This window comes from Lampetra fluviatilis, chromosome 23 (genome assembly GCF_964198595.1).
Source record: "Lampetra fluviatilis chromosome 23, kcLamFluv1.1, whole genome shotgun sequence".
NCBI lineage: Eukaryota > Metazoa > Chordata > Hyperoartia > Petromyzontiformes > Petromyzontidae > Lampetra > Lampetra fluviatilis.
Window position 1 is genome coordinate 10,028,651 of NC_136297.1, and position 114,167 is coordinate 10,142,817.

Consider the following 114,167-nt stretch of genomic DNA (forward strand, 5'->3'; position numbering starts at 1 on the left):
AACCTCAAACACCGCAGTCGTTCGTAAAAGTTTAAGGCGGTATAGTACTATAGTAATAGAGCAAGTGCAGAATCACTGAACCGGAATTCTTAGCTTGAAAGCGTTTAGCGCGGGGCCCTTGAAAGTGCGGGGCCCGTAGCTACTACATGTGTAGTAGCTACTTGTGCTACTAGTTTAATCCGCCACTGATCACAACCACGGTGGTCCAGGGTGAGTTGGTGAATTGGGCAGGTTCGTCCGGGACTGCTTCTTGGCGTCGCTCGCCTCTGATCGAACTCCACGTCGCCGGGGTTCATTGCAGCCATCGCTGCAGATTTTGTTTTGTTCGCAGGCTATTTTATTAATCATCTACAGCTGCCGGCGTGCGTGCAGCGGTCAAAAAGCGTCTGACGGGGCAAGGTGGCAGTGCCTGGGAAAAAAAGCGGGTGGCCTGACTTTTGACAAGAGGCTGCGTTTGAAGGGTCTCTCTCAGCTGGTTAAATAAAGGGCTTCATTCAGTTCATTCGTTGATTGATTTTTCCGCTTGAGGGCAAAATGTGAGGCCGATAACTTCTCGGATGGTGCGGCTTTTAAACTCGAATTTCAGTCTTAACTCGAGTTAACTGTTTTTTCGTGTCGCTGCAGCCCCTTTGCTTCCTCGCATTTTACACTTGACAAGTTCTATCAGAACTTCACCCGAGATGTTAACGTTGTTTGTACAGGAGCCGCCCAATGCGACGGTATGCAATAAAATAAAAACACGGCCTGGTAAACAGGATGCCTGGCCGGCCTTATTTATTCACGCGTAGTATTTGTTGTTCATTATAATATTATTGCATAAGTGCAGTGCTTGCACCCACTGTGTATTATGTCCAGTATATATATTTTTTTACTGCAATAACCAGGGCAGGTTTTGGAAATATTTGTTCGTACCGAAGGCCTAAAACGACTTTCAAATAATATTCTTTGGGTCATACGGTAAAGTCACGTAGATGGTTCAAAGAAAATAACAAAAAACTACGACGTTTCGATCACAACACAAGCGATCGTCCTTCTGATGATGATCGCTTGTGTTGTGATCGAAACGTCGTATTTTTTTGTTATTTTCTTTGAACCATCTACCTAACTTTACCGAAAGACCCAAAGAATATGAATTCCTGCAGTCACGAAAGCTTTAAGTCGCGACTTTCAAATAACTTTTGCGGGCGACACACACGTTAACGCGCACACCTCGGTGGTTATCGAGTAAAGGAATGCCAAATATCTAACTTGGGCTTACCTTTACAGGTAACCGAGCGTTGCAGCTAAAGTTAGAAGCACAGGGTGGGTGAGTTGCCACGTTGGAAATGTGTCACCTCCCACTCTACTACTTGGGGTGCCACGGTGGCGAGATGTTAACTTCCTCGCCTGCTGTGCAAGGAGGTCGTCGGTTCGATCCCGATCTCGATCCGACAGCTGTACATTTGGAGTTTGCATGTCTCTCTCCCCGTGGTCGCGTGGATTTTTCTCCGGGTCCTCCGATTTCCCCCTCCACATTTCGAAACACGCTTTTAGAGTATGTGGCCGCTGCTATACATTTCCGCATGATAAGAGAAGCCACTTTCGTTGAGCTATCATTTGTGGCCAGGTCGCTTCTGAAAAAAATCTACACAGCTCAGTGGGTGGAAATTATTTTTTAAAAATCAAATAACTCGATTGAATTCCTTCCAGTCACCAATACGAATCCTTTACGGGGCAGTTTCAAAGTGGTGGGCCCGCTCGTTGCCTTTGGACCGTTATGAATTTAAGTGGTGGCCCACGGACTGTGAGACGTTTTTACACGCTTTCATTTAACTCACTCTGTCAACTCACTGATGAGTTGATGAGTTAATGATGACGTCACCCTGCTGCTGCTCTATATAAGACCGGGAGCCAGAGCAGAGCCTCACCATTCTGGCGAATTGCCCGATGATGCTGGATTCAATTACCAGCGAAACGTCGCACTCAAAAACTTGTAAATGTTGTGGTTTCACGCTTCAACACACCGGTGGGCTAAAGCAGTGAACTATTTGTCTTTTGTCAACGTGACACTTTTTTTGCTGATTGGCCGTGTCGGGTGGTGGAGGGTTACGACACATTTATAAATAACGCGATCTAAACCCAAAAACGTTGATTATGAATAATATTGGTCGCGAAAGCCTACGTGTTAAACTCACCCTGTCTGTTGGTGTATCCTCAAATCTTGTAACTCAATTTTAACCCACTTCCCAATGTGGTATCGACTGCAAACTTGGTATACTTATGTCATACTGATGACAATACTATATTCTATCATAAAAAATAAAATATTTGTAAACATTATTTTTCATATCTTATGTTTCGGCTTGGGTCTAATTTTCCACGATCAACTGACGTTGGCTGTAATTGGCCACAGTCCCTGACGTTATGGCAAGCTTCGGGGCCACTTCCTGGAGTCGTGGAGTTCTTCCATTACTAGGACAGTTCATAAAAGCGTATTTAAAAAAGAGTTATTTTTTAAATATTACTTATTTTGTTTGTTTACCCACTGGCCGTACAGGACTGGGGTGCTGACAACAGAACTGTTTGGATGGGGTGGAAAGATTTCAACCACCTTTGACTTCCTCCCTTTTGGTAAAGTTTTGAAGAAAATAAAAAGAAACAAGCTATGCACGTGGACTCTAGACTCGTGTTTAATCATGTGGCGAGAATTGGCTAACATCACATTGTGGTGTACAAAGTCTTTTTTTTCTCAATAAAAAAAGAGGAACAAGGGAAGGATAATAAGGCGCCTTGAGACGTCGAGTGAGAGGCGCCTTGCCAGTGTAAATGTCGTTACAGCACAGTATTTTATTAATTGGAGTTAACAAAAGGTGGTCAGGCTTTCAAGCGCGCAACAATTTGCGTGAACGACGACGACGAGGACATGTATCTGTTCTCATTTTTTTTCATCATCGAGAATTTACTTGAAGCTTCCGTGACTCTTCTTGGTTCTTTCGGTAAAATCAAGTAGAAGGGAAATAATAAAATAATAAAAATAAAACATAATAAAATACAATTCTCACGACGTTTCGGCCACAACGCAAGCAGCCGTCCTCAGGTGAAGAACAGGTCTGTCGGAAAGACAGCGTCCAAATGAACACCACCAAGCTTGGAAGCGTATATGGTGTTCATTCAGACGCTGTCTTTCCGACAGCCCTGTTCTTCACCTGAGGACGGCTGCTTGCGTTGTGGCCGAAACGTCGTGAGAATTGTATTTTATTATATTTTATTTTTATTATTTCCCTTCTACATGACTTTACCGAAAGAACCAAGAAGATGAATCCCTGCAGTCACGAAAGCTTTAAATCGAAAAAGCTTCCGTGACTGTTGGAATTCATATTCTTTGGGTCTTTCGGTAAAGTGACGTAGATAGGTTCAAAAAATGAACAATAAACGACGACGTTTCGATCGCAACACAACAGCTTCGCCTTTAGTGGCTTTCCCTACCTTCTTTTCCCACCTGATGACGACCGCTTGTGTTGCGATTGAAACGTCGTCGTTTTTTTTTGTTATTTTATTTGAACCTATCTTGCGTGACTTTATCGAAAGACCCAAAGAATAGGAATTCCTGCAGTCACGAAAGCTTCAAGTCAAGATTTAGAGGACAGAGAGAGAGAGGACGGGGGGGTGTGCGGTGGGCATGCCCACGCGTGCCTCGGCGCGTCAGGGGCGAGGTTTGCCGCATCAGGGCATGGCTTGGGCCACACAGAGTGGAAGATGGGGGGGGGTACACGGGTGGTGGTGGGGGGGGCACGTAGGGTGAGGGAGGGGGTACGGGTGGGGCCACAATAAAAAATGGGGGGGGGGCCGGGTTGACTGGAGTGGTGGGGGCACATCGAGTGTGGGGGGCTGCGGGAGTCGGGGGGCACCTGGGGGTTGGCACGGATCATGGGGAAATTGGGAGGGGCAGGGAGATGCAGATATCGTGGTCGGGGGGAGTGCTTAGGGACGGGCAATTCTAATGGTAATAATAATGCAGATCAAGTTGTGTAGTTTGAGTTTGAATGTTTGTTTAATTCATATTGTACCAGCAATAGCCCAAGCACAAACCCAAAATATCCGTCCCGATTTAAAGAGCCACAGCGGTGGAGTCCGTCCCAAGCGTAACGGTCAGTGTGGTCCCCAGCGGATAGGCAAATCCCCGGTCAGCCGATAACATCAAAGCAGTTCTCTTCCCGCGCGTTCTGCATCGCGCACAATGCTCTCCGCCTTAGAATTCACTCCTCCGATCGTCAATATTCCCACACGCTCATAAACTCTTGCGCGATGCAAGAAACGTGTCAACTCTTTATTCATTGCAACTATGAGAGCGCCGCTGATTTCAGGTCGCTTGATGTTTTGCACCTTCGGGTCTGTGCTCATAGCACTGGACGTGAACGGGGTTCAGTGTGGGATTGAGACTGTCGAGAAATATGGGATGCCGACGATTTGACAGCAGACGCTCATGGAGACACACAAGACCCTTACAGAGACATGCAGACACTAGCAGAGACGCTCGAGGGAGACGTGAAGACTCATAGAAACATGTCGACGCAGAAACGTGCAGGCACTCGTACACATACTCGTACACATTCCGAGACACATGGAGAGACTCGGAGACACGTAGACACTTGGAGACGCATCGAAACACACAGATACTCACGATGGACCAATCCCCCCCCCCACCCCTCCACCACCCCCAATTACAAAACCATTTCACTGCAGAGGGTTCAATTCACGTGCCACACCAGAGTCAGGACCTAATTTGGAGGAGCCCTTGACAGCCGCACGTACAACCGCGGCCTTTAAATGAGAATAAAGCGAGCGGCTCCTGCGTCAGAGCGAGCAAGCATGGGGTTGGGTGGGGGGGGTCAAGGTCTCACTGGGGTTGTGGGAGGAGGAAGAGAGGAGTGCTGGGGGGGGGGGGGTAATCTTGGGGGGGGGGGGGGGTCCCCCCTTCTGACCTTGTACACGGGGGGCAAGTGTGGAAATCGTTAAAAAAAATTGGGAATCCTTCAAATTACGAGCCTCTCCACCAATTTTTGTATTTGTGCCCCTTGTGTGGCGGAGGGCGTTGGGAAATGAGGAATGGCTCAGGGAGGAGAGTCTCCTGCACAAAGGGAGGCCTGGGACTATGCGCAGTGTGTGCGCAAAGAAGAGAGATGTAATACAATTATACAATGCAGGCTTCGTTTTTATTCAATATTTTTTTTTGCAACCCTTTGTCAGTCCAATGCTGGATGCAGGCCTCCCCCACGCCGACCCTGGTGTTATTTAACGCAGTGCCCCTAAGCAGCGGTGCCACGTGTCCTCTCTAATAAGACTTCTAATTGCAAAAGAGCGCAAGCCACACACTCCTTGATGGTACGTCTTGGCCGAACATCCCGATTATTATTGTTATTACTTACTTCAGGAAGCCTTGCAGGAGTTGGCGGGAGGAACACAAGTTGAGCAATAGGATGACGGAAAACCTGGGTAGGGAGTTACATGAGACAAATGAGGCCATTTACACCATTGGTACCTAATTTTGGCAGTAAAAAATATGATAATTGGTTTTTTACCCTTTTATCTGGCAACAAAACTGACACCTTTTTACGAGGAGTCATGTTTGCATAGACCACAATACCTGCAGTCATAATGCAAACAAAAAACACAACTCTGATAATGTATGCACTGTCCTTGAAGTTGAGTATGGGAGCTCGGGGTAAATGCTTACCCCGAGCTCTCATACTCTGATGGTGCATTGTCTTTGAGTTGTGCGCCTTTTGGCGTCATCTGGTCCAACACCATGTGAGACTAGGCTCTAAAGAAAGCTGTCTCGGGTGTGGACCAATCAACTTCAAGTACAGTGCATACATTATCAGAGTTGTGTTTTTTGTTTGCATTATGACTGCAGGTATTGTGGTCTATGCAAACATGACTCCTCGTAAAAAAGGTGTCAGTTTTGTTGCCAGATAAAAGGGTAAAAAACCAATTAACAAATGAGGCACACCACAGATGTGGTGTGATGAGATCAATCGAGATAACATTGTCGAGGGAGGCAGCCAAAGGCAGAAGGAGGAGCCAAGGACTCAGCAATGTTTGCAATAATACTGTACCTCTTTTTTTCCACTGTAAAACCGAACCATGCCAGCATTGGGCCATCTCAGTACGGGTTTGTTTGTTTTTTTCCACTGGGCTCTTTGCTGAGCCTCAACGAGGGATCTGAATCTGGCTCGGGTCCAAACAGGCCAACGTCGGGACTGATGACGTGTTGATTGTGTGTGATGTCAGTATTTAACATTGTGAGGAAGAATAAGAACGTGGCATCACTACATCACATCAGCTCTACTTCTGCTGTGAAAAAAAACTACTTGAGTAGCACAACTGTGGAGACGCCACGTTGTTGTTTTTCCCACTGCAGAAGCCGAGCCGAGCCAACCCACTGCTGTCAACACGCAATGAAAGAGTGGCATTTAGATGAATTGTAAATGCTGTGGGTTTGAAGTAATTGGCATGCTTTGTTTACGAGACAAACCTTACTAATTGGCCGTGTCGGGTGGTGGCGGGTTTAATGACACATTTATATTTACTCGATTTAACCCCCCCCCCCCCCCAAAAAAAATACGTTTATTATACGTGTAGATGAAGTTTCGTGGCTGATACAACAGAAGAGCGAAAATGATTATCCTCACCCCCCTGGCCCTGCTACAGATTCCGATTTAGTTTGATTCCAGGCTAGAGATTCACGGCTTTGGTTCCGGCTCGGCAAATTAGCAAGTGGAACTATCGCCCCATACCTTGAAGGCCCTTTGCCGCTGGCACAGCACTGATGTGGCAAGTGGAAATAAAACAAAATTGCTCTGATAAAGTGGATGTACTAATTCCAGACATGAGTGGGCTGCGTGAAAGAAGGAAAAAAACACCTCGAGTGGAATTTTCCCTTTCATTTACCATTTAAAGCCAGCGGAGCAAGGCAGAGAGAGAGAGAGAGAAAAATACATCGCTTACAGGATTTTGTTGTTGTTGTCGTACAACCTACCGGATAAAGGGCAGTGGAAGATAATGAAAATGCGGCTGTGAAATGTCCGAGTGTTATTGGGAGGCGTGTGAAGGAGGTGTCTTCGTGTACAGACAGCCGCCACGTGGCGTGTTGTTTGCGATGCACAGCTGATAGTTGCTGTACAGTCACGCTTGCTTCTGGACGGCTGCCGCGGTCAGGGGAGGGGAGAGTTGGGTTTTATTGTCCCCATGTCGTATGCATGCCACATGTGGTATCCACAAGCCCTTTCTCAATCCACTGCTAGATGACGGGGAGGGAGGCGGGGTCTGCCCGCGCCGTGCGGGTCATTGTTGGTAATGGTGGTGGGTGGGGAGGAAGAGTTACATTGGTCATACTTCACCAATTTTGTCAATGCTGATGGACCATGTAATAATCGTGCACAATTAATGTCACGGTATAAATAATAAGGGATGGGTAAGTTAATGGGGGGGGGGGGGTGGTGAGAAGCGCGGGTGTGGAAACAGCATCAGCAGCAGACGCGCAAGTAATAATAATAGTTATATATAAAACAAAAATAATTTAATAAATCGTGATTTTAAAGCACCCTCCACGTTCTTCCAACTCAGCCCCGGGCGACCCTGGCCAGGGCAAAGGTGTTTGGTGGAGCCGTGACGTCACGCGACCAGCTGTTCGCGTGACGTCAGAGGGCGGCTGGTGATGGACGCGCGTGCGCGTGGGGTTTTTTTTAAAATACATTTTTATATTTTTTATTTCTGTATTTTTTAAGCCTTTTTTTTGCCGCGTTAGCCTTTTACGTTTGCGTTTTTAGTTTCGTTTTTTCATTCGCCTAAGATTTCCCTGCGGTGTTTACGAGTTGGTTTTGTTGTTATTTTTTTCCACAACCCAAGCTGAAATTAATGAATGAAATGACCGCGCCTACCCCTACCATCGCCCACCCTTCCATAGCCCCCCCCTCCCCTCATAACGACTCCTCCCACTGCCAACGCTGGCCAATGGGAGACACCGACGCTCGCCGCCTGCGGCCAATGGGCGTTGACCCGCGTGCTATTTTTAGCTGTTGCCGGGTGACGACGACGACCGGCAGCGCCGCGGCGCGGATATCTCGCCGACTTGTAACTTTCCGCTCCGCAAAAAAAAAACAACCTTCACCTTAAAAAAAAAGATAAAACCAACGGATTCCGTTTATCAGCTTCAAATTATCATGAAGCAAATATGATTTGGAAAAAAAAGAAGTCTCGCAAAAACACGCGGAAAATCCTATGCCTTAAAAGCATCGCGGGGATTACTTTTTTTCCCCCCTCTCATAACGCCGCTTTGGAAGCTCGGCTCCTCCCCACGCCCCACGTCAGCGGGCACGCCCCCTTCGGCGTCGTCAGCTTCGGGCTGTATAATGATAAAAAAAAGTAGTGCCGGAGTTTTGGTTGGTTGGTTGGTGGGTGGGATGCGGCGGCGGCGGGGGGGGCGGTGGGGGGCGGGCGGGCGGGGGGGGAAGTCGAGTGCGTGGGGAATGTGGCGCGGAGGAATCCGGGCGGGCGGGCGGGCGAGCGGCACCGCCCCCCACCGCGGTATAAAAGCGCGGTGGCGCGCGCCGCCTCGCGCACTCCTGCTCCCCCCCCCACTCCCGCGTGGCGCGCGCGGGAATGAGACGCGGCGCGCGACGGTTGCCGTGACCCCTTCCCCCCCGCTGCGTGCCGAGCAAGCGCCTGAGGTAAAAACCCAGGCACCCACCACTAACACTAACAACATCACCAACAACGGAGACATCGACAGACGTCGTATTAACACCGGCGGAGACTTGGGTTTGTTTTGCGTTTTTAAAAAACTAAAAAAAATGCCCGTTGATTTAAGAGATTAAATGCGAACGATTTAATCGGCGAGAGGACTGAGGGCTTTTAAAGGGGTTTGGGGGCTGGCACAACGCCGCCGCCTCATCATCATCGACCGTCCGACTTTGAATAGTGACCTACTTGCCTGACCTGACAGCGGTCTCGACTGACTGTGTGCGACTCAAGTTGTGGACTCGGCTGGACGAATGCGATCGTCGTTGTGTTGCGAGGAGCGAACGTCGCCATCTCGCGTGGTAACAACAACCACCACCACCACGGCCGGCAGCCTTCCCCGCTACTCGGCAACAACATCCCCCCTCCGCAAACGTCGTGAGAAGGAGAATAATAAATGAGCGAGGGTCGTGTAAGTTAAATACGATTGTAGGGTGGGGGGGGGTGAGTAGCCAATATGTATAGCGATAAAATTAATATTTAATTCGGCTACGGTTCGATTAATCTCGGGGCGTCTTCTGCTGTGGATTCGGGTCAAGTTTACCCCTCGAGGTGGGTTTTGACTGCGTGGCGTTTTCCGAGGGTGGATTTCTCATTGCCCCTCCTCCCCTCTTCGTCTGCTGTAAATCGCACGGTGATTGCGAGTGGCTCCCACCAACACCACCAACACCACCACCATCACCACCACCACCATCACAGGTTGTTTATTACCTCGGGCTGGGGGCGGTTAAATCGTGGTAAAACTCTGCGAGGGTGAACACAAGGTGGTGGTTTTGCGGCGGGTGTTGGTGATGTGGCAGTAATTGCGCCGCGTCACTGGGTGGTGTAGAGATGTGATGGAGGAGGAGGAGTGAGAGGAAGACGCCGCCCCGGCTAGAATTGCCCTTTGCAAGGGGGACGTCGTCGTCGTCATGTGGAGATCTCGAATACAACGCGGATTTTAATTTATTTTTAAAATAATAATCGTTTTGTTAACTAAAAAAAAATCCATCCCCGATGCTCGCATTTAAACGCGGCGACGCAAAAAGTCCCCGACGACGATGCCGATTTTTGTTGTTGTCGCCGCCTTATTTGCTTTCCTTCAAAACTAATCTCGTGAAAAGTGAAAATGACCTTTTTAGTAGAGGAATAGGGGAGAGGAGGAGGGGGAGGTCGCCTCTTGCGTAATAGAGGACGTGGAGGTCACGGCCGCAAACGTGCGCACACCCCCACCACCACCACCCACGGCTTTCACTCACCCATTTGTTCTCTCTCTCTCGACCTTGTTTTGTCGCCGTGTGTGTTTCTGTATAAGCCCTGGCCTTACTTTTATATAAAAGGGTAGAATAGTGCCGTCGTCACCCACCCCCCCTACTCCTCTTATACCTCCACCCCCACCGTGGTCGTGTGAAGGACGAGCAACCACCGTCGTCACTAGGTGGGGTGTGTGGGCAGGGTCGGGCAGCGATGTGTGTGTTGCGATGATGATGATGATACCCTCCTCCACATTAACACGGATTTACGCCTAATTAAACCGCACGAGAGGCAGCGTGCGCATTCCGTCAAGTGCGTAAGTGCGTGTGGGTTTTTTTCGTCGTTGTGTTGAGAATTTAAACTTTAATTGAGGGCCAATTTAACCTACGCCATTTACCTCCACATTAACTCGAAATGGCGGCGTTTAAACGCCCCCCCCCCCCCCGCGCAGCTAAAACCGCGGATTCGGCGTCATTCCTGCTGATGCCTTTTAAATAACGGAGTTATTTTGCCTCACTTATCAAGCCCCCCCCCCCCTCATTATTGTCTCTGTGGTTTTTTTAAAGGGTATTGGTGGGGGGAGTTTGTGAGGTGGGTGGGTGGTGGTGGTGATGGGTGTTGAGGTTTCTTTTTTGGCACCTGCATGGTACAATGGTGCGATTGTAACCCACCCCCCCTCCCCACGAAAGAGAGGGGCTCACTGGGAGGCCTCATGACCGCGCTCAGTTGGCCGCATTATTACTGCGCGCCGCCACCACGGCCCGTCAGCTGGTTTTTGTGGGGGCCCCCCACCACACTTCGAAAAGAATGCAGCGTCTAAGCGGGATTGTTTTGAATGTTTTAGAATGCGCACGCGTGTTGCGCAGTTTTTTGTATGTGTGCACCGCTGACGTGCGCAATTTTTTCTCTGCCCCACCTCCCATGTGTCTGTGTGTCCGCGCAGGGCCAAGTACTTAAGAAAGGCACTGCCTGCTATTTTTTTATAGAAACGATTCCACTGCCGGCGAGAAACGGATAAAAAGAAAAGCAATATAAATATTAACTATTTCTACACAAAGCCTGAAAACGCTATAACAAAAGCCTCCAGTTAACCAAAAAAAAATTATCACGTTATACTGATAAGCAAATAAACATTTGAAACGACCAGTAAAGCAAAAAAAGGACTAAAAAACATTAAGCCATGCAGTTGGAGATCCAAGTGGCACTCAATTTCATCATCTCGTACCTGTACAACAAGCTACCACGACGGCGAGTGAACATCTTCGGGGAGGAGCTGGAGAGGCTGCTACGGGAGAAGTACCGCGGCCACTGGTACCCGGAGAAGCCGTACAAGGGCTCGGGCTACCGCTGCGTGCACGTGGGCGAGGGTGCCGTGGATCCCATCATCGAGCGGGCAGCCCGCGAGAGCGGCCTGGCTCTCGCCGACGTGCGCACCAACCTCCCCGGCGAGCTGAGCGTGTGGATCGACCCGGCCGAGGTGTCCTACCAGATCGGCGAGAAAGGCCCAGTCAAGGTAATTCCCCCTCGAGGTCTTTGTACCTTGCTGCCTCCCCCCCCCTTACTGGGGAGCACTTGAGGCCCACGCAGCCATTTATTTGTACCCCCCCCCCCCCCACTTATCCTGCCCGCATCTCTTGCCATTAACCCGACTGACTTAATGCAAGTGCTGAGGTACAATAACATTACTAAAGGAATAAAAAAAAGACCGCTTAATGGACTTCGAGTTGGTAACCACGTTTAAGGCATTTAATTAGAAGGAAAAAACGCATTACTTCCCACGTGAATTATTAATGCAGCCTCTTAAGAGAATGTAAAGTAGGCTTATGATTTAGGCAAAGGCCCTTCAAAGTCAAATGAAACCCTGAAAGACCTTGGCCCATTGTCACTGTAAAGAGAGGCTATTGCCCACAGTGTTTGGCTGTATATATATTTGTCACGAGGTGGTGTAAGTGATGGGAGGTATTGGGTTTTTTATTTGCATAATATTTGCACATTTTCCAAATACGCACGTGGACACATATATTGACACAGCCGTCGTAACTCCTGGGTAGTATGCAGTTGTAGGATGGACATCCTGAATGTCCCCCAGTGCAAGAGAGGCAATGCTAAAATTGAACACGTTGCAAGTCTGTGCTCGCGAGCAGTTGGCAACACTTGTACTCAACCAAAATGCAAGCCGTGAGAAAGCGCAAACGCAGGGAATACGTTAAACGCATTAGGTTTGGGGTTTGCACAAACAAACCCACACGTCGGCCGAGCGTGTACCGGCACGTAAAATGGCAGCCCCGTAGGTTGTTTTCAGACCCGACTTGCGTGCGTGTGTGCGTGGTTTGCGGCAGAAAAACGTGGGCAGGGCTGGCTGGCAAGGGGTGGTGGTGGGGGGGGGCTTCTGTGTATTGATTACAGTGGAAATTTCCATATGGCGGCCAAGCACGGCACTACTCGGACAATTTCACTCGGTTGATGATGGCGCTTCTGCCGCTGTTGCACATATAAGGCCACGTACTAAAGTAGAAATGGACACTGGAAATGAATAGTACATTTCGAGAAGTGCCTGCGTGCAGAGCGTGCATTTAAATTTGAGCTTGAGACGCACGAGTGTGCCAACAGTATTGCAATCTGTTTTTAGTAATGGGCGTTGCTAAAATAAACCTGCTGGTGGTTTTCATATTTCCTGTGCTGGTGGTGTGTGACGGGCACCTGTTTGTCATTGCGTTACCAGCAGTTTAGATCTTCATACCATGCACCATTTAACCAACTGCAAATAGATGCGGTCGTGTTCAGTACATTGATGCACTTTCACCTGTCACACGCAGTGACTAATAATACCGTTTTCCCATCTTCCACCGTCAGGTTCTCTACGTGGAGGAGGGAGGGGAGACATCTGGTGACCTGGACAAGGAGGTCATCAAGAGCAGCTTTAACCCAGAGGCCCAGGTCTTCCTGCCCGTGGGGAACACCGCCAATAATGGCAGCGGAGGACCCCCGGGGGATGCGGGTGGCACAGGGGCCCCCGGTGTGGGAGGAGGGTCCTCCCACTCGGCGTCGCCGTCCCCGCCGTCCGTGAGCCCCACGTTCTTGCCACGCGCCAGCACGCAGCCGCTCACCTTCACCACGGCCGCCTTCGCCGCCACCAAGTTCGGCTCCACCAAGATGAAGTCAAGCGGACGGCGCGGCGGTTCGCCGGCCCAGGGCCCACCAGGGATGGGCAGGCCCCACCGCCCCATCGGCACCCCCGCACTCTACGGAGGCCAGCCCAAGTCGCCCAACGGCACCAGCGGGCCCTACTCGCCGCCGGCTGCCAGTGGCGCGAAGGATGTGCTCTTCCCCGGCCTGCAGGGCCTGGCCCCATTGTTGGGCTGCGAGGCACCGTTTTCGCCCAGCCCCGCCACTTTCGGCACTGCGTTCGACCTCTTCCCAGCGTTCGGGCCGCTGGCTGATAAGCCGTCCTTTCTGGAGGGAATCGGCCTTAACCTCGGCCCCCTGCCCTACTCTGCCCAGCCCCTGCAGCCTGTCATAATGGCGAGCTAGGCTGCCCGAGATCCTCTTAATGTACACACCCACACATGCGCAGGGGGTTAGGGGGAGCTTAAAGAGGCGCACAAACGTTACTGCCATGTGTTTGCGCTGAGATGTGTAAAAAAAAAAAATTGGGCCCCACACATTTGGGCTCGGCTTTGCTCTTTGCGTGCAAGCAACTGGCTTAAGTCCACGGGACAGAAGTCGGGCCAAAAGTTAAGCCCATATATCAACTGTGTGACGCCACATTGGCACACTTGTTTGGATGTCAAAAAATACATATGCTGCTCTTCTGTAATTAAAAAAATATATTTTTTCTTTTTTTCTTTTGGTTTAACTTTTGGCCAAACTCGTACGACAGGGAGCAGCTGAGCCGGTCGGTCGCGTCCCCCCCCACCCCCCACCCCCCGAGGAGGAGTAGGAGACAAGATGTGTGTGCCTCGATGCCTGCAGCTGGTGTAGAGCAAGGCCGGGCACGTGAATGTATCCCGTGTTGAGCCCTCCGTGGCTGTTTGCCACCAGGAAAGCCATGTGTGTGCCACCTTTCCTGCAAAGGGGATGGGTGATGGGAGAGTTGTGGGGGGGGGTGACTGACTTGGCAAGGTGATCCAGTAGAGTATATATGTCGTGACTGAATGTATATGGAAAAGGAATCGGCACTAATGCAAAGAAAGACGAGTTTGTGGGTCTATTTAAGAAGTTAAAACATAAAAAAGAAAAGAAAAAACTAAAAAAAATTGCACAGTTAATTTATTACCCTGTTTCTACGACACGAGAGAACATATTGTTTCTAAGTGGCATTATTGTTTATATCTTTTCTACCTAAGCGATGCTCAGATTGTCACAGCTTTAGTTTTTTATGAGTGTAAATCCTGCGCAGGGAGGCACCGGGTCTCCAGCACCATGAAGCCGATGGTGATTCTGTATCAGAGGAGAAAAGATCCCTTGCTTTTTTTGGGAATTATACAGAATTGTATTTTTTTGTTTAAAATTTGCTATATATTCTTGACGACAAGAGATATTTCTATGTGCAATTGTGCAATACATGATCGCATTAATTTATAGTATTGAGTCTGTGTTCTGGGTCGATGAAGGGGTGTAGTTTTATTTACCATGTTTGTATTAAAGAGCATTTAAAAAAAACCACGTCTCTCCTTGGTGTCATTTCTTTTAGCGTGGCGTTATTTTTGCGTTTTACGATTTAGGGTGTGAACATTTCACGTCATGAATTTTTTTTTTAGCTTGACTGCCTCGTTAAAAAGTGTGCTCCAGTGGCTCTCGGGATTGTCACGTCGGGGTGCTTGTGAAATTCCATCTGGCACTGAACGTGCCGTGTTGACATATTTGGTGTTACCGCATATATATATTTGTAATACATTGCGTTGCGGAACGAGCGAATGTACATTGAACTTGCAACAGCTCCCGACCTGTTTCTAAAAAAATATCGCGTAGTTGGTAGTCTTGTAAAGGTCCGTGCGGGTTTTGTGCCCTACGCATTGTGGTACATTCCATTCCTTGTTTGTGTCACGGAAGGTGAGGGCGCGCTGGTCCTGCGTGCTCTGAAAAGGGGCTCTCTGTGGTCTAAAGTCTACAATGACTTACGGCTGTTCTTTAAACAGTAACCGGGTCATATCCTGGAAAATGGAAAAAAGCTACGTTCTATTTATGTTTTTAGATAAAATATGGCACGGAATACAGCGTCCTGACGAGAGTGGGTGGATATAATTGTAATGGCGTAATAAGCAAACATTACCGACACGGATTTTGATATGTAGGTCTTACGCGGACGTGGAGAATGTCCCAGCTTTGAGTGACCTCTGTTCTGGCCGCTTTTATAGCCCTCGGTAATTGCCGCGCCCATTGCATAATGGTAAAGCTTTAGCAACGTGCTTGAAACATTCGTACAACGCTGTTTCCGTATTGCATTCCTTCCTTGAATGCTTTTGTTTGTCTTGTCTCCATGGTGAACCAAGAACACAGTATAAACCCCGATTACAGGTATTGATTTAAAAACAATGAACATGGTAAGGTAAAGACAAGCCCCCCCTACACTTTCTGCTGTCCAGGTTAACAGCCGATGTCGGTGTATCCCTAATGCTGTGCCATGTTTAGATATAAGCGTCTAAAGGCTACTACGTGCGTAATCGCTACAATGGCGTTTAACCCGTCAACCTCTGCGCCTTCCAGATTATTGTCCTAGCAGCATTTGTTCCAGCAAAGCCCACACGTTGGTTTCAATTTAACCGATACTCATCAGCGCGGTGTGGCCTGACCCAAGCCATCGCCACCGGATGCCCCAGGATAACGTGACGACCGAAATAGAATTTCGGTAGCGCATGGCAAATGCCAAAGGTGTTTGGTGTGCGTGCGTACGCGCGTGAAGCCTCGTGCTCTGAAAGTAAACAAGTTGACGGGATTGGGAGAGCGCTCGCAATCGTTTCGCGATGAGGTGCGGGGGAGGACTCTACCTAATCGCCAGCCTTTGTCGGGTGCAGCGTCCAAATTTGAGCCCCCCCACCTCCCCCCCCATAGAAAATGGTTCAATCGGTTGGCGATTTTCCACCGCCGCCGTCCTCCCTCGAACCCCCACCGCCGTTCGTCACGCGTCTCCCGCAAACACCGCAAGCTTTGCGTGCGTCAGAAGCGCATCGCCCACCCCGAATGCGGGCGGCATTTTTCGGATGTTTTATCATAAACATAGGGGCGGGGGGTGGGTAGGTGGTGGTTTCTTGAAGCGCCCGGGGCGCTGCGGCTGCGTTTGAGAATCAGCTGTTGGGAGGTCGCGTTCTGGCGTTGCGCGGGTCCCCGCCACGTTCGATACCGGTCACGGAACATTCCGTCCTGTGCTGACTTAGGGGTTAAATTCCAAGCTACGATCTCGTTTGGAGGCTCTGCGCTGCGGGCGTGTGGGCGGGCCGGCGTGTGTGAGTCTGTCTGGTTGCGTGCGTGCGGCTATGCGTGTGCGTGTGTGGGTTTTTAAAAGCACGGTTGCTGAGCGCAGGCCTAAAATCGCAAAGCAGGTGCAAAAAAAACCCAAAGTTTAATACGTGTCTTGAATGGAGTGAGGTTATCAGACCTTGGGGCAAAGGAAAGACACTGGAAGTGAATTGCTAAGTCGAGCAGTGCGATGGATAACAGCAGAGACGTGTGTTGCCCTGCCGTGCAGCACCTAACCCTATGCCAGCGGGTGTGGTTCCGGAGATACAAAGGCGACCGTGCGTGCTTCTGGCCACACAGCACGCTGCGGTGTGCTGTGGGCCGTCCCTAACAGGTGCTCGCTAATCGCACTCGCCCCCTACAACTCGTGACAAAATGAGGAGCGGGCGGGTGGTTATTTTTACGTGCGCAGTGCTTGCTGCTCAGTGTATGCGCACGCGGGCTGTTAGTGTTTTTGTCTCTTCTCACGTGCCCGGCCAACCACACACAATACGGCTCGGCTGTTGCTCCGGCGAATGTAGCCGTACAACGCACGCGTGGCTCACTCGTAGTTTGTCCTCGGAGCCGTTTTGTGATGAGCTCGCAACTCCTCCCGATTGGTCCCCCCCCCACCTCCACTTTCTCCACCTCCTCGAGGCTGTCGGATCTCGCGTGGTGGACGTATCCTGGCCCAGCTGCATGCGCGGCGAGGTGGACACGAAGGGGTGGACACGAAGGGGAGGAGGAGTTCACGGTTCCATCACGTCTGGTCATGGTGGTCAACTGTGAAGCCCGGCTGGCATTGTGCCGTGCAAGTTTCCGCGTGATTTAGCGTCGGTCAAGCGTAACGCGCGAGCCGATGTCCATTGTTTACTGTACTTTGTTATATCGTCACGTGATGCCAGGTGGCCAAGAGATGACAGAGCAAATGGTTGAATCCATCCGTGCGGAGCTGTGTTAAATCTCCAAGTTCGGAGCTTTCCTCTTGTCCCGAGAGATGGCAGCACTATAAATCGACTGAATCAATCTGCGCGGAGTTGTGTTAAATCCATCTGTACAGAGTTTTGGTTTCACCGCCAAGAGAGATGGCAATCGAGGAAATGCTTTTATATCCGTCTGTGCGGATCATCGTTGAATCCATCTGTGCAGAGTTTTGGTTTCACCGCCAAGAGAGATGGCAGTCGAGGAAATGCTTTTATATCCGTCTGTGCGGATCATCGTTGAATCCATCTGTACAGAGTTTTGGTTTCACCGCCAAGAGAGATGGCAGTCGAGGAAATGCTTTTATATCCGTCTGTGCGAATCATTGTTGAATCCATCTGTACAGAGTTTTGGTTTCACCGCCAAGAGAGATGGCAGTCGAGGAAATGCTTTTATATCGTCTGTGCGGATCATCGTTGAATCCATCTGTGCGGAGTTTTGCTGTACTTCCCCATTACAGTATTCTTATCAGTTGATTGATCCTCCAGACGTTTGTTAGCCGGCAGCAGCAGCAGCATCAGCGGCCCATTCTCAAAGCACGCACATCTCTGGACCGGTTTCAATCTCCCAGGGTCGCATCAGCAGGGCGAGATAGCGTGAACAAATACGACTGGCTCGGCAATTATTATTTTTAGCAAAGAGCAACCCCCCCCCCTCGTCTTAGGGTTGGGGCCTCGGTGATAAATTGCTATCTTTGTGGTTCCCTGGAGAATTCACAACGTCACATTGGGTGGATATTGTGTAATGCGCTGTGAGAGATTTGCGATAGGGCCTCAGCACCGGCGCGCAACGTGCTCTGCTCGTTAATTAGGCCAATTACCAATCTCGCCCGCTCGTTCGTGCGGCGTGGGGGGTTGTGGGGAAAGGAAGAAGGTGGAGGTGGGGGTAGCGTGGGATTATCCGTGAGCCGGGTGTGCACGTGTTATAGCAATTAACAACAACAAAAAACATTTTTTTCTGGCCTGGACTTTTGCAGCTGTTTTAGACTAATTTCAGGGTGCCGATTCCAAATCTGATCTCAGATTTGCTCTAGCACATCTCATTTTTATGCTTTCGGCATACCCCATTTTCATTGATTTTACCCGAAATTAACTCTGTCACTTATGATTGCAAGTTGTTGCGAGTCAGTGACTGCTTTAGTGTTAAAATATGGTGCTGTATTTTTAGGATAGTGTGTTTATAATATCATTGTATGTAGATATCCACATTTATTTAATATTTTTCTTCTGCAGTTTTTATTGAAAATGCAATATTTGATATCTCAAAAACCTGATGTGATAGACAAAAACTGATGCCAGATTTGGAATCAGCACATTAAAACCGTTGGAATACATTATGCCAGAAAAAGTGTGTTGACCAGTGTTATCATCGATCAGGCAACATCCACTCAGTACAGTGACTGAAGATCTCACACCATGACCCCCCCACCACCACCTACGATCACCTCCGGTTATCTCAACCCCCCAACGGCCCACCCCACGCCGACAATTCCTAAGCAATCCGCCCGTGTTGTGAAGACTCTGCCCACGCCGTGTCGGCCAACCAATGGGGTATGTTGACCGTATTATCACCACGCTTGGCAGTGCGGGTTTGATGAAACGGTGGTGGGGATGGGATGGGGTGGCAGGGGGGGGGGTGCTGAACCGTTCCTAATATCACTCGCCGCTGATGTTGTGATGGCCATGGGCGGGAATTGAATTCGGGTCGCCAGATGATTCACGGCACGTGGCGCGCTGCCCAAAATTTTGCCAAATGCAGCAAGCAGACTTTCGGGACCAATATCAGTCATGATAAAGTGACAACCTTACTGCTTGGCTGTGTCGGGATCTAATTTGTCCAGATTTGAAATATGCCCGACGCGAATTACTCGATTGGGATGGGACATTGCAATCATCGCCTCCCCTACCAGCAGACGAAATGCCCGATTGCAGACCAGGTGCTGAGTCGCCTTGTGCTGCACAGGGACATCTGGCACTGGGGGTGCCCTTTCAAATGTGTCTTCAGATGGTATGTAAATCGCTCTCGAGACGCTCTGCTTTATATTTAAAAAAATGATGATCCCGATTAACCACTGTGCCACAATTCCACCGCATGTTGGTGTACAGAAGAACTCACTAGTGGTCCAACCATGGCCAGAATATGTCCGGAGTTGTGGAGAAAAAAAAACGAATTACAAGCAACATACGTTCATCGTGTTCGGTCGTTCGTCAGTCCACCGCTGGATGAAAGCATCATCAAGCCTTATCGCTCTGTGGCGATTGTTTTGACCACACTTCCCCCACGATGGTCCGTGTGCGTTGGTTGAAAGGTTTCAGTCAGGACCGGGTCGAATATCACTCGTCGCTGGTGCGTGCTGTGGCCGAAATTGCAGGGTTCAATGGCTCATTGTGCTACCAACCACTGCGCCACCGCTCTCCTCGTCGTACAACATACCGTGCACTAATGGGAAGCAAAATCGATGCTTAAACGCGCAATTTAATGTATATGTTTATTGCGGTGCTGGTCCATTGGGAGCCCGAAGCAGAAATTCTTGTTTGGGGTGTGGGTGCGTGTGGCTTCTTTTCAATTCATGAAATCCTCGTGGAACGATGGAACAGATGTGGAGAATATAGACACGCCTAGCGAGATTCAGAGAAATGTAGATAGCTATGGATTGAAGAGATGTAGACACCAAGATAGAGATGAGAGAGAGAGAGATATACATGTTACATTTTACCAGGATCTGAATTCCGAGCTGATATTCGATGCACCCTCTTATCTCGTCAATGATCCCGGGATCCCTTGAGTCACTTGGTGGGGGGGGGGGAGTCACACGCTTTTTGCTTCGTTCCCTTTTTGTGCCTCGTGCCGTACGCGTTATGAGTCGATTTTGAATCAATGCGATGTTCGTGACGTGTCCCCATATTGATCCTCACAGCATCCACAGCCAGCATCTCAGCAACCCCACGGCCGGCGCGTTCCGCCCACACTGCTCGGGTTGGTCCTGTGATGTTACTAATAGCCCTACCGCCGCCTTCATCATCATCAGCAGCAGCATCAGCGGCAGCAGCAGCGGCAGGCCTTGGCCGATCCACTGCTGGACGAAATCCTCTTCACGACAACGACGCCACCCCCCCTCGCGGTTGACGCCCTTTCATTTCACCCAAGCAGACAGACCCTCAAGGCGTGTTTCAGGAGCGGTCCTGCTTACACGAGGATGTTTGACGCGGGCTCCACTAATAGCGGTGCTGGGCAGCACTTTCCTTAATTATTTGTGCAGCTTTTTTTTTGGACGGTGTGGGGGGGGGGAAGTGAGGGGCGGAACTGTTCGGGATAAAAATAAACTTTAGTGGGGGGTGGGGGGGGGTCCACCTGCTCGTGGCTTCAGTTCGGGGGGTGGGGGGAGGGTCCCACTTTCTGTTGTTGTTGTCGTGGCTACATTTACATCGTCTCTGTGGCCGGGTCAACGATCACACACTCGCGCGCGCCCACCCCAGCCCACCCCAGCCCACACGGTACCACCCCTCGCAGCTGCTTGCGGCTCCACGTGTCGCGTGACAGGCCACGCGCTCATCAGAGGACAACCCCCACCCCTCCCCAACACCCCCCCCTTCCCCCCCCGATGCTGCTGCTACTGCTGTAGCTGCTTCGATGGCAGCAGTAACAGCAGCTCACCACCACCACCAGCAGCAGCCCTCCAATTTGAATCGCCGCGTCACAAAGGAAGGAAGCCAACGAACACAGCCCTGCCACCCGCTCGCCCGTCAACGCCGCCGCACTGCAGCATTCGCTCCTCGCTCTCTTCAGGGAGATGAATCGACGGCAGTGTCGGATGAAACTAGTGCGGGGCCTGTAGCATCTGTTATAAAGGGGCCCTAAATAAAACAAATCTGAAATAAAAATAACTTGCACAGTAAAGTAATTGTATTTTTTCATTTGCTATACAGCCGGATAATACGACAAATCGCTAACCTTAAAACACCCAGTCGTTCGTAAAAGTAGAAGGCGGTATAGTACTGTAGTAATAGAGCAAGTGCAGAATCACTGAACCGGAGTTGATAGCTTGAAAGCATTTAGCGCGGGGCCCTTGAAAGTGCGGCGCCCGTAGCGTGCGTAGCTACTTTTGCTACGAGGATAATTCGGCACTGATCGACAGAATTCGCCAGGAGGAGGAGGAACCACGGACGAGCTTGGCAAGGCGACAGCGGCAGCAGCAGCAGCAGCCACGATCGGCGAGGAACCGGTGCGACCGACAATTGGCCCAACCTCTTGCGATCCTCTTCATGTAATCGAGTTGTTATCGGCGGACAGTTGACGATCGTTTGTATACCCGCGGGTGGGATGGAAACCCCGGTGCGCCCGGAGAAAACTGACGCGCGCGAGGGAGAAACGCTCGATCCCGTTCAGACGGAAACAGGTGGAGTCCACGTTTTTTGCTGTTGCAGGCACTGCATTCTTCCTGGCGGAGTCGGGAAGGGAGTTTCCCAACCTCGGTGCCATCCGTTGCGAGGCAGGTAGCGATCAATCGAAGGCAAGCGTCGAATCACGCGCGCGAGATTGAATCGTTTCGAACAATTTCCTTGGCGCCCTGCGACTTCCACAAATAAGGCACACGGCCCCGGCTCCGTAATCGGTGAGACGGGGGGGGGACACGCATCTCATTTGAGGTCCTATTTTTAGCACAGAGCTTTAGTTTGGACCGGCCAATTTTTTTTTTAAATCCCACCTCTCACCGAATCTTTCGACGTGACAGGCGACAGACACACAGCCACGATTTACAGGCCGTTCTGTACGCTGGGTTAATATCCGAACTTAACGCCTCCGAAACGCCGTGGTGCCGATGGGATTCGCCAGGCATTTGGGCCGAACGTTTGTCCACTTCATTGGGGGAAGGAAGGGACATGACCGGATGACGTTCAGCAGGGAAGAAAAAAAACCTCACCGTCAGTGAGAATATCACGTAAAGGCTGGCAATGTCACATTTCATCCCGTCAACCTGTACCAATGTTAATCATGGCCACGGTAAAACCCTTCACATGTATGTGGGTTGCATTTCTTTCGCGCCGTACGTAGCCAACCGTGCAAATCGGAGGTTCGGAACCCTTTTGCGTGAATTATGTTTAACTCACGATGCCACGGTGGTGATGGTGTGTGTGGTGATAGTGGTGGTCTATGTGTGGTAGTGGTGGTAGTGGTGGCGGTGGTGTGTGTGTGGCGGTGGTGTGTGTGGTGGTGGCGGTAGTGTGTGTGTGTGGTGGTAGTGGTGGTCTATGTGTGGTAGTGGTGGTGGCGGTGGTGTGTGTGTGTGGTGGTGGTGATCTGTGTGTGGTAGTGGTGGTGGCGGTGGTGTGTGTGTGGTGATCTCTGTGTGGTAGTGGTGGCGGTGGTGTGTGTGTGTGGTGGTGGTGATCTGTGTGTGGTAGTGGTGGTAGCGGTAGTGTGTGTGTGGTGGTAGTGGTGGTCTATGTGTGGTAGTGGTGTGTGTGGTGGTCGTGGTGGTGATCTGTGTGTGGTAGTGGTGGTGGCGGTAGTGTGTGTGTGGTGGTAGTGGTGGTCTATGTGTGGTAGTGGTGTGTGTGGTGGTCGTGGTGGTGATCTGTGTGTGGTAGTGGTGGTAGCGGTAGTGTGTGTGTGGTGGTAGTGGTGGTCTATGTGTGGTAGTGGTGTGTGTGGTGGTCGTGGTGGTGATCTGTGTGTGGTAGTGGTGGTAGCGGTAGTGTGTGTGTGGTGGTAGTGGTGGTCTATGTGTGGTAGTGGTGTGTGTGGTGGTCGTGGTGGTGATCTGTGTGTGGTAGTGGTGGTGGCGGTAGTGTGTGTGTGGTGGTAGTGGTGGTCTATGTGTGGTAGTGGTGTGTGTGGTGGTCGTGGTGGTGATTTGTGTGTGGTAGTGGTGGTGGCGGTGGTGTGTGTGTGGTGATCTCTGTGTGGTAGTGGTGGCGGTGGTGTGTGTGTGTGGTGGTGGTGATTTGTGTGTGGTAGTGGTGGTAGCGGTGTGTGTGTGTGGTGGTCTATGTGTGGTAGTGGTGTGTGTGGTGGTCGTGGTGGTGATCTGTGTGTGGTAGTGGTGGTAGCGGTAGTGTGTGTGTGGTGGTAGTGGTGGTCTATGTGTGGTAGTGGTGTGTGTGGTGGTCGTGGTGGTGATCTGTGTGTGGTAGTGGTGGTAGCGGTGTGTGTGTGTGGTGGTAGTGGTGGTAGCGGTAGTGTGTGTGTGGTGGTAGTGGTGGTCTATGTGTGGTAGTGGTGTGTGTGGTGGTCGTGGTGGTGATCTGTGTGTGGTAGTGGTGGTAGCGGTGTGTGTGTGTGGTGGTAGTGGTGGTAGCGGTAGTGTGTGTGTGGTGGTAGTGGTGGTCTATGTGTGGTAGTGGTGTGTGTGGTGGTCGTGGTGGTGATTTGTGTGTGGTAGTGGTGGTGGCGGTGGTGTGTGTGTGGTGATCTCTGTGTGGTAGTGGTGGCGGTGGTGTGTGTGTGTGGTGGTGGTGATTTGTGTGTGGTAGTGGTGGTAGCGGTGTGTGTGTGTGGTGGTCTATGTGTGGTAGTGGTGTGTGTGGTGGTCGTGGTGGTGATCTGTGTGTGGTAGTGGTGGTAGCGGTAGTGTGTGTGTGGTGGTAGTGGTGGTCTATGTGTGGTAGTGGTGTGTGTGGTGGTCGTGGTGGTGATCTGTGTGTGGTAGTGGTGGTAGCGGTGTGTGTGTGTGGTGGTAGTGGTGGTAGCGGTAGTGTGTGTGTGGTGGTAGTGGTGGTCTATGTGTGGTAGTGGTGTGTGTGGTGGTCGTGGTGGTGATTTGTGTGTGGTAGTGGTGGTAGCGGTGTGTGTGTGTGGTGATCGCCTCAAATGAGTACCTGGTGCGGTGTGTCAACATCGCCACTGGGGAGACAAAGGCGACCGGGCGTGGTTCTGGCCACCCACCCCCTTGTGTGCCGTGCTGGCCTTCATAGGTGCTCGCTAACAACACTTGCCCCAACAGTCTGTTCATGCTATACGGGGTATCTTTGTCTGTATGTGTTAGTGGTGGTAGCGGTGTGTGTGTGTGTGTGTTAGGTGGGAGTGGTGGCTGCGATGGTGTGTAAAACATGTGCGTGTGTGAATCCTGCTTTGGGGTGACCAGATGTCCTTAATATAGAACGAGTGCGGACAGGCGCACTTGGTCATATCGTGTTGCAACAAGGCTGCATGGCCTATCCGCAATGATGGCACCTTGTACACTCAGTGGCAGTGCCTTACGCCAATAAACCCTACTGCAAGCCTGTCGAGGCAGAGTCCTGGCAATTATCGAGTGCACGAGAATTGAACCCCTGGGTAATACGAGTCGACCTTTAGCCGGGTCCCAGGGTTGCGCGGGGTTGACCTTTCACGGGTGGGGGTCGGACCCCGGGGTTCCTTGCGCAGAATCCGCGTCAGCGTGGATCATGATGACGCCGTGAAAAGTGAGACCCCGGCGCGCGTGTGTGTGGACATGGGGGGGGGTACAGCAGTGTGTGTGTGTGTGCACATGGGGGTGTGTAGAACAGCGTGCGTGTGTGTGTACAGCTGTGTGTGTGTACATGGGGGTGTGTACATGGGGTGTGTGTACATGGGGTGTGTGTACAGCTGTGTGTGTGTACATGGGGGTGTGTACAACTGTGTGTGTGTACATGGGGGGGGGGGTGTACAGCTGTGTGTGTGTACATGGGGTGTGTGTACAGCTGTGTGTGTGTGTGTACATGGGGTGTGTGTGGTAAGGTGCACTTGGCCTGGCACAAGCGTCGTGGTGACGTCACCGCCACTTAGTGGCGAATGGCGGTTGTTGTTGTTGTTGGGGTGTGTGTGTACAGCAGTGTGTGTGTACAGCAGTGTGTGTGTACAGCAGTGTGTGTGTACAGCAGTGTGTGTGTGTGTACATGGGGTGTGTGTAAATGGGGTACGTGTACAGCAGTGTGTGTGTACATGGGGTGTGTGTACAGCTGTGTGTGTGTGTACATGGGGTGTGTGTAAATGGGGTATGTGTACAGCAGTATGTGTGTACATGGGGTGTGTGTACAGCTGTGTGTGTGTGTACATGGGGTGTGTGTACAGTAGTGTGTGTGTACATGGGGGTGTGTGTACAGCTGTATGTGTGTACATGGGGGTGTGTGTGTACATGGGGTGTGTGTACATGGGTTGTGTGTGTACATGGGGTGTGTGTAAATGGGGTATGTGTACAGCAGTGTGTGTACATGGGGTGTGTGTACAGCAGCGTGTGTGTACATTGGGTGTGTGTACAGCTGTGTGTGTGTACATGGGGGTGTGTGTACATGGGTGTGTGTGTACATGGGGGTGTGTACAGCTGTGTGTGTGTACATGGGGGTGTTTACAGCTGTGTGTGTGTACATGGGGTGTGTGTACATGGGGTGTGTGTACAGCTGTGTGTGTGTACATGGGGGTGTGTACAACTGTGTGTGTGTACATGGGGGTGTGTGTACATGGGGTGTGTGTGTACATGGGGGTGTGTACAGCAGCGTGTGTGTACATTGGGTGTGTGTACAGCTGTGTGTGTGTACATGGGGGTGTGTGTACATGGGGTGTGTGTGTACATGGGGTGTGTGTGTACATGGGGGTGTGTACAGCAGTGTGTGTACAGCAGTGTGTGTACATGGGGTGTGTGTACAGCAGCGTGTGTGTACATTGGGTGTGTGTACAGCTGTGTGTGTGTACATGGGGGTGTGTGTACATGGGGGTGTGTGTACATGGGGGTGTATGTACATGGGGTGTGTGTGTACATGGGTGTGTGTGTACATGGGGGTGTGTGTACATGGGGGTGTGTGTACATGAGGGTGTGTGTACATGGAGGTGTGTGTACATGGGGTGTGTGTACAGCTGTGTGTGTACATGGGGGTGTGTGTACATGGGGGTGTGTGTACATGGGGATGTGTGTACATGGGGTGTGTGTGTACATGGGGGTGTGTACAGCAGTGTGTGTGCACATTGGGTGTGTGTACAGCTGTGTGTGTGTACATGGGGGTGTGTGTACATGGGGGTGTGTGTACATGGGGTGTGTGTGTACATGGGGGTGTGTACAGCAGTGTGTGGGGTGGGGGGTGCTGAGCGACAGTCGTTCGTAGCTGTGGCAATGCGAACTAAAAATCACGTGCTCACCCCCCACCCACCACCCCCGAGCGGGGTGGGTGACACATCACACACCCGTGACACCCCATCCACAGACGCACACCACGCACACTGCACACACCACGCACACACCACACACAACGCACACACGACACACACTGCACACACCACGCACACACGACACACACACCACGCACACACCACGCACACACCACACACACTGCACACACCACGCACACTGCACACACCACGCACACTGCACACACCACGCACACACGACACACAACGCACACACGACACACAACGCACACACGACACACACTGCACACACCACGCACACACGACACACACACCACGCACACACCACGCACACACCACACACACTGCACACACCACACACACTGCACACACCACGCACACTGCACACACCACGCACACACGACATACACTGCACACACCACACACACACGACACACACACCACGCACACACGACACACACACCACGCACACGTAGAACTTATACACCACACACAAACACACAGAACTTACACACCACACACACACAATCCCTACATACATACACACAAGGGGTGCTGCGGTGGCGAGGTGTTAACTCCCTCGCCTGGTATGCAGGAGGGCGTGGGTTCGATCCCGATCCCGAACCCGACCCTGACGCCTGCTGCTGTATATTTTTGGAGTTTGCGTGTCTCTCTCTCTTTCCCAGTGGTCGTGTGGATTTCTCTCCGGGTCCTCCGGTTTTTCCCTCCACATTCATGAACATGCATTTAGAGCACTTAGCTGCTATACGTTTCCACATGATAAGCCACTTCGTTGAGTTATCATTTGTTTAGATCAGTGAGCCTTACCTGGTAAAAAAAATATATAGTTTTCGTTTTTACACAATTCAACTTGACGTGCACAGACCCGATCCTGACCGAACCTCTCATTAAAGTGCCCCCCCCCATCACCCGATTCCTCCTTCTCTATTGCAGGTGTAATGGCGACACAATTGTCTTTAGCTGGTTTCTTTATTGAAGAGACACGTTCACTCGAACAGGCGGAGACCCCCACTGCAACAGCTCCAAGTCTCCCGCACGTCTCCCTCATATACGGACCGAGTTTCCCGCACATCACCCTGAAATACGGACTGAGCCCACGTCCCCCTTCCCGAACCTTCTCGCTCACTCTGGACGCTCGCTCCACCAGTAGACTCTACCGTCCTTTTCTGTCACCTGGCCACGCTCCTCTTCTCGATCATTCCCGTGGCCACAAGTCCATTCGCACTGCAGACTGACTCCCCTGTCATTACCTCCCGTGGCCACTAGTCCATTGCCACTGCAGGCTGACTCCCTTGTCATTACCTCCCGTGGCCACTAGTCCACTTACACTGCAGGATGACTCCCCTGTCATTACCTCCCGTGGCCACTAGTCCATTCGCACTGCAGACTGACTCCCCTGTCATTACCTCCCGTGGCCACCAGTCCACTCGCACTGCAGGCTGACTCCCCTGTCATTACCTACCGTGGCCACTAGTCCACTCACACAGCAGGTTGACTCGACTGTCATGACACAGGCAAACTCCCCCCCACACCCTCACCCCCCCTCCCTCCCACCCGCTCCGTCACCTCGGGACCCCCTGGACTGCACCCCCCCCGCCAACCCCTCCAGACTTGACTGGGCTCGACCATCGTCTTAAAGGGATGCGTCGCTCTTAAAGGTGCACGGCGTGGATTTTGCTCGGTTTCGCCGGAGCGCCCGCAACTCGGGTCCCTGTGGAGGGGTTGCGGGTGGGGGGTTTGGACAGAGACAGTGACCACCCCCCTCCCCTGACACAGACCCCCGCCGTCTGGGGTAGCAAGTCACGAGTGGTACCCGTGGCTTCAGCCTTGCCCCAGACCCATGTGTCCCCCCCGCGTGTCCCACGTGTCCCGTCTCCCCCGTGTCTTCCGACTCTCCCGTGTCCCCTGGGCTCTCGCCGTCTCTCGGTGACACCAGAGTCTCTCGTCACCCTGTGTTGCCTGTGTCTACCACGCGTCTCCCGGGAGACACGGGAGGGAGGACAGGCCACACCAACCACCCACCCTGGGCTTCCTCCCTTGTGTGTGTCTCGTCGCGGCCTTAATAGGCGCTCCCTGACGCCACCGTGGCCTTGACCGCGGTGTTCCAGATAGAGACGTTGACGCGAGGCCTCTGTGTGTCTGTGTGTGACAGTGTGTGTGTCTGTGTGTGTGTAACAGTGTGTCTGTGTGTTTGTGTGACAGTGTGTCTGTGTGTGTCTGTGTGTGTGTGCGTGTTTGTGCGTCTGTGTGACAGTCTGTGTGTGTATGTGCGTGTCTATGTGTTTGTGTGACAGTGAGTCTGTGTGTGTGTGCGCGTCTGTGTGTGTGTCTGTGTGTGTGTTTGTGTGTCTGTGTGTGACAGTGTGTCTGTGTGTGTGTGCGCGTCTGTGTGTGTGTCTGTGTGTGTGTTTGTGTGTCTGTGTGTGACAGTGTGTCTGTGTGTGTGTGCGCGTCTGTGTGTGTGTCTGTGTGTGTGTCTGTGTGTGTGTGCGCGTCTGTGTGTGTGTCTGTGTGTGTGTGTGCGCGTCTGTGTGTGTGTCTGTGTGTGTGTCTGTGTGTCTGTGTGTGACAGTGTGTCTGTGTGTGTCTGTGTGTGTGTGCGTGTGTCTGTGTGTGACAGTGTGTCTGTGTGTGTGTTTGTGTGTCTGTGTGTGACAGTGTGTCTGTGTGTGTGTGCGTGTGAGTGAGTGACGCGTGTGGGTGAGTGAGTGTGTAAGTGAGTGAGTGTGACCGCGTGTGAGTGAGTGACGCGTGTGAGTGAGTGACGCGTGTGAGTGAGTGACGCGTGTGAGTGAGTGTGCCTGTGTGTGAGTGAGTGACGCGTGTGAGTGAGTGACGCGTGTGAGTGAGTGTGCCTGTGTGTGAGTGAGTGTGCCCGCGTGTGTGCGGGTGAGTGTGCCCGCGTGTGTGTGGGTGAGTGAGTGACGCGTGTGAGTGAGTGAGTGTGACCGCGTGTGAGTGAGTGAGTGACGCGTGTGAGTGAGTAAGTGAGTGTGTGAGTGAGTGACGCGTGTGGGTGAGTGAGTGTGTGAGTGAGTGTGCCTGCGTGTGTGTGAGTGTGCCCGCGTGTGGGTGAGTGAGTGACGCGTGTATGAGTGTGTGTGTGCCCACGTGTGAGTGAGTGACGCGAGTGAGTGAGTGTGACCACGTGTGGGTGAGTGTGTGTGTGTGCCTGCGTGTGTGTATGCCCACGTGCGAGTGAGTGACGCGTGTGAGTGTGCCCGCGTGTGAGTGACGCGAGCGAGTGAGTGAGTGTGCCCGCGAGTGGTTCTCGCCGCGTATATTTTTAGTTGACTGACGCAAGTTTGCAGCGCACCCCCCTCCCTCATCTCCCTCCTCCTCTCTCCTTCCCCCCCCCCCCCTTCGCTCATCATCTTACATCTCGCCTCATCCTCACCTCCTCTCTCCGCTTCCTCGTCATCCTCCCCCTCCTCTTTACGCCACCACTTCCCCCACCTCCTTTCTTCCCTTGGCCCCCCCCCTCCTCTGCTCCCCGGCACGCGCCCTCTCTCTTCTTACCATTATCACCTCATCTCCCCGTCCCTCTTCTTCCTCCTCCTCTTCCCCCCTCCTCCCCTCCTCCTCCTCTTCCTCCACCTCCTCTTCCCCTCCTCCTCCACTTCCCCTCCCCCTCCTCCTCTTCCTCCACCTCCTCCTCCCCTCCTCCTCTTCCCCTCCTCCTCCCCTCCTCCTCTTCCCCCCCTCCTCCCCTCCTCCTCCTCTTCCTCCACCTCCTCTTCCCCTCCTCCCCTCCTCCCCCCCCCCCTCCTCCCCTCCTCCTCCTCTTCCTCCACCTCCTCTTCCCCTCCTCCTTTCCCCCTCCTCCTCCACCCCCCTCCTCCCCTCCTCCCCTCCTCTTCCTTCACCTCTTCTTCCCTTTCTCCACCTCCTCTTCCCCTCCTCCTCCACCTCCTTCTCTCCTCCTCCTCTTCCCCTCCTCCTCTCCTCCTCCCCTCCTCCTCCTCCCCGGTCCTCGGGGTTATTTTTGTTCGAGGACGATGAGGACGATTACGCGCGTTGACGTCAGCGCACGATTTAGAAATCCTGGGAAGCTCCCCCCCTTTCCACCACCACTCGCGCGTGAGCAAAGGCGGATGGCGTGGAACTTCCGCGGATTACACTTCTCGCTGAGTCGCGGCGATGAGGGCGGGTCACCTGGGGGGGGGGGGGTCAGTAACGAGAGGCCGTCAACATCTCTCACGATGCTGCCATGGAAGACCACCACCACCACCGTCATCATCAGTCGTCACTATCATCCTTGTTATAAATGCCTTGACGGATACATCTCACGTGTGGAAACTTCGACCATTACCCCCGACTCACAATGGCCTAACCCCCCCCCCCCCTTTTATTTACACGATCTAACACCCAAAACAACCTCTCTTATTGATGATATTGTTCGCGAAAGCCTATGCTACGTTGTTAAACTTAGAAATGTGAAAGTCTCTCATAGATTTCGATTTAAAGCTTTCGTGACTGCAGGGATTCATCTTATTGGTTCTTTCGGTAAAGTCACGTAGAAGGAAAGTAATAAAATAATAAAAATAAAACATAATCAAATAATTCTCACGACGTTTCGGCCACAATGCAAGCAGCCGTCTTCAGGTGGATTGCAGCAGCAGCAGCAGCGGCGGCGATCAGCCACAAGGTGGCGACGTCTTCCCACGGTCACCGGAGCAGGGACGCCGAGACGAGTTTCAGGATCGGGTTTATGTTTGTTTCGCCGGGCTTGAGAGGAAGGAGCTCGGGGTGACGACGAGAATCGAGTCCCGTTCACAACGAGTGAGCTGGCGGCGCATTGGGCTGCCTCGAGGGGAACACGGGGATACATTAAACGGGCACGCGGTGCAAATGTTCGTGGAAACGGGAAGAAGGGGGCTTGGTGAGTAGTCCTGGCGCTGAGCAAACTGCACGAGCCGTATCACTGACCCTAACGAACTAGTGTCACACATAGTAGGATTTCGCTACCAATATCATCATCCATAATAGAGGGGGTTTTGTTTTGGGTTAAATTGTAAATGTTGTGGCTTGGCTCTCCAACACACCGGTGTTGCTGTACTAGTGACGAATTGGCCACGTTCTGTTTACGTGACAACCCTTACGAGTTGGCTGTGTCGGGTGGTGGCGGGTTTTAACCACACATTTATATATGTTTACGCGATCTAACCCCAAAAAAACGAACAAACTCGTCAAGCAGTCGCTATCACGAGCCTTATCACTGATCCTAACCCGAACAAACTAGCCAAGCAGTCGCTATCACGAGCCGTATCACTGACCCTAACAATAATAAACGAACCAAGCAGTTGCTATCACGAGCCTTATCACTGACTCTAACCCTAACAAACTCGTCAAGCAGTCGCTATCACGAGCCGTATCACTGACCCTAACAATAACAAAGTAGCCAAGCAGTTGCTATCACGAGCTATATCACTGGCTCTAACAATAACAAAGTAGCCAAGCAGTCGCTATCACGAGCCGTATCACTGACCCTAACAATAACAAAGTAGCCAAGCAGTCGCTATCACGAGCCGTATCACTGACCCTAACAATAACAAAGTAGCCAAGCAGTCGCTATCACGAGCCGTATCACTGACCCTAACAATAACAAAGTAGCCAAGCAGTCGCTATCACGAGCCGTATCACTGACCCTAACAATAACAAACTCGTCAAGCAGTCGCTATCACGAGCCGTATCACTGACCCTAACAATAACAAAGTAGCCAAGCAGCTGCTAGCACGAGCCACATCACTAACCCTAACAAACTAGCTAGCGCGAGCACGAGTCAATGAATTGACGGTCGCCCTGTTAACCTCGCCAATTGGTGACCCAGGTAACCCTTGAAAATGTGACTCTCCTGGTCTAGTTGAGTCATCTCCCTTGGTTCGAACAAAAATCACTGGAAACGTGAAGCCAACCAAACGGAATTCACTCGCCCTAGCAACTGAGCATGCCCCTAACCAACAATCGGCACACCAGCTAACCACCGATAACCAACTAGCCAGCTGGTCAATATACCCCCCTAAGCACTCACAAACAGGCCAACCAACTCCTCGCAATATTCCCTGACCCTGGCCATGACTTTAACCCTCTAGCCAATCGGACCACAGCACCAGCGCTGCCCCTAACCCTAACCGCTCGGACGTGTGTTGGGACCCCCCCCCCCCACCACCTTTCCTCCCCTCTCTTCTGCTCGATGTCACAGAGTTTTGTCCGCGCCCGCAGCGCCTCTCGTAAACAGTGTCCACAAATTAGCATCTGTGCGCCAATTTATAAACTGCTCGTCAGAATGCTCTTTGAAAATGTAGTTCTCATCAGGCCCCGTGGTGCAGTCTCCAACTGTTAGCATCCACTCCATCTCTCGCTCTCTCCCTGGACTCTCTATTTATATACTGTGAAGAAGGTCCATTGCCCGAAACGTCGCGTATTTTATATATAATTCACTTCAAAGTCACAGTGTTATTGAACAGTGTGTTGTTTCCCCCCCCCCATATTTATAGTGTCACGTGCTCCAGTCTACTGGCGAGTGCGCTGCAGGATCGTGAAACACGAAGAGACCCCAAGTCGTGAACCACCTGTTTCGAAACATATTGGTTCAAGCAGGCCTGGTACTGCCGATGAGACGCTGTATGTCGAAACCGGCCCAGAGTTTGCTCGCTTGCGTTGAACCAATTCTGCCGTGAGTAGAGCACTCCAACAAGGTCGTGCCGTTGACGGGAGTTGCAATAAAGTCTTTAAAAAGAATAAAAATGTGGAGGAGCAGATCTCTGAAGGAGATGTCATCGGGGATCCTACATCTCTATAAAATATCGGCAAATTACTCAATTGGGTCACACATAACTCAGTGAGGCTTTCCTGGGTAAACACACACACACACACACGCGCGCGCGCGTAACAGCAATCAACAAACATAACAACAAATTATCCTTCTGGCGGTACCCCGGGGTACCAAATAATACAAAATGATCGAGACAATTAAATGTTTTATTTCTGGGACACTATTTTTTCCCAGGGGTGTACTTAACTCCGCGACTGGAGTACCAATCAATCCGAAATCAGTGCCACTCCGCGATGTCGAAACGCCAAAACATCATGAAAAAAATCCGTTATCGAAAAATGCAACTTTGAATAGTGCATCGTGTACAGCTCGTCGAGATGAGTCGATTGCCGCATGACCGACCATCACCCGACAAAAAAAATTACTGCATCACGGACATTATACGAGAGCCGGGGTAGCGATTACCCCAGGGTACCGCTATAAGGTTCAATTGTTGCGATGCGCACTCTGGAAGTCGCTGTCCGTGGTGCTGAAGTTACCAGAGGACAGAGAGATGATTCCAAAAACACTCCCGTAGCCAATTACTGATAGTTGTGGGGGGCAGTGGGGGGGGGGGGGGGCTTATCAATGGACCGTGGCATAATCAAGCATGACGGGTAGGGTTAGGGTGACGACTGCGCCACTTGCCTGGAGCGATTGATTTTCCTTTCCCAGCATCGCGGTATTTTAACACTACGGCCAGCTGGAAATTCGCCATTTCCCTACGACGGGTTGATAACTGGGCCCGGGTACGGAGGTTCTCCTGACGAGATGCGATATTTAATCGAGAAATGAAAAGTTGGCATTTTCATATTGGCGGCTGAATGAGTAACGGAAGCAGTTGCGACGAGATCCACGCTGAGCCACGCGAGACCGAGTTCACAGGTCGATCCCTGCCACCGCAAGAGTGCACGACGCGCTGCTTGTGTCGTCGCGAAATTTGCTTAAACCTGGGCGGGGTGAGTTGGATGAATGATGTTTCTGTACACGGTGCGAACATTTCCATATGAAAGATTGTATCCCGCATTTGCAAATTATACGTAATTAGAGTTGCAAAAATATATGTGAAGATAGCGAATGTTTACCGTGTTCAACCCACCCCCTCGCAAAGACAAGCATATGACGAATGCAAGATAAGCGGTAGTAATCATATTAAGGAGCTGCCGAGAAGCGCCGAGCTAAGCGAGCCCCTCAAACAAAACCTCTCCTCTCACTGCCATGTCCCCTCCCCGCCTCTCGTCCTATCTGATCGTGCCTCTCTGTGTCTCCCTCTCGTGTCTCCGCATGTCTCCATATCTTTTCCCCGTGAGTCTCACAGTATTTCTGTCTCTCCCCGTGTCCTCCCATGTCTCTTCTTCCCGTGCCCCTCGTGTCTCTCTTCGTGTCTCTCCCCGTGTCTCTCCCCGTGTCCCTCCTCGTGTATCTCCCCGTGCCTGAGCGTCTCTCCCCCGTGTATCTCTCCCCGTGATTCTCCGCGTGTCTCTCTCTGTCTTTCTGTCCGTGCCTCCCTCATCGTATCGCCACGTGGCCCCATCGCCCCTTGCGCTCGCGTTATTAGACGGCACCATATCCCGCCCTCTCCCAACGCACATGACTCTCACCCCGCCCTTGCTCCCGCAATCAACGCTTTGTTTACGTTACGCATCTTGTCGCGATTGCCTGTTCACCCACCGACTTCCACCAACAATCGTCCGCGCGTCACTGCCCGCGCGGGGGGGAGGGTGGTGAGAGGGGGAGGGAGGGTGGTGGTGGTGGTCCGTGCGTTCTGTGTGTTTTAATTAGTGTCTCATTAAAGTTGAAATTGGCGTTTAATTCCATACGTGGCCCGCGCGCGGGACACGTGAACGCAATTCGAGGCGAAACTAAAGAGGGGGATTTGTAAAACAATCGCTTCGTATTTACACGGTCCGACTGCAAAACATCCCACTGCTGCCGCTACCGTTACTGCTGCCGCTCCTGCCGCTCCTGCCGCTCCTGCTACTATTGCAGCTGCTACTGCTGCTACTGCTGCTGCTTCTGCTACTACTACTACTGCTGCTGCTACCGCTGCTGCTGCCGCTCCTGCTGCTCCTGCTACTATTGCTGCTGCTACTGCTACTACTACTGCTGCTGCTACCGCTGCTGCTACCGCTGCTGCTGCCGCTACTGCTGCCGTTTTCCCAATGACGCGTGACTCAGGCGGACAGCAGCAGCCTGCACGGGTCGCCAGGGTAGGGCGATGTCTGATGTGCACGCTGGTGGTACACGCCAGTAGTAGTAGTAGTACACTGGTACGCGCCAGTACTAGTAGTACATGTTGTATGTATCGTTGGCTAACCCCAAATCGTCCCCAGCGGTGCCTCCGTGCGCCGCCCCCCAGCCCTGCGCCTCCGTGCGCTGCCTCACGGGGGGCCCCTGCGGCCGGGGACACGCGGGGTCCCCGTAGTCGAGGTCCCCGTAGTCGGGGTCCCCGTACAGATTCTCGTACACCCAGCCCTCGGGACCCCGGGAAGGGGGCCCCGGGACCCCCTCGACGCCACGGGCGCACGGACCTCGCACGCAGCCCGGCGGTGGCGGCAGCGCGGGCAGCGAGCGGCAGGCGCGGATGGAGGCGAGGTCGGCACGGTTCAGGTCAGCACGGATGGAGGCGAGGTCGGCGCGGGTCAGGTCAGCACGGGTCAGGGTGAGGTCAGCGCGGGTCGAGGTCACGGTCGGGGTCGAGGTGTGGTGGCGAGGCCAGTCCGCGTGCTCGTACACGTTGCCTTCGTCGATGTCGTAATCACCGGCTCCGCCGTTATCTTCGCCACCGCCATCGTCACGATAACTCTTCACCGCATTGCCCTGCTGCGGCTGCTGCTGCTGCTGCACACGCAGGCGGGGTAGCTTCACCACGAGTTGCATGTCGGGTGCCGGTCGCCACGCGCTCTCCGGGGCAAAGATCGTGGCGCTGCTGGCGCTGTTGTAGCTCGCCGTGGTCGTCGTCGTGTTGACGGTGGTGGTGCTGACCGAGGGGTCATCCGCGTTGCGTCCCCTCTTCGTCGACCGCGAGTTTCCCACCCGAGGCCCTCCGCGGCCGCACGCGGACGCCGCGGACGTGGCGGCGGCGAGGGCCCAGCACAGCAGAGCGGAGAAAGCCGAGTAGGAGCCCCAGCCCAGGTGCAGCACGCGCACCGTGGCGAGCAGGTAGCAGAGGAAGGAGGTCACCTCCCCAGCCACGAGCACGCCTGGGGGTCACGGGGCCGGCGAAGGGAGGGGGGGGTGCACACGTGGACGGGAGACGGACGAGGGAGTGAAAGGGCAGAGGCCCAGCAGGTTGCGGGGAGGGCATTAGATGGAATGGTGCAAGAGGTGGAGGGTGGTGAGAGTTGGGGCGGTGGGGGCCAATATTGGACCGGGGTAAGGGGAGCATGAGAGCAGTGGTTCTCAATCGGGGGGTACTCGGACCCCTGGGGGCACGTGGCAATGTCCCAGGGGGTAACGCGAGCTTATCTACGAATGTGTGAACATGATATCATGCACGAGAGCCGTTGGTGAATAAATCGTGCTTGAATCTGCCAATGTAAAATAACTACGAGAACATTTTGATCCGCGTGGCAACCCAGACCGATATAAAATACCTTGCTAAACGTATTGATCCGTCACGCGTGCAGGAGCGTCCGTTGATATGTTTTGCTTGTTATTCGCTTGCAGTTAGTACCAGCTAGTTATGATCCTTCACCAAATGGACAATCGGTTAAAATCATGGGACCTCCTTTGCCAGTACCAAAATATGAAAATAGAGTTTCCCCTTTTTTCTGGCAACAAAAGCGGTTGTGCTTTCGCTACGTTGTCCCCACCTGAAGAAGGACGCTTGTGTTGCGCCCGAAACGTCGTGATTTAATTTAGTTTTCATTTATTTTATTTTATTTTTTACCTACGTGACTTTACCGAAAAAAACAAAGAGTAACAAAACAGGTGTTAAGATGTTAAATCACCAAACTGAAACCTTTTACAAGGATTCATGCATTCTGACCACAAGTTTTGTATAAATCATGTCTGCAGAAAAAATAGGAAAACCTATTCTGAAATCGGTTAAAATATTTGACGTTCATTATTCGTACATTTTCAGAACCCACGTTAGGTCAGGCAAGGCGGTGGGGTGGGGTGGTGGGGGCACTCGCTTAAAACAACATTCAACAAAGCAACGGGGGGAAGGATTCACGTAGCCCCCCCAAAAAAGTGTGAGAACCACTGCATTTAGACGGGTGGGTGGGTGAGTGGGGAGTCGGGGGGGGGGGTCGTGGTCGTGGGACGCGTGGACTCACAGGAGAGCGCCAGCATGGCGGGGAAGGCGCGCGCCGTCCAAGTGGGGGGCCGCCCGGCGCCGCGGCCCCCCGCGACTCGCAGGGCGCGCGCCCCCAGCACGAGGGCGCAGAACGAGGCGGAGCACGTGACCAGGGCGCACGCGCACGCGGCGTCGCGCGCCACTGCGCCAAAAACAAACAAACAACAACAACACACGTCACACGCAGCACAAATAAGCCACCGTGTAGCCTTAGCAGACTGTAGGGGCAAGTGCTGTTAGCGAGCACCTGTGAAGGCCGGCACGGCACACGAGGAGGTGGGTGGCCAGCACCACGCCCGGCCGCCTTTTTTCTGCCCAGTGGCGATGTTGACATACCGCACCAGGTACTCATTTGAGGCTGAGTTGACCTAGAAGAGGCCCATGACCGGTTTAGATAATCGTCACTGGGTGTTGGCCGTGAGCGGGAATCTAACCCGGTTCGCCGGGTTCGTAGCGCGGTGGAGTGCGCTAATCGCTGCACCACCGCTCCTCACGACCGCTATCATCACCTCCAACACCATCATGAGCAGCAGCAGCAGCACAACCACGATAAGACTCCACAGAATGTTATGATGCCCCCTCAACAAAACGATGTCACGGACCCCCGTGACTAATTAGGTGTGCGTGGTAAGCAGATTAGTGATCACTGATCTGTGAGTCAGTGAATGGAGAGATTAGTGAGTCGGGGGGGGGGGGTGATGGTGAATATATTAGCGAGTGGGTGAGTGGCTATTGCAAGTGGATGAGTGAATAAGTAAATGAGTGAATGAAAGAGAAAGCAAGTGAATGGACGCCTGATGTTGCGTGTGGGCGGATAGGTGAGTGGGTTTCGTGATAATCGAGCGTCGTAAATGGGTGACTGAGTGAGTGGGTGAATGCGTGGGTGGATGATTATGCCACTGATCGAGTAATCGAGCGAGTACGTGAGCGAGCAAACACGTGAATGAGTGAATGAATGAATGTGTGAGGATCGAACGAATGGACGAGCGAGCGGATGAACGAACGAACACAAGACAAATACCCCCCGTATAGCCTGTAACGGACTGTAGGGGCAAGTGCTGTTAGCGAGCACCTATGAAGGACAGAACGGCACACGAGGGGGTGGGTGGCCAGCACTACGCCCGGCCGCCTTTGTCGCCCCAGTGGCGATGTTTACACGCCGCACCAGGTACTCATTTGAGGCTGAGTCGACCTAGGGGAGGTCCAGGACCGGTTCAGATAATCGCCACTGATTTTGGCCGTGAGCGGGAATCGAACCCGGGTCGCCAGGTTCGTAGCGCAGCGTAGCGCTAACCACGACACTCCCGCGTGCGCGTGTGTGTGGACGGACACACACGCGCACACGCACGCGCGCGACCCTCTTACCGCAGGTTCCCGCCGCGCCGACGTCTCCGCTGCAGGGCGGGCTGGTGCAGGGCGCGCCTCCGCCGGGGCAGTGTTGCCACAGGCCCAGGGTCTCTCCCTGCCACGACACCCAGGAGGGAGAGAGGGCGGCCGCGGCCGACAGAGCGAGGGCCGCGACCGTGAACACGACGGCCACGCGGAGAGGGGCCGTTTGGCCGTACGCCGCGCCCATGGTGGCTGTACCGTGGCAGCAGGTGCGCGTGGAACGCGTGCGAGGAGGACCCGTTCCTCCGGAGCACACCACACGGCTAACCCAGCCACTGAGATCCTTTCTGACGGCCCAGGTGAAGCTTGGCGCGGTGGCGAGTGACTCGCAGCGCGGGGAGGTTCTCTTCGCGAACCGCAGCGAGGTGACACGAAACTTAATTCTGCGTGGCCGCCTTTCCCTGTCAAATAGGAAGAAGCTACCAGGTGAGATCTTTCGCGCGGCCGACCTTGGTACTTGCTGTCACCTGTGCCCAATTGTCCCGGCTATACCTCAGGGCAAGGTTGACACCTGCCCAACTTTCCCGGTCACCTGCGTCCCCGCACCAGCAAGAAAAAACATCTTCCAGGTGTCGGCACGTTGAAGTGCTTCTAAACGATCTTGTCCACCGTCACCCGTCCCAACTTCCCTTGGCTGCACACGCGGGGAACAACCCGGGTGATCTGCAGGTTGACAGACACCCCCCCCCTCCTCCTCTCAACCACCACAACCAGCTCACACCCCGACTGTCTGGGTTCGAACACCTGCGAGATGGCACAAGGTAACGCGGCCCCAGACGCACGGTTCAGACACTCAAGGGGCCGGCCCTGAGTTGATCTGCCCGCTCTCTGGCCAGATCCGAAGCACAACGACCCCACAACCTTCCTGTGAGGCCCACCCCACATCCACCACCACGGGCAGCAGTACAAACACAATAAACACAGTCAAGGATCCTCCCTCCCTCCCGCCGTATAAGCCTTAACAGACTGCTGGAGGCAAGTGCTGCTAGCGCGTAGCACCTCTTCTTGGTTCTTTCGGTAAAGTCACGTAGAAGGGAAATAATAAAATAATAAAATTTCAACATAATAAAATAATTCTCACGACGTTTCGGCCACAACGCAAGCAGCCGTCCTCAGGTGAAGAACAGGTCTGTCGGGAAGACAGCGTCTGAATGGGCACCAGCAGGCTTTGCAGCGTATATTTAAGCTGGGTTGGAGGGGGGAAGGGGCGCCTTGACAAAGGAATTTGCATATCAAGAGGAATTTAGCATATTATTAAGGCCGGCACGGCACGCGAGGGGCTGGGTGGTCGACACCACGCCCGGCCGCCTTTGTCTTCCAAGTGGGGGATTTTTACACACCAGGTACGACTCATACTCTTAGTTCTTTCGGTAAAGTCACGTAGGTAAAATTAATAAAAATAAAAACAATAAAAATCACGACGTTTCGGAGGCAACACAAGCTTCCGTCTTCACCTGAAGACGGAAGCTTGTGTTGCCTCCGAAACGTCGTGATTTTTATTGTTTTATTTTTATTAATTTTACCTACGTGACTTTACCGAAAGAACTAAGAGTATGAAGCTTGTGTTGCCTCCGAAACGTCGTGATTTTTATTGTTTTATTTTTATTAATTTTACCTACGTGACTTTACCGAAAGAACTAAGAGTATGAATCCTTGCAGTCACGAAAGCTTCAAATCTAAAGGTACGACTCATTTGAGGCTGAGGCAACAAACACCACAGCAGGCACCCTGCCCAGCCGACGATTGTGTTGTGATGCTGCCGATGGTAGCGGTACACAAACATACCAAAACATTGCCTTACCCCCCAAAAAAAGGGTCATTGCCTGAAACGTCACCGGTTACAGATTGTTTTCCTTTCAGGGCAGTGTTATTGACGAATCGATGCACATGTTGCGATGATTATGATTATTTCAGGAGGCAGGGGCCCAATAATAATACAACTGTGTAACAAATGTTTTTTTTGTCCCTAGGTAGTAAGTGTTATTTCCTAATTGCTTATGCATGAAAAGGACAGAAAATGACTCACAAACTTTGCTTTTGTGACCAGGACATTGATACTTTTTAAATTTACCTATTTTCACTTAGAAAACGTGGTGGGCATTTTGTCATTCCTTCAAGTAAAGTCCTGGGCACAAAAGCAAAGTTTGTGGGGAATGATAGCCATTTTCTACACTTTTTAGTACCCAGGGACAAAAATCGTGTTACTGATTATAATCAGTCAGGCTCTTTACGATGGGTGTCTTGCGATGGTAGTAAATCTGTGTCTAGCTTTGTTTAGGCCTAGAAAAGTACCGTATTTTTATTTTTTATCTTACCAGGTAAGGCCCACTGAGCTACATCGTTTTTTTTCAGGAGCGATAGCTTTACGAAGTGGCTCATCGTGTGGACATTTATATCAGCCAAATACTCCCAACGCGTGATGTTGATTCTCAATGTGCAGGGAAAAGCCGGAGGAACCGGAGAAATGTTTACGTGACCACGGGGAAAGATATAGACACGAAAATTCAACATATACAGCAGGCGTCAGGATCGAGATCGAACCAGCAACCTCCTGTATACCAGGCGAGGTAGTTAACATCCTCTAGCCACCGTGATGATGATGATGGGAGAGAGACACGCAAACTCAAATATACAGTAGGCGTCAGGATCGGGATCGAACCAACAACCTCCTGTACACCGGGCGAGGTAGTTAACGTCTCCTAGCCACCGTGATGATGATGAGAGAGACGCAAACTCAAAATATACAGCAGGCGTCAGGGTCGGGATCGAACCAACGACCTCCTGTATACCGGGCAAGGGAGTTAACATCTCACCACCTCGACGCACCTGTCAAGAAGCACATGTGCAGACCAACGAGGCATCCATCAACAGGACATATTTTCTCGCCCGGTATTTTCCGGAACGCTGCCATAGGCTGAACGTGAGTCACGGATTATCGGCGTGAAGGCACTGCCACTCCGATTATCACGGTTGGCTACGTGCGGTACGAAAGAAGTTAAACGTACAGAGAGTATATATTCCCGTAATGAAATTAACGGGTTCATTAGCATCGGTGTGAATTAGGACCACGCATTGAGAGGTTGGTGTGGCGTGCCAAATTAATTCCCCGTAACAGCATTTCGGGCTGTTGCGGATTTAACGAATCCCAGCGGCTGCCAGAATCAATCTCGCCAGACCTCCTCTCCCTGCCTCTCTTCAATGCTGACGTTGGCCGCAACAGCGCGGCATCCTGCATTGTGTTGTGGGTTAGGTTTAGACTTCAGTTGTCGCTGGTAGCGTGAGTGGCATGTACAATACATTGGGGGTTCTATATCAGCGTGCTCCGTGTAACGGCCACAAAACTGCCGATGATTGTCATGAGTTTGACGCTACTACCGATGATGATACAGAAGCGCCACTGATATTGTTGCTGCTTTTACGTATGTCGAACTTCTTTCGCGCCGTACGTAGCCAACCGCGCTAATAGAAGGTGCTGTTTCCGCTGATCCTGTTGATCATGCTGCTTCGAACGACTAATGCCCTTGCTGACAGTGTTGCTGCTGTTGATGTTGATGATGCTGATGACGATGGTGACACCACTCGATGTGTATATTCGCGGTGGTGACGGCGATGCACGCTGGTGATCCCACGCTGTGCGAGGCTAGAGGTTGGTGGTCGATCAGACAAATAACTGAATGTCGCCAGTCTCTCCTCTTCCAATGGGCAGAATCCAGTCCGCGTCTGTCCCTTCTGTGTGGGTTAAAGTGCGGCCTCCCTCACACGTGTGGGTTTTACCCGGGTACTCCAGTTTTCATCCACCGATGATTTGAAAACATCTTCATATGTAGAGGACTGCAGAGCAATTGTTGTCGCCGGCCCACTGCCTGGCAGCAGCAGCCCCTCCAACTTCGGTCTGTGGGTTCGTCGGGGATCGTCAGAGATGCAGTTTGCACGAGCGCACGCTGATAGATGAAACGAATCGTTAAGATGTTTGTTCATAATAAAGGTTTTTGGGTTAGATCGCGTAAGTATAAATGTGTCGAAACCCTCCACCACCCGACACAGCCAGTGAGGGATCTGTTACGTTGTTGAGTGAATCCACAACATTTACAATCTGAGGACCGAGACGTTTCGCTGGTAATTACATCAACCAGCATCATCGGGAGATTTGCCAGAATAGTGAAATAGAAAGAGTCGTACTCAGATTTTAAATGTTGTGGATTCACTCTTCAACACACCGGTGGGCTGAACTAGAGAATATGAACTAGTAACCATTTGGCGTTTTGTCAACGTGACAAATCCCTCAGTGATTGGCCGTGTCGGGTGGTGGAGGGTTTCGACACATTTCTACTTACGCGATCGAACCCAACAACCTTTATTATGAATAATATTGGTCGCAAAAGCCTGCTACGTGTTAACCCACTTCCCGTGATCCAATCAAGCTGACATTTTGCACACAGACTCGTTGTGCGTGACAATTTATTTTCGTGAAAATTTTTTTCAAAAATTTTCCACTTTTTAGGAAAACATTTTTTCATATTTAATTTTAAATACCAATGTGACAAAATGAAACTCTTACTCAAGAAAAACAGAAATGAATAATAAAATAAAACCGATGCCACGCATATAAAGGATTTATAGTGAAAAACTTTGTTTTTACGGGTTAATTTTTTCGAGTCTGTTCGGCTGTGGCGAGATGTTGCCGTGGGGGGGGGGGGGGTGAGGTTAGTGGGCCCCCCATAAACCCGCGCCGTGTTCCTTGTGCCGTTGCCGGGCGACGTTTCCTGCGAGGCTTCTTTATCGCGCGACGTTTTAATTAACTCGCCGCGCGCGATGCCGTCAGCGCGAGGATGATTGGCAAACAAGGCGAGGCAATTAACCCCCGGCCGCCGTGGGGGGGGAGGTGGGGTGGGGGGCAGAGAGCCAGGAGCCATCAAGCGAGTGATGATGCAATCGCCAAGTGAGAGGGACGAGACGAAGAGGACGAAGGAGCCTTGACGTCTTGACAAGTTCACGGACCCCCCCAAATGTCTCTTTGTGGGGAGCGGTCGTGCAGCGAGCGGTTCGGATTTCCCCTCTCGCGGCCACGGTTATCTGAACCGGCTCCTGGGCCTCCCCCCCCCCTAGGTCGACTCGGCCTCAAATGAGTAGCTTGGTGCGGTGTGTAAAGCATTCACCGCTAGGGAGACAAAGGCGGCCGGGCGTGGTGTTGACCAGATACCCCCTCCGTGTGCCGTGCCGGCCTTTCATAGGTGCTCGCTAACAGCACTTGCGTCCAAACAGTCTTGTAAGGCTGTACGGGGGATCTTTGTCTTTTGTAATGATAACGATGATGACCTCCGACCTTTGGACGGTACCGGTCGATTGTAAATTGGCGTCGATATTAAAGTTGAGTCGGGTAGAGATCCGATCGTTTCATCAATCGGTTACGACTCGGTCGATAATCTCTTTAGTTAACACGGAAATAGTTTGGGGGGGGGGGGGGGGGTGGGGATTATTTTTGCGCCTCTTTTTCCAGGTGTGCCGCTGGACGGGAGGTGAACGACGGGCCGTAGTGATGTCACGGCTATCATTCGGCGCGTTATGGAGGGCATCTTGGACGTCTGTGGATATATAAAAAAAAGCTTTATAGCTCATGGGATTTCTCGAGGGTAAATCCAGATTCTGAAAGATTCTGACGCTTATTATCCACTGTCGTTATCTCTCTGCCCCCTCTCTCCATGTAAGCGCCATGAAGGAGGGCAGTTGTCCGAAACGTCGCCTATTATATAATTTAGTTGTTTTCATTTTATTTTTTTACCTACGTCACTTTACCGAAAAAAACTAAGAGTATGCATCCTTGCAGTCACGAAAGCTTCAAATCTAGAAATAGTATATACTTTTCATTTCAAGGGCCACGATTTTGTTGTGGTGTCAGTTATTTACAACTTCACTACCCACGCCACCGGTGACGTCACTGTACCTTCATACGGCGATGACGTCACCGCCGAGGTTAAAGACGCACGCCCTGCAAATCCGAGCGGCGTGCAATTGCAGGGCTTTGCTTGACGTCATTGCACCACTCACGCCGCCGTTGACGTCACTCTACCTTCATCCGGAGATGACGTCACCGCCGATGTTAAAGGCGCCCGCCCTGCAAATCCGAGCGGCGTGCAATTGCAGGGCTTTGCCTGACGTCATTGCACCACTCACGCAGCCGTTGACGTCACTCTACCTTCATACGGCGATGACGTCACCGCCGATGTTAAAGGCGCACGCCCTGCAAATCCGAGCGGCGTGCAATTGCAGGGCTTTGCCTGACGTCATTGCAGCTCTACGCAGCGGTGACGTCACTGTACCTTCATCCGGAGATGACGTCACCCCCGAGGTTAAAGGCGCCCGCCCTGCAAATCCGAACGGCGTGCAATTGCAGAGCTTTGCCTGACGTCATATCACCCCACGCAACCGGTGACGTCACTCTACCTTAGTCCGGCAATGACGTCACCCACCCCCGAGGTTAAAGGCCACGGGTTAGTGACGTCACGCGGCCTGACCATCACCACGCGAGCCAGAAGTGGTAACGCGCGCGCGCTCGCCTTCTCCATTAGAACCAAACAACAACAACAACAAACAGAACAACAACACCAACAACAACACCAACAACAACACCACGTGTAACGAAGCCCGTGAGGTACAAGCAAGAGAGCTTAAGGAAGCGGCCGCCGGGACTCGAAGGTAAGAATGGAGCGCGCGTGTTCAGCCCCGCTGCTGCCACATGGCACAGTGCGCTCGACTCTTACTGATCCATTCGCCCTCGCACGTAAACCCTCACTAATTCATCACCGCAATTCATTCACAGCCCTATCAACGTAGCCATAAGCCATTCGTAGCCATAACCCGTTCATAGTCCAAACACATAGCCATAACCCGAATCAATTCATCACCGCAATTGAATCATGGCCCTATGAACATAGCCATAACCCATTCCTAGTCCTAACACATAACCATAACTAATTCATCACCGCAATTGATTCATAGCCCTATGAACAGACATAACCCATTCATAGTTCAAACACATAGCCATAACCCTAACCAATTCATAACCCTAATCCGTTCATAGCTCTAATACATAGCCATAACCCATTCATATTTCAAACACATAGCCATAACCCATTCACAGTTCAAACACATAGCCATAACCCTACCTCATTTATAGTCCGAACATGTCCCTAACTCATTCATATCTCAAACGCGTATCCTTTAGCCCTAATTCATCGGCATAACTCCAACACACAACGCTAACCCTTTAGCCCTTACAATAACCCATTAAAAACTCCTCGTTCCAACCCGAGCACATGTCCCGAAACAAAGAGTTTGTATAGCCCAGAGGCAGTCATACATCTAATTGTGCACCAATCACATGGCTCGATTCACACCGACAGCGGTAACCTCTGACCCCAGCCCAGGGGGTCTGGATCCCTGCAGGCTCGGGAGCTGCATGCGGTGGCTCTTTAGGGGACTGCAGTGCGACTCTTGAAATTCGAAACAATAAATGTCTCTTCATCTTGTTTCGGTCGACGACCCCTGCTGTCCTAGCCCAATCGTAGCTCGAACTTTTAGCCAAACGCAACCCAAACCCCGAAACGCAGCCCTACCCATGACTAACCAAATCGGTGCACGAATCCTAACGGATAGTTCCAACCTTTAGTCAAAACTCATGGCCCAGCAATGGCTACAACCCGCATTTAGTTGCCCGGCTCACAAATTAGCATAATTATCGCCAATCGAATAAGGACGAACGTGCATTGAGAAGCGTTCCAGAGTCCATGCGTATGCAAGATTTTTCTTCCTTGCCACAATTATATTCTTATCATAAGACGCACTCCGCCCCCCTACCCGTCTTGTAAAGGAAAATTTAAGTGACAAGTTGGGGGGGTCCGTCTTATAATCCGGTAGGTGTGCTAGACTAGCATTGTATAAATTTATTGACACAGGGCACAAGTTTGTGGTGCATCTGATCATCCAGAGAATAACCGTACGGCGTAATCCCCATGTGCACGTTACGTGTGTCTTCTCCATCCCCGTACGCCACGGTCCACAGCTTCTCGGCGTGAAGGGGGGGGAAGTCCGCCGGGCGACACAGAAGCTGCTGCACGATGTCGAACGAGGTGCCAGCGTCCGCGGGCACCAAGCGAAGCAAGGCGCAGTACATGGGCGGCGCGGCTAAGCGCGCGCGCACGGAGGGCGGCGGCGGCGGCGGTTCGGGCCCCCGGCAGCTGGAGGCCGGCATGGAGGGCGTGTTGCTCACCTGCAACATGCAGGAGCGCAGGTGCACGACCGAGGGCTACCAGATGCTCAACGAGCAAGCAGACCGCCTCTACGGCCCCGAGAAGGTGGGCGGATGAGGAGGTGCGGTGCGGGGGCTGGGGTGGGAGGTCGGGAGATACGGGAGATGATGGGCAGGTGGACGGGTCGGGAGGTGTCGCGTGGAACGGAGTTTGGGAAATTCCGACCAATGGAACGATTGGACGGTAACATTACACTTAGCTATGTAAAGAAATACAAATGGAAGGAACTTTCAAATAGTTTTCTATTATCGGTCCCAGTGTTCTGGGCTCGTAAGAGGTCATGGTTTAGGGTTTTAGGGTGAGTGAAAGAATCGGACTTTTCATAGACTACACACTGTGATCCTCTGTGTATGCAGCAACTCCAATCTCTCCACTTTCAAAGGCACTTTAAACACGGGGAAACTACGGTGATAATCTTGCAGACACAAGGGTTGATTTCTAATAAAAACAGACAATTCAAACATTTGGTAATCGCGATAATCTTCTAGCACAAGGCTTTCACCGAGGCACGACTGTGTTTCGCAGACATAGTCTACAGTAGCTATGCTGTCGGGGGGTGATGTTACCGTTTGTCTTCCCAACTGAGCGATTAGTTTTTTGGCCAATTTCAAAACGTCAACAGTGACGCCGAAATTCGCTGACAATTCCCATGACCGTGGGTGACCACAGTTTGACGACGACGAGGAGGAGGGCGGCGGTGGCGCCGCCGACGGTGCCGACAAGCGGAATGACGACGACGACGGCGACGACGACGACGACGCGGAGGCGGCGCTGCAGAAGGAGGTGGCGCAGATCAAGAAGAGGGGGGCAGCCACCCAGCGGCGCTTTCGGGCCGTGACGAGCGGCGCCAACAACTTGGTGTTCATCCGCTCCGTGGGCGTCGGTCAGTAGCGGTTTCACGTCTCCGTGGTGGTGTCCGTGCTTTGCCAAACTTCGTGTACAAATAGAGACGAGCTAAAATGCACTCGGCTGCAGTTCACTCAACCTGAGTCTACCATAGTAGCAACATATTTTTTGTCATTTGTGACGTTTAAACCACACTCCCGTCGGTTACTCAAGAAATGATGGCATGACCTGTGAAATATGAAAAACAACATTTCGCTCGGCACTAATTGGATCGTAGCAATTTATTTACAAGATACATTTTTGTAAATATTACATCAGGATACAGTATATATTTACGAAAAAAAATAGGATACGATAATCGTGATGCACCCTATTCTCTGGATTATAAGACTCTTCGGGAAGTCAGACGCACCCCAACTGGTGCCCGGTGTTAATACTTATACAAATCTGGTCTGACACAACCACACACACGCTTTCCAGATTAAAAGGTACACCCAAGGTCATTATTACAAATGAAACTGCTCTTACCTCTCGAGTTCTCACCCGGTCAAACATAACAAACTTGCTAGTCTCGCCATACCGAGGCAACCCTCGACAACCAGCAGAGGGAGAAAGCTGCCGCTCCCCTGGGTGCTCTCCGAGCGACTGACCGACCGCCCGTGTGCCCCCGCCGTTCCCTCGCACAGAGCCCGACACGCTGGTGCACGGCATCCTGAGCGAGCTGGCTGAGCGGCGCCAGAGCAAGAGCCGGCACGTGCTGCGCGTGCTGCCCGTGACGGCGTCGTGCCGCGCGTACCCGGCCGACGTGGAGCGAGCCGCCGAGGCCCACCTCCCGCGGTGGTTCGCCGCGCCGCACCGCGCCACCTTCCAGGTGGTCTACAAGGCTCGCAACAACGGAAACATGCACCGCGAGGAGACCATCAAGGCCGTCGCCGGTGAGAGCCATGGGAAGCCGCCGGAGCTACCGCTCAGTCGGGATATACACTTTGCAATCATCGCCCCCCCCCCGCCCCACTGCCCCCTATTGGCAGACTCATTCCCAGTTGCTGAGTTACCTTGTGCAGCAAAGTGACAGCTGCTGCCTTTCAGAAATGTTGGAGCTGAGACGTGATGTCAGTTGCTTATCGCGTGTAAAACGCTGCCGACGCCCGGGGATAAAGGGCGCTCATTAAATTAGAAACATTTGATCCTTTATTATTTCCGCTATTGCGTTTAGCCGAGAAAGGGTCATCGCATCTTCCACCCTCCGTTCCGGCCTGTCACTCACAACAGCAGTCAATGCATCCTTCGGAGCAGAGGCCCTTACACTTGTCCATCTGATGCTGCCAAGTGTGTCGAGGATGGCCAGCTGGACACTTGCAGTCACCACGTGCTCTCACTCCACGCCGTGACTTGACGCACAGCTGTGCTCTCCGGCGTCCATTTTTCGGCATCTGCTACCAGTCATGGCCAAGCCGCCGCTGGGAAAATCCATAGTGCCAGCAGGGCCTGTTAAACCTCTCTTCTACCAGCCCATCCAGGCCACGTCAGCATGGGGGGGGGACATCAAGGTATGGGTGGTTTTCCTCTGTCTATTTGCCCAGTCGATCCAGATCCAAATCGTGAAACTCCGGCCTCACAAGACAGCTGAATCTGGCTCAGGGCTAAGCAGGGCCGTGAGGTTCATAGTTTATGTCGTATGCTGCGTCAGGCAGTACAATGGCCGACACAACGTATACTCTAAAACTAAACTAAACTTTTTATTTTATCAGGTAAGGCCCACTGAGCTATATAGCTCTTTTTCAGAAGTGACTTGGCCACAAATGATAGCTCAACAAAGGGGCTTATCACATGGAAATGTATAGCAGCCAAATACTCAACACATGTTTCTAAGTGTGGAGGGAAAAACCGGAGGACGACCTGACCGGAGAAAAATGCACGCGACCACAGGAAGAACACGCCTACTCCAAATAGACAGGCGTCTGGGTCGGGATCGAACCCACGCCCTCCTGCATACCAGGCGAGGGAGTTAACAGCTCGCCACTGCGGCGCCCTCATTGCATGTGGCGGTCAGCGGCAGGGCTTGTGTTCTTGCAGTGGGAAACAAGTATAACCCGTAAAAACAAAGTTTTTCACTATAAATCCTTTATATGCGTGGCGGCTAGAGTCCTCTCGTCCTCTGGCTTGAGATGGCTGCCACCTATGGGTCAGATGATTGCATGCCACCATTAAGCAATTGGTAATTAAATATAATATTTTTGTCCTAAAAGTGTAAAATTTTGGAAAAAAATTTTCACGAAAATAAATTGTCACGCACAACGAGTCTGTGTGCAAAATGTCAGCTCGATTGGATCACGGGAAGTGAGTTAAAAAACAACCGAAAGATTTGCACGGTCGTAAGCGCGCAAGCAAGCAAGCAAGTGAACTTAATATAAAGGATTTAATAAAGGATTTAAAAATATATTCGCCTGTGGAGGACGCGGGGATCGATCCCGCGACGTTTGGCATGGGAAGCGAGGGCGCTACCAACTGCGCTACTCCGCCAGGGCCTGTGGATGTGTCACGCTCTGGGCTCCTACACTGTGACGTTCAGCCAAAGCCATGAATGAGTTCTATTTGAATAAATGTAAAATAATTTTTTTTTGCCTAAAAAGTGTAAAATTTTGGAAAAAAAATTTCACGAACATTAATTGTCACGCGCAACGAGTCTGTGTGGAAAATGTCAGCTCGATTGGATCACGGGAAGTGGGTTAAAAAACGACCGCAAGATTTACACGGTCATAAGCAAGCAAGCAAGCGAACTTAATATAAAGGATTTAAAAACAAACGAGCACCTCCTGAGCCATCCTGGCGCGGCTCAGTTGCGCAGTGGAAAACAGGTATTTGGTTTAATAAGGGCTGCTGGGTAAATCTTAAGTGCTGGCAAGGGGCCTATATTTGGTTCGGCTGAAGTCGTTGCCGCCGATTGACCGCTTAGGAGTGGTGCTTAAGCTGAATGCGGAGAACCAAGTGGACCTGACGGAGCCCGAGCTCACCGTGGTGGTGGAGGTGATCCGCGCCGTCTGCTGCCTGAGTGTCGTGCGCGACTACGTCCGCCTGCGCAAGTACAACCTGCAGGTGTGGACTGTGAGCAAATAGGAACGCGGTTTACCATCATCGTTGTCGCCATCGGCAGCCATGAACTACCCACTGCTCGGATGTAGAACCCTCCCCTAGGTCATCGCCATCTCTCGTGGTTCCGCTTTGCAAATGATGGGGCGCCAGCCCATCTCATCTCCATCCTCGTGGTGATCGTTTTCTGGGGCACTTTCTCTCTCTGGCTGTCTCTCGATCGTAGTTAGTCTCCGCCCACCTGCCATCATCCCTGCTAGCGACGTGTCCCGTTTAAGTCACTTTTCTTATTTGTAAAAGTTACACCTTTAACATATATTTGTTCTCTAAACCATGTGTTTCCTTTCCGTCTCAGTGTAATCTCAAGCATGCATCTCTCCCCGCTTCTTTGCACACTTGTCAGCTTTTGTTCCATCCTCTTCGTCAATGTCCATGTTTTTAACCCATAAGTCATGGCAGGCAATTCACCACGATTCAATGTATTCCTCTTGAGACGCCTCTCTACATTGCCCGGACTCCCCTCGCATCTCGTGTTGTCATTCGTTCTGTACACTGTTTTGTCCATTGTCTTGATTAAAAATCATCATCAGCTATGATCAATTCACCACTGGATGAAGGCGCTTCCACAAGCTGCCATAATCTCCTCTCGCAATCCTGAAATGTCATCTCCTGGCACCTGCAGAAACATAAATGGAACAAAAATGAAAAAATCACGACATCTAAAACACCGTTTTTATATTTCGTGCTATTACAAAAAAAAAAACGCCCTCGATTTTCCTGCAGGAGGTGGCCAAGTTGGGGCCGTGCGTTGAGGTCAAGCAGCGGCCTCAGAAAGCCACTCAGGCCACCGCAGACGCTGCGGAGGGAGACCCGCCGGCTGCGGGGAAAAAAGAGGCGGCCGAGGGTGAGGATAAGTGCGAGAAGGACGCTGGCAAGGGCAAAGACGCGGTTTTAGGCGAGAGCGTGGGGAAAGGCGACGGCGGCGGCGTTGACGAGGGTGCGGCGGCAGGAGGAACGAGCGAGGCAGCATCGAGCGGAGAAGCGCCCCGTGGCGAGGGCAGCACGGAACCAGCAGCCAGCGACAGCGACGCGAAGCAGGGAAAAAACGGGGACCAGGCCGCACCGCCGTGCGAGCAGGATGAGAGCCGCGGAGACGAGAAGGCTCCGGGGAAGGAGGACGAGGTTCCTGTTGGAGGGATCGAGTGACACGTGCGCTTGCAATGAATACGACCGTAGCCAAATAAGTAAAAAAAAAGGAGGTTCGATTGACACAAATGTTTTTCATCTCTTCCAAGTCCATACAGTTTGAATGGGATTGTGGGAGGAAATATTCAGCTGTCTACCAGTTCAAAAAAAGAGACTTGTTCGCGTTGTTGTTTGTTTGTTAAGAATACGATTGCAGAGTGAAGTTCAAGGAGGCTAAATTTCGATTTAAAGCTTTCGTGACTGCAGGGATTCATCTTCTTGGTTCTTTCGGTAAAGTCACGTAAAAGGAAAATAATAAAATAATAAAATTTAAACATAAAATAATTCTCACGACGTTTCGGCCACAACGCAAGCAGCCGTCTTCAGGTGGAGAACAGGTCTGTCGAGAAGACAGTCTGTTCTCCACCTGAAGACGGCTGCTCGCGTTGTGGCCGAAACGTCGTGAGAATTAATGTATTATGTTTTATTTTTATTATTTTATTATTTTCCTTCTACGTGACTTTACCGAAAGAACCAAGAAGATTCAAGGAGGCTTTAAAGGTATCACTGCGGTATTAGAAAAGAAGGGCAATTCAAGTAAAACCGTTTCTTTGCTGTTTTTCCACAATTAAACTACGAGTGTGTGGTTTGCACCCTCACATTGTTTCTTGAGGGCAATTGTTCATTTTTTTTATGCTGGGAGTCCAAATTTTATTCCTTAACTGTCAAAAAAATAAGATTCTTGGCTGGCCACAGGAATTTATTTTCTCGAGCGAGGTACTTCCTTTTCAAGTCCACACAATTGTTTTGTATGGAGTTCAGGTGTTTCCATTGTGTTCATTGACGTGGGGATTTATTTTTCACCAGACCTTGAGAATGTGTGAAGATTTCAATCTGTTACGAAGCATATTTTTACAGTTTGCATTTTTTTATGTACCAAATGTTTGATTCGCAAATAAAACCCAGGCTATTGAAATGTGGCCCCTTCAAGTGTTCTTGGTGACTCAGATGATGCTTATTGTACTGGCAACTCGTCCCGTGATGATCATCAGCCACTTGAAGGCCACCAATTTGCCTTGCCATTCTTCACAGCCCCACGCTGCCACAGTCCATCTCACTCCTGCACCGAGCTAATCTCATCGCTACATCTCTGCAACTGTCGACCTCTTGGGCGTGATCTCTCTTCTGAATGCCATTTGATTACCCGACTCTTCAATCGGCCCTTGTCTCGTCAAGCGATGTATACTGCTGAAGTTTACTTTGTTCAGTCGTGTACTAGTTTCTCCAACTTGAGGTTTATTTTCCCGATCCGTGTGCTCCTCTTTGTCTCTTAACTGCAATTCCAAGGACACAACTTGCATTGTTGTCCATCTGTCTTTTGCTCCACGTTTCTGATCCACATCGTAGTACTGAACATTTTATTCTGCAGACATGGGTTTGCCACGTTTCGCCTCGTTATTTAATAATTTTAACCCTATATTATGTAAAATCCCCAGGTATAAATACTACACTAATTATTTTTCAGTTGTCTCCTTCCAAAAAAGTTGCTGGACATGACCTTTTGTTTGATCTCGAGTTCAACGTTGCAATTGGTTTCCATCAGATGTCATTAATACGTCATCAGCAAATCTGTCATACTAATATTTTTCCATGTATGCTTATGCATTTATCTCAGAAAATATTCTCTAATATTTGGAGTATCTAAGTTATTGCAAAGTAATGTAAAGTAATGTGAATTATAAAAATTATAATTATATTACTATATTATAATAATAAAAATCTATCTACGTGGCTCTACCGAAAGACCCAAAGCAAATCACGGTAGTTCCTGCAGTCACGAAAGGTTTAAGTCAAGATTGAATCTGAATACCTTTTATTAAAAGTAATGTTGAAATTATCAATACTATTTGCTTTCATACCATATAAAATAATACTCTACCAATACCGTAACTCTATTATTACTTCAATTATACAATTATAATTGATTTCATACTATTGAGTCAATCACAATAATGAAACCCTGTAATAATTACATTCCTGTTACATCACGGAAGGGATTATGGCCGGTGGGCGAGGGTGATTACTGAGTAACAGCCAAAGGAGGGAATCGCAGACAGCTGTACGTCTATCGCGGAGATGGAGCGATGAGATCGGGTCAGGTGTAGAAGATGCTGACTCGGTGGATTTTTTGCATCGCAGATCTACAATTGCTGCAACGACCTGGGGAGACATTCATCCAGCAGTGGATGTATTGCGGTGTATAGTATAAGGAGTTTATACTGGTAGGAACCTCCTAGTTACACCAGCTCACAGGGGATTATTGTGTCCGTCGTGCAGGGAGGGGCTGGGTGGGGAGGGGCTGGGTGGGGAGGGGCTGGGTGGGGAGGGGCTGGGTGGGGAGGGGCTGGTCACCCCGTGGTGCCCTTATAAAACTCAACGTTTAACCTACTCACGCCAGCTTGTGCCCGCCCTCACAGTCGGGCATATTTGCCGAATACACCACGCCGCCGTTGACCCTGGCCATTGACCGAGCAACCCAACGTTCCGATCAGCTCCCTCCGCAGGAATGTGTTTTTATTTTACGCGGGTTTGACACAATCGGCCTTAAGCTGATTTACAAGAATGAACCCGCGAAGGACCTTGGCAGTGGGAGAAAATAAAAGTTACAGCGGCGAATAAATCGTAACGTTGCGAACAAACAGCGGGAAAAAACCCCCAAAATCCAATCAATGCGCCCAATTCAAGTAACGCTGGCAGCAGGTAAGCAGGGAAATAAAACAACGGCAAAACTCGCATGGGGTTCGCAATTAAATGTCGCATGCCCCCCCCCACCCCACAACGTTTGGTGCCACGTTGGAGGCGCGTGGGTTCGATGCAGAACCCTGACGCTTATATAGTTGGAGTTTGCCTCTCTCTCCCCGCGGTGGCGTGGATTTTTCTCAGGATCCTCCGGTTTTCCCTCCACATTTAGAAACACGCGCTTAAGAGGATTTGGCTTCAGCTATGAATTTCCACGTGAGGATGAGCCACTTCGTTGAGCTATCATTTGTGATAGCCAGGGCGCTTCTGTAAAACAGCCATGTAGTCTAGCTCAGTGGGGGCCTTACCTGGTGAAAAAAAAAAACTTTCCATAGTTTAAATTTCGATTTAAAGCTTTCGTGACTGCAGGGATTCATATTCTTGGTTCTTTCGGTAAAGTCACGTAGAAGGGAAGTAATAAAATAATAAAAATAAAACATAATAAAACAATTCTCACGACGTTTCGGCCACAACGCAAGCAGCCGTCCTCAGGCGAAGAATGAAACACCACCAAGCTTGGAGCGTATATTTAAGCTGGGTTAGAGGGGGGGAGGTGGGAAGAAGAGCGCCTAGACAAAATAATTTGCATATCAAGAGGAATTCAGCATATGGAAAATGCGTAGGAGGTGGGCTGGGGGGGTTCCAAATCAATACTATGCCCGTGCATTATGCAGGATTAGCAGCATCAAAGGGGGGGGGGGAGTTTGTCCTGCTCTGGACCAAACTCATACTTGTCAACCCACACGGTTCACTTCGTATTCTGATAAGAGGGGATTTGAGTGTTCCGGTCCATGCGGCGAAGAGCCGTTTCAATACGGGCAACATTTTGTTCGTCTATTTGTGTTTCTCCTTTGTGATGGGACTGTAGGATTAACGTTGAGATGTATAAGGTGCACGGGGTGACCAATAAGGTCCGAATTGATCTGTAATAAGGTAGGGCACTGATTAGTGGTTGACAGGTATGTAGTAGTGTATATAGTAGTGTATAGTGTATACAATGAATGTTGAGATGTATAAGGGGCACGGGGGTGATCAATAAGGTCCGAATTGGTCTGTAATAATGTAGGGCACTGATGAGGGGTTGACAGCTTTGCAAACTCACCGAAAGACCCAAAGCCCGTCTCGGGGACTCGAGCTGCGGAGTTTGTGCCACCCGCTGGGATGGAGAGAGCTCTCAGCGCCCTCTTGTGACCGAGCCGGTTGGTTAAAGCGCTCGCTCGCCGAGGTTTATTGTTTGTGTTATTGTAGCCCGACACGGGAACAAAGTTATCCATAAACAAACAAACAAAGCCTCTCATGGATAATTTTGGTCGCGAAAGCCCCCAACTGCGCGTCAATGGGGAATCTTCAAAAGGGGAATAAACCACACGACACCCGCCCCTCATTCCCAGCAAGACAACTACCAGGCAAACGATACACAAACTTCGTCGCTTGCCTTCTAACATTGCTCCAGTTTTTTGTTATCGATTTGAACAAATTTGCATTTACCCTCCACTCCCCACCGCCCGCTTCACGGCGTGACAACTTGATTAGAGAGACTCTGTCCGGTGCGGTTGAGGAAGGGGGTTTATAGTTTAAAAAAAAAACTTTCTAGTACTCCACCATGATGAACTCACCCAACATAAACTTGATCGTGAAAATAAATCGAAGAATGAATCGATAATAACAATCGAATCATCAACGAATCGTTAATAATAATTTAATCGCGAATATAATTTATAAGATCGCCACACATTTACATTGCGTCGTCACTACCAACCACTGACAACAAAACGTACGCTTAATTATCTGAAGCTTAACCCCGTCGTCACGACGACTTTACAGCTAGTAAGTATAAACAACAACAACAACATTGTGTTGTCTCCATATATATAAAAGGCAAAGTTGTGATTATGTATCTGTCCAAAATGTTTAGCGTACTTCCCGAAATGCAACAAACTGGAAATTTGCCATGTGGGTACTTTCCAGACTGTACACCATGCACAAATTATTAAAAGACACTTTTGTGTGTGTTTTGGGGGGGGGGGAGCTCAATAATGCATAGATTTTTTTGCACGGCAAGTGAACTGTGACGTCAAATCTGTCACGTGACCCGCGCACGTGGAAGCGTAACGCAGTGTAGTGTAGCGGGTAGCGCCACGCTGCGCTACGAACCCGGCAACCCGATTTCGATTCCCGCTCACGGCCACCACCGGTGACGATTATTTTAACCGCTCCTGGGCCTCTCCTAGGTCGACTCAGCCTCAAACGAGTAACTGGTCTGGTGTGTGAACATCGTCACGTTGGGGACAAAGGCGGCCGGGCGTGGTGCTGTCACCCACCCCTTCGTGTGCCGTGCCGGCCTTCATAGGTGCTCGCTAACAGCACTTGCCCCTTACAGTCTCCAGGCTACACGGGGGATCTTTGTCTTTATCCTCTGTGTGGGGGGGGGGCAGCGACTGCGTAGCGATTCGCGCGCTGCGCTACGAACCCGGCGACCCGAGTTCGATTCCCGCTCACGGCCACCACCGGTGACGATTATTTGAACCGGTCCTGGGCCTCCCCTAGGTCGACTCAGCCTCAAACGAGTAACTAGTGTGGTGTGTGAACAATCGCCACGGCCGGGCGTGGTGAAATCCAAGTCCCGGGCGAAGCCGGGGGTAGTAAAGCGAGTTATTGATATTTGGGCAACATTCGTGGTGGGGGGGGGGGCCCAACAAGGCCCCCCGCGCCGCCACTTCGTATTTCCCACATCACATAAGCGCGCGCGCGCTCGCCCATTGGCTCGCGGGGGGGTTCCCCTCCACGTCCCCCCGCCTGCCCCGCCCGCATCGCCCGCATCGCGCCTCGCCATTGGCTCGCGGACCACCCCGCCCCCCGCCCCCCGCCGCTCCCCTCGCGACGACCAATCGGCGCGCGGCGGTCGCATCGGTCTGCGCTTATCCGAACTAGGAGATCAAAACCGGCGGATCGACGGCTTTGGCGGCCTCATCGCTGAGCGCCGCTGTCGCTGTACCCCTCGTACAGCGCCTCTTCACCCCCCACCACCATCATCACCACCACCATCATCACCATCACTCCTCTTCCATGGACCTCACCCTGTCCTCCATGGACGCGCTGGAGGCTTTGGCCGACGAGGTCGCCCTCGAGGGCCTGGACGGGGTGACCCCGAGCGCGCTGTGGGTCCGCCTCGCCGCCCGCTCGCCTCCCTTCCCCGGGGGGGGCGCTCCGCGCCGCGACGTGGCCCTCCGCGCCTTCCTCTGGGCCGCCCTGGCCTCGCACCCGGGCGTGGACTTCTACGAGCTGCCCGTGCCGCGGCCTCCGCTGCTGCTGCGCGAGGCGGCGGCGGAAGCGGCAAGAGACGAGGGGTAAACACGCGGAGCGCAGCGGGCGGCGTGGCACGAGTCTCGCGCGGTCGGAGTGAGACTTGGGGTTGGGGTGAGACTGTGGTTGGGGTGAGATTCAGGTGAGGTTGGGGTTGGGGTGACCGTGGTTGGGGTGAGACCGGGGCTGGGGTGAGGTTGGGGTGAGACCGGGGCTGGGGTGAGGTTGGGGTGAGACTGAGGTTGGGGCGAGGTTGGGGTGAGACTGTGGTTGGGGTGAGACTGTGGTTGGGGTGAGACTGTGGTTGGGGTGAGACTGTGGTTGGGGTGAGACCGTGGTTGGGGTGAGACCGGGGCTGGGGTGAGGTTGGGGTGAGACCGTGGTTGGGGTGAGGTTGGGGCGAGGTTGGGGTGAGACCGTGGTTGGGGTGAGACCGTGGTTGGGGTGAGACCGTGGTTGGGGTGAGACTGTGGTTGGGGTGAGACTGTGGTTGGGGTGAGACTGTGGTTGGGGTGAGACCGGGGCTGGGGTGAGACCGGGGCTGGGGTGAGGTTGGGGTGAGACCGTGGCTAGGGTGAGGTTGGGTGAGACTGTGGTTGGGGTGAGACTGTGGTTGGGGTGAGACTGTGGTTGGGGTGAGACTGTGGTTGGGGTGAGACTGTGGTTAGGGTGAGACCGGGGCTGGGGTGAGACCGGGGCTGGGGTGAGGTTGGGGTGAGACCGTGGTTGGGGTGAGACTGTGGTTGGGGTGAGACTGTGGTTGGGGTGAGACTGTGGTTGGGGTGAGACTGTGGTTGGGGTGAGACTGTGGTTGGGGTGAGACCGGGGCTGGGGTGAGACCGGGGCTGGGGTGAGGTTGGGGTGAGACCGTGGCTAGGGTGAGGTTGGGTGAGACTGTGGTTGGGGTGAGACTGTGGTTGGGGTGAGACTGTGGTTGGGGTGAGACTGTGGTTGGGGTGAGACTGTGGTTGGGGTGAGACTGTGGTTGGGGTGAGACTGTGGTTGGGGTGAGACTGTGGTTGGGGTGAGACTGTGGTTAGGGTGAGACCGGGGCTGGGGTGAGACCGGGGCTGGGGTGAGGTTGGGGTGAGACCGTGGCTGGGGTGAGGTTGGGTGAGACTGTGGTTGGGGTGAGGTTGGGGTGAGGTTGGGGTTGGGTGAGACCGGGGCTGGGGTGAGACCGGGGCTGGGGTGAGACCGGGGCTGGGGTGAGACCGGTGTTGGGGTGAGACTGAGACGGGGTTTGGAGGGTGGCTAGGGTAACCCCTTGCCCTGGTATTGTGTTGACACTTGCTTGCTGTATAACTGGACAGTTGTCATAGATCCCAGGCTGCCGGAGAAATACGTCCTGTCTTGATTTCTCCGTCTGATCTGGCGCGGGGTGCGTGTAACGCGTTCGCAGCGTGTTGCCAATATACCGATCGGATGAGGGCCTCCCTCCCCCATCCACACGCTGTCGTGCCGCTCGTGACGATTATTCGACCATACTTCACCACGCTGGTCCGCGATGTGCCCCGGTTGAGAAGCCGGCCGCATTGATTCGAGGATTACACGAACACTTGGGGAGACTCGAACCAGCGCAAGGAAGAGGCTCATCAAGGCACAATTCGCAAACGCCTCTTGCCCTGACAGCTGCCCCGTCGGCTTTCCCCGGTTCTTTTTTTTATTGCCGATTCAAGAAATTCACAAGACACAACAACGCGTGTTGGCAAAAGCGTTACGCAGCCCAGGTGCGTGCGTGTTTTTTTGTAACAAGTCGTTAAATGGGCGAACCTCTTTTCGATGCGTGGCTGACAGCTCGCTCATCGTCACCCACGTGGCCTGCCACGGGCCCCAATACCGCACCTCCGACGAGCACGGTTGGACACGTACGGTGGAGAAGAAGTTCAACAGAGAATTGCGCACGCATCGACCACCACCACCCCTCCTCCGGCCACTCGTTGTCCACGCGCATCCACGAAAGTCGCGTTCCCATCGCACGCCACGAAGTCAACCTCCCCGTGCCACTTGTAACGGCAACCAAGAGACCTGGCCTCGGTTATAATTACAGCAGCAGCGTTAACCTGATGTTCAATTCAAGTGTAACGCGCAATTCATTGGTGCGAGGAATTAATTTCCCCCACCACCCCTTGCTTCAGAGCCCAGCGACTTGGCATTTCAGGCCCATGGGCCTCTGGGTAGTTCCACCTGGGCCCTCGATAGCCACGCCACTGGAGGAAAACGGGAACTCTTCCAACCCTTGGCTTGTCCGCCAAATTCCTCATTTAACGCGAGGAGATGCGTTCCTGAATAGTTCCGCATTCAGCGAGGAATTACCCGACACGCATACGTACGCTACGCGGCATAAATGAAAATAAAAACGATGCAAATTTGAGTCACGTTTGCACTATAAACTCAGCCTGCGGTCATCTCATGGCCAGAGGGTACGCCGCCTCGTGACGGTTTTATTCCGCACGTATTCCCAGAAACTTCCCGTACCGCTCGGCCGCCGCAGCTCAAGAAAGTAATTCGCCGCTGTTGACCGCGCCGTGCGAAAAGTGTTCCCCAATAGAAGAACCGCGTTGTAGCGAAAGCGCGTTGTGTGAGCACGCGCTAAACGAGGACTCCTCTGGTACAGTCGTCGAGTCGCCACTGAACGTGGGCTGCCTCTGGTGAGCTGTCCACGTTCTGGCGGTGTGCTCACTCTCCTGATATTCCCAGGATCGTCCTCTTGCTGAGGTAACTGTTCCTGGGAAATCTGTCCCGTCTTTTGTCAGTCGCCGAATAAATATGCAGCTCAAGACGATGGGTTTACGTTGGGGACGTCTGAAATTTTTTACGTCAAAAAGTCTAAACGTCGCGCTACATATAAAGTTTTGGATCATCCAAAAAAATATTTAGTTTTCTGATCGATACGAATGTCACTTGCGTGAGCATGGAGACGCGCTGTAATCTTACCCATTTAAATGTTTCTAGAGTCCAAATAAAAGATCCGAACTTGTCCTTAAACGTCCGAATCTTCATATATTTTTACTCGCTGGGGGGGGGGGCGTTACCCGGACCCAAGGGATGAGATTGTTTATAACATTACACATCACACTATCTACTGTGTACAGCTCAGACATAGCACACACGTGATGTGTAATGTTGTTACATACCCTCAGCATGTACTATTGCTGAGCTGTATCCAGCAAAGTGTGAGGGTATTGTGAGAAGATAAGCATCTGTCGTCAAAGAAAAGTCACATCATGCGGTAGAGCCCTGTGAGCCATGTGGCTCTTGAGTCGGGTGCAACCCCAACAAACAAAATATGAAGAGAGAACATCTTAAAGCGACGACGCGCAACATAAACATCCTTGATAAACCAGCAAATGTTCCAGAAAAAAACCCACTGTACTTCAACGCTGTGTGCAAGAATCCCAGTGTGTGAGGTGTCAAACATTAATGTTGTGCAACAAAAGCGCCGATGCATCAAGAGTGCATTTACTCATGCGCCCTTCGCCACAACACAGTACAGATGCAGTAAATGTTCAAAATGGAGACATGTCAAATCAATCGCGGTGTATAAAACGGGCACTTTCTGGCATTCCCTGAATGTAATACGCATGAACGAATATATATCTAGATATATTGGAGATGTTGTTTGGTGATTTGATAGCTTTTACTTGCACTACTATCATGGTTTTGTGCTTTGTTGTTATGATGATCTTACCCCGTGCCCCGACTGGACATCTGTGAAAATGAGCTTGATAGCTCTTCGGATTCCTCCTGCAGTATAAATAAATATTCTGATTGTGATGTACGTCAGTCCAATGATGCCAAATTAACATCTGTAATAATAATAAATCACGTTACTGGCATGTGTTTTGAACCACGTTTCTCACCGTAGCTTTAGCGTTGTTTGGAATGTACCATGGTGCTTATACGTTAAAACATAAAAAAACTAAGCAAGACACGGCATTATAAATTCACTGCAACTATTATTGTACAATGATTAACAAATTATATTTGAAATAAACGGAATAAGGTTAAGTTTTATGAGTAAAATTGTTCAATAATGGAGTACGATCCTCCCCTGTGGTTGATAATGGTTTCTCTCTCTGTGGGTTTTAGCGGAGAAATAATTTCATTAAATTGAAATTAAACTTTAAAATATGTTTTAAATACTAAATTTTATTTTTGTGTTAGCATCCCCGATTGTACATTTTGTTTCGGCCAATCGACAGGCGGGAAAGAAGGAGTATATTCTTAGGTTTTTTCGGTAAAGTCACGTAGGTAAAACATTAAAATTACTAAAAGTAAAATAAAATAAAAATCACGACGTTTCGGAGGCAACACAAGCTTCCGTCTTCAGGTGGAACCGTCACAGCCACGACAGCTGTATCAAGTAAATGAGAGATTGCAGGAGCTATCACTCCGTTTTCCCGTGACACACGCACACGCACGAAACTACTAACTTTTATATATAGATACGCAAAACCAAGCCCTAACTTGCGCGTCTCTTTCCCGCACGACACGCCTCTTCGCGCGCCCCACGCCCGATCGTTTCCTTCGCAATCGGATTCATCGACAACCCTGCCCGACGGGCGCAGGTGCAAGGACGAGGCGGAGGCGCCGACGGGGCGGTGGGAGAGCGGCCCGGACATCTACCCCGTGCACATGCTGCTGGACGACCCCGCCGGCATGCAGGGCTCGTGCCGCTACTACGGCGAGCGCACGTGCGTCACCGAGCTCGTGCGCAGCCGCGACCTGCAGCCGCTGTGCACGCTGGAGGAGGTGGAGAAGCGGTGAGCCGCGCGGTTTTTTTTTCGCGCACGCACTCTCCCCTCTGCCGTGCAGTGGAAGTAAACAAATTGGCAAGTTTTTATTTTTGTACGTGGATAGCGATGTTACGTCGGTGACCGCGCTTTGGCGTTTCGAGCCGTTGGGCCCTCGCGCACTCAATAACCGCCGGAAAAAAGAAGCAAATGTGCCGCTTGCGCCAAGCTTGTAGCGCGACCACGGGCGATGTTTGCCAATAGGGGGCCAATTTTGCAATGTAGTTTAACCCAATTGAGTAATTTAATCATGGCTGTTGATGACAGTTCTTGAATTAGAATGATTGAAAAATTCCACCTGGGATATCCATCTCGTGGCGTTCATCGGCACAGATCAAACAGATAATGGCGCGTAAACAAATGACGAGAAGGACGAGTTGGGCGCGCTCCGCGTGTGTCCGTCAGGTGGGGCGACACGCTGGTGGCCGTGGCATCGCAGGAGCTGCGGTGGCGTGCGCTGGCCGGCTGGCAGTGCGACCCGGACCTGCGCGTGCCCGACTTCTCGTACTGCTTGCTGGAGCGGCTGGGCCGTGCGCGCTGGGAGGGTGCCCTACAGAGCGACCTCCACGCCAACGTTTTCCAGTGCGTACCCCCCTGCACCGCCCTACCCGCCCCCCTGGCCACCCGCCCGAACTCCCTGCCCAGCATATACAGGGTGCTGTGGCTTAGTTTGCACGTGTAAAATATTGGTGATGGCACACAAGTGGGCAGCACCTGTGTCGCAATCATCTATTCTTTTACTCACTGACAAACACAGCTATAGAAGTTGACTGGAGTTGGACTAGTGTTGATAAACGCAACATTATATAATCGTTTATACTGCACCGCCCCTTGCATTGCATCTAATAATGGCTATCATCATCAGATGACGGTGGGCGAGAGTTTGGCTTGGCGTGTGCGGTGATGCCAGCGCGTGCGTGCCGTGGGTCGTGCAGTATCGACGCGAGGAAGATGCACTACCACCGCGGCTTCCTCGACCGCCTCGGGCTGGTGACGCTGCAGTCGCACGTGACGCGCCGGCCCAACGGGAGCCAGATGCACTCCATGCTGCTGTTGCTCAAACGATTCCACATCGACAGGTTCGCACCTACCACTGCTGCACCTATCACTGCTGATGCTGCTGCTACTGCTGTTGCTGCAGACGCTGCTGTTGCTGCAGACGCTGCTGTTGCTGCAGACGCTGCTGTTGCTGCAGCTACTGCTGCAACTACTGCTGCTATTACTGCTGCTTATGCAGACACCGCTACTGCTATTGCTGCTACTGCTGCAGCTACTGTTGCTGCTGCTACTGCTGGCGCCACTGCCGACACCCTCGTCTACTTGCTCACTTTCTCATTCGTAACATTCCACCATTCAATGAATGTGTGCTCTCGTGTGTGTGTTGATGCATTCCTGTGTGTGCGAGTTGTTATGGCTGTTGGTGAGCACATTGCATTACAATTCCAGCAGATTGTGCCCTGTCTTTTGCGATGCACAGAGTTGATTTCTGCGCCAGTTTTTTTCTTAGGGTCCTCCCCTTGATCGTCACGGCATAAAATAAACATCACTTGGCGCTATCACAAACATCAGTGCTGCGTTTCAGATAGAGGCAGCGGGGAGAGGAGGTAGAAGGGGGGTAGTGAGTGGTGCTTGATTCTGGCCACACCACGTACCCCTCCGCCGGCCGTAATGCGGGCCTGCTTGATGGCTATTGCATCGACCAGCGCGTGCGGGTTGAACGGAGCGCCGTTGTTCCCTGCAGGGCTGGCTGCAGGCACAGCAAGTACTCGGTGCTCATGCAGAAGCTGTCCGACAAGCTGATGATGCGGCCCACTCGTACGGACTCCATCGCCAGGCTCCGCACAGAAATGGTGCGGCGACAATCCAGCGTTGGGTTTGGTTATCGTCAAATGCGTGATTGTTCGCGAACAAAAATGTTTTTTTAAAATATATATTTCACTCAACAATGGCTGTGAGTGGACGGAAATCATCGAGCGTGACAATGACGGGCCCGACTATGGACGAGACGGTCGGCGCCAGCGTTGCTCGCATGTCCCTGTAACGCCCCATGTTGCCGCGCAGAGCATGGACGGCCGGTCGTTCCGGAAGCTCTACCAGTTCATGGTGACGTTGGGGCACATCGTCATCACGTCCGTGGTCAAGCAGACTCAACAGGGGCGGCCCTGCAAGAACACCAGAGGTGAGTGGCACTGACCAATCCGAAGCGTGCTATGCGACTGACCAATCGGCGGTGTGCGGTGTTACCGACCAATCGGAGGTGGGCAGCACCCACCAATCAGAGGTGTGCTGTGCGATTGACTAAAAAGCTGTAAGCGGCACTGAGCTATGAGAAGTGCCCCACCATCCAGTCGGATCTGTGATCTTGCCTGTGTTGACAACATGTAACCCACTTAATACTGCTGGTTTTGTTAGGGGTCTCATTGCGTGTTTTCGCGCAGCACGCCTGGGTCACGCAGCGCGAGTCGCCGTGGCGAGCGGGATTGGCCCCGTCCCCGCTGACCCGTCCGCATGCTTGCCTGCTTTGCCTGGCGCAGGTAATGACGTGATGGTGAGGAGCCTGCAGCTGGTGCGTGCGTTCGGGGAGGCGGAGGCGGAGGTGGAGAAGGAGGAGACGCCGATCCAGAGGCCCGTCCGGCCGCAGGGCCTCGTGCTGCAGCGCGACATGCTGACGCAGGCCCTGGACCTCGGTGAGGCCGCTGTGCACTCCGTGTGCAACGCACGTGCCGGCGTGTGCGAGTGAGTGAGTTGAGTGACACGTGTAGGTGTGTGTGTGTGTGACCGAATGAGTGGTACACACGTGTGCAGGTGTGTGCGAGCGAGCGAGCTAGCGGGTGAGTGAAATGTGTGGGTGTGAGAAAATGAGCGGGCGAGCGGCACGCGCGTAGGTCTGTGTATGTGCGCGGTGTGATCGACGCTGCTCTGAGCGACTGGCGCGTGTGTCGCGGCGTCCTCTTGCAGTGCGGAGGCACGGGACGGGCGGCATCTCGCACTCGGAGCTGTGCCTCGAGCTCAACGTGGGCAAGCTGGAGGGACGCATGCTGTGCCGCACGCTGTGCCGCAGGGGACTTGTCAAGGTGCGCTGCGCCACTGCGGGACTGTGCGTCGGCATTTTGTTTGTTCGGCGTGCTTCTCAGTTTTTTGGTTTGGCCATGTTTGTTTGTTGTAGTACAGAGTAAGACTGATGGCCTTAATCTAAGTTGTTTTGTGGTTATTGTTGTTGTTTGACTTGCATCCCACTGGGATATTTGCACAGAGGTGGTGTACGGTGATTTTTCTGCAATATTTTGCTGTCTTTTCTTGGATTTTCTGTTTGCACTTAGTCACATAGTCACTTTAAGATGTTTTCTTGTTCATGTTTTTTTGTTTGTTGCGGTTGCACCCGATTCAAGAGCCGAATGGCTCACAGGGCTATACCTAATAAATGAACTTTGAACTTCTCCCGCGCCCTTCCGCTGGATGCCCTCGTTTGGTTGACCGTGCGTTGTACGTACGTATGTACGCTGAACTTCTTTCGCACCGGAGGTGCGGGGAAGGAGAAGAAGCTAAACGCAAAAAGCAGTTCGACGTTGACACTTGTCACTCTGGTTTACTCACGCCTTGTCCTCGTGCCATTTTCCCGTTCTCGTTGTTCTCGCTCTCGTTGGTCATTCTCATTCATTTCCCCTTTTCTTCATTCTCACTGTTGGTTAGCGTCCATCGTTCTCGACGGTTGTTCGTCGTCGTTCTGTTTGTCCCCGTTCAAGTTCGCCGCTCTTCATTCCGTTCCTTCGCTATCGTTACTTCTGCTCTCGTTCGTCAATCATCGCTCCCGTTCATTCCCCCCGCGCGTTGTTATGGCTGCTGTCGTGACCGCCATCGATCTCGCCCGCAGGACATCATGGAGGACGAGGGCCGCCAGCGCACCACCAAGTACATCGCGCAGCAGTTCGTCAAGACCAGCGTCCTCAGCCAGCAGATCGAGCGCGAGCGGGCGCGCAACCACGAGCTGACCACGCCGGGCGGCTCCGGCCCCTCGCCGGTCGCCCCCGCTTGGGCCGTCGCCCAGCCGGGGCGCACGCACGGCAGGGTGAAGCGCTGCGGCGCCGGTGCCGCCCCCCGGCGCCCCGACACCGTGTTCCCCTGGAACTGGGGTGCGGCCGGGAGGTGGAGGCAGCCGGGGAAGAGCGCCGCCGGCGCCGCCACTTCTGGCGTCGCTACCGGGCAGGATCCCGCCGCCCTCTTGCCCAGGAAGAAGGGCCGGCCGAAGGGCTCCAAGAACAAGAAGGGCGGCCTGAAGAAGAACAAGAAGGCCAAGGTGACCACCAAGGCCAGCGGCAAGAAGAGAGGCCGCCCGAGAAAACACCCCCTGCCGCAGGCGGGTGAGTGCGGAACGACGCGGGGCTCCATCCTCGCCCTGTGACCTCACCCTTAGTCTTGTGACCTCACCCTGTGACCTCACCCTGGGACCTCACCCTGGGACCTCGCCCTGGGACCTCGCCCTGTGACCTCGCCCTGTGACCTCACCCTTAGTCTTGTGACCCCACCCTATAGCCTCACCTAGTAACCTAACCTTGTAACCTCATCCCGAGCCCTGTGACCTCACCCTGTAACCTCACCCTGAGCCTGGCGGCCCCACCGTATGGCCCGTGACCCCCGCATGGTCTACTTTGAGTCATGAGCGAAGGACAAGATTTATACATCGATGCAACTGGTGCTATCGCTTTATTCCTTCTGCCATCGCTTTATTCCTCGTGCTAGATTCCGTGGGTGTTTCAGGGTTAACACCTCCACGCTCCATGCTCAGCAGTATCCCACAATCCGGCTTTGGGACTTGGCCGTGATTACCGACGTCTAGGTGCTTGTCAAAGCGGCGAATGCCGGTGTGGAGTTGGTGAACGAACTTGGCTATAACGGAGAACGTCTAATTGGAGAGTTACGGGGGACGGCGTTAAGAGCCTTAAGGGATAAGGTCAAGCTAAGGGTCGGTGTTACCTTGAGGTTTGAATTGACACTGCGAGGTCAAGCTTAGCAGTCATTTTCACTCTGCTGGAGACGCCGCGATCGGTTGGGGTGAAAATGACAACGAATGCACTCTGCTGTGTCTGCAGATGAGACGACCGCAGAGGACAAGCCCGGACACGCCGCCGCCGATGAGTCAGAGGTGAAGGTCACGGCTGAGCAGCCCGAGGAGGCCACAGCAGCGGCAGCAGCCACAGCAGCTGCCACAGCAGAATTGGTTCTGGCACCGGCGACGGAATCCACGGATCCCGCCGATGCTCCACACGCCGGGTCTGGCACTGAGGTTGAGGCCGCGTCGGCGCCGAGCGAGACGGGGACCCGCGGAGAAGGAGGAGGAGCCGAGCAGGAGCCAGCGCCGGAGGGAGGAGCCGTGGCGTGCCGGGAGAGCGTGGCATTGCTGGATGCCGGAGAGGCCGCCGCGCGGCGAGAAGGAGAGGCGCCGTTGGGCGCGGCCGCGGGGCAGGCCGGAGCGCCGGCCGACTCGGAGGGGCCGGCGCCGGAAGGGCACGGGGTCTGCAAGGTGGAGATAGACGAGGAGGCCGAGGTCAAGCCGGAGGGTGGTGAACTCCTGATTGAGCCGGTGGGTGCGCCAGCGCCGCTGTCGCTGATCAATTTTTCCGAGTGTCAGTGCGCAGTCCTTTGTCAATCCACTACCCGGATGAAGGCCTACCCAACGCCGTGTAGGTCAGGGGGGTTTGTTTGAGCATACTTCACCGTGACGGTCAGCGTAGGTTGGGCGAAGCGGTGTCGGGGGCAAAAATGTTTCCGATATTGTTGGCCGTGGCTGGGAATCTAACTCGGGTCTTCAGGTTTATAGCACAGTGCACTCAACACCTGCACCACCGCCCAACCATAAGTTTTTTTTGTAGCAGGCAATAATGAAATTGCTAATTTATAGGCAATTGACAAGTTCATTTGCTCAACAGCTCGATGAATCGGTTCTTATTTATTTTTTGGCTCATTTTCACGATCGCGTCCGTATTGTTTCTTGCGTTTAGTCTGTCTCGTTTGAGACCGTTCACTCCATCGCCTTTAAGAGTGACGCTAGCGAGTGATCTGCGTGCAACAGACCCATAGGTGACTGGAATTGTCGCTTACGTGCGCGTGCCCGCCTGCCCGTGTCTTTGTGCGCGCGCGCGAGCAGGCGGCGCCTCACAAGCCCGGCGCAACGCGGGGCCCGACTCGTCTGACGTACCGCCTGCTCAAGCGGCAGAACATGATTATCGAGGCCGTGCGCAGCCACCGCCTCATCGAGAGCCTCTTTGCGTGCGTGTGACGTTCGCCGGCGCCGCGTCGGAGCGCCAGGGGCCGTCTGGAATGCTCTTCTGATGTTGGGAAGCCACTGCAGCTATGGCACTTTGAAATCTACATTTAAAACTAAATTCTTGAGAACTGATTTTTGTGTTTAGTTTGTTGTCCTTACCCCCCACGCCTCCCATACGCACGGTTGGCTACGTACTGTACGAATGAAGTTCACCATACGTATACATACGTAGAACGATGCAAACAAACACAAAAACGTAGATTCAAACGGTCGTTGTCACGCGTTGTGCCGGCTTATCCAGTCCATCTTTTCGCATTTGTCGGCCAGTTGCTCTTGCGTCAAGATGAGCTCGGAGTTGAAGTGAATCACCCGCTCAAATGAGCCTTGAGGCGGTGCCTACCGCCTGCTCACAGGCCCGAGCTGGTCTTGGAAATTCCACGTTCCTACGATGGCGTTGAGTCTCCCCCATAGGACAACCGCCGTTGACTTGTTGAGGAACCGACACCGCGACCAGGATTTGAACTCGCAAACTTTCCGATTGCTGGCCGCTCGCTCTCCCCCACAGAGCCGCCTGGCCTGTCAAGATCGGGGCAGCGCAGCAGCGCGGCAGCGTGACAGCGTACATATAACCGCGCTGAACCGGGTTTTTCTGGCTGAGCTGAACGGTTTCCTCCGGCCGCGTTTTCGGGTTGTTTCCGCAACGTTGTGCCACGCATGGCGGCGAGCAACGCAATGAGGGCACCACGGTATGCAGGAGGTCGTGCGTTCAATCCCGACCCTGACGCCTGCTGTATATTTGGAGTTTGCATATTTTTCCCGTGGTCGCATGGATTTTCCACCGAGTCCTCTGGTTTTTCCCTCCACATTTAGAATCGACGTACATTTAGAGTATTTGGCTGCGATAAATGTCCACGCGATAAGCCACTTTTATGAGCTTTCATTTGTGGCCAGTTCGCTTCTGAAAAAGAGCTGCACAGCTCGGGTAGGTAAAATAAAAAATTGTTGAGTTGAAATAGTTCAGTTTGATTCGCGACGCGCTGCTCCGCGCCGCAGGCTGCAGAAGATGATCGTGGACGAGGAGCGCGTGGAGGGCGTGAGCAGCCGCTGCTGCCGCAAGTCGATCGTTCGTCTCGTCAACAGGCTGGCGGATGACGGGCAGCTGCGTCTCTACCGCACCACCGTCGTGCAGGATGGCATCGCCAAAAAAGTGGGTGCCTTTTTTTGTTTTGTTTGTCGAGGCTTCGGTGGGGAGCGGAAGGGGAAGGCCCGGCGGTTCAGATATCAGCCACTTCGAACGGAGGCGACTGGGTTGGTAGTTGCGGTGCAATGACCGCTAATGCCATCGCACACGCACCATCACGGCATTGACGACGGTGATGGTGCATGTGGTGGTAGCGGTGGCTGCTGTGCACGTGGCCTCACGGCGAACACTACAGTGACAATTATTTGAACCGGTCCTGGGCCTCCTCTAGGTCGACTCAACCTCAAATGAGTACTTGGTGCTGTGTGTAGACATCACCACTCGGCAGACAAAGGCAGCCGGGCGTGGTGCTGGCCACCCACCCTGTCGTGTGCCGTGCCGGCCTTCATAGGTGCTCGCTAACCGCACTTGCCCAAACAGTCTGTCAAAGCTATTCGGGGGATTTTTGGTGGTGGCTATGCATGTGTGGCGCGTGATCCGGCACTGTGGAGGCAGCGAGGGTTGGTGGATCACCACACAAACGTCGTGAAACTCCCTTTCCTGTGGGTGTCGAGGAGGAGCCACGAGCTGGCTCGCCAGGAGAATTCCTCCGGTCTAAATAAAGATTCGGATTCTGAGGGGAAAGTGGTACGGCAAAAGTGCAAACTAATATCAATCTGCATGGGATAGAGTGCTGCCCCCTCGCAAGCGTGGGTTTACTCCCACACGTATACGCACTCGCTAATGAGCTTAATATAAAGGCACCTCGGTGCTTGCGGATTGTGCAGCGTTGCGAGGCGCGGCTCGCTCGAACGATGCCATACACAAACGCTCGTTATTATCGCCGATAGCAAAAACACGCGGACAGACGCCCTCCGTACGTAGCCTCGGCGGTTGTTGGGTGGCGCGTGACCAGGTGGAGCTGGTCGTTCACCCGTCCGTGAGCCCCCACGACCCGCTGGTGAAGAGCGCACTGGAGCAGGTGCGCTTCCGGATCTCCGGCTCCTATTCCTCCCAGAGGTGAGTGGCCCCCTCCACCCACCCCAAGCCCCCCCCCCACCCCCCCTCACCCCCCCCACCCCTCCTCCATACCCCACCCCAAACCCCCCCAGCATAATTTCAGAACCTGGTGCCCACGTGTGCCCGCGGCAAGCAGTGGAGAGAGCCTAATGTTAACAACAATAATTTAATAAATGTGATATTCACGTGATGCCCAATAGTGCAAGGCTATCGCAAAGGCACTGTTTCACAGAGGGAGGGGGCAACGTTGCTACGCGGTTTTACCCAATTGAGTAATTTCAGAGTCATTTTGCACATTGGCGTACTCTTTCGAATAACATTACAGGATTTTTAGCGTCCGTTGTGAAGTTGCGGTTAAGCACACCCGCGGTATTAACCAGGACGGCCGCCCGGCTCAAAACTGCGAACCTCGGCAACGAGCGTCAAAGCGACCGATCGGCCACGTTCACCTCCCGCCGAACGACGGCGAAGCGTTCGGCAAACGGTCCAACAAAAGCGTTTTTTTATTTTTGGCTGCCAATCCACGGTTGGCAGGGCCAAGGCGTCGGCGCAGGCGCACAAGGCACAGGCGGAGGGGGCGGCGGCGGCGGCGGCGGCGCCGGACGAGACGTCGCCGGGCGGCACCAAGAAGACCGGCGAGTGGAGGGACTCGTGCGAGGAGGCGGGCGAGTCGGGGGACTCGCGCGGCGGCCGCGTCTCCGCGACGGGACAGAAGGCGGCCAGGACGCTGGGGCTGCAGCGCGCCATCGACATCAGGATGGGCATCACGCCCCTGCTCGACTACTCGCCGCCCATCGGTAGGCCAGGGGTGTGCCGTCGCTTGGCGCGTTTCGCCGCTGGGTCGTACGCCATTCGATCGCGGGTGAGCGGGCCTCCGTGCGCGTGCGTGTGTAGCCTTTGTGCGTGCAGCGTGCAGCTGCGTGCGTACCTGGACACTCCGCTTATCTGCAGCTTTACGCGCGCGTCTGTTTACGCGCACCCCGACCGTTCACCTGTATACCTGTGTACGTACCGGCGCACGTATGCGCGCGTACCTGTGCTCGCACACAAACGTACCAACCGTCGCGTACCCACCGTCGCGTACCCATGTGCGCTTGCGCCTGCAGTCCCAGGGCTGGGCCGCTCGCTGGGCTTCATGCCCAAGATGCCGCGCCTGCGAATCCTGCACACCTTCCTCTGGTACATCGTGCACGGCCACAAGCTCAAGCAGGAGCCGCCCGCCGCGCTGCCAGGGGGAGGGGCGGAGGCCCCCGACGGCGAGGGGTCGTCGCTCGCGGAGACCAGCGGAGACGGTACGTTGGGCTCCACGCGGTGTTCACACAGAGGACTGTTGGTTTACGCCCAAAGATTAAGCGCCTGAAGCTAGTTGTTGTGACGTTCTGACCCACCCTTACTGGATATCGGTGAAAAAGAGCTTTGTAGCTAATCGGATTCCTCCTGCAGTATAATTGAATATTCTGATTCGGAAATATTCTGATTCTGGCTGTATGACGACGATGAGCTGCGCACTGAACATCAGAGATAAAACGTCTCTTTCAAATGTGTGACCTGACCGTGAGAGCAGCACCAAGGTACACCGATTGATGGATGGCTGAATTGGAAGAATTTTCAAGCCATCGTCATCATAATTTATATAAATTCCAGCCATCTGAGCAGATCCCAAAAATCGGGATAAAGGCCTCCCCAAGCCATGTCTATTTATCTTACCTCACACTGGTAATTGCAGGTTGATGAACGGTGGGCAGAACCGCTTCTGATGTTACTTGCCACTGATATTGGCCATGGCCAGGAATCGAACTCGGGTTGCCAGGTTCATAGCGCAGCGTGCTAACTACAGCACCCCCCCCCCCCCGTCATCGTGACACTTGTCGATTTATCAAAAGGCGTTTGCCAGCGTTATCCTCGTACGACTAGGATGCGCGTTTTTCCCATCATTCCGCTTTTAACTTGAGAACCAAGGGGCCGCCCTCGTTTGCACGCTCGCCCTGCTGCGGGCACACCGCTTAGATGGCGAGAAGGGCCTCGCCGACTCCGGCGTTCCACGAAAGAACGAAGCCCCGCGCCTTTGCCTCACGCGGGGCGCTTTAATCTGTCCCCCGCTCGGTTGTACTTAACGTGCAGGCCCACGGGCCGCCGAGAACTCCAAGGACCCCGGCACGCTCTCGGAGGTGGCCTCGGAGGTGGCCCCCCGGTGGGAAGGAGACCAAAGCGAAGGGCGGCCCTCCGTGGGCACGGGGCAGAGCAGCACGTCGCCGAGCAGCCAAGCTGAGCAGCTGTTTGCGGAGGAAACAGGTCAGGGGGTCTGCGGCCGGCTCGCGCGTGAAGCCCCCCCCCCCCCGCCCCCCCCCAAAGGCAAACGTGCCTCCCGATTAGAACGTTTGTACGTATGTATGTTGAACTTTTTTTGCACCGTACGACGAACCAAGCGTGCTAATCGGAGGTGCGGGGGACGGATGACAAACTAACACATGGAAAGCAGTTGTAAACAAATGAGTTTTCAATCTAGATGATTTAAAAGTGCATAGCTACGATGGCTTTCCAATATCAGAAGGAAGAGCGTTCCAGACGGCCGCAGAAGCGCATCCGCAAGCGCGCGATGCGGTGACCGTCTTCGTGCGATGGCCAGCCAAAAGCCGCTGCTGCGAGGATGACCGGAGTCTGGTCGATGATTTATGCTCCTTGACAAGATCGGCAAGACACAAAATGAGTTCAACGTACCTACTACATGCAGTGGCCGAGCGGTAGTGAATTCGTAGCGGTTCTTAGAATTTCGTGGCTCGACCCTTGATGGCAAGCCCCGTTAACTCTCCCGGCGTATTTGCCGTAAACACACGCCCGTCTGGATAGCAGTGGACGTTAAAAATCCCGTGCCGTTGTTCGAAGAAGAGTCGGCCCAACGCGTGTCGGTGTCGCGGTGCTATATTTGCCACAGTTGAAAATGATACTGACTTCTTCTTCTTGGTTTGTTTTCACACTCACCTGGGACCTCCGCTAGAGGGGCCAGCCAGCAAATATAATAACGATAAACTAAACTAAAACATTTTTTTTTACCAGGTAAGGCCCGCTGAGCTAGAATAGCTCTTGTTCACAAGCGACCTGGCCAACGAAGTGGTTTATCACGTGGAAATTGATAGCAGCCAAATACTCTGAACACATGTTGATTCTAAATGTGGAGGGAAAAACCGGAGGACCCAGAGAAAAATCTACGTGACCACGGGGAGAACATGCACAAATATACAGGCGTCAGAGTCGGGATTGAACCCACGACCTCCTGTGCACCAGACGCGGCAGTTAACATCTCGCCACAGTCGATCGACAGGTCACACGCGGTGGTGTAAAGCGTGGGTAGTCCCTCATCCGAGCGTCATCAGAGGGGGGGGGGGGGCGGCGGCCTCTCCAGAGCTTCCGCCTAGCGGGGAGGGCCCTTCCGCCAGCAGTGGCACGAGCGATCAGATTGCAAGGCTGCGCCTCGACCTCCGCTCCTACGAGTGACTCACGCGGACTCGTTGTGCCCCGATCAGTGTACATGGAGGTGCAGGACTGGCGCCGGTTCACGCCGCCGGCGCCCATCCACGGGGAGTACGGCGAGGGCTGGGCGCTCGTCAGCGACATCCTGCTCTGCATGCCGCTCTCCGTGTTCGTGCAGCTCATCCGCATCAGCTACCGGGTATGCCGCCCCCCCCCCCCACCCCCCCGCCTCCTACCCCTTCCCGTACTTGTCTACCTTTCCTATACTTTTCACTCCTATCGTGTTTTTGTTGCAACGTTCTGACCCGCCCCTACTGGGACATACTGTGAAAAAGAGCTTGATAGCTCATCGGATTCCTCCAGGATGATAAAATATTTTGGTTCTGTTCCCGTACCCACCAGGATATCACCTGTGGCTAGCGGTGCTGAAAGGAGAAGTTTTGGGGGGGGGGGGGGTGTGTGGGGTTGGTAGACCTGGAGTCAATCACAAGCGTGAATGTGTAATTCGTAACGAATTGCAATGCCATTGTAACTGTAACAAGCCCCTCATTATATAACCTGTCAAGCCCGTCGTCAAGATAGCACGGTGAAACACACCGTCATAACTCCATGGTGAATTGCATCATTATACCACGGGGAAGCCAATCGTCATGGTACCACGGTGAGGCCCATCATGATACCACAAGCAAGCCCACCATTACGATGCCATGGTGAATGCCCAACGTTATAATACCATGGTGAATCTCATCATTATAGTACCACGGTGAGGTCCATCATGATACCACAGGCAAGCCCACCATTACGATGCCATGGTGAATGCCCAACGTTATAATACCATGGTGAATCTCATCATTATAGTACCACGGTGAGGCCCATCATGATACCACAAGCAAGCCCACCATTACGATGCCATGGTGAATGCCCAACGTTATAATACCATGGTGAATCTCATCATTATAGTACCACGGTGAGGTCCATCATGATACCACAGGCAAGCCCACCATTACGATACCATGGTGAGGCCCATCATTGATACCACGATGAGGCCCGCCGTTATGCCGCCACGGTGCGGCCCGCCGTTATAGCACTGTCGTTGCCGCGCTGCAGGTGGACGGGCTGCAGGAGCTGCTGGACGACCCCGTGAAGAAGCACACGCTGGTGCGCTTCCTCCCCGTCGCCATGAGGCAGCAGCTGCTGTTCAAGCGGTGAGGAGTGGCTCTGCTGCCAGGGAGGGGCCTCTCCTAGGGGCATTCCCCTGAGCCCTGCGAGTCCCGTCTTGAGCTTTGTGGCGCGTTCCGCCGCTCCTCCGTGTGCCTTCGTTAGCCGAGCGGCTGCTAGGAATGACGCTCGCATTGAACAAAGCCAAGCGCGAAGCTAATTGAGTCCGTTGGCCAAATTGTGTTGTTGCCTAGCCCTGGGACCTTAACACCAACACGAGGGTCCATTTCCCTTCACCTCCATCACTGGAGGGAGAAACGGATACGACACACACATAATTTATGGTATTCATTTTTGAAACTGGCTAACGTGGTGAATGTTTGTTCCCATTTCCAGGAGGTATATTTTCCTGATCTTTGAATGCTTCCAGCGGCTCTGGTTCATGGGTCTGCTCCATTTCGGGCCCCTCGAGAGATTCCAGGACAAGGATCAGGTATCACCGGCCGTCCGTGACGACCACAGCCAGCCCCAACTCGGACGAGACCGGTCTACCAGTGTGTTATTGTTACGAACCCCATCAGAGACCCGTCTCCCAGGCTATTATTGTCCAGAGACTCCCATCAGATACCGGCCTGCCAGTCTAGACACCGTTACAGTAAACCTTGGATTGCGAGCATAAGTCGTTCCGGAAACGTGTTTGTAATCCAAAGCACTCGTGTATCAGTTGTGATCACGTGACGCTCGGCAGACAAAGTGTATACGTACTACTCGTATTGCAAGACCTCGCTCGTTTATCAAATTAATATTTATTTAAACTTTTTGCTCGTCTTGCAAAACACTCGCAGACCAAGTTACTCGCAATACAAGGTTTTACTGTATTTCCTTCCCACCTAAATAAGTCTACGCAGCAGCGCGTGATGCTTGCGACCGTGGCGTGTGCACCCGCCGTAACGCAGAGTGCGTGCGTGTGTGTGCGCGCGTGCGTGTGTGCGCGCGTGCGTGTTTCTGGCCGCCGCCTCCCACCGGCGCAGGTGTTCGTGTACCTGAAGCGGTGCGCCACCGTGGTGGACACGACGACGTGCGAGCCGCACTACAAGCTGGCGCAGAGCTCCGAGCCGTTTGAGCGCCGCACGTACTCGCTGCGCGCCATCGAGAACGTGGATGAGTACTGGCTACACATGCAGTGCGTGTGCCTCAACACGCCGCTCGGTACGCGTGCCCCCCCCCTCCAGACCACCGTGCTCCACCGGCGCTGATGCTGCCAGATTGCGATGTTGAATGTACGTTGTGACCCTTGACAGCGGGACCCCGCATTGTGACCCCCACCCCCCAAACGCGGCGCGTTGCAGGCGTGGTGCGCAACCAGCAACGGAGCAAGAGCGGCGGTGCGGACGGGGAGGAGACGGAGCAGGGATCGTACGACGACAAGCTGCTCAACAAGAAGTGCAGCATGCTGGAGTACACCTCGTAGGGCACTCGCGCGCGCAAACACACACTAAGAAAAATATTCCCCGAATAGCCTCGATAGACTATTGGGTCAAGTGCTGTTAGCGAGCACCTATGAAGGCCGGGCACGGCACACGAGGGGGTGGGTGGCCAACTCGGGTCACCATGTCTGTAGCACAGCTTGCTAACCACTGCGCCATTACCCCCCCCCCACCCCCAACACACACACACACGTATATACGCACGCACGCACGCATGAAGACGAAGATCCCCTGTATAGCCTTCATCACACTGTAGAGGCAAGTACTGTTAGCGAGCGCCTATTCAGGCACACGAGGGGGTGGGTGGCCAACTTGGGTCACCATGTCTGTAGCACAGCTTGCTAACCACTGCACCATCACCCCCCCACCCCCAACACACACACACGTACATACGCACGCACGAACACATAAAGACGAAGATCCCCTGTATAGCCTTCATCACACTGTAGAGGCAAGTACTGTTAGCGAGCGCCTATTCAGGCCAACATTGCACACGAGTGGGTGGCGTTGCCAGCACCGCACCCGGGGACCACCTTTGTCTCTCCGGCGGCGATATTTACACACCGCACCCGGCGGTGGACCCCTGGACGAACAAAACCGTGGCGTCGTTGAAAATAACGCACTTGGAATCTTTGCGCCCCCGCGCTCCAGCAGCGCGTGTGCGTACGCGTTTAGGCGAACGTCGCCGCGGTAACACGTCCCCGGTGCGGTGCAGGGGCAGCAGGGAGGTGCGGGACGACGGCGCCATTCCCGGGGACGGCCTGGGCGCCGGCGGCCTCGACTCGTGCTTTTTCGGGCACCTCAAGCGCAACTGGATTTGGATGTCGTACATCCTGCAAAAGGACAAGCCGGTGGGTAGGAGCGGAGGGGGGCGCCAGCTGCTCCCTTGCGTCTGAGCCTTGCCGTTTGCGCCCTGACCCCCGACCCCCTCGTTATCCCTTCACTCGTGTCTCCTGCGCCCCTCGCAAAGCCGCGGTCGTCTGACGGTCACCTGCATCGCGCGCCGCTTTCGGCTGCGGCCGTCTAGAAAAGGCTCTTCCTTCCAATATTGGGAAGCTCGCTAGAGCTGCGAACTTTTAAGTCATCTCGATTGAAAACTCATTTCTAGACAGCTGCTTATTGTGTTGTAGTTTGTCGTACTCCCCCCCCCCCGCACCTCCAATTAGCACGGTTTGCCACTTTTTGTGACGAAAAGTTCAACGTACACACATACTCGGGCTGGGCGGTAGTGGAAGCAGCTGCATGCGCGGGCTGTGGTCCGGCAATGTGGAGGCAGCGAGAGTCGGTTGCGAAATTCCCTTCCCTTGGGCGTCTCGGAGGGGTGCCGTACCGTGGCTCGCCAGAATAAACTGCTTCTCGGCAAGTGTTCCAGAATCGGAACATTTATTTATACTGGAGGAATCCGATGAGCTATAAAGATCTTTGTAACTGATGTCCAGTAGGGGGCGGGTAAGAACGTTACAACAATAATCGGTACAAAAATCATGATGGTTGTGCAAAGTATAAGAAATGTAAACAAATCATCTCAACACATACAAATAAAACTAAACAATCCTGATCCTATCAGGCAAAGCCCACTGAGGTATTAACTGATTTTTCAGAAGCTCAACAAAGTGGCCCATCATTTGGACGTTTATAGCACCAATATAATCTTAGTGCATGTTTCTAAATGTGGAGGGATAAACCGGAGGACCTGGAGAAAAAAATCCACACGACCACGGGAAGAACACGGATTTTCTCCGGACGCTCCGGTTACTTCACTGAAAACATCTTAAAATACATATGCGATTCTCCGTGTTTGCGGATTGTGCAGTGTTGTGATATGCAGTTTGCATGAACGGCGCTCTATAAAAGCGCTCGGTATTATCGTTGCGCTTGCTATGGGGCAGGGCATGGACAACCTTTCACTGACTGAGGGCCGAATTGACGTTTCAGATACCTTTGGCAGGCAACCATACGTCAACAGACACACACACACCCCTCATTCATTGCTGTGACCGAGCGCACTAAAGTTAGGAGTGCGGCATTTGCCAGTCTGAAAATTTTCCGCCCCCTGTAGGACTCCGGCCAGGTGGCTCCAGCAGCACTTTCAAAGCGAGCTCTGTGACGGTAGCGGTTGTCGCAGTAGGCGGCTGACTGTAGCCGCGCGGGAGTTGTTGCTGCTGCTGCTGCTTTGTGTTGGCCGCTGTGTCACTACGGGGCGTGTGGTTGTTGTGCGGCGCGGTGTTGTCGGCAGGACCTCGGGCGCGGCAGTGGCACCTCCACGGTTCGCTTGCAGACGTTGCTGCAGAAACCGCTGCACGGCTCGCACCCCATGGGCCGCTTTGGTACGTGATGAGCGTGCTGCGCCACCGCACGCCACCACGTGACTATGTCACGGCACGGTCAAGCCACCACATAACCACGCCACTACGCCACCACGTGACTAAGCCACCATGCCACCAAGTGACTACGCCGCCACATAACCACGCCACCACGCCACCATATCACCACGTGACTACACCGCCAGATAACCACGCCACCACGCCACCACGCCACCTCATGACTACGCCACTGCACCACATCACCAGAGGACCATGCTACTATGCCACCACACCACCTCGTGACTACGCCAGCACGCCACCCCGCCACTGCACCACATCACCAGAAGACCATGCTACTATGCCACCACAGCACCGTGCCACAACATCACCACGCCACCACGCCGCCTTCTGCCAGCACTGTGCGGCAGCGAGCAATTGCAGGGCCGCGCCGCTACTCTCACCTCCCTCGCCGCACGCGCAGGCGATGGCGCGAGCGTGGGCGCTGCTGCTGCTGCAGCGACGACGACGCGCGGCGGGGACGACGGGGAGTGGCCGGTGGCGCGCACAGACGACGTGCTCCTGCGGAAGGTGGAGGCCGCGAACCGGAACAAGGCGGTGGCGGGCGGCAAGGGGCAGAAGCGCAAGCGGGACAAGCGCGACGCCGAGCCGCGCAAAGCCAGCCCCAAGCGGAAGAAACCGAAGAAACCCAACGGTGCGCAGACCTCCGCGCAGAGCAGAACCCATGAGATCTTCAGAGAGAGAGAAAGGCGTAAAGTGATTCCGTTTTTACGCTTCGCAGCTAAGGTCGTGCGTATGTATGTTGAACGTGAAGGCCGGCACGGCACACGAGGGGGGGTGCCTCCCCAGTGGCGATGTTTACACACCACGCCAGGTACGCATTTTGAGGCTGAGTCGACCTAGAGGAGGCCCAGGACCGGTTCAGATATTCGACACCGATGTTGGCCATGAGCAGCAATTGAACCCGGCTCGCTGCGTTCGAAGCGCAGCGTGCTAACCACCGCTTCACCACCCACACACACAGATGTATGTACGTACATATGTTGAACTTCTTTCGCTCCTTACATAGCCAACCGTGCTTATCGGAGGTGCGGGGGAATGGACAACAAACTTAACACAAAAAACACTTCTCAAGAAATGAGTTTTAAATCTAGATTTAAAATGGCATAGCTGCAGTGGGGCTTGCTCATATCAGAAGGGGGGGGGGGAAGGTGGGAGGCAGGGGGGGCAGGGGGGGGGCAGGGGAGACCATTACTCCAACAGTGGATTGATGATGACCGTTGTCGCTTTTTGCTGCTGGACCAGAATCGCCACGGAAACGCAGGGAGGAGGGCAGCCCCAAGATGTACTACGACGAGACGGACCGCAGCGCGCTCAGCCGCATGACCAAGCAGCGCGTGGCATGGACCGAGCAGGAGGACGGCCTCCTGCTGCTGTGTCGTGTCGCCTGCACCATCCTCAACGCCAAGGTGCGGCCCGCTGACGCGCGCGTTCCCCGCTAAATCAAAAAGCGTCGGCACGTCGGGTGTTCGCACCGTTCCCGGGGCGCAAGGCCGTCTCGCGTTCGGCGCAGAACCGCCATCGGGGGCGATGTGTAGTCCCACTCGAGTTGTTTTGCTGCAGGACAATTATTCAAATGTGGTCCATGGAAACGGCACGCATGGCCTAATCGCTTTAGAATAACGTCGCGATGTGTGTCTGTGGCAGTGCGCTTGCGTGCGTGCGCCGTGGGGGAGCGGTAGTGTAGTGGTTAGCGCACTGCACTACGAACCTGGCGACCCGGGTTCTATTCTCGCTCACGGCAAACACCGGTGACGATTATCTTAACCGGTCCTGGGCCTCGCCTAGGTCGACTCAGCCTCAAATGAGTACCTGGTGCGGTGTGTAAAAACATCGCACCTGGGGAGACGAAGGCGGCTGCTGTGCGTGGCCCCGGCCGCCAACGCCCTCGTGCGCCGTGCCGGTTTTCATATGTGCTCGCCAACAACACTGTTGAGGCTACACGGGGTACCTTTGTCTTTGTGCTGTGCGCCGGCGTGCAGGTGCGCCGCCCGTTTGTGCCGTGGCAGGTGATCCGCGACGTGCTGCACGCCGAGTACGTCAACTCGCTGGACAAGACATCGCACGCGGTGGCGCGGCGATCGCGCTACATCCTCAAGAACTCACGCACCGACCTCAACTACAGGCACAGCACGCGCCACTCGCGAGCGATAACGACGACGACAAACAAACGCGCGTCGCGATGACGCAGCTGAACCCGCGTGAAAGTCGATTCTTCGGCTCGCGATACACGAGTAAGAATGGTGCGCGTAAGAATCGATTATTTTATATTACGGCAAATCGTCGCAAAAACGATGGGGCCCGGTGTTACATTCAGACTCGTGTAGCAAACAGGACTTGTGCAATCGAGACGGAGAAGACAGAAATGCAAACAAATGGAAAACAAAACATTCTGAATTCTTTAATGAAACCGTGACCCTGAAATGTGAAACTCAGCTGATCGCTGTCGACTGGTGGGTAAATCGTTTTAACGCCTTTGGGGCGAGCAGCGCTGACCGTTAGCATGATGGGACCGTCTTGGGCCTCTCCGTCAGCCGTCTCTGTGGTTCCGCAGGATCTGCTTGGCGGAGGCGACGCAGGACAGCAAGCTGGTGGAGGAGATCATGAACCAGACTGGCGACTACGCGAACCCGCAGGTGACTATAGCAACCCGCTCGTCACCCCCCCCCCCCTCGTCCTTCCCCCGCTCGACCCCCCTGCTCGACCCCCCCGCTCATCTTCCCGCGCTCGCTGTCGGCCGCGAGCAGGTCTGTGCGCTGGAGTTCACGGAGTTTGTGCAGCGGCTGAGGGCGAAGTTCCGTCCCAACCCAGAGACACTGCAGATGGACATCCCCGACTCCCTCGAGGAGCTCTTCCGCAAGTGGGTGCCCCCCCCCCCACCTCCTCCTCGTGCCGCCACCACCACCGACACCACCGCCACCGACACCACCGCCACCACCGCCACCACCACCACTACCACCAGCGCTACCACCACTGCCACCACCCCTCTGTCCCACGACCAGTTTCTCACGGTCAAGTCAAAGAATGTTGACACGTAAAATGAGCACATTTAAGCGATGGGCATCGCAGCCTTTCCGCATACACACGTGGTGGGGGGGGGGGGGTACAGCAGGAGACATGACAGATCGGTACTCATTCCGCTTAGCGTTCAACGTTTTTTTAGAGTTTATTTCACATCGACTGTCGCTTCCCGCCAGAGTGTTTGCACGCTCTCCTATTTAAACAAGATCACGCTGCATGGGTTCTACACTACGGAGTTGTAGACGGCGGGGTTGTAGACTATCGCACGACCTCAACCTGAACTCTGTCCGTCACAATTGCCGAGCGGTAACGTCGCGGGAGCTGCCACCGCCGCCGTGATACCGCGCCAAAGCTTCCCCCTCTCGCCGTGTCCCCTCTTCGCCGGCAGGTACCGCGTGATGACCGTGTGGAAGGAGAGCGGCAAGAAGGCGCGTCCGGAGGCCAACAGGTACGACGCTCAAAAGCTTCCATCGTCAATCTCGGCCACGCCTGCGCTGCTCCCAGCGCGCAGAGGAGCGGGGAGATGATGGACCAGGGACGCGTGACGCAGCGAATCCAGGCGGGATGCCGAAGCTTGAATAGTTGGTCACGGTCGCGATTGGCCGTGACCTATCCACTGCTGGATGCCACAATCCCCTCCAGCTCCTTGCGCACGAGCTGACGTCGTCACTCCGTCTAGGCGGTGGTTTGGATCTCCGGCACAAGCTCTGCGGTGACATCACCGCAGCTTAATTGCGAATGGCGACTGTTGCCGGTGGTATCATTTCATTCAGTAACTCGTTTAATCCAAAATAATCTGGGTCTAGCACGTGACCTCCTGCCAACGATCCTTCAATACTTGACATGGCCTCAAAGTGCATCTAGCCTGGCACCAGCGCCGCCGTTACATCACTGCCATTTAGTGGCGATTGGCGGCTGCTGCTGCTGTTGTACGTATATACGCGCGCGTGCGTGTGTTTGTGTTCAAAGGTGCTCGCTAACAGAGCACTTGCCCCAACAGTCCGTTAAGGCTATACGGGGGATCTTTGCCTTTGTTTTTTGTCCTTGTTCAGCTTGGATGACATCCACGCCATGGTCCTGGAGAACTTCATTCAGAGCACCCTCGCTCTGTCCGACCGCCAAGTCAAGAACAACCTCGCCTACCAGGTGGGCCAAGGCCGTTGCACCCCGTCCGGCAGAAGCGCACACACGCTCACGCACACACATGCACACACGCGCACACGCAATTATATAAACAGGAACAACAGTTTGTATCGCGTCTAAATGCAATCGCGTCTCAAGACGCTGCATGGAGGAGATGCGGCGACACCGCGGCACAGCCCAGTGACGACGCGACGGGGAGGGGGGGGGGTCCCTGCACCGACGACATCAACAACGAAGCCCCCCCCCCCAGGGGCAGTAGGGAAGCATCCTGGGCAGCGCCGACGATTCCCCGGGCGGCATCATCCTCCGAAAGATTAGTTTTCCGTGATTACATTTTTTTTTAAGCGTCTTGGAATGTGATCGCATTTAGAATGGCTGGCGACAAAAAAAAAACGCATTTAACGTGATTGGCGGTGGCTAAACATCTCATTGCTAAAAAAAAATTCAAATCGCCTGCAAAATTACTCAATTTGATTTACACACAGATGCATTGCCCCCACGCCCCGCCTCCTTCAAAGCCTTGGCAGGACCCTCCTGAAAAAGAGTCTTGAGACTTGTCGAGGCATTCCTGGGCAAACCGGCGTAGTAATAATAATAATAACAGAAGCTGTAGAAATATAAACGGTTGTGCACCGCCGTGTGATTCTCTTCCACCGCAGATCTTCCGCATCTACCAGTACTACTCGGAGCAGGTGCTGCTGTCCACCTTCCAGCGCTACACCCAGCGCGGCCTCGTCAACCGCCGCCGGATCAGCAAGCAGATCGGCCCCAAGAAGAGCCGCGCGCTGCCCTTCGCGCCCATGTCCTACCAGCTCTCGCAGGGATACTACCGGTGAACGCTCGCGCGCACGCGGTTTCCGTAGGCATACGCCCACTGTTTTATGGCCCCGCTCGCCGTTCACGCTCGTCACGATCAATTACCAAGCACTGTGCTGACTGTGCTAGCATTTTACGCAAGTCAGCACGATCGACACCCCATGGCAGTAGCAACAGCCATGCCAGAGTATTAAATATGGCAACCCTCGGCGCACGACGGGTGACGAGCGAAGGCCTGGGGCCGGTGCTGATGGTTTCTGGATTTTGTCTGTTTGCGCATAGTCACTTTAAGATGTTTCTTGTTCATGTTTTTGTTTGTTGCGGTTGCACCCGATTCAAGAGCCGAATGGCTCACAGGGCTATACCGAATAAATGAAAACTGAAATGAAAAAACTGAAAACTCCGGTGTCGCGCAGGTTCTTCACCTGGCGGTACCTGAGCTCCCTGCTCACCGAGGCGCACCGCTTCATGCGCACTCTGCGCGACGCCGGCGCCGAGGACAAGCCCAACGTCGTGCTGTTCCGCGGCCGGGAGCCCGCGGTGACGGCCGCACCGGCGGAGACACCGGCGGGGTCAGCGATGGGGGCGATGTTGGAGCCACCGGCGAGGGTACCGGCAGAGGCACTGGCAGAGGCAACAGTGGGGGGGGCGACCTGTGGCTCGGCGGCCTCAATGACGGGAGCTGGTGGCGTGCGTGGCGGTGGCGGCGCTGGTGGCGTGGGTGGCGGCACCAGCGCCGCGGTGACCTACACGATGGACGCGCCGGGCGGGGCCTGCGCGTGCGTGCTGGCGCTCATGGCGATGGGCCGGCTGGCGTGCGAGATGGAGATCCCCGAGCAGATCGTGGTGGTGGACAGTACCATGGTGGACAGCGCCGTGCTGAAGGCGTGAGTCTGTGATCTGCGTGACGACCTCTGCGCCCCCCCCCCCCCACCAACCCCCGAATAACCCCCCTGCGTGTGCGGTGGTCTGTGCTCCCGTAGTCAACGTTTCCTTTGGCAGCGTTAGTCGAGTCTCAGTCTGTGGGTTTCATGCAGTCATTCCCTTAAGTCTTGCCGACTAAAGCAGACAAACACTTCGCGCACGCAATCCGCTGCGAAAGGAGTTCAACTTACATACGTGTCTTTGTGGGGAGGGGGGGGGGGGGGCGCGGTGGAGCAGTGGTTAGCGTGCGGCGCTACAAACCCGGTGAACCGAGTTGGATTCCTGCTCACGGCCAACATCGGTGACGAATATCTGAACCGGTCCTGGGCCTCCCCTAGGTCAACCGAGCCTGGCGCAGTGTATAAACATCGCCACTGGGGATACAAAGGCGGCCGGGCGTGGTGCTGGCCACCCACCCCCTCATGTCCTGTGCCGGCCTTCATAGGTGCTCGCTAACAGCACTTGCCCCAACAACAGCGTTAAAGGCTACCTTTGTCTTGTGCGTGCGATCGCGCGTTTCAGCTTGGCCCACGAGAACTCGGATGACGATGACGACGATGAGGAAGACAACGAGGAGGACGATGACGAGAGCGGGCGGCACGGGGCCGGTGGGGTCGGGGGTCGCCAGCGGGTCGACGTGAACCCGCGGCAGTCGTCGCGCGTCAGATACCTCCTCATGAAGGGCTACTACGTGCCAGGGATCGTGGGCGTGCGCAACCTCAACCCCAACGACAACATCGTTGTCAACTCTTGCACCGTCCGCTTCCGGCTGTTGCCATCGCCACGCCCCTATGGGCTGCCCTCACGCTACGGTGAGCCACGCGCACGTGACGAACGCACGACGCACGCTAGGACAGACGACACCTGTCCGAGTTGTCAAGAGCAGAAACCATCATCACGCGAACTCCGGTCATCCTCGCAGCAGCGGCTTTCGGCTAACCATCGAACAAAGACGGTCACCGCATTGCGCACTTTCAGATGCACTGCTTCTGCGGCCGTCTGGAATGCTCTTCCTTCTGATATTCGGAAGCCACTGGAGCGATGCACTTTTAAATCTCGATTGAATACTAATTTCTCTAGAACTGCTGTTTGTGTTTAGTTTGTTGTCCTTCCCCGGACCTCCGATTAGCACGGTTGGCTGCGTAGGGTGCGAAAGAAGTTCAACATATGTACATTGTTATTTCGCTCGTTTACCCATGAGAGCATCACTGAGTCTCAAACAGTATTTTTCAGGATCTTGCCAAGTTTTCAGAGTGGGCGGACACGGGGTGGGGGGGGGTGCAGGGGGTGACAGGGGGACGATTGCTGATTGCTGTGCGTTTCCCAAGACATTCATTTGCTATTTCATATTGAAAATTTGGCAACATCACACTTATGAATCGGACGACGCGTAATATTTACGACCGATACACGCGTGGCGGTAACCAGGGCGGCCAAGAGGCTCGAACCATGAACCTTTACAACAAGCGGCGAATGCGCTATCGCCACGACTGCTCCGTCGTGACCACCGCCCCTCCTTCCCTGAGCCTTGACCCCTTTTCTCGTGCAGACGCGTTGGACACGGCGGAGGGCGTGGAGCTGCTACCACCTTGGTTCTCGGCGGTGATGGACGGGGAGGAGCCAAGTCGGTCCGAGACGGCGCTTTACGATCACGACGAGGTGGTGAGGCCTTGCGACGGTCCTGTTTAATCAGAGGCGTAACGATTATTCTTACTATTAAGTCATCAATTACTTTTACCGATCCACGACCGATGAGACAAAGGCACATGCGCTTGACGCTGGCCACACAACCCACTTTTTCATGAATCTGGTCCCACTTGAGCTGCTTGGGGCCCTAGGCTTTTGCTTGGTGTGTCAGGCCAAGTGTGGGATATTTGTGTGCCATGTTCGTGCGTGCAATGTGCAGTGTGCGTGGCCGTCTGTGGTGCGAAGGCTGGGGGAGCAGTAATGCAGCGGTTAGCACGCTGCGCTTTCAAACCCGGCGACCCGAGTTCGATTTCCGATCACGGCTAACACCAGTGACGAATGTCTGAACTGGTCCTGGGCTTCACCTCTGACCACTTCGCTTCGAATGAGTACCTGGTACTGTGTGTAAACATCGCCACAAAGGCGGCCGGGCATGGTGCTAGCCACCAACTCCCTCCTGTGCAGTGCCGGCCTTCATAGGTGCTCGCTAACAGTAACTTGCCTTAAACGTCTGTTAAAGTTGTATGGCGGTGGGGGGGGGGGAATCTTTGTCTATTGTGCGTGCAGGACGTCCCAGCGGTGCTGGACGTAATCCGCGCGGCGGGGGTGGCGGGGGTGGACATGGCTCATCTGACCGCCGCCTTCCCTCACATGGCACAGAGGTCGGAGGTCGGCGGGCCCACCCGCTGGCACGGGCTGCTGCAGGTGGGCAGTCGCCGGCGTGCGTCGTGCTTTGTGCGACGATCGGCCTAACCTCGCCGTCGATGTTCACGCCGGGTTCGCGTAGATGACGATGTCTGCGTCGCGCATGCGACTCGCCGCGTTGATATATTACAATATACACTTGCTGGTGTAGAGCATGGGCCATGTCACGATTAGAAACCAAATAGATGCAGGGTGAAGTTAGTGCTTGTGTTCTGTGCGTGTGTCCGTGCGTGCGAGCCAGACCCTGGAGAAGCAGGGCGCCGTGCTGCAGGTCGGCTACACATCACGGAGGGTTGTGACCCCGGAACATGCCCACGCGTGGCTCGTGCGTTGCTCCCGCACCGATGACTACATGGAGAGCAGCAGCGGCGTCGGTGCAGCCGCCGCCGGCCAAAACGCCGAGGACGCGGGTGCCGGAGCGGAACTCTCCACGATCGAGAAGGCAGCCGTCACCAGCACCACAGCCGGCGCAGGCCCGGGCAGGCGCTCGCGGCCGGGCTCGCCCGATCGCTCGCCCAACCGCCCAGAATGCAAAGAGGTCATTGTCACGAACGGGAATATGAATGGAGGCGCGGCCACAGAATTGGAAACTCAAAAAGCCGTCGCGATAAATGCATCGGCTGACGACGGCGACGATGGCAACAAGGAATGGAGAGTGAAGGGGTGTGCGGTGGAGGTGGTCACCTCTACTGCTGACATGGCCAAAGGGTGTCAGAAAAGAGCTCTGACCACTGATGATAACGACGGTGACAATGCCGTGGGTGGTGACGCGGACGAGAGTGCGCGCTCTGCGGGCACGAAGAGGGCGAGAGTGGACATCGCGGATGTGTGCAACGGGGGCGGCGCGAGGGATTTGGAAATGACAGCGCAGCAAGAGACCTGTGCTGGGCCCAAGGAGACCTGTACCGTGGGAGATGAGGCCGTTAATGGATCCAGGGACACCGGTACTGTGCGAAGAGAGACATACACTGGTTCAAGGGAGACCTGTACTGTGGGAGCGGAGATCAGTACTGGACCCACACAGACCTGTACTGTGGGAACGGAGACCTGTGATGGGTCCAAGGAGATCAGTACTGTGGGAACGGAGACCTGTGATGGGTCCATGGAGATCAGTATTGGATCCACGCAGACCTGTACTGTCGGAACGGAGACCTGTGGTGGGTCCGAGGAGACCTGTACTGTCGGAACGGAGACCTGTGGTGGGTCCAAGGAGACCTGTACTGGACCCACGCCGACCTGTACTGTGGGAACGGAGACCTGTGATGGGTCCAAGGAGATCAGTACTGTGGGAATGGAGACATGTGATGGGTCCAAGGAAATCAGTACTGGATCCACGCCGACCTATACTGTGGGAACGGAGACCTGTGCACGGAACCCGTCGAGCGTGAAGCAGGATGCATCGAGCACCAGCGGAGCGGACGGGACGGGGTCCAGCGACCGCGACGGCACGTGGGACACGCAGGGGCTCCCCACTCACCGCACAACGGGGTGTGTTATGTTTGCTAACGCTCTCCCAACTGAGGTTGAGCATCGATGCAGTAGTTATGTCTGTCTGGCCGTCTTTAAAATGGGGTCCCGCGATAATATTTCAGTCGAAATTTGCGTTGCTTGTAAGGACTTTACCCGATAGACAACCGGCCACATTGATCGATGGAGTTGGTCACACACCTGGGGGACCCCAAACGAGTGCTAAAAGGATCCACAAAATCGCCGCCAAAAGAAGGTGTGCACCTCCCTCCCGCTTCCCGATGTCATACATGCGTTGTCCCTGTCGCACGTCTGCATCCGTGCATGTGCATGCATGTGTGTGCCAGGTAAGAGGTCCAGAGATACAGGATGAATCTCGCTTGAAAGAGTCAACCCGAGGTCACCAAAGTTCCCAAAACGAAACACCAAAACTAAGTAGAGCAATGAAGGAAAGCAATCTGAACAAAACTAAAAACACCATCGAATGAAGAATCAAAAATATTTGCAACCATACATCAACGTTAAAGCTAAATATTGCATGCGTGTGCGAATGTTTAGTTTGTTGTTCTTCCCCCCGCACCTCTGAATAGCACAGTTGGCTACGTACGTTGGCGAAAGAAGTTCATCGTACGTACGTGTGTGTGTACTTGTGTGTGTGCGTGTGTGTGTACGTGTATTTGTGCGTGTGTACTTGTGCGTGTGTACTTGTGCGTGTGTACGTGTGTGTGTGTGTGCACGTGTGTGTACGTGTGTACGTGTGCGTGCGTGCGTGTACTTGTGTGCGTGCGTGCGTGTGTGTACTTGTGTGCGCGCGTTTGCAGCGAGCGCAGCGCGGTGCGCTTTGCGGCGAGGCCGTGGCGCAGCGTGCAGGGCGAGCTCAACACCCCCGTGTGCAAGGGCATGCTCGAGGCTCTGCTGCTGCACGTCATGAGCCAGCCCGGCCTCCCCGAGCACCGCCTGCTGCGCCACTACGCCGGCGTGCTGCAGCCGCAGGTGCTCCGGGAGCTGCTCATGGTGAGTGGCCTTGCACGGGTGGAAGGGTCAGGTTTGGGGAAGAGTTAAGGTCAGGGGTAAGGATAGCAAGGGTAGCATTAGGGTTAAGGGTAGAGTTAAGGTAAGGGGGGTAGCGTTAGGTTTAGGAGTTGGGGTTGAGGATCAGAGGGGTAGGGTTAGGTGCTTTGTGTTCTCCCAATTAAGTAATTTGCGGGTTATTTTTCAAGTAAAGCAAATTTTAACTATGACGTGGGCGCACAATGGGGTAATCTCTTTCGATCAAGGTCACGGACGCTTTTAAAGCCCACTGTAAAGCAGATAGTGCATACTATATACGGTTAACACATCCACAGTATTAACCAGGGCTGGCGCTGGGCTCGAACCGCAAACCTCTGCGCAACAAACGTGCCACGTCTGTCACCGCTCGCACTTAATACCGCGCGGTACATTCCAGAAACTCATGGGAGAGCCGTTGCAGCACCACCGCTAAAAAAACCGACAGAGCAAGACAATGGCTCCCTCCGTGCTGTGCCACCCGCCAGGTTCTGGAGGAGCTCGGCTGTGTGCGGAGGCTGCGGTTGCCACGGCGATCCAAGGTGACCGCGTTCTCGTCACCCTGGCGGAGGGACGAGGTCCCGTCCCCGCAGGGGGAGCCGCTGAACGGCGGCGATGATGACGACGACGACGGCTGCTCCCTCTTCCTGGAGCCCACCGTGGACGGGATCCTGCGTCTCGGCCGCCTGCTGCCCGACGAGGTCAACTGGAACCACTGTGCGGCGATGACACAGAGCTAGCCCCACGCGGCGGAGGGCACCGTCGCCAATCGCGCAACACTCGCCGCCCACACAAAACGGACAACGGCAGACCGTTTTGGCAAAAATACGCAACCGACCTAGGTGCCATGGGCAACCAGCGGAGCCGTCCCTCGGGTATGGTGAATCTGGGCGACCGCCCCGTGCTTTGGGTGGGGGGTGGGGGCCGCGCTTTTACATTACAGTGTCGGATGAATACTTTGGATTTAGTTTGAAGGCCTGGAGTGATTTCCTCCGGGTACCTGCACTCCCTCTTTGGACGGGCACTGGCTTCCGGCGTCGCGTTCAGACGACTCTGCTGGAACTTTTTATGTTGATTTTGGTACCACGGTTGAAGGCGGGTTGCCCCGGGGGGTTTGGACAGCCTCGAACCCTCTGAGACCATTCATCTTAACCCTGGACCCAAGCTGCCTGAGAGTTGCTCCCGGCGATCACTTGTTTACGCATCTAGCGGGTAGCGCACGCCGGCGCGTCCGGGAGAGTCTAAAACCCCCACCACCCACCCGCCCAATGATCCCAGCCACTGTAACTTCCAAACCGAAAGCACATCCGATTGTTTTCATCGTAGGTGCTGTTGTGCTGGCTGCCGTCCACTCCCGGAGGCCTGGTTCCGTGGTTTCTCCTCTGGGACGCATTTGCGGGCTGCGGCGACGCGGCTGCTGTTTTTATTGCCGATTTTGCACGCGAGCGTTTCAGGTGGCGGGGAGGGCAAGGCGGGCGGCCCGTCCACACGTTGCCGGCAGAGCGTGGTTGTTGTGGTTTTACAGCCCGGCGGGTTTTTGTTGGGCGTTGTTCTACCCTTGCACGAGCCTGAATTCTGCTGCGCAGTCGGTTCGAGTTTGATTTTAATTGGTGGCAGAGCTCATTGGCTTTTTGGTGGTGTGCGATGCCAAAAGGGAGTTTAATTTGTTTTATTGTACAGCAATTTGTAGATATTTATGCCTTGCGCTTATCATGTTTATACTCGCATCATTTGACAATGCTATAAACAACTCTTCTGTTTATTGGGAGTTTTATTTATTTGCTTTTGAGATGCTGTGTGGGCGGTTAACGGAAGCTGATGCTGAAACGGTGCCAGCGGGCGGTTTTTCTCCCCGACGTGCGTTTAACGCCACGTGAGCGTGGCGAGAAGCTGTCACGGTGACATACAAATCTGTTCAAGAGGAAGTTTTTCAAAAACCACAGGATATGAAAAAAAGAGTGGTGGGGGGGGGACGGACATGAGGTTTTGGCCAGCTGCGTAAGAAATGCAACTGGAGCCCCGGATTCATCAACGCTATTCATTTATTTGGAAGCACAACGGAGTCGGCATTCTTCCCAGAGTTGACGTTAATTTTCGTCGCATTCAACCAAGCACCCCGGATTACACGAGCAACGGCGTACGGAAGATCTCCCACGATTACTCAAACCCGAGGCCCGACCCCACGCACGGAAATTCAAGCATAAAATGAAATGCTTTAAATTGAAAACAAGTACATTTAAAATAAAATACTAAAGTGACAGACCCTTGTTTTTCCCTGGTTAGGGGTGTGGGGGGGGAAGGCGGCGTAGGAATTTATTTTCTCAGCCGTGCAGGAGCTGCTGAGGGTAGGGGTACCCAAAGAGCACAAAGTCCGGCTCGTAGAGTTTGTAAAGCCGCTGCCTCCAGTCGAGGGGGATTCCCGCGAACCAGCGGTCCTCCCAGCGGTCGTCCGTGCGGTTCAGAAACCCCGGCGGGAAGCGCAGCTCGTCCTGCGCATGCAGCAGCCGCAGCAGGTACGGCGCGTCCTCGCTCTGCGTCTCCAGCCGGCCCACGAAGTCGTACGGCACCTGGCACGGGTGGCACAGGCGGTACACCTGCCGCCAGTGCTCGTTGAAGGGCGCTTCGCGCTCCGTCGCCGGGTCCAGCAGGTACTGCACGAAGCTCGAGAACTTGAGGCGCTGGCCGCCGCTCAGCGCCTCCTCGGCCGTGGCCGGCGGCGCCGACACGTTCTGGTATTGGCGCAGCATGGGCACCACGAACGCCTCGTAGAAGTCCTGGTTCGGGATCTCGAACTTGCTGCGGAAGGCCGAGATGATCCGCACGAACGGGTCGCGCACGAACAGGAACTTCTTGTAGCGCTGCAGCTTCCCCTTCATGCGGCTCCTGCCCGACTTGCCGTACTTCCTCCAGAACTGGTTGAACACCTGGTGGCTGGAGGAGAGGTGCACCACGTCGGGCGGGATGTCCATGGGGTCGGCGTACGGCGTGCCGTTGTTGCTCGCGCTGCCACTCAGCACGATCATGATCCTCTTCCAGTTGGTGCACGCCACCTTGGGCACGTAGCAGTACACGGTGCCGTGCCGGTCGTCCACGATCAGGTGCTTGAGCTCGCGGTTCGGAATCTCGTCAAAAGTCCGGTTCTTGCCCTGAAAGATGAGGTCGGGGCTGTCGCAGGCGTGACGCACCCGGGCGCGCCGACGCGCCTGCTCGCGCGCCAGGCGGTCGTCGTCCACTGCCCCCGGCTCCGCCGTCGCCTCTTTCTCGTAGCCCCTCTCCCACTCCTCGATGTTGGCCTGGCTCAGCACCGCGGCCGCGGCCGCCCTCCGCTGTTCCTCCGCCACCGCCGTCTTCGCGGGGGGCGGCGGCGCCGGCTGCTCCTGCAGGCGTCGCTCGGCCGTGCCCGAGGACAGCCTGAGCTCGCCGAGCAACCGCTGGATGTCGGCAGAGTGCCATCTCGTCGGCTTCCTCCTGACGCCGGAAATGTTTGGCGGAGGCGGTGGCAGCGATGCGTGGTGGCCCAAGAGGCTGGTGCGGAGAGACAGCTGCACGGTGCCAACCTCGTCCCAGTAGAAGACGATGAGGAAGACGGTGAGGGCGGATGCGACCAGGCCGGCCACGTAGCACGCCCGCCAGTAGCTCATCTTGCGGGCGCGTGGCATCGCAGGGCGCGTGCTGCCAGGGCGCGCCGGGCACTCACATGCTCAACCGCTCGCCTGAGGAACGCACAGAGTTGCGGAGAGTGTGTGTGTGATTGCGTGTGCACGTCTTTGTTGTGCGTTTGTGCGTGCGCGGTGAGATTTGGATGCAGGGTGTGCACGATCGTTGTGGCGAGCGGCATGGTAACCACCCACACAGGAGCGTACATAGTTCGGAATGGCGGGAACCCATTGTGACAAGACACCCTCCCTCCTCTGGTGAGAGCCACAGCAAGAAAGTTGAAGCAAACAATGCATGAGTACTACAGCCAGCGTTCTGTGCAAGCACGCATTGGAACACGTGTAACAAATGGTAGAACATTCAGTTAAGAACTTTTTAACAAGGCATCGGAAAACATTTGCTAAAGCAACAGCGTCTACGAACAAGGTGCTGTTTTGTATAAATAAAGGCTGGCAAAACTCAGTGGCGCCACATCTGGTGGGCTGGGAGGCCCCATGCTGGTAACCACTGCCACAAACACCATCATCACCACCACCACCAAAACAACCACCTACCACAAATAACACTGCAACCCAGCACACCAACATAACCACACCACTCACCACCAAAACACTGGCCATCAAAACACTGACCACCACAAACACCGAAGAACTGCTGTATTCCAGCGATACACTGCGCTGCACCTGACGGCGGTTGTCTGGCTTGACCACCTGAATGTGAAATTGTAGTTGTTACTCTGCATCTACATCAGCCGTACGGACGAAGAAAAAGACCAAAGCACCTGTGCCGCCAGCGCCACAAACACTAAAGCAGTCACTACAAGAATCAACACACCCACCATAACCACCACAGCAACCACTGGTGCTACCAGAAACACTACAACCACCACAACCAGCACTCGAACGCCACCACCACCAGAAACCCTCCAACCACCGCAACCAGCCCCACCGAAGCAACCACAACCGCCACCCACCGTACCTCGGTCAGCTGCTGCTGCCACGTGCACAAGGAGTCGCAGGGCGTGAAGGGGGGGGGAAGTGGCACAGCGATGCCAGTGTCACCGCGACCATGAATGCGAGCTGTGTTCCCCAGGGCCACGCCGCTCATTTCTCTGCGAACCGTGACTCCCCGGGCTGGAAGGAGGGAGCAGGAGGAGAAAAAAAATCAAATCACGCGTTGCGGTGTTTTCGTGGCACACGTCTGTCTGTTCGTGTCTCTTCACTGTCGCTTTCATTTTATGACTCATCATCAGCCACGGTAAGATGAAAGCCTCCCCCGCCCCAAGCTGCCACCAACTACTAAAAAGTGCCGTGGCTCAGCAATCCACCCAAGAATCCGCCCGCAGCACGAGTTCGATCTCGTCACTACATCTGCCCCGGTGGACGTAGTCTCGGGCGAGTTCCATTCCTTGGCCGCCACTCCGTCATTCTTCTTGACCACCGGCCACCATCCATGCCAGCCAAGACGTGTCCTGCCCGAATCCCACTGACTTTTCTTCTTTCAACACAGTTTGATGTCATTAGATTGTCTGTGTTCTCTCATCCACGTGCTTCTCTGTCTCTCGTTATGAAGTCCAAGCGTGTACCCCCTCTCCAAGTTGAAAGTCAAAGAGTTTTTTATTTATACTGGAGGATTCCGATGAGCTGTGAAAGCTCTTTTTCACAGACGTTCCAGTATTTCCGACGTTATTTCAACATTGATATTTTTTGCGAAAATAATCTTTTATTTTGGCAAAAAATATAAGGAACCTTTCAAATAGAAAAAAAACCGTGAAAATGTTAGTATTGAATTTCGATTTAAAGCTTTCGTGACTGCAGGGATTCATCTTCTTGGTTCTTTCGGTAAAGTCACGTAGAAGGGAAGTAATAAAATAATAACAATAAAACATAATAAAATGAAATAATTCTCACTATTTTATTTCATTTTATTATGTTTTATTTTTATTATTTTATTACTTCCCTTCTACGTGACTTTACCGAAAGAACCAAGAAAATGTTAGTATTGGTTTATGAAAAATGTACTACGCAAACACCCTCCAACTGAACGGAGGCCCGTGTGTCTGTGGCCCCAGAGTGCCAAAGTCATCCTGCAAGTGTGCTACTGCTCTAATTACCACGCGTGACCTTCATTGCCAGGTCAATTAAAACGCTAACATATGGAGGGACGGGGGGTAGGGGAGGTTGCTTCTAATTGGCGATGGAGACGTCACCTCAACATCGGGTATGGATCGTGCAGCAGACTGCGCCTGCAATTCATATTCATATTATGGGATTCTTTGTCGGAGCTGCGCAGTGGTTAACAACACCTGTGCCTCGTGGCAATAAGTTACCTGGGTTCGATTCCCGACTCGGGTGCCTTTCGATTTCAATGTGTAACTATCTCAAACCCCCCCCCCCCCCCGTTCTGCAAGGTACTCCGGTTTCTTCCCATAGTTAACAACGGCTTAAATAATCGGTGTTGGCCAAAACATCCCAAATGCAGGGCCTTCCCGATAACCTGTATTTAGACCCCAGAGAAAAGCAGTTACACTCAGGTCGCAAACGGGTTTTGATTCCTTACCCGTACCCGGCCGCACCAGGGTCGCAAACGGGTTTTGATTCCTTACCCGTACCCGGCCGCACCAGGGTCGCAAACGGGTTTTGATTCCTTACCCGTACCCGGCCGCACCAGGGTCGCAAACGGGTTTTGATTCCTTACCCGTACCCGGCCGCACCAGGGTCGCAAACGGGTATCCGTACCTGGCCGGGTATGGGTAGCCGGGTATCGGGTAGGGTACGGGTATCGGGTACCCGGTTGCGACCTCTGGTTACACTGCGTACTGTTTAGTGATTCAACGTATTGTCATCGTCATGTACGACTGATTGCATGGGGGCCCCAACGAAAATGGGTTTTACAAATGATAACCGGTGAGTGCTTGCAAAGCGAATACTGCACAACGTGGAAAAGCGACGCAGTTGTAGACAACCTAGACAGAAAATGGGAATAAACACTTGACAATTTATACGAGAGGTGTTTGGGTTTGATCGCGTAAATATATAAATGTATCGTTAAAACCCGCCACCACCCGACACAGCCAACTAGTAAGGGTTGTCACGTAAACAGAACGTGGCCAATTCGTCACTAGTACAGCACTAGCGTGTAGTGTAGTGTATATTGTAGTGTATAGTGTAGTATACTAGTACAGCAGTAGTGTGTAGTGTAGTGTATAGTGTACTAGTACAGCAACACCGGTGTGTTAGAGAGCCAAGCCACAACATTTACAATCCGAGTACGACGTTTCACCAGTAATTACAACTAGCTTCATCAGGCGACAGCCAGATTTGTGGAGAAGTCTTCCTGTTTCGTTCCTTATATCTAGGCGAAGATGTGTCGACCACCCTTCTGCGCTCTTACACAATGTGGGGGGGGGGGGGCGATTACTGAGGCCACGTACATTGTGCACGCACTGAGCCGGGTGCTCATTTGAGGCCGAGTCGACCTAGGGGAGGTCCGGGACCGGTGCAGATAATCGTCACTGGGTGTTGGCCGTGAGCGGGAGTCGAACTCGGGTCGCTCAGGTTCCTAGCGCAGCGCGCTAACCACTACACCACCGCTCCCCTACTTAAATACACACCACGTACACACCACACACCTACTCGCACACACACCTAACCACACACAAACCACCCACCTACCAACCCACACACAAACCACACACCTTACCCACACACAAACAAACCACACCCACCTACCCACACCCACCTACCCACACACAAACCACACACACCACACACCACCCACCCACACACCTACCCACACACCACCCACTCACCTACCCACACACAAACCACACACGCATCACCCACCTACCCACACACACCACTCGGCACGCTCCTACACAACCCACCTACACAACCCACACCACCCACACACACACCACCCACACACACACACCACCCACACACACACCACCCACACACACACCACCCACACACACACCACCAATATAACCACCCACCTACACAACCCACCCACACACCTAACCACCCACACACACCACCCACCTACCTACCCACACACCCACAAACACACCACTCGGCACGCACACACAACCCACCCAATTACACGTACGTAGTAGATACAACCCTTGACAACAAGCTCCTGGTCCGCACGGACGCGCCTGACGTTCGGCTCGGGAGGTCCGTGCGAGTTCCAGAGTTGGAGTGATCTCTCCCCCATACCCCGTCGTCCCCACGCCGCCCTCCGTCGTTACCGTGCGCCGCTTGAACAGAGGCCGTGGTTCCGGGTCGCTTCGCGTCTCCTCCGCCGCCGTCGCCACCGCCACCGCCATCGTTGGTCAACGTCCCAACCTCGAAGGCTGAAAGATCCCGGGGGCAACGCTTGGCTTGGACTTCACACGGCAGCTGGTTGTTGAGGTTGTTGCGCGAGAGAGAGAGAGAGACTGAGAGATGGAGAGAGCGAGAGGGTGGGGATATTTGTTGCAGGATTAGATGCGGCCGAGCGCGTTCTGAAGAAGAATTAAAATCAAATGCGGCCCCGTGACGCGGGAGATCGTCACCGGCGTCCTAGACAGCTCGAGAGCGCTCGGAGGTGACGTCACGGTAACTCCTCCCACCGACTCCTCCCACCGACCCCCCCCCATCGCATCCACCGACTCCTCCTGTGCCCCCTCCCCCCCACCGACCCCTCCCACCGACCCCTCCCACCGACCCCCCCCCACCGACCCCCCCCCACCGAACCCCCCCACCGACCCCCCCCCCACCGAACCCCCCCACCGACCCCCCCACCGACTCCCCCTGTACCCCCTCTCCCCCACCGACCCCCCCTCCCCCCCACCGACCAAACTCAGGACCAGTTTCAACATTCAGTGTCTCATCGGCAGACTTTCTTGAACCAATTACAGTCAACGTGACACTCAGCTGACGTATACATCAGTGGGGAGGAGAGAGGGGGGAAGGGGAAAAGGGGGAGGGGGGAAAGGGGGGGAAGGGGGCGGGGTGAGGATCTCCCAGCAGACACCGCGCGGCCGCTATTTTGGGCGCGCAAGGCCAACGCTGTCGTTGCGAGCAGCAGCAGCAGCTGTTGTTGTTTGTTGTTTGTTGTTGTTTATCGTCGTTTGTCTTTACAACAACAAGCCCAGATTTTAATCCGTTAATGAGTAGCGGGTCGGGCGTACTCCCAAGTTGCGCCAAGTCGCTCAAAGCGGTCGCGTCTAAGCGAGCCGTCAGTTGAAGGCCGCGGCGTGGAGGCGGCGCCTTCCCGAGGCCTCTTTCGTTCCCCGCAGGTAACTTGCGATGGCGAACGAATGCACGGTCGCCGGTCTTCCTTCGTGACTCTCGTCGTCGTCGGTCAAGTCGGTCGTGGTTTCTCCACTCGTCGGACGAAGGCTTCTGTCAACCCGAAGCCCGCCGTTACTAGTCGCGCGGTTGGCTCCGTACGGTGCGAAAGAAGTTTAGACACAGGTGCTTAACTCCACGGGAACTTTGTTTTTCCGGTATCACAGTGTGGCAGACGAATAATGAATGGGGTTTTACCCTTTCTGACAATGCGACGGTCGTGTTAAGATGTTCGAACGCCAAATAGAAACCTTTTGAAAGGAATCAAGTACTGCATTAACTGGTGAGCATGCAAATAAAGATGCCCTGCTGACCCTGGCAGTGAGACTGGGCCCTGTTGTAGGCCGTCTCTGGTGTAGGCCAATCTGTTTCAAAGACGACGCATCGTATATTATGAGAGAGCATGTTGGCTTTCACGTTCACCACAAGAAACTGCGTTTGGTTAATGCAGTGCACCATTCTAGATATGAAGCTTTCGTGACTGCAAGGATTCATACTCTTAGGTTCTTTCGGTAAAGTCACGTAGGTAAAAGAATAATAAAAAAAATAAGAAATGAAAATAACTCAATTAAATCACGACGTGAGAACACCAACGACACTAACCACAGCCAACAAATGCGTGTGTGCTTTACCCTCACGTTGGTACCTCTCGCCCTGCAGACACCGCCATGGAGGACTCTGCGGACAACACGACGGTGATCAAAGTCCTGAACTCCTTCCACAGCTACCTGTCCCAAGTGGATTTGAGCGCACACGACAACAACACCACCACCCTGTCCAATTCCAGCAATGCCCTGCAGAACCAGTACCTCCGCAGCCTGCAGGTGCGACTGCCAGCCCAGCCGGTGCCACTTTAAACTAAAACTATTTAAAACTATTTTTATTTTAACGGGTAAGGCTCACTGAGCTATGGAGCTCTTTGTGAGAAACGACCTGGCCGCAAATGATAGCTCAATGAAGTGGCTTATCATCATGTGGAAATTTATAGCAGCCAAATACTCGAAAATGCATGTTTCTAAATATAGAGGGAAAAATCGGAGGAACCAGGGAAAAATCCACGCGACCACGGGGAGAACATGCAAACTCCAAATTTATAGGCGCCAGGATCGGGATCGAACCCACCACCGCCTGTATACCAGGCGAGGTAGTTAACATCTCACCACCGAGGCACTTTGGCTCTTGTTAAGGCCGTGACACCTAAGAGCAACTGTCACCAGCAATCGTCGCCAGTCATGGTTTCAGCACCGTTTTCGAGAGTGAAACGCTTAGTAGCCCAAATGTGGGTGAATCTGATCGTGGTCTCCTCCACAATATTTACAATCTGAGTATGATGTTTCGCTAGTAATTACAACTGGCATCATCAGGCAACAGCCAGATTTATCTGATGATGCTATTATGGTGTCTTCTCACCTGGTTAAACAAATAAACTTGTGTCGTGACTATAAGAGTTGATTTCTATCGATGAATCGTTTTAGCCGGTGAATATCCGGTAACATTTGCCTGTGCTGCTGCTTGAGACTAACGGTGCCAACGGCGCCTCGATTCGCACACGCGCGCAGATGGAGGAGCAGGTGGACCAGAGCCACTTCAAGTCCAAGCTCTACCACCTGGAGTGCGAGAACCAGAAGTTGTCTCTGTCGGCCAAGCGAGCACGCATTGAGACGGAGCTGGAGCTGAAAACCAGCACTTGCAACTACGAGGTGACACGGCGGGGAGGAACAGCAGGGTGGGGCAGCTCCCGTCTCGGAGGTTTCACACTCACGCACGCTCCTGCACATTAATTCGTGCGTGATTCGCGCGTGGTGCGTGCATGTGCGTGTGTGTCTGCAGCGCGAGTTGAGCAAGAACCGAGAGCTGGCGCTGAAGCTGAAGCATGCACAGGAGCGCGAGGCGGAACTGCAGGCCCAGTTGGAGGCGGCCACCGTCGCCGCCACCTCTCATCGCCGCTGCAACGCCGAGATCCAGCGTCTCACCAAAGATAAGGAACAACTGCTGCAGACGCAGGAGGTAAAGCGCGATGGCTCCTCGCTCGTTCACCCTTGCTGGCGAAACTTCCAGCGCACTTAAGTTTACTATTTAATTCGTTATGTATGCATTTTGTGTAGATGTTGTGTATACCACGCCATAGACGACTAGGCGGACGACAGGACGGCGTTCAGCGCTTATAAAATCAATTGGATCATCATTACACTCACTATTCACACCATTATCACTCTAAACGCATGTTGATTCTAAATGTGGAGGGAAAAACCGGAGGACCCGGAGAAAAATCCACATGACCTCGGGGAGAACATCCAAACTCCAAATATACAGGCGTCAGGGTTGGGATCGAACCCATGACCTCCTGTATACCAGGCGAGGTGCCAATATCTCGCAACAGAACATCACTGCAGCACAGCTTGGGATGAAGCAACCGGGGCCCAACACAAACGACAAGGGGCAGCCAGGGCCACACGAGTTCCAGGATGTTGTTGGGGGACCGAGGCCCTTCAGAAAGACGAGATGTACATGCAGCAGTCCGAGTGGGGGCATAGTAAGCCAAAGTGATTTCGCACAGCAACACTCGTTCCAAAACCAACCCCGAACACGCGTCCCACAGCCCCTTTTAACCCCTCCATCTCCGCCCTCGTTCCCAATACACATCCACATCTAGCACGCCTGGTCCGGGTGACGTCAGTGCCCTCTAGCCCTTGACCCCCGTATCGTGTATTCCCGTGCGTGTTATACTGAGTGCGGAGATTTCATGTCTGTGTGGTGCGTGTGCGTGAGGGTGGCTCGCAGATCCCTTACAGTTGTACAACCACCTGGCCGGTCATACCGTAAGGCGTCTCCTTTCGCGCGGCGTGGTGTGGCGAGCAGAAGCTGAACGTTGCCGAGTCGAACGTGCTGGATCTGCAGAGGGCGCTGATGAACACGGACATGAAGATGACAATCTTGTCCTCGGACCGCGACGAGGCCCAGAGTCGTCTGGACGAGCAAGAGCGGTACGGGCACGGCGATGTCGTGGCCGCCTGGCCGAGTGCGCTCGTTTGTGTCGAACGCCGTTGTCCGGTCTCGAGCGCAGCGCTTGGGAGATGAGTGCGATTTTGTGCCGAGTGGAGTTTTGCGATTCGACCTGGACGTCATGTTATTCCCCCGTACCCCCACCCGCCCCCCACCCACCAAAGACTGTGCCAGGAGGCGAAGGAGAAAGTTCGCGAGTTGGAAGGGGTGCAGACCCAGTGCGTGGAGCTGGAGCTCAAGAATAAGGTGGGCAGCGATGTGTGTAAGCAGCAAGGCATGCTGGGGGATAATTCGTTACACATGCCTGTTCAATCAGACGGCGTGTCACAACAACTCTCATAGTCAGGACACAAGTTTATTTGTTGAACCAGGTGAGAAGACACCGGGATAGTCTTGTCTCATTTGCTAGAGTGACCTAGGTCACTGACAATTTCATTGTGAACGGCCACTCTCCCCCACTGTGGATGACGATGAGGGATAACGGTGAGGGATAACGGTGGGGGGTAACGGTGGGAGTAACGGTGGGCTGTCCGCGCTTTACCAGTCCCTGGAGCAGCAGCTGCACAAGATGGAGGAGGACACGGTGGTGGTGCGGAGCATGCGCTCTCAGCTGACGCGGCTGTTGGACGCTGAGAAGCAGAACAAGGCCCTGCAGGAAGAAATCCGCTACCATCGGTAAGCGGCAGCGCTGGCGGCTCTGTCGCGCCAGCGGCTTCCTTCCGCACGCGCTCTTGTGGCACTCGGCCACCTGCTTCCGATGACGATTTTGAAGCGACATGGCCGAGTGGTTGCACCTTTAACCACTTATTGCAGAGATTCGCGGTTCAAGACCCGTAGCGGTTTTGTTTGTTACTGCAGGCGCGTTGTCCGTAAATACTATGGTTGTTACTGCGGGTGCATTGTCCATAAATCCGAAAAAGAGTCGGCCTTGTTCTTCGCGATCTGAATTTGACATTTCAAAACTGAACAGCAAACTGCTCAATTGTAAATAACGCACACTTACAACATCGCCCCCTTCTGTGAAACTACCGCAGATTGTGCATGTGAAACATGGCGCCTCCTCCGATATTGCCTTGCGCTGTGAGAAATGGTCGCGAATAGCAAACGTTCCAATGGGTTGGTGCGGTGTGCAGAGAGACACAGGAGAAGACGGCGCTGCTGAAGGAGGAGGTGCTTAGCCTGCGCTCCAAGACGGAGCGCTTCCAGCAGCTGCAGGAGCAGCACGCCCACCTGCTCGTGGAGAACGAGGTGGGGGCGGCTCCGCTATGTAGAAAGCAGGGCTTTGCTTTTCCACTGCACATTGACGAGCCATGCCACTGAGGTCACCAGCAATTGTATTATTGTTGAACTTGCTTCTCGCCATACGTAGCCAAACGTGTTAATCGGAGGTGCGGGGAAATGACAACAAACTAAACACAAGCAGCAACTCTGAAGAAATGAGTCTTCAATCTAGATTTAAAAGTGCACAGCTCCGGTGGCTTCCTAATATCGGTCGGAAGGCAGAGCGTTCCAGACGGCCGCAGAACCGGATCCGAAAGCGCGCGATGCAGTGAACGTCTTTGTTCGCTACGAGGATGACGAATGTAGACAGCGCAGCGACGCAGTGTGTTTTAGTTGTATTGGATGCTTTGGTCAAGTCGTTGGCGCCATTTAGTTCGACATTTTATCGAAATATTTAGTCAGAAATGAATATTACAGAACTTTAAAAGAGCAACATTAATCACAATGTAACAATGATTTATACGATTATATTATTATCATAGATATTTATATCTTATGGCGCATTGCCGTATCATGGCTGCACCAATGCGCCCCCAAAGCTGCTAAGGCATGAGGCTCTGAGACACCCGAGATGGCTTGCTGCACAGGCTAGCGGCCTTTTGTTTTTTTTATCTTGTTTTTAGTTTATCTCATTTGGTGCTATATCTCATGTCTATAGTCTCGTTTGCACCATCGTTCAAATTTTTATAAAACCTGAATATTCGGCCACGCGGTTTGGTTACTATGATGACATTTATTACGTGGCTACTCGCTAGCCTGCGACATTCATCGCTTAACCTCGGCCGGTTGTTACCTCGGGCCAGGGTCGGCGCCAGTGCCACCATGAAGATTTTCTGTGGTTCTTGTTCCAGGATTTACAGAATAAGCTGAAAACCTGGGAGTCGCTGGATCAGGTCACCGGCATGAAGGCAAAGTAAGCTCCCCGCGTACCTCACCACCTCATGCATCGCTCCGGCAGTCATCAACAACCGCTCACTAATGGGCTTCGCCCAAGCGGCCTGACTCACTGAAATATTCATCACTGCATTCCCTGCGTATGCGGGCATGTGTTACCCTGTGATGTGTCTGTCCCACATCCTCCCCATCAGAGAGCCTTCGCCATACAACACTGGTAAAATTTTGATAAATTACTTGCAAGTTATAGTAATAGGTTTTTACCCTTTCAACTGGTGCAAAAACTGACACCTTTATACAAGGCATCATGTTTGCAATAACCACAACACAAGCAGTCAAATGCAAACAAAAAGAAACAACTCTGATGATGATAATGATATGCATCGTCATCAGAGTTGTTTCTTTTTGTCTGCATTTTGACTGCTTGTGTTGTGGTTATTGCAAACATGATGCCTTGTATAAAGGTGTCAGTTTTGTACCAGTTGAAAGGGTAAAAACCTATTACTATATTTTGCCACTGGTAAAGGAGGTCTCATAGTGTACTTGCAAGTTACTTAATTGGGAAGCCACATCGCAACATCGCCCCCCTACTAGCAGACTAATGCCCACTTGCGGGCCAATGTTGCGTCAACCTTATGCCGCACAGAGTCAGCTGCCACCGGGAATCCCGTGCCACAAGACGCTTCGGGATTTGGAATGTACTTTTACGGGAGACACGGTATAAATATGGAAGTGAAGACGACGATGATGATTCCTCCAGAGCGCACCAAGTCTCGCGCGAGTCTTGCAGCAACGTTGCCGTGACGCTCACCAGTAAACAGCACTTGTTGTTGTTGTTGTTTGTCAGGAATCCGACCGATTTGAACAGGCAGCTGAGCTTGCTGCAGCACGAGCAGTTGCTGCAGGCGCAGAAGAACTCCAGCATGGGTGCCACGTAAGTTGCGAGCCCACCCCATTCTGCCCTCGAAACTCCGGCCGGCTCTTCCTTTCATTGTTAATGTAGTCAGCACATTATTTTATGTGCTGACAACCTGTGGAATTCTAGTCAAGTCTTGATCTGTGAATATTTCATGTAGCCATTCTGTAAAGTCCAGTTGATGAAAGCATTTAAACGTTTAGTCCGCTCTTTGTTATTAAATGTTGGTGTGAGAGGTGCATAATTTCTCTCACCCCAACATCAGATCAGACAAACCGTGAACTCAGTAAATGCTTTTATACACATATATAGCCACTTAGTCCACTGTTTCTAAGAACGTTACTAAGTGATCTTATGCCTTCCTCTTCATTCAGACTCGTTAGTTTCACCTCGTCATAGTCGGTCTCGCTTTGGAATGTGGTGGGTGGTCGTAGTTGTAGTCATATTCGTGGTTGATGATTCATCCACTCACGGTCATTATTGACCCACATAAAACGGCCTATTGCAGAGTATATTCGTCACTAACTCCACGACCTAAACTAACACTGCTCTCTTTTACTATCAATCGCTGGTGACGTCCCGCATTTCTTGGTCAGAGCAGCACTGTTGGCTCTGTACGGTGCGAAAGAAGTTCAACATGCTTAAGCACGGACGTACGTCTGTCGCACATCCCTCACGTCGAGTCGCGTCGCTTCTGTTGCGCGTGCAGCGTGCGTGACGCGGTGCGCAACCGCCACCGGCTGGAGGAGGAGAAGATCCGCCTGACGGCGCAGCTGCACGAGGCGGTGGAGCGCAAGCAGCAGGCAGATCACCACGCGCAGAACCTGCAGCGACGATGCATGCTGCTTACTCGGGTCCGCTCACTCAGGCAGAAAAATAAAGTCTATATGAATATCTATTCCATCTTGTCAGAATATAGCTAAACCACCCTCCATTATCACTATCGGCTTTGGTAAATCCACTGCTTGATGATTAATAATAGTGAACACGATTCGGTACGTGTGCATATTTCACAAATTGGATAGTAATGGGAGCACTAGTGTAGAAGCTAGCACGCTGCACTACAGACCCGGTTACCCAAGTTCCATTCCTGCTTACGGCCACCCATACCAGTAACGGTTATCTGAACCAGTGCTGGGTCTCCCCTAGGTCGACTCAACTGCAAATGACTACCTGGTACGGTGTGTAAACATCGTCACTGCTGGCCACCCACCCCTTCGTGTGCCGTGCCGGCCTTAAAAGGTGCTACTCGCTAACAGCGCTTGCCCCAACGGTCTGTTAATGCTACACGGGGGGATCTTTGTCTTCTTGTGGGGGGCTGCGCACGACATGCAGGAGCGGGATGGGATGAGGGGCATCCTGGACTCGTACGATGAGGTCACCACCACCACGGGCTTCACCACCCAGTTGAGCCAGCGCGTGCGCGAGGCGGAGGCGACAGCGCAGCGCGTCAACGTCCATACCCTGGAACTCGAGGTAGAGCGGGGCGACTGGAAAACAGGAGAGCAGAGTGGTGGTGGTGGTGTTGGGTCTGGAGTTGGTGGTGGGGAATATGGTGATGGTGGAGGAGGTGCTGGTGGAAGATCTGGTGGTAAAGGAGATGGTTGTTATGGTGGTGGATGTGGTGGTGTTGAGAAGGGTATGGTGATGGAGGTGGATTTGGTCGTGGCGGTGGAGAAGATGGTGGTGGTGGAGGAGGTGGTGGTGAAGAAGGTGGGAGCGCTGGTGGTGGAGGGCGTGATAGTGGGCAGGATGGTGGTGTTATTGAATGAGGTGGTGGCTTTGAAAGAGGTGACAGTGGTGGAGATGGTGGTGGCAAAGGTGATGATGTCCACATGGGAATTATGTCCACGCAGGTGATGGTTGTGATGGTGGTTGCGGTGGCAGTTGTTTGCGATCAAGGCTTGTCATAACTCCCTTTCATCCTGATTGCTGATAACGTGATGTTTATGGTTGATTAGAAGCAGCTGGGAACAACGAAGATGGAGGCCTTTAACTACAAGCTGAAAGCTCAGAAGGTGAGCGTGTGGTGACCAAGATTTATATTTTCGAAAATATCGCCAAATCTCTGCACTCTGCGCGGGATGTTAGGCTAGTCTATTGAGAATTGTCTATGAAACGAAACAAGGGGCTGATTCGCATTATAATTTAAATAATAATCACACATGGGATGCACTTGGCGACAATCAGCATGCATACCTGATCGTTGAAAATGCCTGACGTTGATTCCGATTCGGAATTTAATTCACTCATCCGGTGATTCGATAACGTGTCATTACTTGCGAGTCGCAATTTTGATCCAAAAATCTTACTATTTTTGTCTCGTATTTTTCCCCATCTCGTTTGCATTGTTTTACGTATATTTACATGTTCTGTCTCGTTTCTGCAGTCGTTCTTCGTCACCCTAAATAGACGCACGTATCATGAGCGAAAGAATTAATTTGAGTAGATAAATCGTTGCCTGTCGAATGTTGACGACGGACGGGCGGGGGACCGTGGTTGTGATTGCAGCTGGAGGCCGACTTGGCTGTGGAGCGCAGTCGGGTGTCGGCGGCCGCCAGGGATTTCTCGCGGGACGAGGCCGACCAGCTGTGGTGATTCTCTCTCTCTCACTTCAGCAAAGAAAAAATTCTCGCTGTGGTTTTCCCACCTGATGACGATTGCTTGTGTTGCAATCGAAACGTCTCGATTTATTTTATACCTACGTGACTTTACCGAAAGAACCAAAGAGTATACATTGCTGCAGTCACGAAAGCTTCAAATCTAGATTCAGCTGTGGTGAGCGGGCGCGTGCACCTTCCCCGGTCAGCGGGACATGGCAGAAACCGGCGCACTTGAGAAGTAAGAGCTAGGATATCCGATTGGTGATGTGAACGATTGCTCTGCCCATTAGCGGTTCCGTTACTCGTCTAATCGGATGACATGGAAATATCTGGGGGGGAAAAATTACGTTCAGTAACCTTTTACAAATGTCAACTTTTATTTTTCAAACGCATTGTAAAGCAAAGAAAACATCTATTCAGTTAGAACAGGGGTCGGGAACCTTTTTGACTGGGAGAGCCATAAAAGCCAAATATTTCTAAATATATTTCATTGAGAGCCATATAGTATTTTTAAAGTATAATAAATTAAATATATCTTACTTTTAATGCGACTTCTGGTGCTGCATGGTTTTGCTGATGGCCTTGTAGTCTGGTTCATACGTGGTGAGGTTGAGCTTCATGCAGGCGTGACCCGTGAAATTTATCTTCAAAACGAATTTCTGTTTACTTTAAAATGACACAGTATTATTAAGCAATATCACAAGTATTTAAAAATCAGTTCCAAACTGATTTTTTTTTATTTTTTCAACTCAAAATTGTCTGGGAGCCATATGCCATCACTGGAAGAGCCATATATGGCTCGCGAGCCATAGGTTCCCGACCGCTGAGTTAGAATTTACCCAAATGGCTTACCAGCACGGTGTATAGATGCTTTGTAAGTGTACTGTTTATGTTTCTGCTATCGTGGTAAGTGTTGCGATGAATTGCTGATGTTTCCTTCATTTTCACTTCCCGTCTCGGGGTTAAACCCATTTTTACCGAGTGAGCCCATATGGTAATTTTAGCTCCGTCAATAAAATGACGAAGGCTAATACAATACACATTTTTTATTTGTTACATTTTTATTAATCTTTAATGCCCAGCAGGTGGTTTAATCGGAAATGTGTCACTCATGTGTCCCGGTGCAGCAAGAAGATCGAAGACCTCCAGGAGAAGCTGAACACCGTGACGGAGGAAAAGGGCGTGCTGGAGATGAGGCTGGAGATGCGGAGCCTCCAGGTGGGGCGGCAGCACTGGGAGCACACAACACCTGAAGAGGGAACAAAGAGTGGAAATTGGACCAGGCAAAGTACCCCAAGTGGATTTAGGGGTTATGATTCGGGGTCAGTGGAAAGCCGAGTACGCGTGGCTGGTTTTCTACTTGGTTATCGTTAGGGGTAAGTAAAAGCGTTAGTGATTGCTTGGATAGTTGGTTCGTGAAAGGGGTCAGGTATTATACTCGTGGCTGATTGGCTAATTTGTTGGGTTCGAAAGAGTCTTGCTGGGTGCAGGAATCCCCTTTGCTAGGCTGTAGCAGGTCATTGAAATACTGTAATTGAAATGTGATGCAACACATTTGGGGGTTACCGGATCATTCTCTGCAAATCCTCATGGTGACGAACTGTCGCCCCTGACCCCCTCATCCTCCCTCCCCATGTTGCGGTGGCACCGGCGTAGGGAGATTACGACCCGAGGCACACGCGCGTGCTCCAGATGAAGATGAACCCGCTCGCAGCGGCCCAGGAGCAGCACAAAAACGAGCTGCTGCGGCTGCAGGACGAGTGCGACCGCCTGCGTGAGCGCGTGCGCCAGCTGGAGCAGGGGGGCGCCGTCGCCACAGCCGCCCTCCCCGAGCAGCCCGGCGACTCGGAGAGCGCCCTGCCCTCTCGCGTCATCGCTGGTAACAGGAGCGGAAGCGCACACGTCGTTGCTGGCGCCCGAGACGCGCACGGCAGAAAGCGTTTAAACGAGAGCGGAGCTCTGGAGTAGATGTATTACTGCTGGTATTCGGTTCAATTATTCGACTGTCCAATGTAAGTTTAAAGTTGCATTCATGAGACTTCATAGCTTGGGGTTGAGTGTGACATTATAGCACTTTAGTCAGGTCAGCGTGATGCCATTCCCATATGGGTCTATCCATCACTACTGTTGTCCAATTATTTTAAATAGTCGATTAGTCTATTGTCAGTTCGATTACTCAACTCACCAGATAATTCAAAATTACAGTTGCAAAAAAGTATCACCTCTGTTCCCACTTGTGTCGCAGGACGTGATGAACATCATCACAAGCATTAGCCTTGTCATGCTGGGTGTTGATTGGATGGGGGCTTCTGCCAGGGAGGGGTACAGGCTGCCGCATGGATATTGTGCAGGAGAAATTTCCAATGTACGCGGGGAACGGGAGGGCTCCGATGTGACAAAAAACACACTTAGACACGAGACAAAACAAATGCTTATTGACGCCGCATTGACGAGAGGCGTGGGCAAGGTTGAGAAACCACTGCATTAAGTGAAGAATGCCATGCTGAGAGTATGGTTCAAGCGTAACTAAGCAAAACAATGCAATGACCGAGACGCTTTCTTTTCCCCACGGCGATGCAGATCTCAGGAAGCAGCTTGAGAGTGCAGAACTGAAGAACCTGCGTCTGAAGGAGGTGTTCCAGATGAAGATTCAAGAGTTCCGGAACGCCTACTACTCGCTCACAGGATACAAGATGGACGGCTCCACCGAGGGACAGTACAAGCTCTCGTCCATGTACGCCGAGAGGGAGAACGACTACCTCCTCTTTAAGGTGTGCGCCGTGTGGTCGGTGCAGCGTACGCACCGAGCAGTGCTGCCGCAATTTAGAATCGGTCATGGGGCTCAGGGGGCATGGCATTTGGGTGTGTTTATGGGCGTGATCTAATCATGTGTGACAAAAAAGGGGAATGGCTGGGGTTGGCATTAGGGATGGAGGTTGGGGGGTACAGTTTGGCTGCAGAACTTGTTGTTGTTTTTCAGCAGAGATGGGCTGGTTTGGCTGGTGGTGTCTGTTCGCAGCCCAAACACTTAAGTCAGGATCACCACACACCGCATGTGTAGATTTGTAGAGCTTTGCTTTGAATGTTAGGCTCTCTTGGTGGGTGAGTTGATAATGGAGCCTTTCACAAAATTGTTCTTTTGTTGTGCACGTTTTAGGGGTGATTGCACACTTATGTTTTAGCGATGGGTTCCGTTGTGTAGTTTTTGTTGCCACCCCAAAATCCCTCTTGTAAATAAGATGTAAAGTCATAGAGTGCACTCCTGGATAAATGTGCCATAATCGTCATAATTATTGTAAAACCCCAGCTTGTCTCGAGTGTGACATGTGTGACAACAATATCCCCTTGCGTCTCTCTTCTTTCCCTTTGCCTCTTTTTCCCTTCCCCCCCCCCTCCCCCCCCCATCTTTGTCATTACTTCTTGACGTGTCCGCAGAACGCAGGGCAGATGCAATTGTTGGAAACGGAGTTCTCGCAAGGTTTGTCAGACCTCATCAGTCTGCACCTGCACCAGCAGAAGAGCATCCCGGTGTTCCTGAGCGCTATCACGCTCGAGCTCTTCAGCCGGCAGACCTGCCCCACCATGTCCCTCGCCCAACACCTGCCCCAATAATGCCCTACATCTGCCCACACCTGTTTCACAACTGCCCCACTTCTGCCCAAATTATGTCCTACCATCTGCTTAAACTCTCCCACTCCTGCCCCATACCTGCCGAACAATCCTGCCCCGTGCCTGCCCCGTGCATGCCCCGCTAATATCCAACACCTGCCCACACCTGTTTCAACTGCCCCACTCCTGCCCGGATTATACCCAATACCTGCCGCACACATGCCCCAATTGCTTCATGGTTTAGCCATTCCGGTGCATATACTGGCAATAAAACATTGCAGCAAATCACCCTGAGTTGGTGGAAGTTCTCGCTGGATTTTAACACGAAGTCTAGGCAGACCTATGCGTTGTGTTCATTGGCAGGCATGATCCACTTTTTGCTGCTGCTGCTGCTGCTGTTTTTAAGTCATATTTTATCCAGTATATGTCGAGTACTATTTTTTTCGCAGTACAACAAAGCACCTCTCATGTACTCTTCGTAACCGAGCCTCAGATCTTCCAAATATCTGTTCGATGTATCTGGCTATGATATGAACCTTTGAGTGGATCGGGGTGGTGGGGGGAGTAATCTGGAAGGGCAGTAAAACCGCTCGGAGCCAGATTTGGGGGAGTCGCTCCAGTTATGGGGGGGGGGGGGGGTGGAATGCCCGGCATACTGCAAATAATACATTACTACTGTACCTTTCAATTGCATTTACAGGTAATTAATACCAAAAACTTGAAAGTGAATAACGGCGATACAGTGCTGTACTTGCAATTCAATGACAGTATATTTTAATGCTATTTACGATCAAGCAGAAGGCTCATTGGGTGTCGAAGTACATGTACATTAACTTTTCTGGTTGGTTTGAAGAGTTTGTAATCAAGTGAATAAAGCAGAATAGCGGAACGTGGATGAGAGGCGTTTCAAGGGCCCTGGTTGACCAAATTCCACGGAACAGATATTTTACATTTTTTTAAGTTCACATCCATGATAAATAAACTACTGTATTGTACAAATAAATGTATGCCGATATGTTTCATTTTTGGTGTTTTCCCCCCATGTGCTATGAAGAAGGGCCATTGCTAGAAACGTCGCCTTTTATATATTTCGCTTTTTAGGCTACTGTTGTTTACGAAAGTGTTGAGATTGGGTAGTATTTTGTTAATTAATAGCGCGCGCAAAGTCCGGTACGTTGAGAAGTCACCGCGTAATAAAAAAAAAACTCCCGATCGAACGAAATTGACGCGTGCGTCGTGACATCACAAAATATATGCGTGCGTCGTGACGTCACAAAAATAGATGCTTGCGTCGTGACGTCAAAACTCGCCACGTGCGTCGTGACGTCACGCAATTAAATTAACTTGACCTCACGAAAACCGAATCGCAATCAAACACTTCAGTGCACGACAGGTACACACACAATTGATATTTAAATCGATTTAAACTGACGAATATCTGGTTCGTTAAAAAAAATCCGCCTTTTAAGTCCTAATCCGTTTCGCTTATTAACCTCTGACCTCCCACAAATCAACCCAGCGAGCGTCACGTGATGTTTGGGGGGGGGTTTCACGAACATCACGTGACGCGATGGAGGTGCAACATGATTGCCCCACGTCACGTGATGTTATAGGGAGGGGGCGGTGGGGGGGGGAAACGGCTGGACATCACGTGACGATGTGGGGGGGAGAGACCTTCCGTCACGTGACACTAAGGGGGCGGGAAATGGGCGTAATCCGGGTGGG

General features: G+C 53.1%; 5 protein-coding genes across 7 annotated transcripts; 4 read left to right on the forward strand and 1 right to left on the reverse strand.

Annotated features, from left to right (window-relative positions):
* Positions 1 to 8,600: 8,600 nt before the first annotated feature.
* Positions 8,601 to 14,665, forward strand: LOC144940755 (protein Tob1-like). Its single transcript, XM_078867147.1, has 3 exons — positions 8,601 to 8,708; positions 10,955 to 11,524; positions 12,865 to 14,665. Exons 2-3 carry the CDS (start codon positions 11,192 to 11,194, stop codon positions 13,540 to 13,542), a joined length of 1,011 nt encoding a protein of 336 aa, XP_078723273.1. The 5' UTR covers positions 8,601 to 8,708; positions 10,955 to 11,191; the 3' UTR covers positions 13,543 to 14,665.
* A 30,863-nt stretch (positions 14,666 to 45,528) lies between these two features.
* THUMPD1 (THUMP domain 1 NAT10 acetyltransferase adaptor) lies at positions 45,529 to 52,856 on the forward strand. Its single transcript, XM_078867148.1, has 6 exons — positions 45,529 to 45,746; positions 47,113 to 47,404; positions 48,029 to 48,242; positions 48,892 to 49,140; positions 51,162 to 51,301; positions 52,079 to 52,856. Exons 2-6 carry the CDS (start codon positions 47,168 to 47,170, stop codon positions 52,499 to 52,501), a joined length of 1,263 nt encoding a protein of 420 aa, XP_078723274.1. The 5' UTR covers positions 45,529 to 45,746; positions 47,113 to 47,167; the 3' UTR covers positions 52,502 to 52,856.
* A 5,330-nt stretch (positions 52,857 to 58,186) lies between these two features.
* GTF3C1 (general transcription factor IIIC subunit 1) lies at positions 58,187 to 92,903 on the forward strand. 2 transcript variants are annotated; one of them, XM_078867149.1, is made up of 38 exons: positions 58,187 to 58,626; positions 63,154 to 63,348; positions 63,784 to 63,960; positions 64,314 to 64,457; positions 65,120 to 65,228; positions 65,440 to 65,557; positions 65,913 to 66,065; positions 66,337 to 66,452; positions 67,250 to 67,736; positions 68,466 to 68,956; positions 69,521 to 69,642; positions 70,694 to 70,847; positions 71,737 to 71,840; positions 72,375 to 72,637; positions 72,947 to 73,132; positions 73,962 to 74,132; positions 75,362 to 75,507; positions 76,416 to 76,513; positions 76,863 to 76,959; positions 77,498 to 77,675; positions 77,816 to 77,933; positions 78,669 to 78,804; positions 80,190 to 80,280; positions 80,738 to 80,968; positions 81,580 to 81,743; positions 82,317 to 82,459; positions 82,889 to 82,970; positions 83,082 to 83,194; positions 83,744 to 83,803; positions 84,408 to 84,501; positions 85,158 to 85,330; positions 85,731 to 86,201; positions 86,761 to 87,050; positions 87,788 to 87,900; positions 88,492 to 88,629; positions 88,871 to 90,117; positions 90,918 to 91,110; positions 91,632 to 92,903. In XM_078867149.1, the coding sequence occupies exons 1-38, from the start codon at positions 58,346 to 58,348 to the stop codon at positions 91,881 to 91,883; spliced, it is 7,899 nt and encodes a 2,632-aa protein (XP_078723275.1). In that variant the 5' UTR covers positions 58,187 to 58,345; the 3' UTR covers positions 91,884 to 92,903. The 2 variants fall into 2 exon arrangements, with proteins under 2 accessions (XP_078723275.1, XP_078723276.1); XM_078867150.1 differs by having other exon boundaries at positions 87,788 to 87,897.
* Positions 92,904 to 93,211: 308 nt separating this feature from the next.
* CHST12 (carbohydrate sulfotransferase 12) lies at positions 93,212 to 99,396 on the reverse strand. The gene is made up of 3 exons (XM_078867151.1): positions 99,053 to 99,396; positions 95,779 to 95,933; positions 93,212 to 94,856 (listed from the first exon to the last, which is right to left on the reverse strand). The coding sequence occupies exon 3, from the start codon at positions 94,800 to 94,802 to the stop codon at positions 93,465 to 93,467; it is 1,338 nt and encodes a 445-aa protein (XP_078723277.1). The 5' UTR covers positions 94,803 to 94,856; positions 95,779 to 95,933; positions 99,053 to 99,396; the 3' UTR covers positions 93,212 to 93,464.
* A 412-nt stretch (positions 99,397 to 99,808) lies between these two features.
* On the forward strand, positions 99,809 to 113,036 carry MAD1L1 (mitotic arrest deficient 1 like 1). Of its 2 annotated transcripts, none has more exons than XM_078867152.1 (18): positions 99,809 to 100,084; positions 100,797 to 100,981; positions 101,696 to 101,836; positions 101,967 to 102,143; positions 102,996 to 103,120; positions 103,304 to 103,385; positions 103,684 to 103,814; positions 104,273 to 104,387; positions 105,272 to 105,333; positions 106,162 to 106,248; positions 106,940 to 107,084; positions 107,566 to 107,706; positions 108,192 to 108,248; positions 108,742 to 108,824; positions 109,961 to 110,051; positions 110,490 to 110,712; positions 111,414 to 111,604; positions 112,269 to 113,036. In XM_078867152.1, the coding sequence occupies exons 2-18, from the start codon at positions 100,805 to 100,807 to the stop codon at positions 112,443 to 112,445; spliced, it is 2,205 nt and encodes a 734-aa protein (XP_078723278.1). In that variant the 5' UTR covers positions 99,809 to 100,084; positions 100,797 to 100,804; the 3' UTR covers positions 112,446 to 113,036. The 2 variants fall into 2 exon arrangements, with proteins under 2 accessions (XP_078723278.1, XP_078723280.1); XM_078867154.1 differs by having other exon boundaries at positions 100,797 to 100,960.
* The last annotated feature ends 1,131 nt before the right edge of the window (positions 113,037 to 114,167 follow it).

Excerpts from the sequence above, each read along its gene's own strand:
- MAD1L1 (XM_078867152.1), top strand. The coding sequence starts at position 100,805 with ATGGAGGACTCTGCGGACAACACGACGGTGATCAAAGTCCTGAACTCC. Across the intron at positions 102,144-102,995 it reads AACTGCTGCAGACGCAGGAG|AAGCTGAACGTTGCCGAGTC; the intron begins GTAAAGCGCGAT and ends TGTGGCGAGCAG. Across the intron at positions 110,052-110,489 it reads TGGAGATGCGGAGCCTCCAG|GGAGATTACGACCCGAGGCA; the intron begins GTGGGGCGGCAG and ends GCACCGGCGTAG.
- THUMPD1 (XM_078867148.1), top strand. The coding sequence starts at position 47,168 with ATGTCGAACGAGGTGCCAGCGTCCGCGGGCACCAAGCGAAGCAAGGCG. Across the intron at positions 48,243-48,891 it reads CATCCGCTCCGTGGGCGTCG|AGCCCGACACGCTGGTGCAC; the intron begins GTCAGTAGCGGT and ends TCCCTCGCACAG. Across the intron at positions 51,302-52,078 it reads TGCGCAAGTACAACCTGCAG|GAGGTGGCCAAGTTGGGGCC; the intron begins GTGTGGACTGTG and ends ATTTTCCTGCAG.
- LOC144940755 (XM_078867147.1), top strand. The coding sequence starts at position 11,192 with ATGCAGTTGGAGATCCAAGTGGCACTCAATTTCATCATCTCGTACCTG. Across the intron at positions 11,525-12,864 it reads GCGAGAAAGGCCCAGTCAAG|GTTCTCTACGTGGAGGAGGG; the intron begins GTAATTCCCCCT and ends TTCCACCGTCAG.
- GTF3C1 (XM_078867149.1), top strand. The coding sequence starts at position 58,346 with ATGGACCTCACCCTGTCCTCCATGGACGCGCTGGAGGCTTTGGCCGAC. Across the intron at positions 58,627-63,153 it reads GAAGCGGCAAGAGACGAGGG|GTGCAAGGACGAGGCGGAGG; the intron begins GTAAACACGCGG and ends CGACGGGCGCAG. Across the intron at positions 85,331-85,730 it reads CTCTCGCAGGGATACTACCG|GTTCTTCACCTGGCGGTACC; the intron begins GTGAACGCTCGC and ends GGTGTCGCGCAG.
- CHST12 (XM_078867151.1), bottom strand. The coding sequence starts at position 94,802 with ATGCCACGCGCCCGCAAGATGAGCTACTGGCGGGCGTGCTACGTGGCC.